This window comes from Budorcas taxicolor, chromosome 10, assembly GCF_023091745.1.
Source record: "Budorcas taxicolor isolate Tak-1 chromosome 10, Takin1.1, whole genome shotgun sequence".
Taxonomy (NCBI): domain Eukaryota; kingdom Metazoa; phylum Chordata; class Mammalia; order Artiodactyla; family Bovidae; genus Budorcas; species Budorcas taxicolor.
This window is the reverse complement of record NC_068919.1, coordinates 58007086-58130741: the sequence shown is the minus strand read 5'-3', so window position 1 is coordinate 58130741 and position 123656 is coordinate 58007086. Positions and strand designations below refer to the sequence as shown.

General features: G+C 36.1%; 1 protein-coding gene and 1 non-coding gene across 2 annotated transcripts; both read right to left on the bottom strand.

Moving 5' to 3' along the window:
* Window positions 1-15446: 15446 nt before the first annotated feature.
* TRPM7 (transient receptor potential cation channel subfamily M member 7) lies at window positions 15447-115460 on the bottom strand. Its single transcript, XM_052647368.1, has 39 exons — window positions 115455-115460; window positions 104042-104121; window positions 100425-100463; window positions 97259-97457; window positions 94809-95022; window positions 92372-92496; window positions 91415-91586; window positions 90030-90204; window positions 88623-88746; window positions 88126-88198; window positions 86774-86874; window positions 72371-72505; window positions 69931-69984; window positions 65283-65423; window positions 64851-64985; window positions 63995-64275; window positions 61778-62006; window positions 60526-60681; window positions 60306-60449; window positions 55363-55491; window positions 53491-53769; window positions 50689-50863; window positions 47100-47226; window positions 45852-46036; window positions 45060-45192; window positions 43652-44367; window positions 41613-41680; window positions 39288-39384; window positions 37287-37357; window positions 36089-36123; window positions 34213-34238; window positions 31511-31561; window positions 31352-31417; window positions 30462-30745; window positions 30257-30339; window positions 29899-30104; window positions 27399-27450; window positions 27191-27297; window positions 15447-15670 (listed from the first exon to the last, which is right to left on the bottom strand). Exons 1-39 carry the CDS (start codon window positions 115458-115460, stop codon window positions 15540-15542), a joined length of 5604 nt encoding a protein of 1867 aa, XP_052503328.1. The 3' UTR covers window positions 15447-15539.
* TRNAW-CCA (transfer RNA tryptophan (anticodon CCA)) lies at window positions 110930-111001 on the bottom strand. Its single transcript has one exon. It is a non-coding gene; the product is annotated as a tRNA-Trp (tRNA).
* Window positions 115461-123656: the final 8196 nt, after the last annotated feature.

Genomic DNA, 123656 nt, shown 5'->3' with positions numbered 1-123656 from the left:
AAGACTTAAAACACTACAGGGGTTGCCAAATGGTGATTTTCTAATGCCATAATTCCAACTACATTCATCAGTTGGTCCTCTACTATAAAGAGAAGCTTTCTCTTTTCCTTATTTATTTTTAAAAAGTTTTCATCTTTGTGGACACATAAATTTCTAGTTTAAAATTCACTGGACTAGAATCTGTTATTATCATCATTTATTTCTGATGTAAAGTCTCAAGATTAGCCAGCAGGAGACCCTTCAAAATGTCTTCTGTACCCACTTGACTCTTTGAGCACCTTCTTACTTTTAACACAGCAAGATCTTCCACTTACCTTGTACTACCTGTGTACCAGTCCTGAAGTCAGCCATTTCTCAGAGAGCCCTGGTTCCTGTTGGAAGAGAATAGTATTTAGAAACCAAGATCTGGGAGCTAGGTGTACTCATGCTACTGCAGTATCACAGGCTCCCATTATCCTCTCTGTTTCCTTATTTGATCAGCTTCCCTGCATGCAACTTATCTCCTGTTGCTGCTACTACCCCCGATCCCCATCCCATTACACTACACACAGACACCATCCTTACTTACTCTGCTTCTCTGATACCCAACGTCGAGTCACTGCTGCCCCACAATATAAAGCCTAACTAGATTGGTCTCAACTATGGCTTTTTTTTAGATCAAAGTGTGAATGAATAATAGAAGAGAAGAAAGTAAGCAGACTTTCCCTGTTATTTTCTGCTTCTCATTTTGATGGATTACTTTTTGTGTGTGTCTCTTTTCTCAGATTGCTTTAAGTTCACTAAACTGCTACAGAAACATAAGTAACATAGCTTTTTAACCGGAGAATGAGTGTTCAAGTGTGGGGGTGGGATAAGGCTGTCGGCAACTATAGGAATGCTTGGTGGATTTTCCAAGAACAGTCTATAGAATAGTGTGGGAGTAGAATTGTGACACACTTGGATAGACTGCAGGTGTTCTGACAGAGGCCAGTAATGCCCACTCACACTGTGTCATGCGAGGAGTCCAAAAACCCCAGGTCTCTCTTGCTAATTGTGCCCTCTATGTCCTTGCAAATGTCTGTGCCCACCTTGGACTGAGGACATTCAAAGCAGATGTCCACACACATTCTCACACTACAGCCAGTTTAGACCCCTGTGCGCAGCATCCATCCTCACTGTAGTCCAGGACAGGGAGGCCTCAGCCAGAACTTGGACACAGTGAGTGCACACAGCTGGCCCTTACAAGTGTGTGCATACACTCTGCCAAGTCCTTAGTGGTCTGGGGAGTCTCCCTTCCCAGACTTACAGCTACTGTTACATCAAGACATGAACCAAGCAAAGAAGAGTGAAAGGATAGATTACCCATTTTTAAACTTCCTCTTTTCTCCTCTCCCATTTTTCCTTTTTTTCTAACTTTCTGGAAGGTGTACATTATTTTTTTGTTCTATGTTTCCTTTAAATATTTCAACAAATATACAAGTAGCCCTTATTACCTTAATATATTTGGATCCAAAGTTTGAATACCAAGGGATACTGTATTATCCCAAACTATTTAGTTTTGAACCTGTGGATGGCTTGTAATGAGTCTGTGTGAAAACTTAGTTTATCTAGTGTCTGAGATAATATAGTGAAAGTCAGGATAGCAAGGGCTACTCATACTTAAAATTATTTTTCAATGTCAAAAATTAAAATATATAACTTTACCCCAAAAGGTGAGATAAATATGCTTTACTACACCTTCCCCTGAATACTCTTTACATATTAAAAAAATTTTATTCTAATTTACTTAAAAAGATTAGGTCACACATAAACACTTCTCAGCAAGTATTTAAACCTGTATACTTCATAACCTTTTGCTCACTTCTGTATCTTTTATTTCATGTCTTCCTATTTCAATCATATATTTCATTTTTTAAATGAAGTGTAGTTGACATATTAATTTCAGGCATAGAACACAGTGATTTGTTTTTGGCCACACTGAGCAGCTTGTGGGATCTTAAGTTTCCTGCCCAGGGACTGAACCAGGGACACGGCAGTGAAGTTGCCAACTCCTAACCACTGAACAGCCAGGGAATTCTGTGACATAGTATTTTATAGATTATACTCATATAAAGTTATTATAAAGTATTGGCTATGTTACCTGTGCTATTACATCCTTGTATCTTATTTTACATCTAATAATAGTTTGTACCTCTTAATTCCCTTAACCAGTCTTGTCCTTTCCTCCATCCCTCTCTCCTCTGGTAACCAATGGCTAGTTTGTTCTCTGTATCTGTGAGTCTGTTTTATTTTTTAGTCCACATGTAAGTGAAAACATGCCATATTTGTCTTTCTCTGACCAGTTTCACTAAGAACAATACTTTCCAGGTCTATCCATGTTGTTCCAAATGGCAAAATTTCATCCTTTTTATGGTTGAGTAATATTCCATTCTATCATGTCATTTCCAAATAGTTACCATTTTATTTCTTCCCTTCCAATTTGAATGCCTTTTCCTTGTTTGATTGCAATGGCAAGGACTTCCAATATCATGTTGAATAGAAATGCTGAGAGTAGGCATCCTTCTCTTGTTCTTGATCTTAGAGAATGTTAACTATAAGTTTATTATAAATGGCTTTTAATATGTTGAAGTATGTTTCCTCTATGTCAGCTTTCTTAAGAGTTTTAAATTATGAACAGATGTTGAATTTTGTCAAATTCTTTTCCTGCATCTATTGAGATGATCATGTGATTTTTAGTCTCGGTATTATTAATGTGGTATACCATAATGACTGACTTATGGATGTTGAACCATTCTTATATCCCTGGAATAAATCTCACTTAATCATGATTGATGTATGATCCTTTTTATGTATTGTTGAATTTCATTCACTATTATTTTGTTGAGGATTTTTGCATTTCTGTTTATTAGGGATATTGGCCTGTAATTTTCTTTAAAGTGTCTTTTGTTTTGGTACAGGGTAATGCTGGCCTCATAGGAGAAGTCTGAAGTGTTCTCTGCTCTGCAGTTTTTTTGATAGTTTTGAGGGAAGGTATTAACTATCCTGTAAATGTTTGGTAGAATTCCTCTGGGAAGCTCTCTAGTCCTGGACTTTTGTTAGTTTTTTGGTTACTGATTCAATTTTAATACTAGAAATTGGTCTGTTCAAATTTTTTATATCCTTCTTGGTTTAGTCTTGGAAAATTGTATATTTTGAAAAACTTATTCACTTTTTCCAGAGTGTCCAATTTGTTGGTATATAGCTATTAGTAGTATTCTCTTATGATTGTTTATATATCTGTGATATTGGTTGCATTAATAACTTTTTTCATTTCTAATTTTATTTGGGCCCTCTCTCATTTTTCTTAATGAGTCTGGCTAAAGGTTTATTGATTTTGCTTATCCTCTCAAAAATTTAGCTCTTGGTTTTGTTTTTTTTTGGCTGTTTTATGTATTTCCACTCTGATATTTATTATTTCCTTCTTTCTGTTGACTTTGGGCTTTGCTTGTTCTAAATCAGGTCACTTCTTTTTTTCTTTTTTGTATGTGAAGACATTTTATTATGATTTTACTATATATTAGTGATATACCAAATCGTGTGCTTCCTCGGTGTCTCAGGGGTAAAGAATCTGCCTGCAATGCAGGAAACCTGGGTTTGATCCCTGGGTTGGGAAGATTCCCCAGAGGAGGGTAGGGCAACCCACTTCCGCATTCTTGCCTGGAGAATCCCATGGACAGAGGAGCCTGGTTGGCTACAGTAGAGGGTTACAAAGAGTTGGACACAACTGAAGCAACTGAGCACACACACACATGTGCATACCCAATTCTATTTTCTCAAACGGCAAATGAGATTAAGGATAACATTTCCCTTTGGATCCTGAAAACCTCATTATCACCTGTCTTTTGGAGGATTAGGTTTCCTACGTCTATGATTCTGTCCATGAGGATACCTATGGTGCTAAGTTGTTCTATCATGGGTCCTTGCTCAGTGTTCCCTTTTTTCTTCTAATTTGGTTTTCAGCACTAGATCATGTGTTTCTTCATTATTATGTACAGGATCTGGCTGAGGCATAGGTTGTGTGTGTTCATATGGGATGTCCATGGAAGGGTGTATTATCCTCCCATCACATGTCACAAAATTGTCTACTTTGCAATTATAGTCATCTGGAAGAGAAGATCATGTAGATTTATGACAAACACAATATAAGGTTCCATTTTGAATGTGAAAATATGTTTCCAGCTAGTTCTGTTTGACATTGCCCATTTTACTGCTGCCATTGCCATGGAATCAAGATGCTCGTCAGCATGAAATGATTTGAAGAGAAACTGTTTTTAAAATCTGCTTCTTGACTACTGCTCACCGCAAGCCCATCTTGCCTCTGAGATTTTTCTTATGTCTTGAGTTAAGCCTGTATCAATATAACCTTCCTTCCTAGAACAGCTTTTGCTGCTTCCTATAGATTTTGGGAAGTGGTGTTTTTATTTTCATTTGTCTCAAGGTATTTGTTTTCCCTTCAATTTCTTCATCAACCCATTGGCTTCTTTCTTTTTTTGGGACAAGTTGTTTAGTCTCTGTATGCTTTTCCATTTTTCCTTCTCTTGATTTCTAGTATTATACTGTTGTAACTGGAAAAGAATCTTGATATAGTTTCAGTCTTCTTAAATTTACTGCTAATTGTTTTATGGCCTAACATGTAATCTACTCTGGAGAAGGTTCCACATGTACTTGAAAATAAGGTGTATTCTGCTATTTTGGGGTGGAATACCTTGTGCTGGAGTCAAGATTGCCGGGAGAAATATCAATAACCTCAGATATGCAGATGACACCACCCTTATGGCAGAAAGTGAAGAAGTACTAAAAAGCCTCTTGATGAAAGTGAAAGAGGAGAGTAAAAAAGTTGGCTTAAAGCTCAACATTCAGTAAACTAAGATCATGGCATCTGGTCCCATCACTTCATGGGAAATAGATGGGGAAACAGTGGAAACAGTGTCAGACTTTATTTTCTTGGGCTCCAAAATCACTGCAGATGGTGACTGCAGCCATGAAATTAAAAGATGCTTACTCCTTGGAAGGAAAGTTATGACCAACCTAGACAACATATTCAAAAGCAGAGACATTACTCTGCCAACTAAGGTCCGTCTAGTCAAGGCTATGGTTTTTCCAGTAGTCATGCATGGATGTGAGAGTTGGACTGTGAAGAAAGCTGAGTGCCGAAGAATTGATGGTTTTGAACTGTGGTGTTGGAGAAGACTCTTGAGAGTCCCTGGGACTGCAAGGAGATCCAACCAGTCCAATCTAAAGGAGATCAGTCCTGGGTGTTCACTGGAAGGACTGAAGCTGAAGCTCCAATACTTTGGCTACCTCATGCGAAGAGTTGACTCATTGGAAAAGACTTTATGCTGGGAGGGGTTGGGGGCAGGAGGAGAATGGGATGACAGAGGATGAGATGGCTGGATGGCATCACCAACTCGATGGACATGGGTTTGGGTAGGCTCTGGGAGTTGGTGATGGACAGGGAGGCCTGGCATGCTGTGATTAATGGGGTCACAAAGAGTCGGACACGACTGAGTGACTGAACTGAACCTTGTACATGTCTGTTAAGTTCTTCTAACATGTCATTTAAGGCCAATCTTTCCTTATTGATTTTTTGACTGAATGATCTATCCATTGATATAAATCAGGAGATAAAGTCCCCTACTGTTACTGTATTACTGTCAATTTCTTTCTTGCTATCTCTTAATATTTGCTTTACATACCTAGATGCTACTATATTAAGTGCTGACAGATGCACATTTACAAATTAATAGCCTCTTCTTGTATTGACCCCTTTATCTTTTATTATAGAAAACAGACTTTGTTTCAAAGTCTACTTTGTCTAATTTGAGTACTGCTACCGTAGCTTTTTTTCTTCCCATTTGCATGGAACATTCTTTCCATATCTTCATTTTCAGTCTGTTTTTAGCTCTGAAGTGAGTTTTTTGAAGGCAGCATACACATGGGTCTTGTTTAGCATTTTAAAAATCCTATCAGCCACTGTGTCTTTTGGAGTATTTAGTCCATTTAGAGTGATTATTGATAGATAAGTATTTATTGCCATTTTGTTACTTTTTTGGTTATTTTTGTAGTTTTTTTTTGTTAGTCTCTTCTTTGTGGTTTAATGATTTTTATTATTATGTTTGGCTTCCTCTTTTTAATTTTCACATATGTATTTCAGATTTTTGATCTGTGCCTATCGTGAATTTCACATATATTGATCTACACCTACTTTTTTTAAACTAAGTCATTTCAGTTCAAAACATTTTAAAATTCACTCCCCGTCACATTTTATATTTTTGATGTCATATTTTACATCCTTATGTCTATCCATTTACTGTTTTTTTGCTGTGCTGTGCTTTGTTGTTTCCAACTCCTTGTAACTCCATGGACTATAGCCTTGCCAGGCTCCTCTGTCCAGGGGATTCCCCAGGCAAGAATACTGGAGTGGGTTGCCATGCCCTCCTCCAGGGGATCTTCCCAACCCAAGAATCAAACTCTGGTCTCCCGCATTGCAGGTAGATTCTTTTACCGTCTGAACCACCAGAGAAGACCACTTTATTGTAGTTTATTGTAGTTACAGTTGATTTTAGTTTTGTTTTAATCTTCATATCAGCTTATTTCATTGGCAGATCCATTGCCTTTATTGTTATTTGCACTTGCCACTGAGATTTTTCCTTTCATGTATTGTATTTCTTATTATAGCCTTTTCTTAAGATAATAATACCCTGTTAACATTTTTGTAAGGCCAGTTTAGTGATGATGAACTCATTGTTTTTGACTGTCAGGGATATTCTCTCCAAATCTGAATGATAATCTTGCTGGGTAGAGTATCCTAGATTGTAGATTATTTCCTTTCACCACTTTAAACATATCATGCTACTCTCTTCTGGTCTGCAATGTTTCTGCTGAAGTATCAGTTGATAAACTTACTGGGGATACCTCAGATGTGGTTCTTTTTCTCTTGCTGCCTTTAACATTCTCTTTAATTCCTACCATCCTTACTTATGCTATTTCTTGATGTCTCTTTGGGTTCATCTTGTTTGGGACAGTCTGTGTTTACTGGACCTGGGTATTCTGGGTTTGGGAAGTGTTCAGTCATAATTTCATTAAATACATTTTCTAGCCCTTCCTCTCTCATTTCTCCTTCTGAGATCCCTATAATGTGAACGTTAGTACACTTGATGTTGTCCCAGAAGTCCCTTTAATTATCATTATATTTTTGTTTTTCTGTTCTGATTGGGTGATTCCCACCATACTATATAATTTCCAGGTCACTTGTGCATTTTTCTGTATCACCTAATCTGCTATTAATGACTTCCAGTGTATAATTTTCATTTCAGCTATTTATTCTTCAGTTCTGATTGGTTAATTCTTTTATGTTCTAAGTCTTTGTTGAAGCTCTGAGTTCCTCCATTCTTGAGTTCACTTCAGTTCAGTCACTCAGTCGTGTCTCTTTGCAACCCCATGGACTGCAGCATACCAGGCTTCCCTGTTTATCACCAACCCTGGAGCCTACTCAGACTCACATCCATCGCGTTGGTGATGCCATCCAACCATCTCATCCTCTGTTCAATAAGCATTTTAATGACCATGTCTTTATACTCTTTATCAGGTAAACTACTTACCTTCATTTCATTAGTTTTTTTTCCCCATGAGATTTTATTTTGCTCTTTTGTTTGGAACATATTGCTTTGAATTCTGTCTCTGAAATCAAATTTTACCTATCCCAGTCTTCCTGGTGTATTGTTGTGTGGGAGTAGCCCTATGCAGTGTGTGTGCCTAGTTGCTTTAGTTGGAGAGCTACACATGAAATGAATGGGTACCACAGCTCAGTTGCAAGCAATGGCTTCTCCCTAGTTCAGTGGTGGTTGCTGCCATTATGCGGGCAAGTCCATGACCCAAGAAGCCCTGAGGGAGCTGGGCTTCTCCTAGGAGCAATGGAAATCTGCCAGGGCAGCGGGGTGGGGGTCGGGGGGGGGGGGGGTGGGCGGGCGGAGCGGAGGTATGGCCAGGGCTTGAGGGGAAATGTGGAATACATCAAAATTTGTGTCATCCTTGGGCAGGAGCCATGCCCTATATCATTCCAACATTAGAATATGCACTACTGCAGCAAGAATTAGACCTTATTTTTCTGATTTTATCCTTAATATTTTCCAAGAAAACTGTACATTTTCTGAGAATACCATTACATAGCTTGGTTCAAACTCTTCCTTTTGTCTTCATATTGCTTTGTGTCTCCCAAATACTATAGGACAGGTGAAAAAATTCTTCTGTTAATCTGATGTTTTTTTCCTTTGTATACTTATTTTTGCTTCTTACTTGCAGAGTAACCAAAATGCAATTATTCAGTTTTCTCACTTATTTTCTCTCTTCTAATCTGGAATGCTTTATAAATAGTCACTATCAGATGGTGACTGCAGCCATGAAATTAAAAGATGATTACTCCTTGGAAGAAAGTTATGACCAACCTAGATAGCATTTTCAAAAGCAGAGACATTACTTTGCTAACAAAGGTCCATCTAGTCAAGGCTATGGTTTTTCCAGTGGTCATGTATGGATGTGAGAGTTGGACTGTGAAGAAAGCTAAGTGCCAAAGAATTGATGCTTTTGAACTGTGGTGTTCGAGAAGATTTTTGAGAGTCCCTTGGACTGCAAGGAGATCCAACCAGTCCATTCTGAAGGAGATCAGCCATGGGATTTCTTTGGAAGGAATGATGCTGAAGCTGAAACTCCAGTACTTTGGCCACCTCATGTGACGAGTTGACTCATTAGAAAAGACCCTGATGCTGGGAGGGACTGGGGGCAGGAGGAGAAGGGGATGACAGAGGATGAGATGGTTGGATGGCATCACCGACTCGATGGGCATGAGTTTGAGTGAACTCCGGGAGTTGCTGATGGACAGGGAGGCCTGGTGTGCTGCGATTCATGGGGTTGCAAAGAGTCAGACACGACTGAGCAACTGAACTGAACTGACTGAACTGACATCTCATTCACTAATCTAGAAGATATTTATTGTAAATCTACTTTGTGCCAGTCACTGTGCTGGGTATTTGATAGTGAATAAAATACACATTTCACTTTCATATATATAGTTCACCATCTATTAACTACTTATATTTATTCTATGTGGCTCCAACTCTTCCCACACAACAGTTATTCTGACTTTTGTATCCCTGTACTAGTATATGACCAAGCACTTTTATGGTTACTCTACTTGAATTTTCTTGATGTTTTAGTTTTACACTTGTATTCTGACAACTTTTTTTTTTCCTACTCTCACTCTTAAAAAGTAACATAAAATGCTTCAAATGTTAAGAGATGAATATGGAAAAAATTTATACACTTTGAGCACATTATACACATACACATATATTTTTTGAGCATGTGCTGTTATTTTGACTAGACTAACAAAAGAATCTGCAAGACAATAAGTTCCTTTATAAAGAAAAAAATCACTCTCAGACTGTTCTTGATTCTCCATCATACCCTCTTCTCTTTCTTGGAACTTCTAAGAAAAAAGGTAGCATGAACAAACCTATTATTTGAGTACTTTTGTTTGCTGAGTATATGGCTTTCCTGGGTGGCTCAGGTAAAGAATTTGCCTGCCAATGCAGGAGATGCAGGTTCAGTCCCTGCGTTGGGAAGATCCCCTGAAGAAAGAAATAGCAACCCACTCCAGTATTCTTGCCTGGAGAACCCCAGGGGGTGGTTTGCTACAGTCCTTGGGGTTGGAGAACCCCAGGGCCTGGTTTGCTACAGTCCCTGGGGTTGGAGAACCCCAGGGCCTGGTTTGCTACAGTCCCTGGGGTTGGAGAATCAGACATGACTTACTGACTGACCAGCAGCAGCAGTAAACTCACTGAATCTTTACAGTATGGGACAAACACTATCACAGAGGCTTGCTCAATCAGTTGGTTAATCATGAAGTAAGTGACAGAACAAGAATCCAAGTCTATCCAGCTTCATTTTGCATGCATACACAGTAGCTCCAGAATTGAAAGGGATGTTATGTTGTAGGATATATCATACTTCCTTTTTATAGGCAGAGAATATTCTACTTTTAGATATATCATATTTTATTAATCCATTCATCTAATGGACATGTGTGTTGTTCCACTTTTTGACTATTATCAGTAATTGCTATGAACATCCGTGTACAAGGCTTTGTGTAGATATTTCCACTTCTGTTGAGTATAAACATACACCAAAGATGAAAACTGCCTTTTCCTATGAGCTGTATTTTTATTGTTGTATTGCAAGTTCTTTATACAAATCCTTTACCAGATACATTACTTGCCAAAATTTTCTCCCACCATAACAGTTGTCTCTTGTTCACTGCAGACTGTGTATTTCAAAGCAAAAATTTTATACATTTTGATGAATCTCAATTTGTCCGTTTTTCTTTCATTGCCTTTGCTATTGGTTGTCATATCTAAGAAACTATCATCTAATACAAAGTCACAAAAATTTACCTCTACATTTTCGTCTAAGAGTTTCAAGATTTAGGCTCTGAAGTTTAGGTTTGCAATCCATTTTAAGTTTATTTTTGTATACGATGTGAGGTATGGGTTCAACTTCACTCTTTTGCATGTGGGTATCTAGTTGTTCCAAAACAATTTCATGAAAAGTCTATTCTTCCCTCATCAAACTGCTCTGGCACCTTTGTTGAAAATCAATTTACCACAAATTTCTGGACTCTCAATTCTATTTTATTAATCTATATACCACAATACATTGTCTTCATTTGTCTAGTTTTGTATGGGAAGGAACATTTTATTAGCCTTTTTAGACAGCCATAGATATTCACTGGAGTAGAAAATGGCAAACCACTCCAGTATTCTTGCCTGGAAAATTCCATGGACAGAGAGGCCTAGTGGGCTACAGTCCATGGGGTTGCAAAGAGTCAGCCATGACTGAACACCTGGATATTCGTATTTGAAACAGTACTGAAATGGACAAACAGTGGTTTCCTAAAGGTAAGCTGCAGTGTAGAATCTGGAATTCTGTAAACTTCTACCTTGCTAGAGTTTTACTGCCTTTTCCACTCATGGACCATTTTGTAATCCATGCAGAGAGCATCTGGAGAATATTGATTGTTTCGCAGATTATCCAAATGTTGACAATTTCTTTATACACTATAAAAAATAAATTGTTAACTCAGCACTGAGTTTATTGGAAAAGTATCAGGATGTTGTCATGCTACCATGTTAAAGGGCAAGTTTTCAAAAATTTCAACTTTCTCTTGAAAGCTCAAATTTTAGTAAGTACTGTTAGCTTTCTACTAAACACTCCCAGTGTGAAGAACCCTGGTTTGTCTGTTATTCGTCCAAGCAGACATGTTCAATGAAAAAAGTGACTAGTCCAGTTTGTAACTCACACAATTGCATAATTGCCTTTCCCTAAAAGAATCATCACATTTCCTTGTGAAGCACAGTACTTTATGCCTATTTTTCATTTTGCCCCACAGAATATTAAAGGCATGTTTTAAGGTCAAAATTAATTAAAAATTAACTTATTCCTTCATCAGTGACATTTGAAATGAAATGGATTAAAAAAAAAAACTGGCATGATGGTGAAGACTGTAACAAACAACCAGTTCAGTTTGGTGCTACTTCCTTGATTCATGCTAAGGTAGCAGCATTTTTACCCATCAATGATTTTGTAACAACAATAAAACTTTGAACACACTGAAAAAGACAAATAATAACTTACAGTTATGAGAAGTTTTGACCTTGTAGGCCAAAGAAAGTATCACGGGGAATGTGGTCCACATGGGGGCTGTGGTCCACACTGAGAATCACTGACCTATTGAAGATATCTAGGCAATGACCACCCAAAAGACAGTAAGACCTGTGTTTCCTAGTGGAAGTACACAATGCCACCAGTGAAGCATTTTTGTCAGAGAATCAATCTTGAATGTGATCAAGTCTCTATACATAACAACTAGTTTATGGACTAAACAAGAAACATAAAATGACAACTACGGAAATAATCAACAAAACCTTTTACGTGGCAAACTTTCTAGAACAAAAGAGCTGGTTCTTCAAAAAATAAACTGGAAAAAAAAGAACGTGGAAGCAGAAACCTATTTATTAAAAGAGGATTTAAAGACAAATCAAGCAACTGTAATATATGAAGCTTATCTGAGTCCTGATTCAAGAAAATTATTTTTAAAAATTTGTTTTGAGAATGATTACATTCTCCGATATTAAGTAATTTAAATTTTTAGATGTGAAGATACTATAGTTCTGGTATTTTAGAAACATATACTAAAACATTCAAAGTGAAAGTTAAGTTCCATAATTGAGGACTTCATAAAATTCCAGGACTTCAGAAATTCCAAGTAAAAAACAGGCAAGTGCTAACTGTAGGTTAGGACAGTGCACTAAAGAAAGTACCCTACTAATAAGGTGCTGTTTATTTGGTATATGTATTGTAACTTTTCTGAAGAATAACCATACCCTCTCCCAGCCCCTCTCATATCCACTAAAGTAGAATCAAGAACCCCAAGAAGAAATTCTGCTTTGAGCAATTCCAATAAACCTAGAAGGAAAACATATTCTAGAGAGAATCAGAACCTTACCTGGGATTTTTTTCTAAGAAAAAGCTCACAGATCATCTAATGTTGAAAATATTCTGTGGTACTTCTTCAACACGTACTTATTTAGTACCTATATTTTGTTTGCTACAAGCTCCAGCAAGGCTCTAAGGGAAATACAAAAATAAGACATCTCTTAGTCGGTAACACAGACAATCTAATTTTGAGAGAGACACACAGTGGTTGTATAGTTTTACTCTAATACGTAATTACTGAGTTATTTATTTTACTACGTGGTAATTGTGACAGATCTGAATATCTGGGTTCCTCAAAGACAGATGCTTTGTGTGAAAACTACCTAGGAAACAATGAGAACAGATATGATAAATGAGGATCACAAAAACCCCTGCTCATAGATACATCTCCTTCCTGCAAATAAATGTGATATATCCTATAAGTGATAACAGCTATTTATTGGGTGCTCTTGCCTTGACTGTCTGCTTAAATACATAAGATTTTATCATTTTGATCTATCTTCCTAGAGAAATTTTGATATTGTAGAAAAACATTTAAAAACTCATCATTTTATGGGATGTCTATCACAAAGCAAGCAGTATACAAGGTAGGGAGGGGGTGTTAAAGGAGTGAAAAATTTTAGGGGTCTCTTTTTTCCTTTACGAACTGTACAGTCTAATGGGGGTAAAAAGACAGATGGTGACTATGAAAACAACATAGTTCAACTTAAACGTGGAAAAGGAGGGTAATTTTATATTTTTGTTTACATTTAAAATTGTTTCTATATGTCCCAATACAATCAATATGCATTACTTTAAAAATAATAGTAGCTCGCATATACCACCACACTGACGAAGGCATATTATTAGAGAACACTTGCAGAAGATGTTTTATGAAGTAACTTGGTAAAGAGGTGGAGTTCTGTTTTGAGAAGGATGAGACTGAGAAGTATCAAAGAGATAAAAGCAAATGACACTTTTAGACCATGGAGTAACAATGATGAACTTGAGTAATCTAAAAACAACACTTCTTTGGAATGAGAAATGCAGTTTTCAGGTAAACTGTTACTTTCTAGAATTAGTCAAAAAAGTTAATGAATAGATTTGTTTCCAAAAAGTGACTAGGAATTGGTACAGAAATCATCAGTAGTCATTATACTTGAAAGTCAATATACCATGGGGCTGAAGAATGTAGATAAAAGCCTGTTTGGGTTCAAATCCTAGTGCTGCTCCTAAGTATAAGAATCTGAGATAACAAGTGCTTGTTATCCTGTTACCAGCATAACAGGATGACAATAACACCTATTTCATAAGATTGTTTTAAGGATTAAATGGGTTAATACATGTAAAGTATTTAGTGTAATATCAGATACATATAAAGTACTAAATATATGTTCTCTTACTGTTATTATTATGAGGATATAATCAACAAAAAAATAAACATAAATAGAGAACCCATATCCCTGTTTTCTGACATAACAAGAAACAGATCCAAAAATAAAGACACAGAAAGAAATCAAGATCATTTTAAACACTGTACAGGAGATCAGAAAGTACAGGTGTACAAGATGGTTCATTAAAAAAAAACTGATATTGTGAAAAAATTAACACTGAAAATAACTACTTTTCAGAATGATTAAACTCAGTAAAACATCTGTAAACAAGAATAAATTTATTTAATTTCTTTTAAAGATTTAATGATATACAAAATGTATATAGTATATTTTTAATACATTTTCTTTCTCCCCCCCTCATCAATATTAAACACTATTTGAACAGCTTATCTCTTTTTGCCTTGTCTGTATCTATGAGATACACTACTGAATACAAATAAGATTTACACTGCTCCCTCCCAAATAAAAATTAAAATTAGTACCTAGGGGTAAAAAAAAGAAAGAAAAAAAAAATCAAAGCACAGAACTTTAGACAGCTGAAAAGCTTTTCTTATTGTTGAGCATTCAACAATATCTGGGGCTGTTAAATTACATTTTATTGGCATAAAGTTGCATTGCAATCTCCCAACATCACACAATGATAATCCAATTCAATATCTTAAGTACCACAAACATTATTCATGTTCAAATGTTCCTACACAATTTTAAATATATGCAAGAATTCATGTTTACATTCTGATTTGATATACTGGTCAATAAAATCTTTTGAAAAGTATGTAACTTCCAAGTTGTCACTATATATATGATAGGAAAAAAGCACTTTAACTTTTCTCACATGGGAACTTCTCTTAAACAGTGAGTTAAGTTTTTCCTTTGAGATATTTAGGTTATAGCAATCTAACATGGCTTTCTTCTATTTAACAATGTCTTGAGAAAACAATGTTTTTTTAAAAAATTATACTTTTGCACAATTTGGGCTCTATTTAACAAAAAACTGGCTCTATCTTTTAAATAGGAGCCTAACCCTGATTCATAAAGTCCCTCTTAGAAAACGGTTTTCAGCCTGGGCTTCCTACATCCCTGTAGAGCTAGAATTATATAACAAGCCTCCTTTCCCATGGCCAACAAGCATCTAGTTGGGCACTAGTGACATCACTGAACACACTAAAACACATTGAGGAAGACATCTGACTGCCATTGAACCAAAAGACTGGGTGACTTCATTTCACTAGCTGAATGGCAGTAAACCAGCTGCCAATAAAATCTGCAGACACCTAACTTTGGTTAATGGTATTGCACCACACAAAGAGGGTTATTACCCTCATCAGAACAAAGTCAAATGAAATTCTCTGTTAAAAAGAGCCCTTTAAAAAGTCATAAATACTAATTTTTCTTTACCTTTAAAATTTAACAGCTGCCAGCTGTATCATATAGGGAGTTCTTGACTGACTAGTTTAATTGGGCCAAAAGAATATTGACCTTTTAACTGTGCTAGATTCAGCACACACTCTTCTGTATTATCAAACAATTTCCTCCTAACAGAAAAGTGACACAGTAACATTTTTGTGAGGTGTAATCAAAACCAATGATTCAGTAATATTATAACATCAGACGAATAGAATTAGTTGATTCTGATTCTTTGGTGGAATTTCCAGGCTGAAGAGTCAAATCAGAAGGCTCATCCTGAGGAAATATTATTTTATCAGGTGTATAGTCATTCCTCTTCAGATCTATATTCACAACCCCAACAAAAAAAGAAAAAAAGAGTCAGTATTGCTTAGAAAAAGAAAATTAAGAACATTTCCTAAATCAATTTCCCTCTAAACATGCCAGATCTATTTTTTACAATCTTGTTATAAATTCAAGTCCCAAAATTTATATGCATAAAAATGAAATCGTTCAACAAATAATTATGTTCTGACTATGAGTTAATAACTCATGTAAGTATAGAAATGTTAGCACTGAACAAGGCAGATAACATCCCTGTTCTAATGGAACTTATGTTCTTAAGGAAAACAAACAGAAAAATAACAGAATTATAAGCAGTAACAAGTGCCTTGAAGAAAACAGTGTGAAGAGGATCAAGTGGGAGATGGTATATGGTGATTCTTTTAGACAGGGCTGGGCAGAAGAGCTGCAGGAGATAACATGTGAGTAAAGACTTGAATATTGAGAAATACTGAGAATACTCGTTGGAAGGACTGAAGCTGAAGCTCCAATACTTCGGCCAACTGATATAAACAGCCAACTCACTGGAAAAAGACCCTGATTCTGGGAAAGATTGAAGGCAGAAGGAGAAGTGGGCAACAGAGGATGAGATGGTTGGATGGCATCACCAATGCAATGGACATGAACTTGGGCAAATCCTGGGAGACAGTGAGGGACAGGGAAGCCTAGAGTGCTGCAGTACATGCGGTTGCAGAGTCAGACAACTTGGCAATTGAACAATAACATCAATTGAGAAATGACCTATCAAAGTCCCAGGAAGAAGAGTACTCTATGCAGAGAGAAAGTTGATTACAGACTATAGAAAGGAAATAGACTTGGTGTGTTCCAAGAATGACAAGCAGCAGCATGGCTTGCAAGTAGGGAAACACTAGGAAAAAATGAGGTCACACAACAGTTAATTACCAAAAGTTGTCAAACTACAGCCTGTGGCCCAAATCTGGTCTGCCCTGTTTTTGTAAATAGTTTTATTGGAATGCAGCCATACAAATTTGTTTATAGATTGTCTATCAATAACCTCAGATATGCAGATGACACCACCCTTATGGCAGAAAGTGAAGAGGAACTAAAGAGCCTCTTGATGAAAGTGAAAGAGGAGAGTGAAAGAGTTGGCTTAAAGCTCAACATTCAGAAAACGAAGATCATGGCATCTGGTCCCATCACTTCATGGGAAATAGATGGGGAAACAGTGGAAACCGTGTCAGACTTTATTTTTGGGGGCTCCAAAATCACTGCAGATGGTGACTGCAGCCATGAAATTAAAAGACGCTTACTCCTTGGAAGAAAAGTTAGGACCAACCTAGATAGCATATTCAAAAGCAGAGACATTACTCTGCCAACTAAGGTCTGTCTAGTCAAGGCTATGGTTTTTCCTATGGTCATGTATGGATGTGAGAGTTGGACTGTGAAGAAGGCTGAGCACCAAAGAATTGATGCTTTTGAACTGTGGTGTTGGAGAAGACTCTTGAGAGTCCCTTGGACTGCAAGGAGATCCAACCAGTCCATTCTGAAGGAGATCAGCCCTGGGATTTCTTTGGAATGAATGATGCTAAGGCTGAAACTCCAATACTTTGGCCACCTCATGCGAAGAGTTGACTCATTGGAAAAGACTCTGATGCTGGGAGGGATTGGGGGCAGGAGGAGAAGGGGACGACAGAGAATGAGATGGCTGGATGGCATCACTGACTTGATGAACATGAATCTGAGTGAACTCCGGGAGTTGGTGATGGACAGGGAGGCCTGGTGTGCTGTGATTCATGGGGTCGCAAAGAGTCGGACACGACTGAGCGACTGAACTGAACTGATGGCCGTTTCTGTACTACAATGGGAGAGCTGGGTAGCTGTGACACAAGTCACATGGCCCACAAAGCCTAAAATACATACTTTGCCCTTTTTTTTTTCCTGGCTGCACCATGCAGCATACGGGATCCTAGTTCCTCAACCAGGGATTGAATCCATACCCCTTGCATTGGAAATGTGGAGTCTTCACCATTGGACCACCAGGGAAGTCCCTATTTCTTTTGCCTTTTACAGAAAAGTCTGCTGACCTCTTATTCAGGGGACACAAGCAAAGGTAAGTACACATTACAGTAAAATCCACTGGAAGGTATTAAGCAGTCTTAAGGGAGGAATGTAACATAATCAAATTTATTTAAAATGACCATTCCAATTGTCATGAAGTCTTCTTAGGGGACAATGGGTAAGAATCTAGGAAACAAAACAGTGGCAATGATGATGAAAAGAAATTGATAAATTCTAGAGAGATTTCAGAATTTGAGCAGACAGAATTTGACAGATTGGTTATGAAAAGTGAGAGAAAAAAGGAACTGGCTAGCTTTTAGGTTTTGAGCCTGAGCAACTTGAGACAGGGAAGTAGAGTTTTGTAGGAAGGGAAATGAAAGTCAAGAATTCTGAAGCGAACATGTTACTTGAATCTGGAGCCTGTTATACAGAGTGAAGTATATCAGAAAGAGAAAAACAAATAGTGGATTCATATGGAATCTAGAAAAATGGCACTGATGAACTTATTTGCAAGGCAGGAACAGAGACACAGACAACAGACTTGTGGACACAGCAGAGGAAGGAGAGGGTGGGATGAACTGAGAAAGTAGCACTGACATATATACACTACCGTGTATAAAACAGAGAGCTAGTGGGAAGCTGCTGTATAACAAGGAGCTCAGCTCAGTGCTCTGTGGCAACCAAGAAGGGTGAGATCGGGGAGAGGTGGGAGGGAGGCTCAAAAGGGAAGGGATATATGTGTACTTTTGGCTAATTCACATTGTTGTATGGTAGAAAACGACACAACATTGTTAAGCAATTATCCTCCAATTTAAAAAAAAAGGTAATTCAAGTAGCAATGAAAGAAAGGGAATACAGAAACAGGAGCTCAGCAAAAGTTAGTCTTTAGTTAAATCTGGTACTAATAACATGGGAACTGCATATATAGCTATGGGATAGGATGAACTTGACATTACAGACACATATGACAATGGTTGCAGAATTGAAAAACTTAAGAGAGTAGTATCAAATTTATATTTTAAACCAGAGTTGTCCATAAACCCTTCTACTTTTATTTCCATATAAAACCAAACTTACGTTCAGTTAGGCAAATATACTCCAATTAAAAAACAAGAGGTAACTAACGCTCAGAATATAAACTGTTAATTTTCATTTCAGCAACAGTCTATGTTCAATGATCCAAATACATACTTACTACAGTATGAACAATTTTTGTAAACTTTAAGACTTTGCATTAGGCCTTAAGGAATGCAAATTAATTTGCAGCTGAACTGTACACAAAGAACAATGGACAGAAACATAATTATAATTCAATTCACAACTGCAGTGTTAACTAATGGTGTAACCATGCGCAAATCATGTAAACTCTTATTTTATATTCTGCAAAACAATGGATTTGGACTAAATTGCTTTTAATGTCCCTATTAAGCTGTGAAATCCTGCTTATAATGATAATTTAATAAACAGATATGCTATTAAAAATTGCATTGTATCAAAAACCAAGTAAAAACTGTATATGGGCTGCCTGTTAAGTTCACCACTGTATGTTCCACTTCTTGCTAAAATAGACAAGAATATTCCATCTTCTCTCTCTTTCACTGATTACAACCTTTTACATGATATATAAAGCAACTACCTGAGATTTCTGAAAAGTGACAGCAGATATATAGGAAGGAAAATCTGAACTTGAAGAATGATCTATATGGTGGTGAATTTCCTGTTTTTGGTTCTTTTTTCATCTATTTTAGGCTTAGACTTGAAGATAGCTCAGTCACAGAAATGTACAGTGAATGTGGACGAAAAAGCTCCAAGAGTTCCCAGGTTGAGGATAAGGAAGGAGGACCTATGGGATGGAAAATGTTGAGGGGAATGCTCTTTTTAATTTTTCTTTTTGCTCTTGCCCTTTACCTAAGACAAACCCTAGTCAAGAAGAGGCATTCCTACAGTGGTGGAAGCAGGGAAAGTACCCACAACTCCAAGAGAAAAACCTCTCTGACCAGAAGAACTGAGAATAGGTACCTTTTGATCCAAAAAGTATTACTGTCAGCACCAGAAATGGACTACATTACAGAAAGTATATGATAGCACAGGGAGGCCAAAATCCTGGCTTTCTAGTCAGCGTACCAAAAAAAGAAAAAAAGAGGCCCTTGGGAATCACAAAGTATGGAAGAAATCATGGAGAAGAGGAAAATGGAGAGACACCCTCAATTTGTGCATGATACTCCCTGAGTGGCACACAGGTAGAAAGACAGCATGGCATAGGCTTTGAGAATTAAACTATGGTGCAGACCTTTGTTCATGTTCCAGACTTGACCCTGTTTGACACATATTAGAGAAACTTGAATGATAATGCAAAAAAGGTTTTAAAAACCAAACTGACATTGGACTCAAAGTCACACAAAAGACAGACTGTGATTTGAATTTAACTGAAATGGTTGCATAATAACATCACAAATCTCAAGAAGATTCAACAATTCAAAATTCTCTAGAGGATTTTTAATAAGATCTCAAATCTCGTAATATTCTAGATGTAAGGCCAGACCCAGGGGCCATGATGGGCAGCCCTTCCTCTTTCCCACAGGCGGGAAAGTCCCTAACGGAAGGATCCTCCCAGATCCCAGGGACCAATGACAGCACACTTGCCAGCTAAAGCCATCCCACCCCAGCCACATAGAAGGACCTATCAGCCCACGACACCTCGACCTAACAACCTATCCGAGTTAGTTCAGTCGCTCAGTCATGTCCGACTCTTTGCAACATGAATCCCAGCAAGCCAGGCCTCCCTGTCCATCATCATCTCCCGGAGTTCACTCAGACTCACATCCATCAAGTCAGTGATGGCATCCAGCCATCTCATCCTCGGTCGTCCCCTTCTCCTCCTGCCCCCAATCCCTCCCAGCATCAGAGTCTTTTCCAATGAGTCAGCTCTTCACATGAGGTGGCCAAAGTACTGGAGCTTCAGCTTTAGCATCATTCCTTCCAAAGAAATCCCAGGGTTGATCTCCTTCAGAATGGACTGGTTGGATCTCCTTGCAGTCCAAGGGACTCTCAAGAGTCTTCTCCAACACCACAGTTCAAAAGCGTCAATTCTTTGGTGTGCAGCCTTCTTCACAGTCCAACTCTCACATCCTTACATGACCACAAGAAAAACCATAGCCTTGACTAGACGGACCTTAGTCAGCTAAGTAATGTCTCTGCTTTTGAACATACTATCTAGGTTGGTCATAACTTTTCTTCCAAGGAGCAAGAGTCTTTTAATTTCATGGCTGCAGTCACCATCTGCAGTGATTTTGGAGCCCCCAAAAATAAAGTCTGACACTGTTTCTACTGTTTCCCCATCTATTTCCCATGAAGTGATGGGACCGGATGCCATGATCTTCGTTTTCTGAATGTTGAGCTTTAAGCCAACTTTTTCACTCTCCTCTTTCACTTTCATCAAGAGCTCTTTAGTTCCTCTTCACTTTCTGCCATAAGGGTGGTGTCATCTGCATATCTGAGGTTATTGATATTTCTGCCGGCAATCTTGATTCCAGCTTGTGTTTCTTCCAGCCCAGCGTTTCTCATGATGTACTCTGCATAGAAGTTAAATAAGCAGGGTGACAATATACAGCCTTGACGTACTCCTTTTCCTATTTGGAACCAGTCTGTTGTTCCATGTCCAGTTCTAACTGTTGCTTCCTGGCCTGCATACAGATTTCTCAAGAGGCAGGTTAGGTGGTCTGGTATTCCCATCTCTTTCAGAATTTTCCACAGTTGATTGTGATCCACACAGTCAAAGGCTTTGGCATAGTCAATAAAGCGGAAATAGATGTTTTTCTGGAACTGTCTTGCTTTTTTGATGATCCAGCGGATGTTGGCAATTTGATCTCTGGTTCCCCTGCCTTTTCTAAAACCAGCTTGAACATGAGGCAGTTCACGGTTCATGTATTGCTGAAGCCTGGCTTGGAGAATTTTGAGCATTACTTTACTAGCATGTGAGATGAGTGCAATTGTGCAGTAGTTTGAGCATCCTTTGGCATTGCCTTTCTTTGGGATTGGAATGAAAACTGACCTTTTCCAGTCCTGTGGCCACTGCTGAGTTTTCCAAATTTGCTGGCATATTGAGTGCAGCACTTTCACAGCAACATCTTTCAGGATTTGAAATAGCTCAACTGGAATTCCATCACTCCACTAGCTTTGTTCATAGTGATGCTTTCTAAGGCCCACTTGACTTCACATTCCAAGATGTCTGGCTCTAGATTAGTGATCACATCATCATGATTGTCTGGGTCGTGGAGATTTTTTTGTACAGTTCTTCCGTGTATTCTTGCCACCTCTTCTTAATATCTTCTGCTTCTGTTAGGTCCAGACCATTTCTGTCCTTTATCAAGCCCATCTTTGCATGAAATGTTCCCTTGGTATCTCTGATTTTCTTGAAGAGATCTCTAGTCTTTCCCATTCTGTTGTTTTCCTCTATTTCTTTGCATTGGTCACTGAAGAAGGCTTTCTTATCTCTTCTTGCTATTCTTTGGAACTCTGCATTCAGATGCTTCTATCTTTCCTTTTCTCCTTTGCTTTTCGCCTCTCTTTTCACAGCTATTTGTAAGGCCTCCGCAGACAGCCATTTTGCTTTTTTGCATTTCTTTTCCATGGGGATGGTCTTGATCCCTGTCTCCTGTACAATGTCACGAACCTCATTCCATAGTTCATCAGGCACTCTATCTATCAGATCTAGGCCCTTAAATCTATTTCTCACTTCCACTGTATAATCATAAGGGATTTGATTGAGGTCATACCTGAATGGTCTAGCGGTTTTCCCTACTTTCTTCAATTTGAGTCTGATTTTGGTAATAGGGAGTTCATGATCTGAGCCACAGTCAGCTCGTGGTCTTGTTTTTGTTGACTGTATAGAGCTTCTCCATCTTTGGCTGCAAAGAATATAATCAATCTGATTTCGGTGTTGACCATCTGGTGGTGTCCATGTGTAGAGTCTTCTCTTGTGTTGTTGGAAAAGGGTGTTTACTATGACCTATCCAAACCCCCATCCAATAACTGTACCTTTTTTGGTGATCTAGCCTGACCATCCCTTGCAACAAACGTATATAAACCACCCCCCAGCACGGTCCATGCGCGGACCTCCTTGACCTGCCTCATTTGGGTCCAGGAACCCCGCCCGGTAGCACTCTCCATTAAAGCCTGTTAGACACTCTTTTCACGTCCTGGTCATCTTTTACCTAACACTAGATATCCTGGACATATTCTAAAATTACTAGAGATACAAAAAACAGAAACATTTAATAGATTCTCAAAGAAAAAGACAACCAAGAGATGCCAATCCCAAGATAACCCAGATGGAAGAATTAAAGACTTTAGCTACTGTTATAACCATAGTCCATGATACAGGACAAAAGACTTGAAATGAAAGGAAAACAAGTCTTCAGAAGAGAAAGAGTCAGCACAAAAAGAACCAAAAGGAAATTATAGTTCTGAAAATGTAAGTGAAATAAAAACTTAAGTGCAAAGCTTAACAGCAGAATAAAGAAAGAATGAGGAGTCAGTGAGTGTGTATATTGATCAGTAGAAATTATCTGATCTGAACAAAAGAAAAAAATTAATTTTTAAGTTAGTCCCCAGAGTCACAAGTTCCTGGGTGAGAATTATCAAAAGGTCTTTTTATGAGAGTCCAGGAACAGATGAAAAGGTTGATGAAGAACACATATTTGATGAACTAGTAACTAAAAACTCCCCAAATTTGACACAAGTCATCAATTTGCAAACTTAAGAAGCTTAGTAAAGCTGAAACAAGATAAACTCAGAGAAAGTTACTAGACATAAAATCCAACTGTCAAACTGCTCAAAACCAAAAATAAATACTAAATCTTTAAAGGAGATACATTATAATGATACATCATGTAAAAGGAAGAATAACTCAAATGACTATGGAGTTTTCATCAGAAATTAGAGAGGCCAGAAGACAGCAGAACATTTTTTAAGTGCTGACAGAAAAAGCGTCAACCTCAAATTCCAGATCCAATGAAAATACCCTTCAGGAATGAAAGCAAAATACATTCTTAGGTAAGGGAAACTATGAGCAACCACTTAAAAGAAAAACAACATAAAGATAAAAGAGAATACTAAAATAAAAAGGAGGGGGAACAACAAAACAAACCAGAGACGTCAATCAGAAAACAATAAAACAGCAGATAAAAACCTAACCATATCAATAATTACATTAAACATAAAGGGCCTAAAACAGCAATTAAAAGATAGAAATTGTTAGATTTAAGAAACACAGATTAAACCTAGGAACTAATTACTTTACGCTGTGTATAAGAAAATGACTTTAAAAATAGTTAATATATACAAGTAAAAATAATAGGAAAAGATATCTGATGGAACCACCAATCAAAAGCTATGCTAATATCAGACAAAGTAGACTTTAGAACAAGGGAAATTACCATACCAGTACATAATGACAAAAATTAAACCATTAAATCAAGAAGCCTTAACTTCTTGGTATAAATCTTTGTATATATATAAAAATCTTTATATATACTGTAAATCAGTGTAGCAAAGCTTCAAAATATATGCAGGGAAAACTGAGAAAACTGAAAGCAAAGCAGACAAATTCACAATTAAAGATCTCCTTTCTAAGTAATAAACAGAGTAAGTAGACACAAAATCAGCCAGGATATAAAAAAGCAGTACAACACTATCAAAAAACTTTCTTTCATTAACATTAATCAAATACTTTATCCAACAAGAGAATATTCTCTTGAAATATAACATTCATTCACTACAGACAGTATCTTTATAAGGTTTACAATTTTTCTTTAAATTGAATTCATACAAAGCATGTTTTCTTATCATAATGGAATTAAGCAAGAAATCATTTACCAGGAAAAATTACAAACATTTGAGAACTAAAAAAGACATTTGTAAATAATCTATATGTCAAAGAGGAAATCTCAAGGGAAATAAGCTATATTTAAAAAATTAAAAACAAAAATAATACATATCCCTCTATATTTTTTAACACAAAATTTATGAAATGCAGCTAACACAATGCTTACAGGAAAATCTATAGCACTAGTCTCAATAATCTAAATTTCTACCCTAACTAGAGAAAAAACAAACTAAACCCAGAGGAAGCAAGCAGAAAAATGGAAATAATAGAGAAAAAAAAAAAAAAAAGAAACTGACAACAGATAATAGAATAAAGCAATGAAAACAAAAACTGGTTCTTTTAAAGTACCAATAACACAGATACACTTTAGCCAGACTGAAAAAGAAAAAGCATATGATACCATAAAAGAGAGGATTCACCAGAATCACCAGACATTTTAAAATATAGTATCACAAAAAGAACTATGCCTATAAATTTGCCAATTTAAATAAAATAAAGTCAAATACTATTCAATCTCATTTATACATAGAACCTAAGAAAACAAACTGACAGGAAGAGATGATTTCTGGTTACCAGAGGTGGAGGGTAAGGTGAGCAAGAACTGGAAGCAGGTGGTCATAAGGTACAAACTTTCAGTTACACAATAAATAAGCACTAGGGATATAATGTAGAATACCATGACTATAGCTAACACTGATATATGATACACAGGAAAGTTGTTAAAAGAGTAAATAAATACCAAGAGTCATCATGAGGAAAAATATTTTCTTTTATTTCTATTCTATGTATATGAAAAGATGAATGCTACCTGAATCTATTGTGGTAAAATCACTTCACAGTTTATGTAAATCAAACCATCATGCTGTCTGTATGCCTTAAACTTACACAGGTGTATTATTAACTGTTTCTCAAAACAAATAAAATGGACCAACCCCCTGAAAGACACAAACTATTAAAACTCACTCAAAAAACCCAGTATCTATCTAAAAAACATAAACTCTTAGTTAAAAAGTATCTGATGAAGAAAACTTCAGACAGATGGTTTTGCTAGATAATTCCATCAAACATTTGAACTGGAGATAGTATCAATTCTATACAATCTATTCCCCAAAACAGAAGAGGTGTAAATAATTCCAACTTATTTTTAAGGTATTATCCGAAAACAAAACAAGAATGACAGTACAAGGGGGAAAAAAAAATCTCACAGATCAACATTCTTCATGAACATAGATATAAAAATCATCAACAAAACATTAGGAAATTGAATCCATATACAATTTGAACACACAAATGAACACAAAAAAAGATAATATATCAAGATGAAGTGGAGTTTTTCCTGGGAATACAAGACTGGCTCAACATTTTAAAAAGACAATTAGTGTAATTCAATGTAACAGTAACCAATTAAAGAAGAAAAACCAAATGATCAAACCAAAAATATAGATGCAGAAAAAACATCTGACTATTCGATGTCCATTTAGGATAAGCATCTTCAACGAATAAGGTGTGAAAGAGGATGTCTACTCTCACTATTCATATTGAACATTGTACTAGAATTCCTGGCCAGTGAAAAAAGTTAAGAAAAATAAATGAAAGGCATACAAATTGCAAAGGAAGTAACAAAACTGTCTCTACTGTCTACACAGAATTTACAAACAAAAAACTAAACGAAACGAAACCAAAAAGCCTCGTAGAACTAAGTTAGTTTAGCAAGAATGTAGGATACAAGGTCAACATACAAAGTAAATAATTTCTGAATCTGCTAACATGAACAATTAAAAAAAAATTACAGACAGTAGTAGTAACATGCTTACTACGTCCCTGGCACTGTTCCGGAAGTACTTCACAAATACCAACTCATTTAAACCTCAAACAAACAAAAACTACAAACCTCTATGATGTAGATATTCTTTGAGGACCTGGAGTCTGGCTCCCAGGCCCAAGGTCTTCATTACTACATTACTGGTCATAATGAGAGGAACTTTCAGAAATACAGGTCCAGGGCAAGTGCCAAGCACCTGTAATTTTGGAAAAGTTCCATAGGGAATGACAATGCACACCAAAGAGCAAGAACCACTGGTCTGTGAAACAACTTACAATTCAATAATAACTTGTAATTCTCAAATATAAAGATGAAATTACTATCATGAGTAACTGTATCTGCAATTCCTTGTTTCTGTTTCATGAAACACTCTTTTCCAGGCCAACCTGAAAGTCTATGCATCCTTCAGTTTTAGGCAAATCTGTTAGTTCCATAGGTAGCATTCCTTGACCTTTAAGTTTGTGTTAAGTGATGTGTTTACCTGGTCTATTTTTTCTGCTTGATATTTATGATAGTCCTATAATTCTGTTAATCTTTTAGTATTTAAGATTTGACTAAACTCCACTGAGAGCAGGGACCATGTTTGCCTCATTCACTATCATATCGTCAAAATCTAACACGATTTCTAGCATCCACCAGACTCATAATAAATTTATATCAAGAGAATGAACTCTGTATTTCTGTAAGGAAGGAAAGAAAGCACAGATTCATTTATGTTTCTGGCCTTATGAAGTTCTGCAGTAGCTAACTCTGCTAACAATTTATATACTTTATACTGATTAAGAAAGTGCTTACCTGGAAGTTTAAGTTTTCTACAGCAAGAATTACAGTGATGTTTTGCTCTGAAGTTTTTTATTGCATCTTCTCCTAGATTTGCTGGGCCAAAAACCATATCACAGGATCTGTGGAATTGGTAGTTAGAAGAAAAAGTCAGTTGATGCAAACAGAAATGTAGAGTTTGAAACTATAAAAAGATTTTCATGAAATTATTAAAACTCATTACCTCTTTTCTTCTGCCTTTATCACAGATGGGTCAGTCAAACTTTCACCCACACCTTTATATGTATATACAAAGAAGATAATTCATATTATGTAATTGATATAAAATAGTGATATATACATAATAAAAAGGTCACAGGAAATTCTACAGTATAATCAACCATTACACAATGTTAAGCTATTCAATAGAGTATAGTTTTTCTCTTTTCACCTCAACATTGCACTAGCAACAAGTACAGTTCCTGCAACATAAACAGTTAAATGTCAGAGTTGGCAGGCAGACAATGAAAGTTCCTGATTGCACCAGTTTCTGATGCAACAAGGCCAAGGTTGCAAGTAAATACTTCCTTATTTACAATTTGCCCTTGTTTCACCTTAGTTAGCAAAAAACAATTAAGTACATGAAGGCATGATCTATAAGCCATTTTAAAAGTATCCTGGATTTTTAAAAATCAAAGACTAACATATGAATACACCTGGCTCAAAAGATTCAGATTACATAAAAATAAGACTGTGAATGTTTTTCTTCACCCCCAGTCCTCTCCAGAGGTGTTAAAAGTGAGATTAAATCTCTTCAGTCTTACCTATTCATTCACATAAAGAAAGAACAACTACTGATACTTCAACAATCATAAAATATTTTACCCATTAGAATGAAATCTAATAAAATGGTTAGAATTTCACAACAGAAAAATCTAGAGTTAAAATATGATACTAATTTCTTCTCAGACTGGTATTCCATACTGAACAGATGAAGAAATGGGCACAGTGATGAGTGCTTGCATAGTGCTGAGTATGAATTCCTACAACCTTTTGGAAAAGGTTAAAATGGCAGGCACTCTTAAAACTGCACTCTCTAAACCTAAAAAATAGGGTGACTGTGTGACAAGAGAGGATTTAAATCATGCTATGCTTTCATACTACAGCAGTTAAAAGGAATGACTCAAATTTATCAGTAATAACCCAGAAGATGTTTATCATATACTGTTAGGTAGGAAAAAAAAGCAAGTGAAATACAAACACATACTCATACACACACATACATATATAGCATGACTCCAGTTGGAGAAAAATCCCAACACCAAATGATTAAAGGAAAAAAAATTCGTGAATTTGTCTTCACAAAAGTACAGAAACAGTAAAGATGGGAGCAATTCTGTTCTTTATACATTTCTATGTTGTTTGTTTGTAGTAATTATCTAAAATATTTTTATTTAAAAATGGCTCCATAACATTAATTTTATAGAGAACATCAAAATTTCCCTGCTTATTAAAAGTAACTGCCATCTCTTAATCAATATTCATAGTTCAGCCTCATTTCCTAGGGCACACTTGAAAATGGATTGGCCCATCTAATAAAATATATCAGAGTTTTCACTACATACACACCACTTAATCATTTATATAAAATGAATTACTGAAAAACAATAGCTATTTTCATACAATTTTGTTGAGTTGGTATTGAAATAACAAATGTTGGTTTGTCAATAAATCTTTTATATCTATATAATGAAAGAAGTCATCAAGCGATAAACATTCTGAACAATTGTTCTTAGGTGACTTGAATTCTGATCTATGTTAACAGTTGAAATTAAAGCTACTCTTTAGGAAAAAAGCAAATCACTGCTCTTTCCCAGCCATAGTTTCTCCTTTTTTTTTTAAACATACGAAAGAATCTGTCTACAAAGAGGCTACAATCAGTTTTTCCCTCCTAGTATACATGCTGCTCCACTAACCAAGTGCTGGAATCTAGTCCTTACCTCTTAAATCTGATCTGTCCTTACAGCTTACCTTGACCAGTAAAATGTGGCAGAAGGGATCTGGGCCCATTTGGGGCCTAACGTAAGAATTCCTGCTTTCTCTCTGGAGAAGCCAGCTGTCACTTAAAAAGTCTAATTACCCCAAACTACCATGCTGTAAGAAAAGTCCAAGCTAGCGAGCCATGTAGAGAGATCACTGGGTGGAGAACTGAGGAATTCAGCTGTCTTAAACAGAGACTTAAAACATTTGGCTCCAGTCAAGCTGTCCAAACTAGTATCCAGCCATTCAAATTCACCAAGGGTACAGCAGAGATAACCTAGCCCCAAATTCTTGAACCAAAAAAGTGAAAGCAAATTTTTTTTAATCCACTAAATATTTAGGTAGTTCAGTTGACAGTAATAGATAGCATGTACTCCAGAAACAATAAAGATTACTTATTATTGTTTTAAAGAAATAATCTTTATACTTTTAAAAAACTAAGGCTATAGATCTATGAGTAAAATAGGGGATTTCACATGTTTTTGCTTATTAAAACATCTGCACTGCCTAGATAACAATAAGATAGCCAGACCCTATTCTTCAGGACCCTGATAGCTACATACTATGGCCACTATTGACTTGCTTTTTTAACAGCTTTTACTGACCTAAGATTTTACATATCTAAAGAGAAGCAGATTTCTGTATATTAAATAGATGAGAACCTGAGGCATAATTTCCTTTCAGCAATATTTTAATAAATTTACCTTGTAAATCAAGTACCAGTAACTCCCCTCTTGTATATTCATAAGTCCAGTGGCTAAAGGCCAGCATAATTTCTTCCAGTGTATTAGTTGGAATAATCTCATCACCATTATTGTTGTTGTATTTTCTAAATTCTCCAGTCATACATTCTTCCACAGCAAACCACTGTCCTGCTGAATGGCAATACAGCAGGAAAACTTCAAGGAACCTTATGAGAAAGTTATAGATATTACTAGCAGTTTTGTTAATAAAATTCTAATCAATCTGTAAAATGGGTAAATAATGAAATTCAGCATCCATAATGAAGGTCAAAAGAGAATGCTATCCACTAAAAGATCTCAGAAATTTGTAAAGATTTACCTTGGAGAATATGGTATGGATTTGGGTTTCATTTGGTTGAAGGCAAATGTGAGTTTTTGCGCTGCTCTCTGTTGCTGAATTTCCTACACAACAGAAAAAAGAAACCTTTGTTCAACATTGACATTAAGACTTTATTAATTGTACTTTAGCAGTGAAAACAAGAAGCTCAAACAATGCTTCACTGTATGCATTCACTAGCACTTACTCTAAGACAGAGATGCAGAACTGTATCTTCTTTATAAATACTTGACCATGTGTTAACCACTTCAGGAAGAAAAGATTTGATAATATAAAGATGTCCTGATTTGAGGATATCATGTTCTGACCAAGTACACTGTACTTTGACAGCTCTTCGTAAACCTCCTCCCATCTCTTCTTTACTTAAAAATTCTATTTTGGCACAGAGGCCCAGCTGTGACCAAGAAGACATGCTGTTATTCAGTATGTTGGGAGAACTCTCTTCCAAGCGATACACTGTGACAGGCTCACCTGCAAGATGAATGGACACATTTTAAGGTCAAAATATGACTCTAAAAAGCACGGAGCAAAAATTGGCAGGTATCTTTGGTTAAGATTAAGTAAGGAATAGAAAATGAGATGGACCAGGTTGTAGTTTTATAAAAGAAGTTTAAGGACAAGAAATATTCAGAAACCAAGATCTAGTATTTCTAAGTTCACATGTATTTGGTAATGATAAGCATTTCTGAAATCATGAACATTTTGGAGAAAAATTTTTAAAAAGTAACTAGACTTCTAACCATTTGTAAGCTAAACTTTCAGACAGGAGGTTAGATCTGTTCCATAAATCCTGTGATATCAATTTATCAGTGCTTTCATTACTAAACTATGATCAAGAGCTGTTTTGAATTAAAATACACCACTGCTTCTGGATGTGAGAAATAAAGAAAAATCAATACTTCTGATGCCTTCATCTATTTAAATATACCCGACTCTTGTAATCAGGCTGATTAAAACTTACATGAAGTTAACACTTCTTAATGCAATTTCTCCTCTTTCTGTCACCACCTATGTTCTATATTATAAACCCACATATTAATTAAGGGTTTATTTCTCCTTTTTACTTCTTGGTTTTACCTCTTGGAGGCACAGGTGTAAATGGAATGCTCTGGGATAATCTCATCAAGTTATTTCTTTCCACAGCTGCATAAAAAAATGAGAGAGAAATAATGAAATCCCCCAAAGCTCAAAGCATTACTAAATTTTGTTTTTAATATAATATTTATTGTTACTAACCTGAGTAATAGTAATTTGTATCCATAACTGGCTTAAATGGAGAAGCAAGACCTAAAACAGCAAATAAACAAATGAGACCCCTTTAAAAATAATCATACAGCATAAATTTTTGCTCAGGCATTCTCATTTAATCATTCCAAGCTGTCTGCAGGTAAGCTCTCTGCAATTAAAAAAGTGATAAATTATGTCTTTCATGTGCTTTATTACCATATTTTATTATGCCAGATAAGGCAGATTAGTGGTAACTATGCACTCAAAAAGCATATGACAGTTCACACTCTCCTGTCATAAACTACATTCTTCCCTTATTCCCTATTTAAAGTATGAGAGAAGTGTCATATCTTCGGAGTGTGGAGACATAGCCCTGTAACCATTTTAGCGGGTTGACCATGAGCAAATGTGAAATGTAACAAAAAAAACCCTTCCTCCATCTCTAAATATATTTGAAGACTTCACTTTTTAAAACATTTTATTTCTTTATTGAAGTATAGTTGATTTACAATGTTGTGTTAATTTCTGTGAGGACTTCACTTAACTGTAGTGAGAAAGATGGAGAATACACTGAACCTACTACGTGTTAAGGTTCTAGAACTTTCTAGAATATAAATGCAAGAATAGGTTCTTTTTTATTTACATTCTTACAGGAGAAGGAAGTCAGTTAACAGTTATAACACTGTGTGATAAACTGTATAAAATGTAGTGTGTGTATGCATATTCTCACACACAGAATATAGGACTGTAGAGGAGAGGTACCAAATGTCTCCTGGTTGAAGAAAGGTTGAAGAATGTCTCAGAGAAAAGAGGAAGGGAAAAGCGAGTAGTTTGGAAGGTGTGGCAGAGTCAGGGCAACATTTGCTATACTTGAGAAACAGAAACTTGTTTAATATGAACAGAACAGTTGTTTTCAACACCATCTATCTATTTATCTACATACCTACCTACCAATCTACCTACCTATCCATATATCAGAATCACACTTTTCAACCATAGACTTACCCAGATCTCACTCCAAAATATTCTAACTCTTCAGGTATGTGTCGTCATACAAGTGATTTGGATTTATAACCAAGTATCTGGATATGCAACCAAGATCTTACATTAATGAGCAAAAGTACAGGCATACCAGTAGGAAGTAAAGCTACAGAAGCAGGGAATACCAAATTGTTAAAAGCCAAATATGCAATGTTAAGAAAAGACACAGGGGGCTTCCCTAGTGGCTCATTGGTAAAGAATCTGCTTGCCAACGCAGGAGACATGGGTACCCTGATATGGGAAGATCCCACATGCCGCGGAGCAATTAAGTCAGTATGCTGCAACTACTGAGCTGAGCTCTAGAGCCCAGAAACTGCAACTACTGAGCCTACATGCTGCAACCAGAGGCCCACGCATCCTATAACCTGTGCTCCACAACAAGAGAAGCCACCACGATGAGAAGCTCATGCACCACAATTAGAGAGTAGCCCCTGCTCTCTACAACTAGAGAAAAGCCTGCACAGCAACAAAGACCCAGCACAGCCAAAAATAAAATAAATAAAACTTTTAAAATACTTTAAAAATGAAAAGATGCTGATTTTATCCAAAAACAGTAGAAAAATGGAAAACAGAGTAGTGACAAGATCAGATCTTTTTCAAAGAATCATTTTGGTGGTAGAATAGAAAAGAGACTGGAAAGGAGCCCAAACTGGCACAATCACTTTGAAACCCTATTTGGCAGTAACTACTGAATATAAACACATGCACCCTACCACCAGCAATTCCACTCCTGTGTACATACCAAAAAAAAAAAACAACACATCCCGTTTACCAAACAACATGAACAAGAATGCTCATGCAGTGCTATCAATATTAGCCATATACTGGAAGCTACTGAAATACCCATCAAATGGTAGAATCGATACATAAACTGAATATATTCATATAAGAAAATACTATATAGTAGTGAGAATGCCCAACTCACACTACATACAACGTTTATGAATCTCATAAGCATGTGTTAGGACAAAAGTCAGACACAAAAGAAGAGTACACGCTGTGATTCCATTTATATATTTTACATATATACACACAAATATACATACATAAAATAGAGAAAAATAGATAAACACGAACATACACAGATAAAATCAATCTGTGTTGTTTAAGGGGCAGAGGTTATAAGATGATACAGTAGCTAAGACACTGACATGTATTTTGTGATCTGGGTGCCAATTACATGGGATTGCTCACTTACTATATATTTTCTGTATATGCATCAATAAAAGGATTTTAAAATGATGACAGTCTGAACTGAAAGCAGCAGCAGGATGTAGAGTGGAAGATGGATTCCAGAAACGTAAATATAATAGGACTTTGCGACTGCAAGGTCAAGGGGGTCAAGAATACCTTCCTCTCAGGTTTCACCTAGCTGAATGAAAGAGTAATATTCAGTAGCACAAGGCATATAAGGAAGAAGCAGTCTGGGCAGCAAGGATGAAGGGAAGTGGGAAGACTGCAAAAAGATTATCATTCACATGGTGAGTTACCATATTTGTGAAACACATATAATAAAGAGAAATGAACTGAGGGAACAACTTTCTACTTCCTTGGCTTTTTTCAAATATGAAGCCTAATATTTCTTATCTAGTACAATGTTAGTATTTGCTAAAATAAAATACATTATATACAATTCTTAGCTTTTCACATTATATTTACTACACACTCACCATTTAAGGTTCCTTCTTCAGGTGGCCTTAAGGAAACACCAAAAAACATAATAAGTTAAGTTACAGCTTTAGTTTTGGCTACCATAAAACTTTATCTTATGAAGTTATTATAAATTCTTAATATAACATTATTAAAATAATTCTGTGATTGATTCATTTTTGTTTGAATATCTGCCATTTCCCTTAAGTTAGCATCAAATTCACACACAGATATGTACAAACCCACTATCAATAACTCATACGTCCAATTCAAGCCTACATAAATATCAGTAGTAGTTTGGAGCCAAACTGAAGGTTGAGTACTAATAGAGCAATATATTCCATGACTCCTCTATGATGGAGGTTCACTCCAGTACTTTTATACAATGCCTTGAAATGACTTTGCAAGACTATAAAAATTCAACAGAATTGATAGGCGAAGAACTGAAATGAACAGTAATTAGGTATCATTTTGCAAAATTCAACTGCTTAAGTTGAAAAAAATTTCTTTCCAATGTTAAACATAATTTATTTATAACAACATATACTGGTACCAAGGAGAGGTTCTATTAATCCCACAGATTACAGTACAGAGTAGAGAGACAGGTATAGTGGAAAAGAGAGTGGAATGCAATAAAGAAAATGGATTAGAAGCTTCGTTCTCCCATTATACAGTTATGTGGCTTTGCTCAGGACTAAAGGACTAGATTCTGAAAGGACCTATAGAGTAGAAGACCTTGGTAATCTCTTTCTAGCTTTTACATTCTGATTCTGATGTTTGGTTTTCACCTTCATAACACAAATATTTTCTTACAGGAAATACTCTGACCGAGCATTAGCCCTTTCTCTACTATTGATAAAGTACTCTTTTCTTAGCACCCAAAGAGTACTGCCAACTCTACCTTTGTGGGTACTTCTCTGGGTCAGTATTCTGTAATTCAATGTTCTCTTATTAGCTGAATTAACATCAACTTTAAGTACCAAATCTGTACTTACACCCTACAGTTCTAGTTACAAAAGACATTTATTCTCTGAAGAGGTTTCATTATAAACAGGTCTTTCAAGTACCAGTCAGGACGAGGATATCTCCAAAATTTGACCAGCTGCATACCTATGTAACATCTGGTTTATTTTCTTCTCCATATACTCGCATCTATGTCTGATACAGAGAAGGAAATAGGGTAAACACTGTATAATATATAATAATTTCCCTCAAACTGGCTTCCCTTCTTAAGCATGCTTCCTGTATCAAACAGGTATCAAAACAAGATTACTTTAATGTCCTTTTGAGTCCTAAAATACTAATTTCTAGGCTGGGAAATACATAGGTTATCTTTGATTCTTATGTTTAATCTGAACTGAAATTTTTTACTTTCTGGGGATGACTACTTGTTATGGTCTTCTGTTTCTACTTTTGGTTCTGGATTACCACATCAGCTTTCTAGGGCATTTCCCTGCATGCAGGCTTTCTAAGGTACACTGTGTATTACTGCTCTAATTACCTAAGTGCTTTCCAAAGGCACAAGAAAGACTTGTTGATTGGAACAATGGGCAGAGAAATTAACTAAGGTGTCAAACTAGGTCTTTGCAAGCAACTTGGAAATAGGAATAAATAATAAAATCATAATTCTATAATTATATGGAAAATTTTAGTAGAGTTGTGACTATAATATGCCCATAATTATAGTATAATCATATAAAATCATAAAATATATACATTGACTCATAATAAATGATTCCCCAATCTTTTCAGTGTAAAGACAGGAGATCCCAAAATAAATAATCATCAACACTTGCAAGAAGTATTAAAGAGGTTATTATGCAAAGAGCAGAAAAAAGACAACATTCTACTAAATGGAGTACTTTTCACACTAACGGTGAGACAAGGCTTACTTACATTTCTCTAGTCAATGGTCTATCTTGTAACCAGTCCTTTAGACAGAAACAAACACAAATGAAAAGTTAAAAGGAAAAGTCTCTAAACAAAGCGTAACTGTTTATCTCTGCTTTGTATCCTATAATACGTTTTATGAATAAAGGGCTAAGAAGTTAGTATGAATTTTGTTTGTACAATTGAGCCAATAGAATAAAAAATGGCTATAAAAGCTACCATAAGGCCATTACACAAGGTAGAATAAAGAATTTTACAAGTGTTATTTCTTATAATATAATTATAGTTGTTGATTAACAATTTTCTCTTCTTAAAATACACATTTGTTTCTATGACTCTGAAAAAAAATGTGTTTGCTGCCAAAAGAAAAATGCATCAAAGTATTAAGAAAAAAAATTAAAATCATGCAAACTGTGACAAAGAAATCACTAGTAACAGGAATATGTGGTGGGTTTTATTCTGCTGTTTTACATTTCTAAGTGTCAATTTATTTTTACTTCCCCAGTTTGGGACTCATGTTTCCTGAATTTGAATCATCACACATTTCATCATTTTGGAAAATTTTAAGTTGTTTATAATTTATTCAAATTCTATCTAGTCTCTCAAGGTCAATTCAGAGGTATTTTCCATATTTTTAATGTCTAACACATTTTCCATCTAATTATAAGCTATGTTACACTGTGGCTGAGTATTATTTCATTGTATACAGAGTGAAGTAAGCCAGAGAGAGAAAAAAAAGTATCATATATTAACACATATATATGGAATCTAGAAAAATAGTATTGAAGAAATGGAGGTGCAGATGTAGAGAACAGGCTTGTGGACACAGTGGGGGAATAAGAGGGTGGGATGAACTGAGAAAGGAGCATTGACATATATACACTATAATGTGTAAAACAGGTTAACTAGCAAGAAGGTGCTATATACAAGGAGCCCAACCTCGCACTCTGTTCAACTTATAGGGGTGGGATGTGGGTCAGGGAGGGAGGCTTAAGAGGCAGGGGAGATATACAGAAGTAAATATGACTTATTTATGTTGATGCATGGCAGAGACCACCATAATACTGTAGAGCAATTATCCTTCAATTGAAAAAAGTTTTTTTTAAAGCTATACATCATCTCAAATAAAATATCACCATGTTTTAGCTCTTCTCTAATAAATATGATTTTATACTATGCATATGTTTAATTGAAATATACAAACCGGTAGCAAAGCTGCTTTGGAATCTACTTCATGAGTTTCTTCTGTAGATGACCTTCTACTGCTACTTTCCACTAAGAGAAAATTTTAAAAAACAAAAAAGTTTTACAACTAAACAAACTTTTAATACCAACTAACGAAACACAAGCATTTCAAGGCAGAATATAAAATTTTCCAAGGATAAGTATCCTTTCCCTAACACTGCTAAACATAAGAATTACACAAGGCTCATGGGTCTCTTGACAGGATATCCAAATTATTCAGTTTTTCTGTGAATAGGCAACACGAAACAAGAGTATGAAAAGAAAAAGCCTGTTCTCTGTTTCCAACTTTCTTATGTATCCTTCCAGATATTTTGTGTTTGTATATATACCCCTGCCTTTCCTTTTTTTAAAAAAAAACAAACCATAAATGCTAATCATGTATCTTCAGACTTTTTTAAAAAATTTATTTACAGACTTTTTTTGGTTGGTGGTTTTTAAAAATGTTTATTTGGTTGTGCCAGGTCTTAGTTGCAGCATACAAACTCTTACTTGTGGCATGTGTGATCTAGCTCCCTGATTAGGGATCAAACCCAGGCCCCCTCAATCAGGAGCATGGAGTCTTAACCACCGGATCAGCAGGGAAGTCCCTGTTGTTGGTTTTTGAACTTTAAGCTTGGAGATCTTTCAATATCAGTACACAGAAGATTCTTCTATTCTACTTGGATGCTACATTGAACTTCATACAAAGGACATGCAATAATCTGTTTAACCAAACTACAATTAATGGACATTTGGCCTGATTTCAAATTCTTGCTATAATCCTAGCCCTTGTCTTCTTTAGTGGGAGGTCAATAGATACCGCCAAAAACTGAAACATGGGGATGTAAAACTACAGGCATTCTAATGTTGGTAATAATATCCAAGTTATCTGAAAATGAGAGTTTTATTTCTTCCCTCTCAATCCTTCTACCGTTTATTTTTCTTCCTTTTCTTCCTTTGGCTAAAATGTTAAATAGAAATGATAAAAGCCAGAATCCTTATTTCCCTTCTGGGGCTTTTAATATTTCATTATGAAGTACGGTATCTGTGGTAAATTTTTGTTAAGATACCTTTTATTTAGATTAAGGAACTCCATTCTATTTTTAATTTGCTAGGAGTTTTTAATCATGAACGGATGCTGAATTCATTAAAGTCAGCCTTTCTGCAGCTATTAAGATGATCAGATAATTTTTTTCCTTTAACTTGTTATCATCATGCCTTAATTATATTTGAATGTTAAACCAATTTGCACTCCAAGAGTAAACCTAACTTGAAGAGAAAGGAGACATGATGGTGAGGGGGATATACTAGTACTGCTTTTCTTAAGGAATCTTGAAAAGATTCTATGTACCTAACTGAAAAGTTAGATAACAATAAACTTATATGCATATAATATTGATAACTATGACTAAAATAAAAGCATGATATGGAAACATCTCCAGGCCATTTGATTTTTAGATAAAAAATTAAAGGTGCAAGGCATGTACAGTATGCTACATTTTGTGTTGAAAATGAGAGGCAGAAAAGACTTATTGTCATGTGTGATTATATAAGCATGAAACTCTAGAGGAAAAGCAAAATAACAGTAGTTACATATGGGGCTAAAGTGAGAAACTGACAACGATTTCCAAAGTGCTTGTGTGTATTTTAATTTTGAATCAATAAATGTATTAGCTATTTTTAAAGATTAAATCAGAAACACAAGTTGACTAAATGACTATACTGATTAAAACAGAGCAGCTCCATTTGTAAAAGTTAAAATCAGCAGATTTGTAAAAAGTCTGCATTTCTTTTAGGACTAAACAACTGGTTAAAAAAGAAAAACTATTAGAATGTTAAGATTATGTTCTATTCAAGGTTGAGAGCAACAATGATAGACCAGAATCTTCATTTTCTGACTCCTGAAACATTCACTGCTCAGGTGTGTGACATACATAAAATATCTTTTATTTAATGTAACTCACGTAGTCAAAACACTCACCTTGTTCTGAATGAAGAGGAACAGAAGTTTTGTGACACTCAGTAAATCCAGCGTGAGAACTCACATGTTTCAAAGTGTTTTCAGAAGGAATATCATTCTGCACAGGGTACACATACACAATTTTAAAACAATTTAACTAAATTTCAAATCACTGTTCTAAGTAGTATAAAGAGTCTCTGGATCTATTTAGCTCAATATGCTTTAATCTACCTGGGCTCCAAAGAGTATATTACAAGTTACAATTATTTTCTTCAATATCAATCTCAAAAACTGCCATCAAAATAACCTACTTTCTTATTGTTCATAAATCCACCTGAATGAATCCTTTTCCATAGTAATACAAGTTCATACAAAAGTTAGGGAAGAAATAGGAAACAATTTGGAAAATAATAAAATATTATCAGTTAACCTAAAAAAGAAAAAAACTACTATTTTACAGTAAAATTAAAAGTGATAACAACAATTTGGAGGGTAAAGGAGTGGAGGGGAAATTTATTTGGGGGATTTTCGGTAGCCTTCTTACTGATCTGTATAAGTGATTTGTATACCAAAGATTTACCTGATCATTATTTGTCAGATTTCTATTTTTTAAGATTTATCTGTGCTTCATATTTTTAAGTACTCATCTCTCTACATCTTTCCCTTAATATTTTGTTTTAAAAGCCTTCCTGACTTACTGACTTAATATTTCTATTTTTTTAGGTTTTTTTATGATTTGAATTTTTTAATTAAATTTGGAATCCTTTGAGCTTATAAAGTGATATGAAACAGATGTTTCCAAATTTCTACCCAGTTGTTCAATTTGTGTGTTTACTGACAAAGCATTCCTTTTCTCATTGATTTCTAATTTTACCCTTACTAAATTCTAATCTGTAGAAGAGTTATTTCAGAGCCATCAAAATGTTTTACTAAATATTCATGTTTCAACTGTACCACCTGTATAGATATTTTAGTATCTAACAACTAATTCCCCTTCATTTTTTTTACCTATTCATTTTTCCAGATGAACTTATGAATTTCATTAAACTAATGAGGGTAAGCTGATAAATTCATTTTGTTTCTTTTTAACTATAAACAGGTCACACTATTATGTACTTACAAAATTTCCAAACCTCTACCACCCCTCAGACACAATGCGTTTTAAAATATCACTACCAAAATAAACTATTACTTTCATTAACAAATTTAACATATCTCAAGAAAATTAAACTTTTCTACCTTTGATGCTTTACATTCTTCATATTACAGCTGATTTACTTAGCCAACAAAAAGTGTTAATCTTCCTTTTGTCACAAAGCAACACTAATTTCCTTTCTGATTTTAGTTGCTTCTTTTGGAACCAGTTCTAGTTATTTTTTGTTTCTGTTTTGCTTACGTACTTTCCTTGATATACTCTTTGATGCAGTGGCACATCAATTTTATAGAACCATGTTTGACAGAAATTCTAGTATGGGACTGAAGAGTGAACTTCAGGTATCTGTAAAACTCTATACCTTAAAAGCAGAAACATATATGTGCATTTTTTCCTGGAGTGGATCTAAAGTTTGTATTAGATTTTCAAAGGGATGTAACCCACAAATGTTTAAGAACTCAAAGTCTCTGACCAGCATGAGCTAGAACTCATTATTCTACTAGCATAGTTCTTTTTCTCTAAGTAGATTACTCAAAATTGTTAAACTGAAAACATAGCCACCACTTTTCTTGCCACTCACAGAAACTTATTTTTGTTTTTAGCAGGAAGCTATCTGCACACTTAAAAATTTTCAGCATACTTTGGCTTTAAGCTCATTTTACAAGGTCACTGTTAAAAGGTGCAATCTGTAGGGAAACCCTAACGTTTACCATTTCCCACTAGGAAATGTCCACTTATCCTAAATGATTTCCCATATATAACAAGTACTTCATAACAGCAAAATGATGCCATCAGAATGTGATGATAAATTCTTTCAAGATATATTAAGAGCTCAATGAAGTATAAGTTAGAGAATAACAGCCTAAGTCTGGGTACCTACTACTAACGATCAAGAGAAGCATAAGTACTAAAACAACATTTAGGAAGCAAAACCAGCTAGACTTGGCTGTTGACTGGAAGGGAGGAGTAAGAGTTCAAGTTTGCCCTCGTAAACTAGAATGCTGACATTTTTAACAGAGGTAGGAAATACAGGAGGAAAAGAAATATGTCTACTGAGCTTAATGTATTTCAGATCATGATGATGATGGATGGTCTCTGCTAAAACTGTTTTTACAGAAAAACATGTTTAATTCTATTTTGAACTAAACCCCAAAACAACCAAATAAACTGCACTGCTGTAAGGATTTACTTACAGATAACATTTCTTTTATCTTGTTTGATGTTTCTTTAAACCTCTGTAAATCCATGCTATCTCTGTGTCCTTAAAAGAAGGAGGGAGAAAGATTACAAAAAAAAGTACTTGTTTATTTTGATCTATCAAAATAATCTGATTGCCCTATTCAAACACACAATACGTTGTGTTCTAAGTAGTTTTGATGGCTCTGCAGTTTTCTGTAGCTTTCCTGATAGTGAAAATGCTTGTTAAAAAGTTGGAGAACATGAGCTCTTCAGTTTATAGTAACAGGATCCTAAGAGTCCTACAAGTGATATGAACTGAATTGCTTAAAATTTAAAAGAAGAAGGGAACAATCATTATATTATCAGAGTGTGTGTGTGTGTCAGTCACTCAGTTGTGTCTGACTCTTTGTGACCCCATGGTCTGTAGTCTGCCAGGCTCCTCTGTCCACAGAATTTCCAGGCAAGAACACTGAAGTGGGTTGCATTCCCTTGTCCGGGGGATCTTCCCGACCCAGGGATCAAACACCGGTCTCCTGCACTGCAGGCAGATTTACCGTCTAAGTTACAAGGGAAGCTTTTATTATCAATAAAAAAGCATTATATATTAAGATGTTTATTATACATATGACACATGCATATTACACATAAATACAGACATTAAACATAAGAATATCTGTATCCATCCCAGTGGCAGTATATTAATAAATAGACTAAAATGTGTTTTTTAAAAATGAAATGGGATATATTTAATGTAGGAAAAATCATCTCTATAAACCACAGTGAACTCAGTCTAGCAGTAATGATCAGCATGCTCAGTACCTAGATAAATCATGGGATTGGCCCTAATGTGGAGACTTCACATAGATGTAACATATTCTCTGAACGATCTCTATACATGCTCAATGACTACGTAAATTCCTAGGCTGGCAAGCCACATAGAGCGTTAAAGACAGGCCTAAGAAGCCATCTCATGGAAAAATTCAAACCCAAAGAGACAGAGGGCCTTCTTCAATCCTAGGAACTCTGGTTATGTCCACAAACAACTCAAGTTGTTTTCTAAGAATTCTCCCTTAAATACTTTTATCTTTAATAATCTAAGAGGAAGGCTGTTAAAACACTACATTCTACACATATCTGGGATCTGGTTAGCTCTATAAAGCATCCTCTCTTCACCTTTTCCTTTCACGTGGCATGTCAACATTTAAACCATAAACTATCATCAAAAACAAAACAAATAAAGCCTTAAACATATAAACCAAAATATTAGTTATTTCTTTCTTCTTGCCTTAACTATCAAGTTTTTGAGCAGCCCCCTTTCCAATGGTACTTTATTTTCTCTCCTCTCATTCACACTATATTTCACTATAATCTGGCTTCTCCCTCCATCACTTCCTTCACCAAAACAGTTTTCACCAAGGTCATTGATATGTTATCATTGCCAAAAGACATATATTTTCAGTCCTGATTTTATTTGAGGTGAGGTATAAGACTGAATCATTCCTTTCTGAAATGCTCTCCTCTGGGTACATAAGTGGGTTGGCCATACTCATTTTTCAAGCAGAATCTTAGCTTTCCCTATAGTCCTAATTTAAGAATTAGTAATATAACCTTTCATTCTCAAAGGTGTACTAGTTTGAATGAAAAACTATATGGTCATCCTATGTATAAAATACTGTTCTTTGCCAGTTACTTTTAGCCTCCTCTTTCCCTTTGTATTTTAAACTCACACATTAAGTTCTTTCAATGAAAGTTGATTATTAAGAGACTATCCTCAAGTTCAAAAGACAGAGTACAAATAAATTTTCTATACAGTCACTATCATAGTAAGTTGCACCAAAGAGCTATGTGCTAATATAACAATTACAGCCCAATTCAACCTATTTCCCCTACTTCTGATTCCTTTAAAAACTTCAGGACTATACTCTATGAAAAGATAGTGCACTTTTCACACAAATAATTTTATTAATTGGCAATTGATTTTTATTTCTATGGTGATAACCATAATTTTAAAAAAATACTGTTGATGTACGAATATCAGTTTTTCCAAACTTACCTACAAATGCTCCAAATTCTATGTTATCTCCCTCTGCAGCTTTGGAACAAACAATTTCTTGATCTTTGGTTACAGTTTCCAAGTGGCCTTTACAACTTGGCTGAGACGGTGTACTAACAAAAAATTTGGTTGGTGGGGATGATAGATGTGGTATACTGTTAGATGAATTGCCTGGTTTTTGATTTTTACTAAACATTTTTAAGGTTTCTACTCCATGTATTCTCTGTCGCAGTTCTGGAGGAGAGACAGCACTTGGGAATAAGGCACTGCAAGAGGAACCAGCCTCTGGAATATTGAATTCTTTCCTCTGGGGTATTACAGGTAAATCCTGACCAAATATGTTACACTGGGAATCTTTTTCATCTTTCATAAAAATATTACAAAGAAAAGGATTATTACTTTCAAGACCACCTTGAGGAAGAGAGGAACTAAGTGTATTTACAACACTGTGCTTTTTCCATACAGAAGGTCTTACAGGACCATCATCAATAAGGTTTTGAGCTAAGTGTTTGGAAATGCTCAATTCACGTGTGATTTCATTGTGAACTTTGCTAGCTTCTGAAGCTTTCTGGGCAGTGAGTGTTTTTAATGTATCTACAGTCAGGGCTGAAAGATCTTGCAAATGGCCAATTTGAGAATCTAATGATTGTAATGATCTTTTGATATAGTTGACACGATCTCCAACTTCTTTAACCTGAATGCACATCTGTTCCACTCTGTAATGGAAACACAGGCATTTTACAAATGTTAAAAATTATTGGTTTAGAAATTATTTCTGTAATCTTAATAAATGATATTGGTAAAAAGGAATTTTACATGTACTCAAGGTAAGATATAAAATCTTGTACAGTTATTCATTTATAACAAGGCATACCTTATGTTTAAGAAAAATCCTATTGCTAATCCTATTGTAATAAAAATACAAGATTTCGAAACATGCTTTTGTGCCACAGGCTATTTATTCCCATATCAGAGTAACACAAGAGTATTCAGCTACATATACATAGAACTATTACCATTACTGCAACTACACAAACACCATATACTTTTAGAATGTAGCAAAGCTAATGGAAAGAAACAAATGCTTTAGATAATTAAAGACATAATAATTAAGACATAATTATTTTAAAACATAATTATTTAAAATAATTAAATAGTAATTTTTCTCCACCAACTAGTAAAGAATATTAACTCTTTTCTGCCCCCTGTAACAAGGGTCCAAAAACATTAAGAGACTGACTGACTTACATGAAGTAAACAACTGATCTGTCTCCCAATATATAATGTAAAACCATTACTAAACTTACTTGTTTGACAAATACAAATTGCACAATGACCATGTAAGAGAGACATAACTAACAGAACCCACTCTGACATAAAATTAGTTATAATTAAAGAGCTTCTGAACCTTTCAAAAGTGACACGAATTCTCTCTTCACTCCCAGAATGAAATTTGTCATCTTTTTCATTAAAATACATCTCAACACACTGCTCTTCAAAATCATGAAGTTTCTTTTGATCTTCTTCTGTTAAAAAAAGTTCTATGGAGGGAAAAGGAAAAAAAATTAACGAAGACATCAAGATAAACTTTAGCTAAAGAGTTCATAAGATTATGTAAATCACCTGCAACTGTTTTCTTACTAAAAAACTTATTGTTTCTGAAGCCACAGACAAGTCATTTCTACTTCTTTCTTCACTCATAGTGTGATGTCAGCAGAAGAGTTTCTGGCATTTCCTCCTTTTCTAATTTCCTTTTCCTGTGAAACACCCTTTCTCATCTATCTCTCTCACCTCTCCCTCACATACTCAGGTAGAAGAATTTAAAAACTGAATTGGTAGAATAAAAAGTCACTGTAAAATTTTAGGCAGAGTTTGACTACATCTCCTGTAGTGTACAAAATATACTAAAAGTGTTATTCTTTATGTAGCTATCAAAATGGTTTGTAGGACAGCAAGTGTTATGGTTTATATTAGCATTTTAAGAAAACTAAATTGAGATGCCATATCAAAAAGCAAGTTTAATACTAAATTTACTTTTACAGATAACCATATTGCACTTAAAAATATTTTATGCTTAGGCAAATCCAAAAGCCTTTACAATAACATTAACCAATTAAGTCTTCTGAATAAAATTAATATTTATCTTTCAGTATAATACTGGCATGTGATAAAAACATTTGCCTTAATGTGCTTTACTTACTTGGTCCATCCGAAGTCTTATCTTTTTTCCTTCTTTTACATATGCAGCAAAAAAGAGAAACTATATGGCTGAGAATGATAAGCGGTGGAGGCAGAACTGGTTTCTCATGATAAGCCATAATGAAATGATAACGTTGGTACTTCCACACAATATTGGAAATTGCCTTCACTTGCAAATACACATTGCTTAAATAACAAAGAATAAACAAACTTAGGTAAGCACATTTTAAAGTTTGAAGTACTAAAATTTTACTGTAATTATGTTCTAAACAAGGATTAAAAGGAGTAGCCCAATATAAAAAAGACTACAAGGCAAATGAGAAACTGAAAAAAACATATGCAGCAAAAACATAAACATATTGATATTGTTGAGGGTCTTAATTACAAACCCACAAAAAAATAGGCAGAAAATACGATTTTAAGCTTTTAAAATGGTATATAAACGACAAAAACATAAGAAAATATTCAATCTGAAGTAACACACTAACTGCAAATAAAAATAAGACTCTTATGTGCTATAAAAAATAAGCAATCATCAAAAAGATAACACCTGCTATTAGCACAGATTTGGGGAAACAGACAGATTTTGACTTACGTCCAAGAAGCCCAAAATATAAATATACTGAATAGTTCTACTTTCAGGAAAACACTCTAAGGAAATACATAAGGACTGATCAAAAATTTAACCACAATGTGGTCTTGAGGAAGAAAAAATTATAAACAATCAAATGGAGCAATAAAACATACTAGCTTAAAAATCATGGTCTATATCATGGAATACTAGGCAGCCATTAAGAAACTGGAGAGGAGTATTTATCAATGTAGGAAAAATTCATGTTCTGCTTACTTAAAAACAGTACACAAAACTATAAGAACATTGTTTTTGAAAGAAAAAAAATGGTTCATATATGTTCATAAAATATAAAGATGTACATCAAAATATTAAGAATGTGATTACTGAAGAATTTTCTATTTGCCTTTCTGTTTTGTATATTGCATATGTGTTCCCTGACCGTTGAGTAATAAATCCCAAATAAATATTAAATTTATAAAAGAATGCAATGAATGGTAGAGTCTCAGACTTAGAACTGATTTGATTTTGAAAAAGCATACTTTATAACTGTCAGAAATAATTCTTAGTAGCTTAAGCCTCAATATAATCATATTTAAAATTCTGTATAGTTCCTTCAAAAAGAAAACTGTATATTAAATGATATCATTACAATAAGCAGCTGAGTAAAATTCTTACTTGAAAAATGCAATGAGAAGATTGACCATAATGATATACTGTACAAAGAGGTAGACTGCTTGAAGAAATGGAGTCAACCACGTCCCAGGACCACAAATATGAGGGATAGTGGAATCATTTGCACAAACTTTCGAGAGAGAGAAAAAAGAATTAAAACACAGTAATTTATCAGTTAACTGCTTCTAGTCAGTATTGGTGTACATTTGTTTGAAGGAAGTTTTGATTATGTATAAATCTGTTTCACAGATTCTAGCAAAAGTTTCTGGGCAGGCAGCCATATAAACACAGAAGAATTTTGTGAGGGGTGCAGGTAGTACTTTACCACTCTATTCCACACAAGGAAGTGTTTTTCCATATTATGTCTACCCTTCAAGGTAGAGTTTAGCCAGAGGAGCATTAAGGAGAATAAAATTCTGAGATTCAGCCACACATGGTATAAGAAAAATAACTGAACCATAAAGAGTACGATAAACTCATAGTACATTTACAAACATGAAGACTACGGAGTTTAGTTTATCATTCCACAAAACAGGGTTGAAAGAATGGTTAAAGTGTCTCTCAAATACACAATGATTAGATTTTAATTCCTTGCTTTTTATTGCCTCCACCTGGAATGTTTCTGAAGCTATAACATACCTGGATTAAGGAAGGGAAGAGCTTTAAAAATCACCACAGAGTTATGAGGAATAAGGTAAAATAAATTCAAGTATGGCAAGGATTAAAATTAAATAATCATCAATTAGTGACAAGTTTTATACAAATATTTACAATACACTTAGCACCTGGTACTTTCTAAGCATTTTACTTATTTAATTTGGCCTCATCTTGAAGCATGCAGGATCTTAGCTTCCTGACCAAGGATCAAACCTATCCCTCCTGCAGTGGAAGGGCTGTCTTAACCGGACTTCCAGGGAAGTGCTTGTATGCATTTTAAAAATATACACCACTGAAATTCTCATCATGGCTGTATCATTCCTTTCAAATAAAAGGTTTTATGGGCAAACTGATGCATATAGTCCTCTCACTCTTAAAAAAAATTTTGAATCTATTTCTGTTCTATTCGGATTAGTTTGATGAAGCAAATACTCAAGAAAGAGAATGCAGGAGACTAAAAAAGTTTATCTAATGCTTTATAACTAAACTAGAACCACATCAGAAAAAGAGCAGACAATAAAAACCTGGAAAAGAAACCGAAAAGGAAACCATTAAACATAAAATTTTACCAGGCTGGTAAAACCTGTTTTAATCAACATCTGGTAACAACTGGTGACCACTATGTTACCATTCCCTGTTCCAATCACCTATAAATAGGTGGGTAAAGAGCAACACAGGAATAGGGAGAGGGAGGAGTAAAGTAAGATGGAAGAGAAAGAGCAAGACAGAACACAAGCAAACTAACAAAAATAAGATTCTGTAACTCAATGTGGAGGTCAGAAGAACATCCCTTAAAGTTTGCATTATCATCTATGTTCTCAAGTTGTCTTCTCGTTCAGCTGCTCAGTTGTGTCCGACTCTTTGCCAAACCATGGACTGCAGCATGCCAGGCTCCCCTGACCTTCACTACCTCCCGGAGTTGCTCAAACTCAAGCCCACTGAGTCAGTGATGCCATCCAACCATCTCATCCTGTCACCCCCTATTCCTCCTGCCCTTAAACTTCCCCAGTATCAGGGTCTTTTACAATGAGTCAGCTCTTCGCATCAGGTGGCCAAAGTATTGAAGCGTCAGCTTCAGCACCACTCCTTTCAATGAATATTCAGGGTTGATTTCCTTTAGAACTGACTGGTTCGATCTCCTTGCTGGCCAAGGGACTCTCAAGAGTCTTCTCCAACATCACAATTCGAAAGCATCAATTCTTCAGCGCTCAGCCTTCCTTAGGGTCCAACTGTTGTACATCAGTACTGGAAAAACGATAGCTTTAACTACATAGACCTTTAACCTTTGTCTGCAAAGTGATGTCTCTGCTTTTCAATTTGCTGTCTAGGTTCATTATAGCTTTTCCTTCAAGAAGCAAGCATCTTTTAATTTCATGGCTGCAGTCACCGTCTGCAGAGATTTTGGAGCCCAAGAAAACAAAGTCTGTCACTGTTTCCAATGTTTCCCCATACATTTTGCCATGCAGTGATGGGACCAGATACCCTGATCTTAGTTTTTTGAATGTTGGGTATTAAGCCAGCTTTTTCATTCTTCTCTTTCACTCTCATCAAGAGGTTCTTTAGTTCCTCTTAGCTTTCTGTCATTAGGTTGGTATCATCTGCATATCTGAGGTTACTGATATTTCTCCTGGCAATCTTGATTCCAGCCTGTGCTTCATCCAGCCCAGCATTTCACATGATGTACTCTGCATATAAGTTAAATAAGCTGGGTGACAATATACAGCCTTGATGTATTCCTTTCCCAATCTTGAACCAATCCATTGTTCCATGTCCAGTTCTAACTGTTGCTTCTTGACCTGCATACAGATTTCTCAGGAGGCAGGTAAGGTAGTCTGGTATTCCCATCTCTTTAAGGATTTTCCATTTTGTTGTGATCCACAGAGTCAAAGGCTTTAGCATAGTCAATGAAACAAGATGTTTTTCTGGAATTCTGTTGCTTTTTCTATGACCCAACAGATGTTGGCAATTTGATCTCTAGTTTCTCTGCCTTTTCTAAATGCAGCTTGTACAACTGCAAGTTCTTGGTTCACATACTGCTGAAACCTAGCTTGAAGGATTTGAGCATTACCTTGCAAGCTTGACATAAGTGCAACTGTGTGGCATTTTGAACTTTCTTTAGCACTGCCCATCTTTGGGACTGGAATGAAAACTGATCTTTTCCAGTCTTGTGGCCACTGCCGAGTTTTCCAAATTGGCTGGCATACTGAGTGCAGTACTTTAACAGCATCATCTTTTAGGATTTGAAATAGCTCAGCTGGAATTTCATCACTTTCACTATCTTTATTCATAGTAATGCTTCCTAAAGCCCACTTGCCTCTTTAAAACAACAGAATAACCTTATGCAGAGAATGTACTGAAAGGTGAATTTTAAAATTCAACAGTATATATTGATACAATCAACTAATCAATTCCATTATGCTTGCCTTGTTTAGACATAGGTAACCTGAGGCCAATTTGAGCTAATGAGATAAAAATACAGGTTCAATAGGGAGCATCTTGGAAACGAAACATTTTCCCTTGGAGAGAACTATGGAAAACAGTGTCTCTTTCCTCCTGCTGCTAATGAGATAGTCTTAAAATTGTAAAGGAAACCCTTTTTGAATCAGACACTGATTACAGAGCACTGGGATGAAAAAGAACAGGTGTCCTTAGCTATCAGTTAACCCATCACAAAGACACTCTAGCACTTTTTGTTATGTGAGTTAATATATGTCCTTATTGTATAAGCCAGTTTAGGCTAAATTTCATTATTTGTAACTAAAAAGAAAAAATCTAAAATACTTTTTTCAATTAATGTTTATGTTTCTTCTGAGATTAACTAATATACTGTGGGAAGGCTAAGGTTGTAACATCTTAATTTGTGAAAATACACAGTATTACTAAAATGCAATTTTGACTTTAACATAAGATAAATTCGTATACGTTAAATCCTTACCATCAATTTCATAGGCATAAACTTCACCAAAAATCATCCAGTATGGATGAAAAACTATATCTTTAGCAAGAGTCCAAGATGGTGCTTCACGAGGATAAAGTATTGCCTTTCTGGGAACACCAAAACTAAGTAATACAAGAGCCATAATCACTACAATGTAGAACATATTGGCCACCTGTTAAAAAAATGAACACTGTTAAAATACATGGGGATTTATACACACAGATAATTCTTCATCTTAAAAAAGTTTCTAACATTCCAAAAGATAATTTGAATCTTTGAGTTTCTTTTTATTCCTAGCAGTAGCATTCGGGAAATCTCATCACCATATAAGCCTGAACAGAAAGGAAATTATATAAAAACTGATCTGTGACATCAGGCAAGTCATAGGCATCATCTATATATTAAACCATAACACAGGCTGAAACCGGAGTCTGCCTATCTCATGTCCATGAAGTCTTTTAAAGAAATATAGACATAATGGGCAGACACAAGGAATCAATTTCCGTGAATGTTCTTCCATACTGAACTCTACCATGGTGCCTTGTCTCCTGGGCTGTGAAACCTTCTAAGAGGTAAATATAGCAACAAACTGAATTATCAGTATGTGTGTCTAAAAAAGAACTGATCCCCATAACTGGTTAACAAACCCTTTTGCTAGTGAGATGGTTTGCAACTATTTAATTTCAACAAAATTAAAAAGAGCCTAACTGAGCTATCACATAATAAATCATTAAAAAACAATTTTTATTGCTAAATCACAATGGGAATTCTGACATCATTACTCAGGAATTCAAATAATTAAGTGAAATGCAATAAGAAAACTTTAATTTCTATCCACTTATGTGTACATGTATTCCGCACTTACATATAAAAAAGTGAATGTAGTCTCACTCTAGCAATATGTAGTAATATCCATCCACAGAAAATAATCTAAGGGGAAAATCCCACTCATAAGACTACATGTATAATAAATCTATATTTTAATCTACTATGAACTAACAATAATTGTAGTAATAATTTAACCTAAAGTAAGTTATTATAACATTTTCATATATGTTTTGAAGAAGTATACAGTGAAAGTAGAAATGGAAGGTGAGACTCTGAAAAGTAAAGAGGACAGTAAATCTAGAATAGATGGAGGAATTATAAAACATTTACTTAAATATAATCATTTAGTCTTTATCCTTTAGCTTTAAAATTGTTAGATCTGCTAATAAATCTCCTTTTAAAATTAAGTCAGAGTCCCTGTAATTTGCAATCAAAGAATCTTAAATACTCTCCCAAGATTCAGTTTTTTTTACTTATAAAATAGTTAAATAATATCTTAGTTGACCATTTAAGAGCACTACTAAGAGAATGTATGCTTTCAATAAACAAAATCTTGGGATAAAAGATTTTAAAAGGCAAATAATTCATCAAAACATTATTCATGGCAGTTGCTATAATTTGACATCTAAATATATATCTGTAATTAAAGAAAATGCCTAAATCAAAACCCAAACCTGAAATATTCTAAATTATATAAGGTGTATTGGCTGATGATTCAGAGGTCTTCGGACTTCATACCTTTTCATGTAAAGCCTATTTGACAATCTTAATTCCCCTACTTTTCCTGGAAATACCACTACTTCATGAAATAATGCAAAATGATGAATAGTGAGTACTCTTTTAATGTAACCAATAGTAAACTAGTAATTTTTAACTGGGGAGACCTGGATACACTCTCCTAGAGGGAAAAAGTGTAGTGTGAAAAAGCAAATATAATAATAAAGCTCTATATTCAAAAACCATAAAAATTTTATTTTCATAATGCAAAGCAATGCAGGTAATCTGGTATTGGATTACTTAGAAGGGTTACTTAGAAGATAAATTTAATCTAGAAGACCAATCTTCCAAGATTAAGGAAAAAGGTTTCAAAAATTCTAGGAACAGATTTTTATAAAGGGGGTAGATATTTTAAAAGAACTGAGAAAAAGCATAGTACATAAATCCATTTGTGAAATTTAACACAAATAAACACATGTATTCATATACATGTCTTTTCTTCCCTATATATGTCTTGAAGAATGGAAAGGTTTACATCAAATTGTTGACACTGAATATCTCTGGAGGGTAGTCTGTCTGCTTTTGCTAAAATTTTGAATAGTAATTTTAGAACAAGGAAAGAAGTTACTTTCACAAAAGCAACAGAACATAACAAAGTCTGTCTTTTACACCACTAAAACCTGAAAGCTATTTGTGGCAGGAGTAGGCCCAATACATTTTAGATTTTTTCAGTTCAATGCATAAAAATTGCACATTAAATCTGACATCTATATTTAAAAAACAGAATCTGCAAGTTGGTTAAGCCTATGACAAAGAGCAAAATAGTGGGCATATTATATCAGGAAAAGATTAGACGTTCTGGTTATAAATTTTAAAAATAGTCTGGATCAGTAAAGAGAGGAAGAAAGAGTTATCTAAAGATATTACACCATGACAGTATTTGTTTAGTGACCATTATCTTGCAAAGTACATTAATAAGGGACAAGATTAGTGTGGTGAGTTGGAGTTGCACATGACAAATCCTTGCAAGACTTTTTCAGACTGACCCTCTGGTTAAAAACCATCATAACAAACAACCTGACTTACCTGCTTTCAACATCCACACACTGAAAAGTAACTCCAAAATGATAAGGAAAGACAGAAAAGTATCACCGTACTTCTCTGATTAAGTAAAATTGTATTAGTAACATTTTTATGATTCTAAGAAAAAATACCAATAAACCCACAAGTATTATCAGACACCTCTCAACTTACCATTTTTCCAATCATCATTACATAAGGTCCTGCCTGTTGATTTACAGCTAGAAAATCTAGCAAACGCACATACCAAAATATTATGTTAAGACAGTAAATTAATCTTCCAGCCACAAAAACATGATTATCATATGCATTCTCAAAGTTCCATTTTGCTCCAAATCTTAGTCCAAATCCAATGAAGAAAGAAATTATGGCAATTGTATCACTGATATTGAAGTAATCACTAAACCACACTTTAATCTTCTGGCTTATTTTTCCAGCTTCAGACATAAAAATCTAAAGGTTAAAAAATAATAATAATCAATTTCTTCCTATTAAAACAGAATTCAATTATAATAGCACAATAAAATTTTATATATCTTTTAATATTTCAAAGTATTTTTGACTGTCTTGGTATTTGATCACCAAAACAATTCAGTAAGACATCAGAGTTATAGTTCTTATCCTCATTTTCTGTGTATGGGGGGAAAAAGACCCAAAAATAATCTGTTCAACCAAGATCATCCAATTAAGACACTGTAGATTCTGGATTAGAACAAAGATCCCTAGGCTTGGAATGTGAGATACTTTTGAAAAGTTGTTTTATTTTTCACTGAAACAACACCAGGATATTCAAGCAGAATCTTCCAAAAGTGCCTTATGTCCAGAAAGTAAACAACTCAATGGTTTAAATTGCTATACTTAGCTCTTCTCTTTGATGTAAAATTAAAAACAAAAATTTATGTGGGAAATGGTAATACATTTACAGCTTCAAAATCATAGTGAATCATAAATATTGAAAAGTCTCCCATTCTTCTCCCCTAGTCAACTGAGTCCCCTTCCCACTAGAAGCAACCACTTTTATTATTATCTAATGAATTCTTGCAGAGCTGTTTTATGAATATACATTTAAACTAATTATTTGCAACTTGCTTTTACCATTTAACAACTTAATTTCTTAAAACATTTAAGTAAAACAATAGATTTCATAAATAGAGTGGCCATGGCACTCAAAGGAATTTAAAATGCATAGTAAGTTATTTAATAAGATAAAGTCCTACAATACCTAAGTGAGAGAGAAGTACAATGCCTTCTATTTTTGCAATTTCACATATTCTCTAAATGTAAAGCACAGAGACATGAAATAATTCTGATGTATTTAAATAAGTGTGTTATAAAACAACATATATGTAGGTATCAGTTTAAAGAGAAAATTGTAGAAAGATTTTTAAAACTTTTTTCCCCCAAAGTCAGGGTATTAGAAAATTTACAACTTTACATTGAAAACTCTGATAGACACAGGGATCTAAATCTAAATGACAATTCAATGGGCAATATAGTACACTTTGCTCAGCCGCTCAGACTGACTCTGTGACTCCATGGGCTGTGTAGCCCACCAGTCTCCTCTGTCCAGGGAATTTTCCAGGCAAGCATACTTGAGTAGGCTACCATTTCCTACTCCAGGGAATCTTCCCAACTCCACACTGGCAGAAGAATTCTTTACCACTGAGCCACCTGGGAAGTCCACAAGATACTTTAGAGGACTGTAAAATAAGAAACTACTTATAATTTACCTACCTGATTGGCTAGTATTTAAAATTCTTTGAGAGTGGCAAAGATCATAAATATGAATGTTGAGAAAATAAAAATCAAATCTACTTTTTGAGACAATCACTATCTTTGTAATCAGGACAAAGTTAACAACACACTAATCTCTATTCTTTAGTCATCACTTTTAGAATAGCAAAGACAAACATTCTACACTTTAATAATATCATCACCTACTGAAATTATGAATAACACCTACACATACCCATACATATAACCAAAACAAACAAAACACCCTCCAATTACAAACTAAGTTGCTGGTAGGAAAAACTAAAGACATACCTCACGGACTTTCTCAATAGCATAGGTAAAAATATAAGCAATAACAATCCATTCTTGAACTGAAGGTAATCGTTCCATTTGTACAAGAACCACAAATGTATAAAGCATCAGAAATCCTAAGTATGCCAACTAGTAAAAAAAAAAAAGACATGAATAAAATTTATTATAAAATGTAATTTACTATGAAAATTTCTAAACATACACACAAAAAAAGACTAAACTAGTCCCTGTGAAGTATCTCCCAGCTTTAATCATTAGAAAAGTTTCAGAGGTAACTCTTTTTCCATGCAGACATTGCATTTATCAACCAATCATTTATAAATGGCCCCCAAGGTATAAATGTATTATTCTAGACTTCAGTTAACTTTTTAGTACTTCCCACAGGAAGAATTTTATAATACCAGGTTTATGTTCTCAGTATAGTCCACATAATTTCACTTATACCTAAAGTACCAGAACATTTTAAACTTACTATAGAGTTTCATCACCATCATTCAGAAACACATATTACCTAGCTCCTCCTTCTCCCAACCAAGTACTCCTAAGAAAGACAACTGGTATTTTCTTAGCTCCTGGTCACTGAGGCTGAATCCCAAGAAATGGAAACAAAAATGAAAAACATTCTTCCTAGGTAAAAGAATATCCCACCTTTCAGACTCTTAACAAGAAAAATGATAAGGAGATAATAAGGAACAATGTAAAATAACTTCTGAAGAAGCATTTCATTTCAGAGGAAAACCCAAATTCTTTGACTCCTGAACAATTGTGGCTGAGAATTTTCTCATCACTTTCCTTGCCTCTACAAGTCTTAAAATAAGTCATATGTTTGATTTCAGCTATGGCAGGGAAGGGAAGTAAAATGCAATAAGTAAAGAAAGAAAAAAAGAAATTCCTATAGTTACATGAATTGTTCACTTTTAGTCATTCATACAAATGCAAACATATGAAACCTTTGTTATTTCCATTAGTGGAGAAAGAATTTGGGGATTATATTAGATAATTCAGATTGGTAATTTTAATACCAGAACAAGATCAAGCAAGAAAATTTTCATATTGAGAAGGAAACGTATAGAATTAGTCTTAGATTAATGGGCCTGTGTGTGGGTGAGAAAGCAATGATCAAAGCAGCAAATTCTCAAATGTTCATCTCAGCATAAAACCATTTGCCTTCTTTGGCAACTCAAAAAAAGCCTGACAATGATGAAAATGAAGCACAACAAACATGACAACAAAATTGAAAACAACTTTTTTTTTCTTGGTAAGAGAAGTAAACACTTAGTCACTCAGCCCCTGGATAAAAGTAACCAATCTCATATTTCTCAGATAGAATCCATTACTCTATTGACATGTATGCCCTTTAAGCTGGCAGTAAAATCTGTCTTTCCACTGGCAAGGAAAAAACCAATTATGTGACAGATAACCAAACGTGTACTACAGTTAAAGAAATAAACTATTATACCACTGAAACATAAAACTGTATGAATGATCTAGATTACTTGTATCACCATCAACTAACACTGTAAAAAGGTTTACTTCTAAAATTGTAATATTATCTATAAAGTCCCAAAGCACAAGGAAATTATATTTGTGTATCATAAGTTCTCAACTGGAAAATGGCTTTCCAGTGATCTAAGTTGTATCAAGATTAGTATGGACTCTAAACCAAAGGTACCCTTGAAGCCTATCCTTTAAAACATTTTGTTGGTTCCAAGGAGACCTGGGCTCCATTCTGGGTGGTCAGTCACTCGGGGCAGGGGAGGGGTGCACCTTGGAAGGAACAGCTGGGAGTAGAATGCATTGCCCCACCCCAAAGCAGGTAGGAGTCCTGGAGAGGGTGCCCCCAACTGGGTAGAGTGGTACCCACTACAGCCACATTCCCAGCCAAACAATACCTAAACAGGAGAATCTGCAGCAGAGAAAGGTTCATTGCAGGGCCATGCTTGGTTCATAGCCCCCAAAACCTAAATTCCTGAATCTCTCCTGAGACAAAAGACAGAAGAGGCTGGCCTTTTCAGCATTTCAAAGTCAGCTTTGACAGCCTGACTTGTGGGTGTGACAGGAGCCAGAGACGGAGAAGTGCACACCCCTGGGAAGGTGTGCTCTCAAGATGCTGGTGTGATTCCTCGATATGATACTGACGAGAACACAGCACACAGCAGGAGGAAGAAGAGGAGGAAATGGCAGCTTCTCAGGGACTGCTGATGTTCAGGATGTGGCCATTGATTTCTCTCAAGAGGAGTGGGAATGCTTGGACTTTGATCACTGAGAATTACACAGCAATGTGATGTTAGAGAACTACTGGGACCTGGTGTCCTTGGGTCTTACTGTCAGCCAGACATGTGGTTACCTTTTGTGCACAAAAGAAGGATCTCTAGGATGTGAAGAGAATAGAGACAACAGCTCATATATCCAGCTTTGTCTTATTATGACACCCAAGTTCTGATGACCAAAAAAGTAGGCGTGGAAGATTTGTTTCAAAAAAATGTAGCTGGGAAAACATGAAAGCTGTCCACTTGGAAATTTAAACTGCAATAAGTTGTATAAGATCTTAAGCAAGAGCTCTGTTATTCAATAACTACAACAGCATTTATAACGTAATGACAAGCAATCCTTGCAGTAAATCAGACAATAACTTTGACTAAGAGGGCTCTGAATTTTCAGACAACCATTCCAAAAGTAATAAATATAAAAATGTCTTTTATCAAAGCTCAATATTACTACATAAAGAGGATTCATACGGAGAGAAGACTTACAAATGTAGTGAATGTGCTAAAGGTTTTAATCAATCATTCATACTACAGAGGAACATTACAAGTGTAATAAATCTGGGAAAGTCTTTATAGAAAATCTAAGTAGACACAGGAAAATTCACACTAGAGGAAAACTTTATAAATGTAAAGAATGTGGTAAAGCCTTTATATGGTGCTCAAAACTTACCAGACATCAGATAATTCACAATGGGGAGAAACCATACATATGTAAAGAATGTGGCAAAGACTTTACCCAGTGCTCACATCTTCAGCAGCATCAGATATTCATACTGCAGAGCAGCTTTATGAAAGTACAGAATGTTGCAGAGTCTTTGATCAGCATCCATATCTTATTCAGCATCAAAGAACTCATACTGGAAGAAACCTCACCAATGTATAGAATGTGGCAAAGCCTTTAACTGGCTCACAAAAAATAACAAAATTCATAGAAAAGTAGGAAAAAAAACATAGTAGGAAAAAACTGTACAAATGCAGAGAATGTGACAAAGCCTTTAATCAAAGCTGTTACCTCACTCAAAATCATAGAAACCCTACAAACATAGTAAGTGGTGAAAGACATTAGTCCTTAGTGTATACTTCAGAAAATAGCCAAAGAGTTCATAGTGGAAAGAAACTTGAAAGATGAAAAAAATGTAAAAGTACTCAAAAATCAAATCTAAATAAATATCAGCAAACACAGTAGAAAGCATTAGAATCAGTAACTTTTCTAGCACTACTCTAAATGAGAATATTATAGAAAATAATCTAAAGTTGAAGCACCTGTAAAACTTTTTTGTTGTACTGATCACAGATATTGATCCAACTTATTGTTGGTATTGATGTTGAGCCAGGTATAACTATTATCAGTATCTTTTTTATACTAGTATTATTTGAGGTTATTTGAAAGTAATATAACTCCCAAATTACATGATATACCTTTCTTTCTAGTGTGAATGTAAATTCATGTATTTGACTGTTGATGCCTCAGAGATAAAAGAGGTTCTATATTAGGGGACAATCATTTATTTTCACTACTCCATGTATTTAAAGACTATAAGGTAAAATGTATAATTGAAAATCTAAATGGAGATGACATTTGTTGTTGATTTAAATCCTTCTTATAGATGACTATTAGTTAAGTGTTCATGGACTTACTGTTTGTACTAAAGAAAGAGAATCACTCTAAATTTAAGTACCTGTGTCCATTTGCTTTTAAGGATAAAAAGATGGTAGTTCATTAAAATCCTGATAAACATTCACTAAATCAACAGAAGTCATGAATATTAGTTGGCATGTTTGAAACAAATATATCTTCATCGAAAACTAAGAAAAATATAGGTAACCCTTCCATAAGAGGTTATAAAATTACTGTATATCCACATTTATTAACTAGCCTTTTTTCTATAAACCATAAAAATCACAATTCTCATATCAGTCTATTAGAAGAATTCTTCTGAATTTCTATAATCTACATTTTGATAAGAGGATCATAGGTGAATTGCTAAAGGTTTACTTAGACCACGTGTGAATTTAATATATATTAATAAAACTGAATGATTTTTAATGTGGTTAAAAAGTCTATTTTTCTCATACTATTTTAAACCATATAACATTACTAATTCAAAAAGATACATATACCCCATGTTCACAGCAGCATATTTACAACCGCAAAGATATGGTATCAACCTAAGTGTCCATCAACAGATGAATGGTCAAAGATGTAGTAAATATTTACAATGGAATACTACTCAGCCATAAAAAAGAACGAAAATTTTGCCATTTGCAGCAACATGGATGGACTTAGTGTTATTTGTAATGAAATAAGTCAGACACAAAAAAACAAAAATTGCATGATATTACTTATACGCAGGATCCAAAAAATACAACAAACCAGTGAATGTAACAATAAAGCAGCAGACTCACAGCTGTAGAGAACAAACTAGTGGTTACCAGTGGGCAGAGAGAAAAGGGAGGAGGGGCAACATAAAAGTAGGGGACCAAGAGGTAAAAACTATTAGGGATAAGATAAGCTACAAAAAAATGAAATATGCTACAAGCATATACTGTACAACATGGGACATACAGCCAGAATTTTATAACTATAAATGGATCATGTTGTGAATTGCTACATTATACATTTATAACTTCCATATTACTGTACATCAATTATACTTCAATAAAAAGAAACCATACCGTGTTAAACCAGAATTTTACAATTGGTGCATGATAAAAGGCATAAAACTTTCGTGTGATTGGAAGCTTTTTTGATTTTATTTGTATCTCCATTTCATTTTTCCCTTCATTCTTGTCCAATAGTCTTATTTCTTTAAATACTTCCTAAAATAAAAATAACATTATGGTACATTTTCTCACAATAAATTTACATTTACTTTAAATTTTTTTCCCTCCTTACCATGGGAATCTCTTCTGCTATGTTTTGAAAGTTGTTTTCACTATCATCCATTGTCATTTGATGAGCATCTTGAGATTGTGGAATATGAGACATTTCAGCCTTAGTTTTATATTCTAACATTAATATGGCAGGTGGAACTAAAATGCTTAGTATGACCTAAAAATTTTAGAAACAGATAAGTTCACATTTTAAAACTAATGACTTTCAAGAACATAATAAAAGCAATAAAAAGCTATAAAAATCCTGGTTATTAATTAGCCATTTTGCCCCTGGTAGTATAGGGGAAAAAAAACTTCACTTTTCACTTATATATAGAGGCCCAAGTTGAATTGCTTTAAGGAATAACAAATCATTTTAGTATTACAAGAGTAATATAGACTTGTTCCGTTAAAGAATCAGATTACAATTTGTTCAGAGAATACATTTTTGTTATAAATAAAATTCAAGTCTTATGAAATTGCTATGTGCTTAATTTTACCCTAAATCTCTCTGCAAGTGTTCCATGTCATAACATGATGACTCAAGTTGTTATCCTATGAACAAAAAGGTTTATTTCTAAACTGGTATGCATTATTCACAAAATCTTAAAAGCACAAAGAAATTATAATTGTGTATCAAGGTTTCTATGATAACTGTCTATCAAGGTTAATTTTTCACCATTATTTTTAATGTATGATTAGTATTTATTATCCACTTATAATGGTCCATGATTAAACTTCTTGCATGATCTCTGCCTTCCATATTTCTGTGCCTTATTTAAGACACAACAAAAAGGAAAGCTTAAAGCAAAATCTCTCACTATAATGAAACTGAGAGAACCAGTTAATATTTTATCCAAATTTTTAACCATGAAAACCAAGCAGATCTAATATGTGTGAAGTAAAAATTAAAGGTAACAGATAATTAAGTTAGTAGATATGGGCCAGGATCTAGAATTTTAGAATCTAGGAATCATCTTTTCATAAAACAGCAACTTTTTTTATGGCTGCACAGGGCTCTATAAATGCCAACACTCCCATTCCCATTCGTTGCAATCATGCACCTGGCTCAAACTGGGAAAATAATCATTATACACCACATCTGAAAAGAATTCAGAGTGAAGGGGGAAAAAGGAGGCCATTTAATGCCACTTACAATAAAATGCCAACACAACAATTCTTACTGCCCTGACATTTTACTATACTGGTGGGCTAATTCCTCTGTTCTTTTTATCTAATCACATACTTAATATTAAATTATTTCCAGAGTATACCTTGTACCAGGAATTTTTCCTCATATTCAGCCTTCCCATCCACATATCAGATAACAACATCTGCGTACACGTGTGAGCTACAAAAGGTCTAAGTCTTGAAGAAACTGCTAACTTAAGACAGGTAGAATTACTCCAATTTTTCAGTTCATAAGTGAGCAATTTCATAGCCATGGTTTCATCTTGTCTGAAGGACTGTTCCAGTAATTCAACTGCCAGTTGACCAAAATCACTATCAAAAGATAAAAGCCAAAACATATTCAAATTACCAAATTGCAGTTTTAAACCATTATCTTCAGGGTCATTCATAACATGTTGCAATTTTTTAACATTTTCAGACACACTTGGGGAATTGTGAGGCATCAGAATAGCCCTGTTTTCAGATATCCACTACTCTATGGAAATTGCAAAGTATTAAAATATGTCACATCAGGAACAAGACTGAAAATGTGACTCCAGAGCACTTTCCCCTGGTCATAAAAATAAACCTACAGACTCATACGAAACTAAAACTGACAATGTTCAGACGCTCTGTTCAAAAAGTCTCTATATAATATTTCAAATAGTAGAAAAGGTTGGTACCCAATAGAGAAAAAGATGTATGCAGGTCAGGAAGCATCAGTTAGAACTGGACATGGAACAACAGACTGGTTCCAAATAGGAAAAGGAGTACGTCAAGGCTGTATATTGTCACCCTGCTTATTTAACTTCTATGCAGAGTACATCATGAGAAATGCTGGGATGGAAGAAGCACAAGCTGGAATCAAGATTGCCGGCAGAAATATCAATAACCTCAGATATGCAGATGACACCACCCTTATGGCAGAAAGTGAAGAGGAACTAAAAAGCCTCTTGATGAAAGAGGAGAGTGAAAAAGTTAGCTTAAAGCTCAACATTCAGAAAACGAAGATCATGGCATCTGGTCCCATCACTTCATGGGAAATAAATGGGGAAACAGTGGAAACAGTGTCAGACTTTATCTTTTTGGGCTCCAAAATCACTGCAGATGGTGACTGCAGCCATGAAATTAAAAGACGCTTACTCCTTGGAAGCAAAGTTATGACCAACCTACATAGCATATTCAAAAGCAGAGACATTACTTTGCCAACAAACGTCCGTCTAGTCAAGGCTACGGTTTTTCCAGTAGTCATGTATGGATGTGAGAGTCGGACTGTGAAGAAAGCTGAGCACCGAAGAATTGATGCTTTTGAACTGTGGTGTTGGAGAAGACTCTTGAGAGTCCCTTGGACTGCAAGGAGATCCAACCAGTCCATTCTGAAGGAGATCAGCCCTGGGTATTCTTTGGAAGGAATGATGCTAAAGCTGAAACTCCAGTACTTTGGCCACCTCATGCGAAAAGTTGACTCACTGGAAAAGACTTTGATGCTGGGAGGGATTGGGGGCAGGAGGAAAAGGGGACGACAGAGAATGAGATGGCTGGATGGCATCTCCGACTCGATGGATGTGAGTCTGAGTGAACTCTGGGGGATTGTGGACAGGGAGGCCTGGCATGCTGCGATTCATGGGGTCGCAAAGAGTCGGACACAACTGAGCGACTCAACTGAACTGAACTGATGGACTAACCAACCTAGTATGAAAAATATCCTAATCTTCAATCCCTGGTGAGTTGATCATAGGATCTGTTTTAGCTATTTTCATAACTCCTATTCTCTTCCAAAGAGAGTCCTTTTGCAGGGAGGGAGGTCCTATTCTCTATTATAAAGCTTTCTATCAATACAAACTATTGTTCTAGCTTAATATTCCATTACTCCCCTAAGTAAACTGTAAAACTTCTGGGAATTGTTTCAGTCTTCTGCACATGTAGCTCCACCATATGAAATGCCTTTCCAGTTGAACTAAATTTATTTCCTTAGAAAACAGCTTAAACTTCCCTTCCTTCCTTACTCTACCACTTCAAATGGAAATTTACCTAATCTAATTGCTATTTTGTGCAACTAATTAGTAAACTGACATCTGGCATTTCTTCTTTCTTGCTGAAATATTTAACTCTTGAATTTTAAATGATATAATAACCTCTTTTTTACATGCCTAGGTCTCTGAATCTTTTTAAAACAGACTTAAACATTTAGAAAGTGGATTTCTCCTAATTTTACCAATAAAATTATATATACACATACCCAATTAGTGCATGGCACTATAATCTCCACTTAAACCCCATCTATATTTTTAAAATGTTTCAAATGATAAAATATTACTTACTTGGAATATTGTTTCAATTCCTCTGAAGTATCATCTACAAGGTCACTCTGCTTTGCTTCATATGCCATTGAACGATAGATCTTACAGGCAACTAATGCTTTAGCCATTGATTCTTCACCATGCTGCCATAAAAAACGGGCCATAACCTGCCTCTTCATGAGGCAAGCCCAAATTAATAGTTCATTAAGTGGATAAGGAAAGCGCTTGGTTTCTGGATCATCAATATCTACAATTTCATCTTTGGTTCTTTTCTTCTTTCCTTCTTCCACAGCTGTATCAATCTTCAGGAGGAAATAAATATTACAAGGCTCATTAAAATAAGGCCATATGACACTCATGTGAGAATGTGAATAAAATGTCGTTTATTTGATTTTTCATATAAATGTACAACTGAAAATAAATTTTATATATTTGATTTTTATTACAATTCAAATTCATTTTATAGAAATGTTATTCCCCAAAAAGGTCTTTGTAAAAGTTTCCAAGATGAGAGAAAGGGCCTCAATATTTCCACCAACATCTGATAAAACACAGTTCTAATGAAAGAAAAGTTTGGTAGCACCTTTGTCTTGCATGCCATTAATCAAGTAAATATGGAATAAAAGAAGGCAGTTAAGCAGTGACCAAAATACCTAAAAATTTTGATTATCATAGCTAAATATGAAAAACTTAATAGAAGTACTACCTCATATTATTTTTTGGTATATAGGAAAATGAAAAATTGAGGATATAATACTATATCTAAAAACAAAAGATAATTCTTACTAAAACAAGTAACTTTTTTATTTCATAATACCAAGTAACTTAAAAAGAATAAATCCACAAGCCAGAACAGGTAATATTTAAACAAAAATACCTTTGGTCGGTAGGGCTGTGCTGTTTTAATGAAATGATTATGCCTCGTTTTTTCCTTTTTATCTGCTCTATTGCCAAAAGATTCCTGACTCTTTCGCAACTGAGGAGTGCTGCTGGAGGTATTTCGGCCAGACCTCTGAAAGCAAAAGTTTATTAGTTTTTACAGATTTAAATCCACTGTTATGCTATGAAAATTAAAAATCTATTTTTACATATACATGTATATATAAATGTGTGTATACACACACCAAAAAAAAACAAAACCCAACATGATTTCTTTAGGATTTCAATTACAAAATATTTCTAAGTACTCTTAGTTGAAAATCTTGTTTTTAAGACAATTCTGTCAATACTTTTACCATTCTAATATGAGTTAATTTTTATAAGCTCATTTTAAAGCACATCTATATCACTTCCCCCAAATATTACATACCCGATTATTTCCACCAAGACTGTTATATATTAATCGAAAACGTTTCCGAGTGTAGGTGCATCTATAGGTCCCTCCCATAAGATATTCAATAACAAGTCCTATATCAATTAGAGTGATCTTATATCCTGGAGGAAGATTCCCCTGGAAACAAAACATTAATTTTAAAAAGGCAAAAAAATAAATAAATAAATAAAAAATAAAAATAAAAAGGCAAAATTGTATTTCTCAATGTTTCCAAGCCATGCCTAGCAATGTGTCTATTACTCTCCAAAATAACAAATGTTTACTTGCTACAGAAAGCTGGCGTTGCCAGCAGCTACCTTTACAGACTGGTTCCAAATAGGAAAAGGAGTACATCAAGGCTATATATTGTCACCCTGCTTATTTAACTTATATGCAGAGTACATCATGAGAAACGCTGGACTGGAAGAAACACAAGCTGGAATCAAGATTGCCGGCAGAAATATCAATAACCTCAGATACGCAGATGACACCACCCTTATGGCAGAAAGTGAAGAGGAACTAAAAAGCCTCTTGATGAAAGTGAAAGTGGAGAGTGAAAAAGTTGGCTTAAAGCTCAACATTCAGAAAATGAAGATCATGGCATCCGGTCCCATCACTTCAAGGGAAATAGATGGGGAAACAGTGGAAACAGTGTCAGACTTTATTTTGGGGGGCTCCAAAATCACTGCAGATGGTGATTGCAGCCATGAAATTAAAAGACACTTACTCCTTGGAAGCAAAGTTATGACCAACCTAGATAGCATATTCAAAAGCAGAGATTACTTTGCCGACTAAGGTCCGTCTAGTCAAGACTACAGTTTTTCCAGTAGTCACGTATGGATATGAGAGTTGGACTGTGAAGAAGGCTGAGCGCTGAAGAATTGATGCTTTTGAACTGTGCTGTTGGAGAAGACTCTTGAGAGCCCCTTGGACTGCAAGGAGATCCAACCAGTCCATTCTGAAGGAGATCAGCCCTGGGATTTCTTTGGAAGGAATGATGCTAAAGCTGAAACTCCAGTACTTTGGCCACCTCATGAGAAGAGCTGACTCATTGGAAAAGACTCTGATGCTGGGAGGGATTGAGGGCAGGAGGAGAAGGGGACGACAGAGGATGAGATGGCTGGATGGCATCACTGACTCGATGGACATGAGTCTGGGTGATCTCCGGGAGTTGGTGATGGACAGGGAGGCCTGGCGTGCTGCGGTTCATGGGGTCGCAAAGAGTCGGACACGACTGAGCGACTGAACCTTTACAGAAAAGAGTGACTTGCTTCTGTTTCCTTTTGTAAGAACAAGGATTCTGAAGTTTGAGGTCCCAACAGTGTGGCTCAGGACAGGAGTATGACTTACAGTAGGAAGATAATTTGATCTCTCCACTGTACTAATACTTCATACAGAGGCAAAGAAAGTTCTAAGTGTCAAGTATTCCATCTCACCATGGCACATAAGTTGTACTTTCCTGCAAAAACAATGCTATAAATGTTTTCAGTTGGGACCATTAATATTTCTTACTATTTTTAAACCAAAATTATATTGGCTGTATTATAGATCACACGAATTTGTATAGCCTTGACTAAAATTCAACTACCACTTACAACACTGTTCACAGCTAAGACATCTTTTTAGGGCATCAATTTACGAACTGGAACATAAGCCATTTTTTGAGTTTGGAAAGACTGTCTCAGAAAGCACTACTGGTGAATTTCATTAAATAATCTTAGAAGGGTTTAATCATCAGTTAATTTATATATTAACCAATTCTTCCCTACTATAGTCAACATTCTTTCATTCCCCTAATTGTAATTTTATTAACTTAGTACTTTTAAAAATGCTTATACTTTTTATATTTTAGCTACACCTGTGAAGTTTCTAAGTAGACATCTATGTTCTTTAGGTCACCGATTTAAAAACTAATAAAAACATATTTTCACCTTAAATACAAGATTTTTATTTTTATCTTAAGCAATCCCAAAATATGTTTTATGACTGAAGATGTCGTGTATGATAGATACTTCAGTTTGTTTTTTTAAAATCTGACAAATACCCTTATGTTGTGAATTCACTTGAACAGGAAATATTTAAATTAAGAAAAACAGGAATTTCCCCGGTAGTCCAGGGTTAAGAATCTGCCTTGCAATGCAGGGGATGCAGTTCAGTCCCTCATCAGGGTATTAAGATCCTTCACGCCACAGAGCAACTAAGTCCACATGCCACAATTAGAGTCTACTTGCCACAATGAAATATCCCTCACAATGCAATGAACATGCCACATGAGACCCAACAGAGCCAAACAAATAAATATTTTCAGTAAATTAATTAAGGGAAATAATGTGAATTACCTAAAAAAAAAGATAATCAATTTTTCAAACTATACAAACAACTCTTATAAAACTATTTTTGAATCAGAATATACTCAAGTTACTGCTTGTACTTTAGGATTTTTCACTTATGGAAGTATAAAAATTGGGCTAATTACTACAGTCATCAATGTAAAAGTAGTTAACAGAACAAATTTCATATGTGAGATTTTCAGAATTAACTATAGCTCTGCTAAACCACCTAAGTAAATCACAGTGCAAATGTGTTTAAGAAATTCTTGGACTGAAAGTCTCCCCCATTACTCAGGCTTTCTGCAGAGAATGAAAAAGAAGCTTCAATGACTTAAACAAACAAAATTACTGTAAAATGTCCAGAACAGGAAAATCCATAAAGAGGGCAAGGAGATTAACCCTTATGGCAGAAAGTGAAGAGGAACTAAAAAGCCTCTTGATGAAAGTGAAAGAGGAGAGTGAAAAAGTTGGCTTAAAGCTCAACATTCAGAAAACGAAGATCATGGCATCTGGTCCCATCACTTCATGGCAAATAGATGAGGAAACACTGGAAACGGTGTCACAGTTTATTTTGGGGGGCTCCAAAATCACTGCAGATGGTGACTGCAGCCATGAAATTAAAAGACGCTTACTCCTTGGAAGAAAAGTTATGACCAACCTACATAGCATATTCAAAAGCAGAGACATTACTTTGCCAACAAAGGTCTGTCTAGTCAAGGCTATGGTTTTTCCAGTGGTCATGTACGGATGTGAGAGTTGGACTGTGAAGAAAGCTGAGTGTCAAAGAATTGATGCTTTTGAACTGTGGTGTTGGAGAAGACTCTTGAGAGTCCTTTGGACTGCAAGGAGATCCAACCAGTCCATTCTGAAGGAGATCAGTCCTAGGTGCTCTTTGGAAGGACTGATGCTAAAGCTGAAACTCCAGTACTTGGGCCACCTAAAAGACTCTGGTGCTGGGTGGGATTGGGGGCAGGCGGAGAAGGGGATGATAGAGGATGAGATGGCTGGATGGCATCACCGACTCGATGGGCATGAGTTTGGGTAAACTCCGGGAGTTGGTGATGGACAGGGAGGCCTGGCGTTCTGCAATTCATGGGGCTGCAAAGAGTTGGACATGACTGAGCAACTGAACTGAACTGAACTGAGGGTGAAGTCAAGTAGGAGTAAGGAGTAAAGAAGGAACAGGAATGAGGAGAGACTGCTAATAGATATGAAGTTACTTTAGGGGACTACTGCAAATACTCTAAAACCGTGGTAAAGGTGACACTACCCTGAATACAGAAACGTCACTGAACTATACACTTTAAGTGGATGAATTTTATGGTATGTGAAACACACTTCAATGAAACTATAAAGATAAACATGTGGGGAAAAATGAATTAAAGTAAAACATTTTAAGTGAAGTTAAACGTTCTTTCTATAAAATGTCAGTTTCATTAGATATGTTATACAACACAGAAAATGACACTTCTATCCAATTTTCAACCATTTAATAGCACACTCACACTTATTAGCAAGTAAAGAATTTTGGAAAGTAAGCGTTTTCATGCAAAAGCTTTAAAAATAATTCAATTAACTAAATACAAGTACTTTTTCATCAAGTAAAATAAAACTGTTGGACATCAATAGTTTACATTGTTATAAATTTTAAAAATAAACCTTTAAAACTATTAACTCACAGAGAATCCAGTAGAAGAAAAGAGAAATATCAGTGTATCAAATTTAGTCACCACAGAATGGCTTTAGATCATATGACAGTGTTACATATGTAATTACTACCAATACTGAATATAAATGGGGGGGAGAGGGAGAAACGAGGAGAGCTGGCGGCAATAGGCGGGGGTGGGATGGAGTGAGAGGACGGAGGATGAAAGACATAGGGAGAAAGATAGAGAGCATTTTCAGCCTTTTTATTGGCAAATCTGCCATTCAAGATCACCAATCAGTGTTTCTCTCAATGTCTTTATTCAACATCCTTTAAATGTCCAGGGAACAAATTTCTTCTGAACACAGAGAAAGAAGATATATCCTATCAATGATCATCTTTTATGGACAAATGAGCATCATGAAGTTCATCATACTCTATCCTGGATGACCAGAAGCTCAGGTCTTAATTTCATAAACTTTATTTTTCTTGATTTCTAGTATATTATGTTCTCTACACCTGTATTATCACAAATTTATCTCATTTTATTTTGATCTTAAAAAAAGTGATCTTATTGCTGATTTTAAGATGTACAGAAATGTTTTTAGAAACAAATGAAGTATAAATGATTTTAAAACAACACTTTTCAGAAACAAAAATAATCTCTTACCTGCTTGACATCTCGAACAAGATGAAATAGCATTGGATTAGTTGGGCCTTGTTTCTTTAAAGAGAAAATAATCAGAGCAAACTATTATTTTTCTTCTAAAATAAGTTTTTTTTTTGTTACTCACAGGACTTTTGTTCTTACACAAATTACACTGTTTCTGAGTTATAGAAATTCTGTTCATAAAATGGAACAAAGAAAAAGATATACCCATTTCACACTGTCATTTACCTTAAACAGGATATATAATTTATGTTCTTACATTTATTTTTGCAAAAACACAAAAGCTTTTGTTTTCTAACAGTCAGGCAAACACTGCAAGCTTCAAAATTATATATTAAATTTAATTTATATTTCACTGATAGTGGAAGCACACATTCTCTTTCCTCTTGTTAAAATGTCCATCTCTGTTTCTGTTATTAATCACCAAGTTTCAGCAATATATTAAATATTTTGGGTAAGAAACCTTTAACATTTATATATGCTGTTTTTTCCCTATTATCTTAATTCTATTAAATGAAATATTACAGTAGACTAAACAAGTTTCATTTTTACCTAATCTTATTTTGAGGGTATCCTGTATTTTGAAAAAATACCCACTATTATCTCTCTCATCAAGACTGACATAAAAGAGCCAAAAATATATTCTTCTAAACTTTTTAGAAGTGCCCTCATCTATATAAAATTTACTGCAATTAATTCCATGCAGCATAAATCAAGAGACTTACTGTCAATATTTTAAATCTGGTGTTTCAAAGAAATATCAAATGAAAAGTTTCTCCTACCAAATTTTTCAAATGAAAATTTTCTGTGTTATAGTTAATTTCTTATGAGGTTATTAGTAATCAATTCAAACTACTTTTCCATTTTTATATAATAGGACCCTGATACCAAAAAGTTTGAGAACCACTGCTTTATCATGGTATATATAATCCCTCAAACTTTAAATAATTTTATCAATAATTGATGTGGAAAGGTAACTATTATCTTAATAATTTTGAGTTATATTATTAAAACATTACTTGCCTTGCTAATTGGATCAATTTTTATTTTTACTGTTTTATACTTGTTTTACATTTCAGGAATAAACCTTACTTCAGCACAATGAATAATCCATTTAATATTACATCTGTTCTCTAAAGACAGTAGAATGCCAACAAAGTTCAATTTGACTGTGTTAGACACTATTAAAGGAAAAAAAATGGGGGGGAGAAAAGATATAATCCCTACTCGAAGGAAATTTAAGGTCCACAGTAGAAGATAAAATTGTACTTAACAAACTATGACATTGGGATTTACTGTACCAATGCCTTGGCATTTGAAATAAGTTTAAACAAAGAATAAAATACAGTAACTGGGTAAGTAGTTTGGAAGAAAAATGCAGACCAGCACTGTGTAAATAGCAAACACTTTCTAAAAAAGCTTATATTTAAGGGAAATAGTAGATAGATGATGTAGCTGAAACAGCCACTCTATAGGAAGATGGGAGTTAGGAATTGAAAGGCTGAGTGACAGAAATAGCTGAGGCAAAATTTCAAAAGCCGGAGAGCTTTGAAAATTAGTCTAAAGGCCTGAGTACTATTCTATACATGTCAAGAAGCCATCAAAAATTTTTAAACTGGGAAAGCTATGATAAAATATGTGACTATAAGAATATCTGGGTTAAAGATTTGAAGATAGGCAAGGAGATTAGATTATTGAAGTAGTAAGGCTAGAAATGATTGAACAGTACAAAGACATTAAGAATGCAAAGGTAGAGATAAAGACGTAGAAACTGATGAATAAAGGGAAACAGCTTAGCAGAGAAGTCAAAGTTAGATAGCTAGGATTTGGTCATAGTACTCCTCAAGTACTATTGGTAATGAAAAATTATAAGAGTAGTAGTTATTTACCTCTGAATGTTAGTGACATTAAATTTGAAACATAATGAGAAAAGCTTTGTAAAGGGAATAATTAGTTTTCAGGAGTTCTTTAAAAGAAAAAAATGAAAAACAGTATGTAAGCTAACAGTAGATACCACAAGGTCAAAATCATAAATAGAAACAACAAAAAGGAGACATGAAAAAAGTAATGTGTAATTTCTCCATTAATCAAAGGAAAACAAATTTGGTTAACAAATGACCACCAAGAAATAGAAGAAATACAATGGCTCTATGATTAAGAAGCTGATCTTATAAGTTTTAAAAGGGAGGTGAGGTGAAAGAAAGGGTTGTTAACACTACATCTCTTTCCTATGTAGCTATGGTAACAGAGGAGGTCTCCAGAAACAGGGAAAGGGTCTCAGACTGTCATAAACAACCTATACAAAGACTGGGTATAATTTTTTCATGTAATCTAGCAAAATATTAAAGGTTTTATCAATAGGAATGAATATATTCAAGTAAAATGACACTTTTCAAAGACGATAAAACTTAGTCCACAAAGAAATTTAACATAAACTTACAGTGTTGTAAAGTTCTTCCAGTCTAGGAATGGTAAGGAATTTATGCATGCTTACTCCATTTTCAATAAGAAGTTTTACAAATGCAACTCTATCCATTACAAGAGCATCAAGCATAGCTTGTTCCAAGGATCCAACCTAAAACAGCATCAAAATTAATAAATATGTTTCACGCATTCTGATTATACAAAGTTCTAAATGCACGTCCTTAGGATTTACACGTATTTATTCCTGAACAGATTTAAAACAAAATTAAAAAGATGCAAAATCTAGAAGGCTAGGACTTAACTATATAGGAAATAGATAGACCTATCTAGAGTAGTATTCCCAAAAGAACATTCTGCAGAAGATCAAGGGTTACAAGGGGGTGGAGGTATAAGAAAGAATCCATCATCAAGTAAATTTGGGGGAAAACAGCTTAGAGCAATGATTTTTAGTGTTTAGGAAAGGTTTTTTTAGAGGAATCATTTTAATAATTAGGGGCCACAACTACATTTAGTGGACAGGGTCAAAAGACACCAGAAATCACGCAGTATGCTGGATAATCTCACTTATATCTCACACAACTTTTTATTATCCTGTTAGACTCTAACAAATGAAAATCCAACAATTTTGTTTTACATAGAAACACAAAGTATTGTCACAGACTTTCTAAAAATACAACTACTGAATAAGTCAGACAAGATTATATTCAGTTTTCTTTAGAATTATAAGAGAAACCATTCACCATTAGAGAAAAATCACATCTCTGACAGCAGCACAACATGCAGCACTGTAGTTTAATACAACACGTGTACCAGTATTTGTGGCACTCCCCTGATGGCTCAGATGGTAAAGAATCTGCCTGCAATGCAGGAGATCCAGGTTTGATCCCTGAGTCTGGGGACGAGAATGGCTACCCACTCCAGTATTCTTGCCTGGAGAATTCCATGGACAGAGGAGACTGGTGGGCTAAGGTCCATGGGGTTGCAAACAATCAGATATGTCTAAGTGACTAACAACTTTTCAACACTTGTAATTGTTTACAGACTCTTTTAGAGACTTCAACAGACTCTAAATCAAATACCCTAAAATTAATGGAGACACAAATAGAGAAATTTCACCGAGAATCTAAAATCCATTAAAAACAATATTAGTATATTTAATACTGTTATATTAATATCTTAATAATATCCTATTGCTTTTGCATATTTTTAAATATTTTGGTATCATATAATAAAAAAACTGTGATGAAAATCAATACCAAATCATTAGCTTTTTTCACCTGTTGTTTTTTAATCTTATTCCAATTCTATCTTCAGAAATTTACTATTTGAGGGAGAAGGTTGGAGGGAGGCTTTAAAGGGAGGGAGTATATGTATATTTGTAGCTGACTCACACTACTGTAGAACAGAAATCAACAACGTTGTAAAGCAATTATCCTCCAATTAAGAATAAATGTTAAGAAAAGTTTACAACTATATAACCTCTTTACAGCAGCTTCTAGTACTTCTTCATTCAATCTATCATTGATTTCTATTATTTCACAAAGGGTATGGTCTCCAAAATCTTTTTTAAGTATAAAGACTAAATATTAATTAATGCCTTACACATGATGGATGGATGGAAGATATTTTCTGTGATTTTTTTCACCATTCAGTTCTACCTCATAACAAGGAATGTATTTTGACACTGCACTTAAAAACAAGGCACAACTTATAAGAATGTAACTTATTTTCTTATATATTAACAGTCTGTAACTTTTCATGGCATGTTACTCCTATTTTAGTTTACGATTACTTCCTACTTTCTCTTATCACATACAAATCTGATTTGCTATTAACTTATTCTAACATTAACAACATTTGCTCTATTGAAATATGTTTCTACTATAAATCATTTTCATTTCCCTATCTTCAACATAATTAGGCCATTATAGTATTTTTCAAAACAATTTGTATAGTAAGTATTTACCGAATTTCTTTTCCACATAATAAAAAAAGGTATAACAAAGTTTTTGTTTTAAAAAAGAAGTATTCTAGCCAACTGGGTTTATAATCATTGACCTAGAACAGTAACAAAGCCTGCCAAAATTTTCACACCTGAGAAAAAAAGGCTTAGTTAAAAAAAAAGTCTGTTTGTAAAACAGAATTTCTTCACATACTCAATGCATACTGAACTCCTAACAAAAATAAAAGTAAAAAATGTAAAACAACTGTCCTGCAGACTACGTTCAGGGTGAAGAAGCATAAAATCGAGCTTCCCAGGTGGTTCAGTAGTAAAGATTCTGCCTGCCATTGCAGGAGATAAGGGAGACATAGGTTTGATCCCTAAGTGAGGAAGATCCATTGGAGAAGGGAATGGCAACCCACACTGGTATTCTTGCCTGGGAAATCCCATGGATAATGGAACCTGGAGGGTTGTAAGTCCATGGGGTCACAAAGAATCAGACATGACTTAGTGATTAAGCACACAGCACAAGCATAAAATCAAATAGATAATACGATGCAGAACAAATCTTTGAGATAAAACAAATATAAAAAGAAGGTAAAGGCTGTTGTTTAAGCCTTTATATCTAAGATAAAAAAATCCAATGAAATTATGCAAGGGAATGAAAGGTTGGTTTACTGCTGGAGTTTAACCACAGCTGATTAACATCAGTTTCTTCCTCTATAGTTTTCTAAGAGGGGAAGCAACTAAATAATTTTTAATTATTATTATAGAGAAAATATATTCCCATGATGAAAAAAAATCAAATACCATAAAACAATATGAATGAAACTGTCCTTCCTTTGCCCCTCATCTCTGCAGACACATCCCACATTAACAGTTTCCAGTAAAATTCCTGACCACACAGGACATATAGATATGTATGAATTTGCCACTTATAAACAGAATTTGCCACAATTAAGATCACACTATGCATACCATCCTGCAATTTGCTGTTTACATTATGTAGCTAGAAAGGTACTAGCTCATCCTCTGTAAAGGCTAGATAGTGTTCCAAGATATGGATGAACATTTAATTTATCAAGCTTTCTACTGATTCAGACATTTAACAAAAAATTGTGAAGCACTTACTATACCATAGGCTGTGAAGACAGCAGCGAACAAAACTGAAAAAATATTCTTGCTTTCATAATTTACTTCCTAGGAATACAGCAATAAACAAACAAATAGCTTTAATGCATTATGGATCAGGTGATAAATACAACAGGAAAAAATGGCAGATAAACACATACAAAATGATGTCAAAGGGGACTGCTATTAAAAAAGGGTGAACAGTAAAAGCTAATTAAGAAGGAGACATTTCGTCTGAAGCCAGAAAAATAAGAACTTGCCAGCCCAGGTAGGAATCTAGGGGAATAAAGCTCCAAACAAAGGAAATAGTAAGTAAAAACAGAGAGCAGAAGCATTCTTGGTATGTTCTAAGAACAACAAGGCCAACATGGCTATAAAATAGAGAGCAAAGGGAACAGTGGTAACAGGTAAGGTAAGAGAGTAGATGATGAAAAGTAAAGGTGTGGACAATGTTAAGCCTTACAAGACATCATAAGGACTCTGGTTTGTGGTCTGGGTAAATACAGTATGATACACTGTCTATCTGCAAAACAAGAGAAAAGAATGAGAACGAGGAAACCAAACAGGATGCTACTAAAACAATACAATACAAAAGAAGGGTGAGAGTAGATTGGACCAGGATGATAAAATTAGAAAATAGATGAAAGATTTACCGAAGGAATTGTTTTAACAGAAAAGTTAAAAATTAAACTTTCTTGTTTCAGAAAGTGGGAAGCTGTTGTGCCATTTACTAAGATGAGAAGACTGCAGAAGAAAGTGTTCTAAACCTTCAAGAAAACACTATAGTGAGTTTTCTTATACAAAGAACACTTTTTCTTTTTATTTTAACCTTTTAATCAATTTCACCCATTTTGCCCACCACCCACATCTGCCTCTGGCAACTACCAATCAGGTCTCTGTACCCATGAGCTTTTTTTTTTTTTAATTCCACATATAATCCATATCATAAGAGACATCACACAGTATTTGTCTCTCTCTGACTTATTTCACTTAGCACAATGCCCTCAGGGTTCATCCATGCTGCAAATGGTTAAGATTTCATCTCTTTTACAACAGGGTAAAACTGCTCTATACACATATACACATGATTTCTTAATCCGTTCATTTTCTGAAGGACACTTAAGAGTGTCTCCGTTATTTTGACTGTTTAAAAAATGCTGCAATGAACATGAGAGTGCAGGTATCTTTTTTTTCTTTTTCTTCAGCTAAATACCCACAGGTAAAATTACTGGATATGATAGCTCAATTATTTAATTTTTTGAGGAATCTCTATGATATTTTTTATAGTAGCTGCAACAACTGTGCACAAGCGTTTCCCTTTCTCCACATCCTCAACAACACGTTATTTATCTTCTTTTTAAAATCTTTTTAATAACAGCTACTCTAGCTATTTCAAATCCTGAAAGATGATGCTGTGAAAGTGCTACACTCAATATGCCAGCAAATTTGGAAAACTCAGCAGTGGCCACAGGACTGGAAAAGGTCAGTTTTCATTCCAATCCCAAAGAATGCTCAAACTACCACACAACTGCACTCATCTCACACGCTAGTAAAGTAATGCTTAAAATTCTCCAAGCCAGGCTTCAGCAATACATGAACTGTGAACTTCCAGATGTTGAAGCTGGTTTTAGAAAAGGCAGACGAACCAGAGATCAAATTGCCAACATCTGCTGGATCATCGAATAAGCAAGAGAATTCCAGAAAAACATCTATTTCTGCTTTACTGACTATACCAAAGCCTTTGACTGTGTGGATCACAATAAACTGGAAAATTCTGAAAGAGATGGGAATACCAGACCACCTGACCTGCCTCTTGAGAAACCTATATGCAGGTCAGGAAGCAACAGTTAGAACTGGACATGGAACAACAGACTGGTTTCAAACTGGAGAAAGAGTACATCAAGGCTGTATCCTGTCACCCTGCTTATTTAACTTATATGCAGAGTACATCATGAGAAATGCTGGACTGGAAGAAACACAAGCTGGAATCAAGATAGCCAGGAGAAATATCAATAACCTCAGATATGCAGAAGACAACACCCTTATGGCAGAAAGTAAAGAGGAACTAAAAAGCCTCTTGATGAAAGTGAAAGAGGAGAGCAAAAAAGTTGGCTTAAAGCTCAACATTCAGAAAACGAAGATCATGGCATCCGGTCCCATCACTTCATGGGAAACAGATGGGCAAACAGTGGAAACAGTGTTAGATTAGACTTTATTTTTGGGGGCTCCAAAATCACTGCAGATGGTGACTGCAGCCATGAAATTAAAAGATGCTTGCTCCTTGGGAAGAAAGTTATGACCAACCTAGACAGCATATTTAAAAGCAGAGACATTACTTTGTCAACAAAGATCTGTCGAGTCAAGGCTATGGATTTTCCAGTAGTCATGTATGGATGTGAGAGTTGGACTGTGAAGAAAGCTGAGCACCGAAGAATTGATGCTTTTGAACTGTGGTGTTGGAGAAGACTCTTCAGAGTCCCTTGGACTAAAAGGAGATCCAACCAGTCCATTCTGAAGGAGATCAGCCCTGGGATTTCTTTGGAAGGAATGATGCTAAAGCTGAAACTCCAGTACTTTGGCCACCTCATGAAAAGAGCTGACTCATTGGAAAAGACTCTGATGCTGGGAGGGATTGGGGGCAGGAGGAGAAGGGGCAACAGAGGATGAGGTGGCTGGATGGCATCACCGACTCCGGTGATGAGTTTGAGTAAACTCCGGGAGTTGGTGATGGACAGGGAGGCCTAGCGTGCTGCGATTCATGTGGTTGCAAAGAGTCGGACATGACTGAGCAACTGAACTGAACTGAACAGGTGTGAAGTGATAGTTCATTGTGGTTTTGATATGCATGCCCCTAATGATTAATAATGCTGAGCATCTTTTCATGAACATATTGGCTATTTGCATGCCTTCTTTGGAAAAGTATCTATTCAGATTTTCTGTCCATTTTTCAGTTGGGTTTCTTGGTTTTGTTTGATTTTTGTCTTTTGTTTTTGCTTTCCTTTATGTATTATGGATATTAGTCACTTATCAGATTTATGATTTGTAAATACGTTCTTCCAGTGAGTAGGCTGCCTTTTCATTTTGTTGATGTTTTGTTTTGTTGTGCAGATTTTTAGTTTGAGGTAGTCTTACCTGTTTGCACTTTTAGGTTTTGCTGTTGGTGTGATTAAAAAAATCATCACTAAAATCTGTCAAGGAGCTTACCACCTATGTAATCTTCTACAAGTTTTATGGTTTCAAGTCTTATGTTTAAGTCTTTGACCCATTTTGAATTGATTTTTGTGTGGGGTATAAGACAGTGGTCAAGTTTCAGTCTTTCATGCAACTGTCTAGTTTTCCTAACACAAATAATTGAAAAACACTGCCCTTTCCCCTTTGTATAGTCTTGACTACTCTGTCATAAATTAATTGACATAATATGTGCATGAGTTTATATCTGGGCTCTCTATTCTGCTTCATTGATCTATGTATCTATTTTTATGCCACCATCATGTTTAAATTACTATAGCTTTGTGAAAAGTTTGAAGTCAGGCAGCATAATGCCTTCAGCTTTATTCTTTCTCAAGACTCTTTCAGCTACTTAGGATCTTCAGTGGTTCTATACAAATTTTAGAATTGCTTCTTTTATTTCTATGAAGCCACTGGAACTTCGACAGGGACTGCACAGAATCTACAGATTCCTTTTAGTGCAGACATTTTAGCAATATTGATTTCTATCAATTAGCATGAAATATCTTTCCATTTCTGTATATGTTCTGCAATTTCTTTCATCAACATATTATAGTTTTCGGTACATACATCTTTCACTTCCTTGGCTGAATTTATTCCTAGGTAATTTATTCTTTTTGATGCAATTGTGAATGAGATTTTCACACAATCAGTTCAGTTGCTCAGTCATGTCCGACTCTTTGTGACCCCATGGACTGCAGCATGCCAGGCTTACCTGTCCATCACCAACTCCCAGAGCTTACTCAAACTCTTGTCCATTGAGTCAGTGATGCCATCCAACCATCTCATCCTTCAATCCTTCCCAGCATCAGGGTCTTTTCCAATGAGTCGGTTCTTTGCATCAGGAGGCCAAAGTATCGGAGTTTCAGCTTCAACATCAGTCCTTCCAATGAACACCCAGGACTGATCTCCTTTAGGATGGACTGGCTGGACCTTCTTGAAGTCCAAGGGACTCTCAAGAGTCTTCTCCAACACCACAGTTCAAAAGCATCAATTCTTCAGCACTCAGCTTTCTTTATAGTCCAACTCTCACATCCATACATGACTACTGGAAAAACCATAGCTTTGAGTAGACAGACCTTTGTTGGCAAAGTAATGTCTCTGCTTTTTAATATACTGTTTAGGTTGGTCATAACTTTTTTTCCAAGGAGCAAGCATCTTTTAATTTCATGGCTATAGTCACCATCTGCAGTGATTTTGGAGCCCCCCAAAATAAAGTCTTTCACTGTTTTCATTGTTTCACTACCTATTTGTTATGAAGTGATGGGACTGGATGCCATGATCTTAGTTTTTTGAATGTTGAGTTTTAAACCAACTTTTTCAGTCTCCTATTTCACTTTCATCAAGAGGATTGTTAGTTTCTCTTTGCTTTCTGCCATAAGTGTGGTCTCATCTGAATATCTGAGTTTACTGGTATTTCTCCTGGCAATCTTCATTCCCGCTTGTGCTTCATCCAGTCCAGCATTTCACACAACAGATTTATGCATACTGATTTTGTATCCTGCAACTTTGCTGAACTCACTAGCTGTAACAGTTTTTTGGTGAAGTCTTTAGGGTTTTTTACATATGGTATCATGTCATCAGCAAAGAGTGACAATTTTACTTCTTTTCCAACTTATATGCCTTTTATTACTTTTTCTTGCCTAACTGCTATAGTAAGGGCTTCCAACACTATGTGCAATAAAAGCAGGAAGAGTGCTTTATTCCTTAACTTAGAGGAAAAGCTTTCAACTTTTCATCATTGGGTATGATGTTAGCTGTAGGTTTGTCATACATGTCTTTATTATATTGAAGGATATTCTCTCCATACCTGCTCTGTTGAGTCTTTATCATAAACAGATATAGAATTATGTGAAATACTTTTTCTGCATCTATTGAATTGATTACACAATTTTTATCATTCACTTTCTTTTTAAAATAATTTTATGTATTTTTGGCTGTGCTGGGTCATCACTGTTGCATGGGCTCTTCTTTAGTTGTGGCGAGTGGGGGCTACTGTCTAGCTGTAGTTTGTGGGCTTCTCATTGTGGTGACTTCTCTTGTTGAAGAGCACAGGCTCTAGGGAACATGGGGCTTCAGTAGTTGTTGCACATGAGCTCAACAGTTATGGTTCCGAGCTTGAGGATATAAACTCAACAGTCGTGATGCATGTGTTTAGTTGGTCTAGAGCATGTGGGATCTTCCCAGATCACAGATCGAACCTGTGTCTCTTGCATTGGCAGGTGGATTCTTTACCACTGAGCCACCAGGGAAGTCCTTATCACTCATTTTTTTGTGATGTATCATGCTGACTGATTTGTAGATCTCCAGAATAAATCCCACCTGATTATGGTACACTGTTGAATTCACTTTCCTAAGATCTTCTCTCAAAAGTTGTTGTCTGAGGAGCTGGGTTCCATCAGTCTGAATCTGGATGCTAAAACACTCCTCTTAGGGATACTAAAAGGTACTGGGACATTCTCAACTACTGGGAGCTAGTAAAAATATAATACACTGCATGAAGAAGCAGAAAGGTTTGAGAGAGAACAAAAAGCTGGGGCAAAGTTGACTGACAAGGTTCATCCCCTACACAAGGCCACCTCTTCAACACTAAAAGAGCTGGGGGATTTCCCTGGCAGTCCAGTGATTAAGATGCCATGCTTCCAGTGGTGTGGGTTTGCTTCCTGGGTAGGGAACTAAGATTCTGCACACACCACATGACCAAAAAAAAAAACACAACTGGAAGAGATGGTTATTTCATCTACTGTATAGAAACTAGTACAGAGTCAAGTAAAATAGAGAAATATGTTCCAAATGAAAGAGTAAGAAAAAACAATGAAATGGAGGTAAGTAATTTACCCAAGAAAGACTTCAAAGTAATTATTATAAAGATGCTTACCAAACTGTGGAGAAGAATGAACACAGCAAGAACTTCAATGAAGAGATGGAAAATCTAGGACTGTATCAACCAGAAGTCAAAGAACTGAAGAATAAAAGACTGAACTGAAAAATACACTAACAGGGTTCAACAGCAGACTAGATGAAGCAGAAGAAAGGATCAGTCAACTTGAAGATAAAGCAGTAGAATTCACCCAATCAGAGTAGCAAAAAGAATTTTTCAAAAAGTTAAGTTACCTTAAGAAACTTACGGGACAATATCAAATTGACTTAACACATTTTAGGTTTCCCAGAAAAAGAGCAAGACAAAAGGGTAGAAATCATATTTGAAGAAATAACGACTGAAATGTCCCTAATCTCAGGAAGAAAACAGACATCCAGATACAGGAGGTTCAGAGAGTTCCAAATACGGTGAACTGCAAGGAGATCCAACCAGCCCATCCTAAAGGAGATCAGTCCTGGGTGTTCATTGGAGGGACTGATGCTGAAGCTGAAACTCTAATACTTTGGCCACCTGATGTGAAGAGCTGACTTATTTGAAAAGACTCTGACGCTGGGAAAGATTGAGGCAGGAGGAGAAGGGGACGACAGAGGATGAGATGGTTGGATGACATCACCGACACAATGGACATGGGTTTGAGTGGACTCTAGGAGTTGGTGATGGACAGGGAGGCCTGGTGTGCTTGGGTTCATGGGGTTGCAAAGAGTCAGACACGATTGAGCAACTGAACTGAAACTAACAGAGACCTTCACAGAGATACATAACTGAAATGCCAAAAGTTAAAGACAAGGAGAGGATATTATAAGCAATAAGAGAGACTTCTCCAAACTAGCAAAAAATAAAGGGGTCTATCATCACTACACCAGCCTTTCAAGAAATGTTAAAGGAGCTTCTTCTAAGCTGAAAAGAAAAGGTGGTACTTAGTAATAAGAAAACATATGAAAGAATAAATCTCAGTGGAAAGGTAAATATACAGTAAAAATAGTAAATTAATTACTTATGAAGTCAGACTAAAGGTTAAAAGACAAAAGTAGTAAAAACAACCACGATTACAGTTATTAGTTAAGAGAAACTCACAGTAAAAAGATGTAAAATGTGACATGAAAAACAAAACAGGATGGGTAATATGAAAATGTTGGGATTTAGAATGGGATCAAAGAAGTGGTTATTAACATAAAACAGACTGTTAAGTGATATAAATTATCTGTAACTTTCATGGTAACCACAAAGCAAAAAGCTACAGTAAATATGCAAAACACAAAGAGAAAGGAATATAAATGTATCATTAAAGAAAGTCATCAAACTATAAAAGGAGAGCAAGAGGAAAAAAAGAAAAGAACAGAGAGGAATTACAAAAACAGCCAGAAAACAGTTAACAAAATGTCAGTAAGTACGTACTTATAATAATTATTTTAAATGTAAATGGACTAAATTCAACAATTCAAAGAGTAGCTAAATGAATAAAAATGTAAGCCCCTATCTACATGCTGTCTATAACAGACTCACTTTAAGTGTAAAGACACACAAACAGATTGAAAGTAAAGAAATGGAGAAGGATATTCCATGCAAATGGAAACCAAACAAAAGCTTACCTATATCATATAGAGGAGAGTTTTTAAAAAAAAACTGCAATAAGAAACAAAGATGGATGGTACATAATGTTAAAGTGGTCAATTCAACAAGAAGACACATTTGTAAATATTTTTGTACCTAACATGGGAACACCTAAATGCATAAAGCAAATAGTAACAGACTTAAAGGAAGAAACAGACAGCAATACAAAACAATAGCCTCTTACATAAATGGATAGATCATTCAGATAGAAAATCAGTACGAAATCATAAGCCTTAAATGACAAAATAGACCCAAGGATTTAATACAGATATACCAAAAGTTCCTTCCTAATAGCAAAAAATACACGTTCTTCTACAGTGTACACAGAAAATTTTATAAGACAGACAATGTTAAGCCACAAAACATGTCTTAATAAGTTTAACAAAACTGAAATCATATCAAGCTTCTTTTCTGGCCACAATGATATAAAACTAGAAATTAATCACACAAAGAAAACTGGAAAATTTTAAAATGTGTAAAGATCAAACAACATACTACTCAACAACAAATGGGTCAAAGAAGAAATCAAAATAGAAATAAAAAAATATCTTGAGACAAAAATGAAAATATGACATACCAAAAATTTATGGTATACAGCAAAAGCAGTTCTAAAACGTAAGTTTACAGCGATAGAACAAAAAATGTCCCAAATAACATAACTTTATACTTCAAGAGACCAGAACAGAAAAGAATTAATGATACTCAAAGTCGGCAGATAGAAGAAAGTAACAAAGATTAGACAGATACAAATGAAACAGATTGAAAAGACAACTATAATGAAACTAGAGCTAGTTCTTCGAAAAGATAAAACTGAAGGCCCAAACATTTGGAACTTGAAAGCTTTTGTAAAGCAAAGGAAACCATAAACAAAACAAAAAGACAACCCTCAGAATGGAGGAAAATATCTGCAAAGCAACTGTGCATGCATGCTCCATTGTCTCTGATTCTGTGACCCTACAGACTGCCAAGCTCCTCTGTCTGGGGTTGCCATTTTCTCCTTCGGAGATCCTCTCAATCCAGGGACTGAACCTGCATCTCCTGCATTGGCAGGCAGATTTTTTACCACTGTGTCACCTGAAAAGCCAATTATTAGGGAAATGTGAATCAAAACTATAATGAAGTATCCCCTCAACCGGTCAGAATGGCCATCATCAAGAAATCTACCAACAATAAATGCTGGAGACATTGTAAAGAAAAGGGAACCCTCTTGCACTATTGGTGGTAATGTAAACTGATACAGCCATGATGGAGAATAGTATGGAGGTTCCTTAAAAAACTGAAAATAGAACTACCATATGACTCAGCAATACCACTATTGGGCATACACTTAGAGAAAAATCATAGTTCAAACAGACATTTGTACCCCACTGTTCATTGCAGCATTATACGAAACAGCCAAGACATGGATAAAGAATATGTGCTACATATATATATATGGTGAAATATTACTCAGCCATAAAAAGGGATGAAATTGAGTCATCTGTAGTAATGTGAATCAACCTAGAGTCTGTCATACAGAGTGAAGTCAGTCAAGAAAACAAATGCTGTTTATTAACGTATATATAAGGAATCTAGGAAACTGGTACAGATGAACCTATTTGCAGGGCAGGAGCAGAGGCACAAATGTAGAAAACAGACATGTATGAACACGGGGGAAGAGAAGGTGGGACGAATTAGGAGCGTGGCACTGAAAAATATACATTACCATATGTAAAACAGATAGCTAGTGGGAAGCTGCTGTATAACAAAGGCAGCTCAGCACGGTGCTCTGTGATGACCTGGAGGGATGGGATGGGGGGAGTGGGAGAGAGGCTCAAGAAGGAGGGGATATATGTATGCATATGGCTAATTCTCTTTGTTGTACAGCTTCCACTGACACAACAGTGTGAAGTAATTGTAATTCCAATTAAAAAAGAAACTGACAAGCCTTTAGCTAGACTCAAGAAGAAAAACAGAGAGGACTCAAATAAATATAAAACGAAAGAGATATTACAAATGATACCAGAGATATAAAGGAACATAAGAGGTTAACTGGAATGCCATCACCTCCACTAGCTTTGTTCGTAGTGATGCTTTCTAAGGCCTATTTGACTTCACATTCCAGGATGTCTGGCTCTAGGTGAGTGATCATACCATCGTGATTATCTTGGTTGTGAAGATCTTTTTTTGACAGTTCTTCCGTGTATTCTTACCACCTCTTCTTAATATCTTCTGCTTCTGTTAAGTCCAGACCATTTCTGTCCTTTATCGAGCCCATCTTTGCATGAAATGTTCCCTTGGTATCTCTAATTTTCTTGAAGAGATCTCATCTTTCCCATTCTGTTGTTTTCCTCTATTTCTCTGCATTGATCACTAAGGAAGGCTTTCTTATCTCTTCTTGCTATTCTTTGGAACTCTGCATTCAGATGCTGATAGCTTTCCTCTTCTTTGCTTTTTACTTCTCTTCTTTTCACAGCTATTTGTAAGGCCTCCCCAGTTAGCCATTTTGCTTTTTGGTATTTCTTTTCAATTGGGATGGTCTTGATCCCTGTCTCCTGTACAATGTCACGAACCTCAGTCCATAGTTCATCAGGCACTCTATCTATCAGATCTAGTCCCTTAAAACTATTTCTCACTTCCACTGTATAGTCATATGAGATTTGATTTAGGTCATACCTGAATGGTCATGTATGGATGCAAGAGTTGGACTGTGAAGAAAGCTGAGCGCTGAAGAATTGATGCTTTTGAACTGTGGTGTTGGAGAAGACTCTTCAGAGTCCCTTGGACTAAAAGGAGACCCACCCAGTCCATTCTAAAGGAGATCAGCCCTGGGTGTTCTTTGGAAGGAATGATGCTAAAGCTGAAACTCCAGTACTTTGGCCACTTCATGCGAAGAGCTGACTCACTGGAAAAGACCCTGATGCTGGGAGGGATTGGGGGCAGGAGGACAAGGGGACGACAGAGGATGAGATGGCTGGATGGCATCACCGACTCCATGGACGTGAGTCTGAGTGAACTCCAGGAGATGGTGATGGACAGGGAGGCCTGGCGTGCTGTGATTCATGGGGTCGCAGAGAGTCGGACACGACTGAGCGACTGAACTGAAGAGGTTAACGTAAAAATTATATGCCAAAAAACTGGACAACCTAGAAGAAACAGTTAAATTCCTAGGAACATAAACTTACCAAAACTGAATCATGATGAAATAGAAATTGTGAACAGACTAATTAGGAATAAGGACCAGATAGCTTCACTGGTAAATTTTACCAAATATTCGAAGAAGAATTAATACCAATCCTTCTCAAACTCTTCCAAATTTATCTTATGAACCCAACATTACTCTGAGCCCAAAATCAGACAAGGATGCCACAAGAAAAGGCAATTACAGGAAAATATTCCTTACAAACATAGAAGCAAGTTATAGAATTTTTAGAGATCTATACCTCATAAAAAAAAACACACAGTTTTTATCAAGAGTAAACAGAACTTACTAAATTCTAAATGGATCTGGATGCTGCAGAAATGTTTAGTTACAGTAATTTTGCACTTTTGACTGACAGGTAAAATGTCAAGTTAGGACACAGTTTCAGCAAATACTGTGTTATAATTTAGCTTAATTACATTGCTTGTATACATTATTTACATACCAGCCACTGCTGCCCATAAACAAATACATGATTTTTGGCGATGTCAACTCTATCCCATGCCAATGTAAGGATGAGCTGGTCAAATGCAGATGCATTAGTGCCTAATTGAATAAAGAAGTTGACAAGTTCAATTAACTTATTTGAATTTTTTGGCAAGTACATTTTCGTGCACATGTTTAATAGGATGAATTTATAGAAGTCAAACTGCTGTGTAGGATATATAAAGTTTTTGATACACTGCCAAAATAAATTCCAGAAATGTTATACCATCCATCAAGAGTATACAAATACCCAGTAGGAGGATAAAAAGCTTCCCCCCCACCCCCAATTTATAGGGTTTCTTTAACATCTATCATTTTCAAATTTCCACATTTCTGCTAATATCTATTACATAAATTCTGACTCATTTTTCCATGGATTATTCATCTGCTTATCACTAATTTTTAACACCTTCTAGTGATCTTTCCACATTCCTGTTCTTAGTAATCTCATCTATAAAATGAGGAAAATAAGAAATCTGACTCTTAGGGCTGCTGCAAGAGTAAACAACATAAACTACTAAAGCACAGTAGCTAGTTCCAGAAAGAATACAGCAAATATTAGTGCTCTCTTTTTATCTGAAGTATGAAATCACACTTATTGACCTTTCCTTTTATGGTTTCTGGGCTTCCTATTATTTATGATCTTTATTCTTAGATGATGTAAACATGCTATATTTATTATAGTATTTTTAAATGTTTGATCTATTGGCAATTTATTATGGCCTAACATTTGCAAAATTCTTATGAATGATAAGACAACACCCTCTTGCTCTGCTTCTGCTACCTCATTCCATACTGTCAGGTATTTAGATGGAACATTTTAGTTTCTAATTTTTGAAAAGATTTCTCACTATAACACTGTTTATCAGCTGGATGCCTTTGGAAAGATAATGAGAGAAAAACAATTCAAGTGAATGTATCATAACCCTTCAGTCCTAGAAGATACAAGTTTTCTTTCCAAACTTTCCTTCCTGATAAAAATCGCATATTTAAGAATGCTATGTTTATATGTTTAATTTCTATCAATTAATACCTTATTACTTTTAAACACTTATTTTTCAGCCAATTAAAAACATGACACATTTTATACATCCTTAACAAGATAATAGGCCTAATGGCATAAATCCTAGTTTGAACTTTTAAAACAATTATATAATATAAAGACAAAAGCGAATTTGCTGTCACAGAAAGTGAATGCTATGTCTTTTACAAAGAAAAATTATCGGAAAATTTAATTCTCAAATTAACAAACACTAACTTATATAAAAACACTGTAAATGAAAGACCTAACAAATAAATTTGAAACCTTACCTTTAAGCAGTGCAGTAAGTATTGCTACATCTATATCTTGATGTTCATCTGATCCAATGTGGAAAACAGTGATCTATTTAAAGATTAACCCATAATATTATGCATTTACATTTTAAAAGCTAAGGTATAAAGCAAATAAATCACACATAAATCACAAAGTAATTTAAAAGTACACGGCATATACAATTCTGGGGGGTTGGAAATAATTTCATTATAATAAAAAACCCGGAAAATTAAGAATCTGTATCATTTACCAAATAAAACTCAAGTATATTCAAACCTTTACTATTTTTCTAACTGAGAATTCTCCCTGCAGTCTAGCGGTTACGACTCCATGCTTTCACGGCCAAGGGCCTGGGTTCAATTTCTGGTTGGGAAACTAAGATCCCACAAGCCAGAGGGGTGGCCAAAAATTAATTTTTTTTTTAAAGTATTTCTCTAGTTTAGAATGTGCTTTGAATGAAATAAAAAGGCTTATTCTGATGAAATCCACTTACGAGCTCCTTTCTTTTCATACATTCCATTAGTGTTTGAAATAAATGAACTGCTTCACTCTGGCCAAAGTTAAATGTTTTTTTGATAGTTGAAATAATATCGGGCTCTGCTGCATCAGGAAGATTCCTGAAGTAAGAGGAAACACAACTTAATCCACTGATTTCAAATTCTGTAATTTAAAGAATCTAGTATCATCAAGTTACTGGTAGACAGGCAAGGCATTTAAAGATACTGTATTAAGTACTTGGGAAAAAAAATTAAATACTCGACCGTCAATGAAATCTGCTTCATTAGACTCCCACTACAAATCACAAGGGTGAAAAACGGAAAATGGAGTGATTTTTCTCTTTGAATTATTTCCAGCTTTTTTTTTTATAAGGCATGTGAATACATTATCAGTACTCACATTCTATAAGATTTTGTATAATTTTAAGATATTATGACGTATAAAACAGTATTTCACCAAAATGTGTTAAATATCAGCACATTTGCATTTTTCTTTTTCTCAAAGTGGAATATATTTACATGGCTCAAAAGTTTGATACAAAATATAAAGATGTGGAAATTCATAGTGAATGTGTCCTTTTCACTGTCTTCCATCAGTCCGTTCCATCTCAACTGCTCTCAAGAAACACTAGTAACTTTCCAGGATCTCTTTCCACACACACAATTATTCTGCTGCTTTTCTCCCACATAAAAGGCACCATAATATATATGTTACTGTACATTTTCCTTTTTCTACATATATAGTTAATCTTCTCAAGTCTACTAAACAGATTAAAACCATACATAACTGCAAACTATTCCACTGTGCAGATATACCATGTTATTTATCTAGTCCCCTTGATATATGCTCTATATTGTTCCAATCTTTTATTATCACAAACCACACTGTAATGTATAACTTTATGTAAGTTACTTCATATGTGTACATTTGTAGGAAAATTACCAGAAATAAAACTATCAAGTCAAAAGATATGTGCCTCTGTATATTTAACAGATATTGCAAAACTGTCCACAATAAAGACTGTTATATTTTAATTCATTCTAATAATGTGTCAGACAGGCCTTTTCCTCAACACTTAGGAAGGCATTTTCACGTTCATAAAACACCAAAATGAATTTAATATTCTAGAAGCCACAAGCCTCTTTATGCAAGGGTGCACAGTTGTGTCCTACTCTTTGCGACCCCATGGACTGTAGCCCGTCCGGCTCCTCTGTCCATGGAATTTTCCAGGCAAGAATACTGGAGTGGGTTGCCATTTCCTGCTCCAGACCCAGGGATCAAATCTGCATGTCGTTCATCTCCTGAACTGGCAGGCAGATTCTTTACCACTCCACTACCTAGGAAGCCCCCACAGCCCTCTTTACGTGAAATTATTAAAAATATGTTGCAATCATACACTTACCCTCCTTCTTCTGTTTGCTTATGAATATATGCTAGTAAATCTGCAGCTCTGCCTGTTCCTTCACATACAACGACTGGAACAGGAGGACTTTCCTGAAGGTATTCTAAAACTGTGAGGATAACATTTGGCCCACCCTCAAATATAAGTGCCACCACAGGAACACCTTGACCAATTCCTTAAAAAAGTAAAAAGATTAATTATGATATCGGGCAAAATTCAATAATTTAATCTTATTTTTTTCTCAATCAAAAACAATAAAAAGCCAAAATAAAATGTCTTAAAAGACTGTGTTGAATTAAAGTACTCGACATGATACCAGTCTGATATAAATACTAAAAAAATTAGTTTTACACTGACTTTTAAAAGTCTGTTCTAAGTAACAAAATTAGAAAATTCAATATATAACAAGGCACACACTGGAACATATATTCACTGAAAAGCAATAACTATTTTACATATTTCACTACTTTAACTCAACTTTGGTTAACTAAACTTTAACTAAACTTTGGTTTTCAGTTTGCTTTTTAATATGGCTTGAGTTGAACTTCCAATGTTTCTATTTTTAATCACTTATTCCAAATGCATTGAGACATTAGTATAGAAATTAATGCCAGAATCAGGATTACATAAACAGAACAGATCAATAAAATCCATTTCCTCTGTAAGAGTAACAGAAAAGAAATTTAGTGAATACCTTGCCTAGTGAATACCTAGTGAAAAAATCCAAAATATAAGTATTTGCAATGTTCTAAAACATTCCTAAGTTTTAGGAGATGCTATGACTCCATCATAATCTGAAAATACTATCCTGTAATTTTTGTACTTATATTTCACTTCATCATAGAGCTCACCTTCTTGGTGTCCTAAAATTATAAAGTTTCTTCTTTTTGAAATAAAAATCTAGATGTTGAACCAGAAAGTTTGACCATGGTTGGAAAAGAAGACATGTGTCAAGAATACCAATTTTTAAGACATATCTATCAAAGAGTGATACCTACTTGTGTTATCAACTTTAAGTAAAGTGATTCTTACTTCACAATAAAGTATGTTTTTCCTCTTCAATCCTGAACTTCAAAATCATGTACTGGAATATAGCATACATTAAGAATATTTCTGAATTCCTTGAGATGCAATGGGATTACAGTAGCAACAAAGCTTCCAATGAACTTTTGTGGCTTTGGCCTTGATATCTGAGTATCCTGTTTAATCTCAAACTTCTTTCCTAGGTCTTATTTTGTGTAAGGTCAGTTACTCTTTGTTGTTTTGTATGTCATCCTGCTACTAAAGAAATGAAGACTTAAAGAGCATTCTACCTTTCATAGAATGCTGCTGGCAATTAATACAGCCCAGAATAATTTTAACAACAAATTTATAAATGCCCTTACTAGCATGAATTCTTTGCTGATTAACAGTTTTTTCAAGTTCTCTTCTAAGTCTGACTTCTGCTCCATACTTTCCAACAGTGCCATCATCCACCAATATGAAATGGGAATGCAGATTATTCAGAACATTCAATTTGCTCAGAGGGTTCAACAAAGTTTGGTAAGGAGCAACCACCTAAACAATAGCAAATATGAGAGTTAGTGGGTAGGATTAAATATAACATAAAGTAAAAACAAATTTTGAAATAATCTGTAAAGGCAAAAATACAAAATATGAAAGAATGTATCAAAAAGCATGAGCTTTTAAGCAGCTGAAGATTATTCAATAATGGGTTAAACCAAACAATTACATTTTGGCTCCACTGCAGAATAAATCATATTTCATCATCCCATGCAAAGGAAGCAGCAGCAAATAAGCAAATAAACAAACAATGTTAAGAAACTCTCAGGTTATTAGGGAATAAAGTGCAATATATAAAGGATACTGAATAAAAGCAGTTAAATGTCATACTGCTACTTTTCCAGTCATTAGTAGAATCTTTAAAATTGATGTTAGAAATTTAATTGCATTTGAAAATGATCATTATAATTAATTCCTTTTTAATAACCTCTTGAAAAAGTATCTACAACCAATTCGCATGTCTTTAACCTACTTGAATAAAACACTAGCATTTGATTACTACTTTCACAGACAATACAATTAATTCTTAACATCACACAATCATTAAAAACTTAATTACACAGACTGGCAGGATATGCAAAAGGTGTGAAACAGTTACACAAAAAAGGGCAGAAACTAAATGTACTAACACTATAATCACAACTGTTTAAATCTATAATAGTGTTTTCAAAAGGACTGTAGTATGATCATGAATATTTTAGGTTGACTTTGCACTATTCTTGCTCTAATTCTGTTTCAACATAAGCTTAAATAAAAGAAATTTTAAAAAACACTCTTACATCTCTCCCAACAAGATCATTTCTGTTTTCAATCACTCCCCATGGAGCTATTCCAATAGTGCAAATCTTTCGAGATGATCTGGAAGCATGTTCTTTAAGGGCATCACCAACATGTTTTGCCACACCTGTTCATACAAAATTAAATTCACTTTATTTGAAAGTCTTTATTGTGTTCAGAACAATCCTATTCTCAGTAACGTTACAACTGGTGCTAGTTTTTTTTACATATACAAGATAAAAAGCAACAAAGTCCAAAAGACAAACTCAAAAGAAAACACAAGGACGCAAAAAAAAACAAAACCCACAATGTCAAACCACTACAACTGCCTGAAACACACGTAAAACTAACTTTTACCATGTTGTTAGGCCTAGTCTCCTCTCTTAGATTCCTCATGTTAACTGTAGTTTTTGTTACTGCTCTATACATCATCTAAAAAAAAAGAAGAGTATGGCTCAGGACTATAAGCAAAACACACACACTCAGAAAAAACTACAACAGTTTTCCAACTGAGTTAAAAATTGGGAGGAAAGTATACAGAAAAAATGATTCAAAAGAGCACATAACTTCTCATTACCACTTGCTATGGACTGAACAGTATCCTCCCCAAAATTCCTATGTTGATATTCTAACCCCAGTACCTTAGAATGTGACGGTATTTGGAAATAGATCCTTTAGGTTATCGTGTGAAAATGAGGATGTTAGGGTAGGCCCTAATCCAATCTGGCTGGTGTCCTTGTAAAAAGGGAAAATTTGGACACAAAAAGAGACACCAGAGATGCACATGCAATGGGAAAGGCCACAAGAGGACACAGTGAAAAGATGGCCATCTGTAAGTCAAGGAGAGCTGCATCAGGAGGAACCAAACTTGCTAACATCTTGATCTTGGGTCTCCAGAACTATTAGAAAATAAATTTCTTTTAAGCCTCCCAGTCTGTGGTATTTTAACAGCCCTAGCAAATCAATGCATCACTCAATTAGATTTTTCATTTCTCACATGGACTACTGAAATAGTATCTTCACTGTTCTTCCAATGGCTGCCTTGCCTGTTTATAGTCTATTTTTAAACCATCATTCAAGATATCTTTGCTCCTGTCAACTCTCTGTTTAAAACCTCCCCTTCTAATTCAGATTAAAAGTCAAAGTGCTTATAATGGCCTGCAAGGCCTTATATGATGATCTGTCTGTTGCTCCTGATATTCACCACAAACCCCATGTCAACCCCACCATCACCACTCACCTGTAACTTTCTGATCTCATCACCCAGCAGTCCTTGCTCATTCTACTCAAGCTACACTGGACCTTTCTTACTATTTTTCCAATACTTTCCATTTCTTCTCCTTTAAATGCTGTGTCCCACATTATTCTTAATCTCATTTGCTTCATTCCTTCCACTTCTACTCAAAGTTACCTTATGAACGAAGCTTCCTTGACCATCCCTCACTATCCCTCCTCTACATTTTATGTGTCTCCCAAAGCACTTATTATTTAATTTATTATACATTTAGTTATCTGCTTGTTTTCTATATCTTTCCCACTAGAATATAAGCTCCATGAGGGCAAATATTTTGTGTAATGATATATTTTCAGTGGCTAGAAGAGTGCCACAATAAGGTTCAAAAAACAGTTGCTGTTAATGAAATAGATTTTTGCAAACTAACTTAAATAATAAGTATGTTTTACTTTGGATATTAAAATTAATTTGCCTTCCTTCCATCCAAACTGTGTATGTGATAGGAAAGACTTAGAATATAAGATTATATTAAAAATTAATTTCAAAAGCTATTTTTTACCACCGTCTAGGCAATGAATTGCCATTCTTTTCTCAATTTACCAGCGGTCACAAGGTGACAAGAATAACACTTTGCTATACAGTAGGAGGTCAGCAAACTTTTTATAAAGGACAAAATTTTAAGCATTTTAGGCTTTGCAAGACATACAGTCTAAGAACTATCCACCTCTGCTTTTATAGCACAGAAGTGTGATACAAAACCATACAAAAACAAATGTGGCTGAGTTCCAGTAAACCTCTATCTACAAAAACAAGGAGTAGGCTGGATTTGGTGCAGGGAACCATAGTTTGCAAACCCTTGCTCCAAAGCACATTATTCTTGGGAACTCCCTTACGGTCCAGTGATTAGGATTTGGCACTGTCATCACCATGGCCCAGGCTGGGGAACTAAGATCCTGCTAGCCACAAGGTACAGCCAAAAATAAAGTCTTAATAAAAAAAAAAGTAAATGATAAACCGTATTATTCTTTTAAAAGAACAAACAAAAACCAAATTCATTTTTCAGTTAGCATTTATACTTAAGAACTATAGATTACTTAACAGGAGACTAGTATACACTTCTACTGTGTTGACTTTTCAAATATCTGATATTATGAAAATGTACAAACACATCAAATAAAAATTATACCAATTTTATTACTGTTTACCTGTGTTTACTCCTCCAGTTAAAATCCAGGCTCCGGTTGTAACTGCAGCTTTAATAAGGCCCTTTCCAAGCAACTGCTTGATTTGTGGGTGAAGCTCAAACTTCTGCATGCCACCATGCACAGAGATAACAAGTTTGGGTAATTCCATTTGCCATTCTTTAAGCAGAAGTTGCAGAATGATTTCAGGTTTGGTGTCATATGATAGCCTCACATACTAACAAGAAAGATTTTTAAAAAATAATAATTTGTAAGTTTCATAATGTAGCATCATATGACTTAAGAAAAACTTTATTTGCATCAGATTATTATAAAATAGATTTCATAGGCTACTCATAATATATTTACACTCCTAAGAATAAGCAATAACAAATAAACAATTTTAAGGTTGGAAAATCATTCTGTAAAAGCTAGAGAAATAGTGGCACTCTAATTTTCAAATAAGATGTAAATTTGTTACTCTTTCTGATTATATAAACCCAATTACCATTCATCTGGTTTACAGATTTATCCACAGTATTTCTTGCTTTGTAAGAAGAAATCAAAAATACTCATATCAAATCTATAATACTCAGATGTTGGGGGGGAAAAACAATGCTTTTAATCTTCTCCAATAAAGGTTCTTTCCAAAACAATATATTAACCATTCCTTTACAAACAGAGATCAAACACCAAGGAAAAATATGCCAAAATATCATAAATTATATAAAACTGAGAAGACTCCAGATTCCTTTAAGAATGATTTGTAATGAAATTTCTTCTATAAGTCTTTAAGCATTAGTTTTGTTTAACTCATCATTATACTTGGGTACATTAAGTAGTGCCTGGAAAATAATCTAAAGTTAATGAATTTAAAAAACAGATTATGGCACTTCCCTGGTGGTCCAGAGGCTGGGAGTCCACCTGCCAATGCAGGGACACGGGTTTGATTCTTGGTCCAAGAGGATTTCACATGCTGTGAGGCAACTGAGCCTGCGTGCCATAACTACTGAGGCCACGCTCTACAAAAAAGAGTAGCCCCTGCTGGCAGCAACTAGAGAAAGCCCTCATGCAGCAATGAAGACCCATCACAGTCATAACTGAATAAATAAAATTTAAAAAAAAAAAACAGATTATGTCAGTAATAAACGAGGAATTCCATTTTCAACAATGATGGACTATGTTGTTTTGGACCAGCTCTGCCCCTGGGAACTAGAGAAACTAGATTAACTACCCCTGTTATTAAGACATCAGTAAGCTACCCAGGTGTGACAACTTGTGTCAGGATCCAAGAGAACAGAAAACCCGGAGAGACAGGCCCACCATATGACACTGCTTAGCAAATCAAGGCAGGGAGAGAGCCAGGCACAACAACTTAAAAGGTAAAATGTAGACAAGTCTAAATGAATCATAAATTATTATTTGGGGATTTAAGATTTTTATTTATTTATATTTAGCTGTGCCAGGTCTTTGTTCTGCATAGGCTTTCTCTAGTTGAAGCGAGTGGGGGCTACTCTTCACTGCAGTGCTCTGGGCTTCTCACTGTGGTACCTTCTTTTGTTGCTGAGCACTGGCTCTAGGACACGTAGGCTTCAGTAGCTGCAGCATGTGGGTGCAGTACTTGTGGTTCCCGGGCTCTGAAGCACAGGCTCAATAGTTGTGGCACACGGGCTTAGCTGCTCTGTGGCATGTGGGATCTTCCAGGATCAGGAATCAAATCTGTGTCTCCTGCATTGGCAGGCAGATTCTTTACCACTGATCCACCAAGGAGGATTAATTTGGGAGTTTTTAAAATACACACACACACACACACAAATAGAATTTATGCCAACAAAAGCATGGAAGTCATGAGGGAAATAAATGTTGTCACAAGTATTCTAAAGGTTCTTGCATTGACCAGGAAGTAGTAAAAGTACTAATCCGTTAACAGTAACCAGTTAAAGATGTATTTTATAGTATTTATAAAATTAATCTACAGAACAGAAAAATATATAAATAAGATGCTATAAACAAGATAAGCAATAATTAAAAATACGTTAACCAAAAAGATAAAAAAAAGGGAACAAAGAGAAAGCGAAATAGTAAATGAAACTAAAAGAGGTTCAATGCACCAAAACATAATAATTCTATATTTGTTGTGTACCAATACAAAGAACTTTAAAATAAAGAAATGATTAAAACTAATTTTATGACACACTATTATATAAGCTGTCAGATAATAAACATACATTGTTTAATTAACTGTCTTCCTGGGTAGCTCAAATGGTAAAGAATCTTCCTGCAATGCGGGATATCTGGGTTTAATCCCTGGGTTGGGAAGATCCCTTGGAGAAGGGCATGGCAGCCCACTCTAGTATTCTTACCTGGAGAATTCCATAGACAGAGGAGCCTGGTGGGCTCCAGTCCATGGAGTTGCAAAGAGTTGGAATTAATTAAAAGGTAAACGAAGTAAGACACTCTAATATACAACATACCTTAGCTCTGTAGGAATGAGAACCCCCTTGAAAATTTATGACTCCATAAGCATCCGTTGGGCTCTGTTCTGTATGTTTTTCCACAGACCACTCTTCTAATGTCTGATTAAAATGGTCACCCAATTTCACATCTGAGTATTTCATGGCAAGACTTGCAGTAAAACAAGCATGTTGCTTGACCAAGCGACCACAAAAACACCTAAGGGAAAAAAATAATAAAACTTTTAAAAGACCTTTTAAAAAAATCAGTCAATGAAAAACTGTATGAAAATAAAGGAACTTTTGAAGAATATCCAAATAATCTGACTTTCTGATTTTAGGATATCAGTAAGTTAATATGCTTACCTTAGCATTAAAATACTATAAATACATTAGTATTTAATGATACATGCTTCTATTAATAAACTTAGTTTGAGGCATCTACTTACTGGATGCCAAAACAGCACTGGAGATTGTATAAATGTTAGTGAACCTGAAGAGAGATGAATACAAATGATCTGATTTAATAAATGGGAAAAAATATTTTAATTAAAAATAAAACAGGGCCTCGGAGACCTGCAAAAAATATCAAGCAACCTAATATACCCGGAGTCCCAGAGGGAGGAGAGACACAGAAGGGGCAGAAAAGGATTTTAAGAAACAGTGGCTAAAATTTGGTGAAAAACATGAACTTGCAGATATTTATTCAAGACTTCTGCTTTATTGACTATGCCAAAGCCTTTGACTGTGTGGATCACAATAAACTGTGGAAAATCCTCAAAGAGATGGGAATACCAGACCACCTGACCTGCCTCTTGAGAAACCTATATGCAGGTGAGGAAGCAACAGTTAGAACTGGACATGGAACAACAGACTGGTTCCAAACAGGAAAAGGAGTATGTCAAGGCCGTATACTGTCACCCTGCTTATTTAACTTATATGCAGAGTACATCATAAGAAATGCTGGGATGGAGAAGCACAAGCTGGAATCAAGATAGCCAGGAGAAATATCAATAACCTCAGATATGCAGGTGACACCACCCTTATGGCAGAAAGTGAAGAGGAACTAAAAAGCCTCTTGAGGAAAGTGAAAGAGGAGAGTGAAAAAGTTGGCTTAAAGCTCAACATTCAGAAAACGAAGATCATGGCATCTGGTCCCATCACTTCATGGCAAATTGTTGGAGAAACAGTGGAAACAGTGTCAGACTTCATTTTTTTGGGCTCCAAAATCACTGCAGATGGTGGCTGCAGCCATGAAATTAAAAGACACTTACTCCTTGGAAGCAAAGTCATGACCAACCTAGATAGCATATTCAAAAGCAGAGACATTACTTTGCCAACAAAGGTCCGTCTAGTCAAGGCTATGGTTTTTCCAATGGTCATGTATGGATGTGAGAGTTGGACTGTGAAGAAAGCTGAGCGCTGAAGAATTGATGCTTTTGAACTGTGGTGTTGGAGAAGACTCTTCAGAGTCCCTTGGACTGCAAGGAGATCAAACCAGTCCATTCTAAAGGATCAGTCCTGGGTGTTCGTTGGAAGGACTGATGCTAAAGCTGAAACTCCAATACTTTGGCCACCTCATGCAAAGAGTTGACTCATTGGAAAAGACTCTGATGCTGGGAGGGACTATGGGCAGGAGGAGAAGGGGATGACCGAGGATGAGATGGCTGGATGGCATCACCGACTTGATGGACATGAATTTGAGTGAACTCCGGGAGTTGGTGATGGACATGGAGGCCTGGTGTGCTGCAGTTCATGAGGTTGCAAAGAGTCAGACACAACTCTGAACTGACTAAACTGAACTGAACTGATTCAAGATTTATTCAAAAAGAAGGAAAAAAGAGAACCATTCTCAGGCACATCACAGGCCTGCTGTTAAAACCAAAATTATAGGGGAAAAAAATCCTTAAAACAGCCAGAGAGAAAAAAGACCCATTACACACAGACGAACCACTGCACTAATGACAGCTGATTTCCCACTAGAAACGAGCCAGAAGACAACAGAATGGTATCTTCAAATCATTGGAATGAGAAAACTCAAAATTTCATATTCGGGGAAAACATCCTTCAAAAATGAGTAAAATAAATATATTTTCAGATAAACCAAGCTGAGAAAACTCATCTCCAGTATACCAGTTCAGTCGCTCAGTCATGTCTGACTCTTTGCAACTCCATGAACCGCAGCACGCCAGGCATCCCCATCCATCACCAACTCCCAGAGTCCACTCAAACCCATGTCCATCGAGTATACCAGCATTATACCAAAAGCTAAAGGAAGCTCTTCAGCCTGAGTACAGACACCAGATGGAACTACCCATCTAGAGGAAGGAATGAATAGGCCTGGAAATGGTGCAACAACTCAATATATGTAAATGAACTCATTCTATGTACTTCTGCTCTTAGCCTGCCAACCAGAGACCTTCTCTTCTTTCTCTTACATTCCTTCATCACTTCTTAAAGAACAACATTAGTCTTTAATTAGTTGCCCGAGTAAGAAACTTAGGTACCATCCTCCAATGTTCCCTTTCCCTACACACCACCAATCCTACTGAGTTTATCTGATTGATCCCACTTTTCAAATATGCTTATTTTTCTTTATCACCATAGGTAGTATCTTAATTCAGGCTCTTATTTTTTTTGCCAGAATTACTCTAAAAACTTCCAAACTATTTTTTCCTCTCAAGCCAATCTCCTCAAAATGCCAACTGCTTTTATTGAGGGGGGAAAAAAAAAATCTAAGCATGTTACTTCCTTATATAACATCATTTTAACATGAAATCAAAACTGTGTGGCATAGTATACAAAAAGTTAAAATGATCTGGCCCTACTTATTTCTCAAGACTCAGATCTTTCCAAAATCCACCTTATTAATACCTTCTACAGCTTGCAGTTTCCTGACATAACCATACTATCTTTCACTACCAGGCCTTCCCACAAACTCCTCTCTGCTTTAAATCCCTTTCCTCAATCTTTACCCAGCTAATTCATATTCAACTTTAGCACTCTGCTCAGGTACTTGCGCTTGAGTTTCAAGGAACTCTGCCTAATCCTTTACCTCTCAAGTTTAAGTTAAATAACACTTAAACATAATGGCCTGTGAATTTTTTCCCAGTGTATTCTGACTTTTTTAATATACTAGTTTTATTTTCCAAAATTTGTGCAATACCGTTATTATTATGATACTTACCTGACAAGCTGCTGACAAATCTGACATCCTGGAAGGCATCTATAAAACAAGGAAAATCTATTACTTAAAGGGAAAATCATTTTTCTTCTCATTAAACTAAACTATAATAATCCATTTAAAAAAAAGGACAAAACAAAGGAATATTATGTATTTTTCAAGCGATATCTTAGGTCATTTGTACCTTTTTTAAAAACTCAGTTTTCATCTTTTAAATACAATTAGTTGTGTCATAAAACCCAGAAACCACAAAAGACAGATTTAACTACATAAAAAAAAAAATTTATATGGCAAAAACATGTCACTAATAAAAGTCCAAAGATAAACTGAGAAAAAATATTTATAGAGAAAAGGTTAGCTTCCCTAATATTATATTAAATACAAGTATAATATATAAAGCTTCCCTAAGATATAATATAAAAAATGTATTAACTTCCCTACTATAATATATATTTATCAAATCAACATAACATGGGAAAATATATGAACAGATGTGTGCATGTGTGCTCAGGCACTCAGTCGTGGACTGGACTGGGGCCCCCCAGGCTTCTCTGTCCATGGGATTTTCCAGGCAAGAACACTGGAGTGGCTTGTCATTTCCTGTTTCAGGGGATCTTCCTGACCCAGGAATCGAACCAATGTCCCCTGCATCTCCTGCACTGGCAGGCGGACTCTTTACCACAGAGCCACCTAGGAAGTCCATATGAACAGATAATTCACAGTAAAAACATACATATGAAAAGATATTTGATTGGAAGAAAATTATTAAATCCTCTAAGACAATATCTTGGTAAGAATATAGAAGAAAGTAGTCTTATATCTGCTGGTAGGAGTACAAATGGAGGGCAATTTGGCAATACTCATCAAAATGAAAAATGTAGATTCTCAAACTCTTAATTCCAGTACTTAAGAGTAAAGGTTAAAAATATCTATAGAATATGTGTAAAATAAAGTTATTCACTACAGAATACTTTTGTCTAATAGCAAAAAAGAAAACAGGTTAGCTAAAATGTCCATCAATCAGGGAATATTAAAATTATGATCCAGATATATAATTAGTAAGGATGCAACAATTAAGAACAAAGAAGAACGTGATCTGGGCAATGTCATTGGTGCTTTCTGGTTAAAAGACATGATCTTATAACAAAACCCATCTTTAATAACTAGTATGAAATTCAGATAAATCACAGAATATTGATTGAAAGAGACACTAAGGTTATGTATTTTAATGATCTAAAATGACATTTATAGAAATTACCAAAAATTGGGGGAATATTAAAGAATACAAAAAATGTTTTCTTAATGGTGATCAAATAAATGCAAATTTAATATATAATTTTCTATTAATCACTTTCTTGAAGATGATGGCTAACATTAATCAATATTCAGGCATTCTCATCACTACTGGTGACAATATACATATTCTTTAATCTTCTGGAAAGCTTTTTGGCATTACATATATTAAGGGGGAATAAAACTTGAAACACAAAAATAGTTTTATCCACTAAGACCTCCATTATGACCTAATTTTAGTTTAAAATAGGCTAAAAATTGAAAACAACTCAAGTGCCCAACAATAGGATACATATATGAATTGTATATACACCAACAGAGTATTAACTACTACTCTTAAAGGTATATTATGGAAAAATAAAGTTACTATAACATTTTGTTAAAAAAAAGATACAATGTTTTACATATAGACTGAATTTAGCAATATTTTAAAACAAAAGCTATACACTCAGTAAAGATTAAAAATAGGTGCAATAAATGTTATTAATGACTGTCTTCAAGTTTTGATACTCTGAATATTAAGCCAACTTTCTACATCTCAAATTTGCAAAATTTATCACGCACATTTCTCTTATAATGAAAATTTGTATAAATGAGAGAGATACTCAATTATTTTTGCCATTAATATAAAAAGAAATGTTGAATTTCAAACAGGTTTATGTAATATACAAACAAAATATTTAGAAATTCTATTCAACAAATATTTACCGAGAATTCACTATGATGTCACAATAATAGGGACAGGTGCTATAACTTAATATACATCAGTTAATAAAAGACTGGGCTTCCCAGGTGGCTCAGTGGTAAAAGAACCTGCCTGCCAACACAGGAAACACCAGTTCAATCCCTGGGTTGAGAAGATCCCCTGAAGAAGGAAATGGCAACCCACTCTAGTACTCCTGGCCTGGAGAATCCCATGGAGAAAGGACCCTGGCGGGCTACAGTCCATAGGGCAGCAAAGGGTCAGACACGACTGACTGACTGAACACACACATACTGTAACTCAAAATAGTTAATAGAAGATTGCTTACTTGGCTTTATATTCATAAGAGCCATATATCAAATGGAAGTGAAAGTTGTAGAGACGATAACTGCATAGAAAACAAGGTTTAATAGGAGACCGGAACAGTAAGACGACTAAAAACCCTGGTAAACACCTTTTTCAATTAACCTGTCCTAAGTGCCTGTGAAGAAAAGTGCTTTGTGGGACTTCCCTGGTGGTCCAGTGGCTAAGACTCAGCTCCCAGTGCAGGGGGCCCAGGTTCGATCCCTGGTCAGGGAGCTAGATCCCACATGCTACAACTAAGACCCAGAGCAGCCAAATAAATAAATAAAATTAAAAAAAAAAAAGAAAAGAAAAGTGCTTTGTAATCCAGGAAGTAAATATATCTTTGATGTACCCTTTTAAGCTTTTTGCTATTTTTAGGTCTCAGAAAAAAAAGAAAAAAATTAGGAAAAATGTTTCTTCAATAAATACCTCAAGAGATCTTTTTCTTGAATTCTAACTCATGACCTTTACTTAAATTTTTTTTCTATTATCAATGCCATTTTTAAGACCAAAGGACAATCAGAGATGCCAACAAATTTCTGGCGATGGGTTTTCCAATAGGTGCTCACCTGTAGCTACATATTGGCAAACAAAAACAGCAACCATTAGGTTCATACTGGTTTCTTAAGCATAAACTATACTGTTGGGTACTCAGTATATGCCCCTTAAACAGATACATAAACTTTTTAAGTTCTCAGTATCAATAAATCAAATTTTTAAAAAAGAGACTTAACTGTCTGATCTTTGTAATACACTAGTATGATATGGGGAAGATCAGGGAAGGAAAAACACTCTGAATGAGAGGTTTCATGTTGTGAAATGTCATTAAGAACTGCAGAATGCTGATATCTTGCTAATACTATCTCCTCCTAATCTTAAAAGATTAACAGTAAACACAAAAATTAACAGTAACTGCTGCTGCTAAGTCGCTTCAGTCATATCCGACTCTGTGCAACCCCATAGACAGCAGCCCACCAGGCCTCTCTGTCCCTGGGACTCTCCAGGCAAGAACACTGGAGTGGGTTGCCATTTCCTTCTCCAATGCATGCATGCATGCTAAGTCACTTCAGTCGTGTCCGACTCTTTGCAACCCTGTGGCCTGCAGCCCACCAGGCTCCCCTGTCCACGGGATTCTCTAGGCAAGAATACTGAAGTGGGTTGCCATTTCCTTCACCCAACAGTAACTACAAATAATTAATAATTTTAGTTTTTAATAGATAGCAATGTAATTTACATCTAAATTTCTATAAGAATTCAGAATCAAGAGAAGTATACTTACCTGTGAGGGTCTTTGGAACTTGGTATGATATATACACATTCCCTCTTGGTCAAAGTGCTTTCTATCCAGGATTTCTGGGACTAAAACAGAAAGTTTAAAAAGACTGTTTATAAATTAACCAATTAATATTACAAAGACAAATTTAATAAGAAATACATAAAAATAATTCCATTTTTAGTTCACTATTTATTAAATATGTTTATTGATGACAGCACACCTAAAATATGAGAATCATTCCATTTAAATCCACTGAGATTGAGATCACTAATCAACAGTACTATGCAGATACTAAATCAACAGTGCTATGCAGAGCCAAAAACCTCAAGAGGGGCTGGTACGATCCTGGGAAGTGGATCATTTTACAGCCAACTGTCAGAGACTTGCCAAGCATTCCCATGGCTAAGACTTTGTGCTTCCACTGAAGGGGGCGCAAGTTGGGTCCCCTGAGCCCTGGTCTGGGAACTAAGATCCCACAGGCCACATGACACAGCCAAAAAAAACCCCTAGATATATTCTGTTCTATTTCTAAGATAAATACCTAAAGTACAGAGGCATGGAATGGCTAATGGCACAGGCACCCAAAAATGCATCAAGCAAATTCTAATCGAAAGAAAAATAATACTAAAAAAAGAGAGATGCTAAACATCAATAGATTACTACATGATTTCAAATGTCTGATTCACCAGATTGTTAGAACAATCTTAAATATGACAGTCCTAAAATGAATATAGCACAAAAATTAATAGGGAGAATAAGACAAATCTAGGATCACAGTGGAAGATTAACACATTTCCTTCAATTACTATAAATCTGAAACAATTTCAAGTTTAAAAGGTTTTAAAAAATTACTGTTTATACCACTACTTAAGTTTTTGCTTGGATCCCTAGCCTCTGTACCCTACTACCAGTGACTGATTAGAAAGAGATGGGGCATTATTGAAAAAGGTGAAACTCCATAAATTAGGACTGAGTAGATTAAAGATCTTGAGCTTCATCCTCCATATAACATATATATTAGATATATAGAAAATATTAAATATTATATCTCTAATGTCTATAGATATTACTATATATTAAATACAGATATTAGCACGCTCTCTATCAGAATCTCTTTTCCCTTCTCTACCTGCCTCTTTCTTACCAGGGCAATACAAAAAGGAAGAGCCTATATTCCTTAATGAAACCTCTACAGTTCAGTGGTTAGGTAGAGGAGTTTCCACTGCAAAGGGTACAAGCCTAGCTGGAGAAATTAGATCCCATAAGCCAACCAGGGGGCCAAATCAAAAACAAACAAAAAAAAGGAAGCCCCTAGGAGAAGAGATATTCTAGACAGAATTATGATGGTGGAGTTTGCAGGTTCCTCTCAAATCCCTTAGATATTCTAATCATAAACCTTAGTATATCTTTTAATCTAATTCTGGTTGCAAAATTCTGTCTCTCCATTCAAAATGTCCATTTTCTAGGTCAATGGTTCTCCTTTAAATAGATTCACTTAAGTAGGAGCAAATTATACCATGATCCCCGAGTTACAAAAATCACAGGATGGGGACTTCCCTGGTGGTCCAATGGTTAAGAATCCATCTGCCAATGCAGGGGACACGGGTCTGATTCCTGATCTGGAAAGCTCCCACATGCTATACAGCAATTAAGCCAGTGTGCCACAACTACTGAGCCTATGCTTTAGAGCTTGGCAGCTCCAACTACTGAAGCCCATGTGCCTAGAGCCCATTGTGCAATGAGAAGTCATGCAATTCAAAGAAGAGTAGCCCCCACTTGCCACAACTAGAGAAAGCCTGCACCCAGTGAATGAAGACCCAGTACAGTCAAAGTAAATAAACAAATTTTTTAAAACTCACAGAATGCCCTCTAGAACCCATGACCCTTCATCAGTAAAATGTCCTATACTCTAGAGCTCATTTAACACAGTCCCTCCACCACCTTCTTATTCTAACTAAAGTCTGGTATTCCTTTGAAGAATCTGCTTTACCTACATACCTCTCACGGGGAAAAAAAATAGGACTCTCTTCAGATTTACTGTACTAGGAATACACCTGGAAAACCCAATCCTGATTCAATCCAATTCCCCATCTATTCCATAACTGCCTATGTTAATATGACTACAGGAAAAAACAAACAAAACAACACCCTTCGATTTCACTTTAAAACCTCAAATATCCCTTAATGATGCCCAATAGTCACACTGCATTTCCCTGGTCCATTTTCTCATTCTCCTATACGATTTCACACTATCTCCTCCTCTCCTCAAACCTCCAACCGTCATTCACCATTCTTATTCTCAACTGATGACCTACTTCCCATTTCACTCAGAAAACTGAAGCAAATCTGCCCACCAAAGAGGCTTACACTAAGATATGCAATCACCATTCCCTCTACTGCCTTATGCATCTACAGAACAATGGAACCATCCCCAGGATCACAGTGAGAGCACTGTCCTGACAACCAAGAGATCTGGCCATGTCAGTCAGATTGCTGATATTACTGCTATCCTAACCCTTCTCTCACTCCAGAACCATAGTACACTGAAGGCAGGCAGCACATCTGGACCAGAAGACATTTATTCATGTGACTTCTGTTTGTAACTTTAAAAATAATCATTTGGTAGGCTGTTCTAACACATGATGATGTGAGGTTGAATTTTTACTAAAATTAACTTACACTTTAAACTCATGAAATTTCTATTATGCTCTTCTATTATTAAAAATCGCAGGGGGCGTCCCTGGTGGCTCAGTGATAAAGAATCTGCCTGCCAGTGCCAAAGACACAGGTTCTCTCCATGGTCTGGGAAAATCCCATAAGCCACGGAGCAACTAAGCTGGTGCGCCACAGCTACTGAGCCTGTGCTCTGGCGCCCGGGTGCCACAGATGATGAGCCCACGTGCTGCAACTACCAAAGCCCATGTGCCCTAGAGCCTGTGCTCTGCAACAAGAGAAACCACCACAATGAGAAGCCCGCAACTAGAGAGGAGCCCCTGCTCGCCACAACTGAAGAAAAGCCCTCTCAGCAACAAAGATGCAGCACAGCCAAAAGTAAAGAAATTTTTTTTTTTTTTTAATGCAGGGACTTCCCTGGTGGTCCAGTGGCTAAAGACTCCGTGTCCCAATGTAGGCGGCCTGGGTTCAATCGCTGGCCAGGAAAACTATAGATTTCTTCACATGTTGCAACTAAAGATTCTCAGTGCTGCAACTAAGACCTGGCATGGCCAAATTAATAAATAAAACTTTAAATTATAAAAATGGGTTTATAATAACAAAAATTATACTGTGATTTATCTTTTAAAGGGTTGCTTCTCTCTTTTAGAAAAACTGGAACTGTGCTGGGGTGGGGGAGAACAGCTCAGTGATTGTACTTACTGCTATATTTTTACTGGTTGTTAAAGCAAGATAAAAGATTTGTTTGGAATTTCTCCCTGTGAGCTTATTTGCAAACAAAAAGGCAGCTCAGTCCCATGATACAGTAATGAAGTCCATCAAAATCAGATTCTAGAACTAAACATTAAAGATATGCAAATAACACACTAAAACAGTGGCAATATACAAGCATGAGAAGCACTCAGATTGCTTCAGTATGAACTGTATGTTTTTTAAAAAACTAAATTATTTGCAATTCATGAGCATAGGCCTAAAGCCTACAGCATGAATGAAAGATGGGTGAAAAGTGAACACAACATGAGCAAATTTATTAATTAACAATACAGTGGACCTTTTTAAGGAGTTCTGTCAAGAGGAAAACACCTTAGGGAGAACTTGAAAATATACGGCTTAGATTAAGGTTAAGAAATGCAATCTTGTACAATTCACATCCCCCTTTTTCCCACCTCTTTTTCTTGACTGGATAACTAGGCAGAAAGCTAGAAAGAACAGAGTAGACTTAAACACTATCAGTCAGTTTTACCTAATGGAACTTATGGAATGCTCCATTCACAACAGTGGGCTTTCCAAGTGGCACTAGTGGCAAAAAACCTGCCTGCCAAGGCAGTAGACGTAAGAGACGCTGGTTCAGAAGATCCCCTGGAGGAGGACATAGCCAGCCACCCCAGTATTCTGGCATAGGGTCGCAAAGAGTCGGACACGACTGAGCGACTTGCACTTAGAGAAGTATGGCTATACTCTATATGGGCAATCAGCAAATTTTTTCTATTAAGAGCCAAATGGTAAATATTTTAGGCTTTTTGGACCACTTACTGCCTCTATCACATACTGTTTTGTTTTTCAACCACTAAAAAATATAAGAACCATTCTGAGCTCAGGCCTTGGCCAGAACAGGCCTTGGCCAGAGTTGGTACACATGGCATAGTTTGCCAACCTATGCTCTAAATCTCACAAAAGCTTCCCACAAAAAAATCTCACAATTCCACTGAGCCAATTCAACCTAACAAGTCTATGCTACGTCCTTCAGATTCTTCCCCTGCACTGTTTCTTGGATATTATTAGTGTCCCTTCTACCAGGCCTACAATCCCAGTAGATCCTTGTATTAAGAGTTGCTTTCTAAAGACAGGAAAAACGAGATGGGGCTAGAGAGTTTTACATGTACATGAACAAAGTTATTTTTTTCTGCAGGAATTTCAATAGAAAAGGCATTAAATAAATAGACGTAAACATGAAAATCTAAACATTACTGAGGAAAAAAATATCTAGTGTTTGAGTACATATACCTAGCTTTCTTCCCCAGAAATGGTCACTTTCAATCACCAACAAACTAAAACACTTGAGTCCCTTCTAGTACTCATTTGGGGCTTCCCTGGTGGCTCAGACGGTAAAGAATCTGTCTGCAATGCAGGAGACATGGGTTCAATGCCTGTGTTAGGAAGATGCCCTGGAGAAGAGAATGGCTAATCACTCCAGTATTCTTGCCTGGAGAATTCCATGGACAGAGGAACCTGGCAGGCTACAGTCCATGAGGTGGCAAAGAGTGGGACACAACTGAGCGACTAACACTTTCACTTTCTTTCAGTACTCCTTTGTCTATTATGATAAAATATAAAACTACCCAAACAGGAACACTGTTAAATTGCAGGACCTGGTAGAAATGTACTCAGAGTTAGTTTCATTTTATCATTCTTATCAAAAATAATAAACAAACAGCCAGTACTATCTCTTCACAACTTCAAATCTTTCATAGTAGTCTCTGACAAATTCATCCACAACTTTAGCAAACCCTCTGGCTAAGTCACTTACATGGCGTCACTCTGATGCTCACAAATTTTTATCAAATTTTGTGCCTACAGAGACATACAAAAACATTACCACACTTCAAGACTATCACAGTTTCCCTTACCTTCATTACTCACCAAGTTTATTTCAAGGGTTTGCCACCTCTCCTGTTTGTGTGAACACCAAATGTAAATATATTCTCCCCATACACACCAGTTTTATCATTTATGGCATTCATTGATTACATTAGGGTTTGGCTTCCTATGCCTGATAGTGACATATCCCAGCTGATAATGGCAAATCATTCCCAATAATAGGTTTCTATAATTTTTGAAACTCTTGAGTTTCTGCTCTACCATCAAGTATCCAATAAAATGTGCCCTGGATTATAAATACATATAAAAATTCCTAATTTTATACTTCTTTTGCTAGACTGCATTACTGTATTTTACCAAAAGATGGCACACTACAAACACAAATCTGAAAATTCCTAAACTTAAATGTTCTAGGTAAAGTAAAAACCAACTATAATAACCACAGAATGTTAGCAAAAGAGGGAAACGTGATCTTCAGTGGTAAAAGAGATCAGATTCTGGAGTTCAGAATAACCTGTTCATTGTTGGTTATTCTATTAATGCAACCTTAAGTGTCTGAACTTCTGTTTCCTCACCCATAAAATAGAATGACATACCTATTTCACACAGTTGCTCTGAAGATTATGATCCATGTTTTTAGCAAAATGCCCCACACACAGTCATATCTTAACAATACTTCAAAATTCAATTATAAATTCTTCCTATCTGTCTCCTAGCAATAAGGGGCATATATGCTACAAATAAGTCTACTAACCACATCCTACTCTTCAAACAAATCAGTACCAGCACATCCTTCTTGACTATATAGTGAAAATTGAGGCGGGGGGTGGGGGGAGGACTGCTTTAAAAGTTCTACTTCAACGTAACACTGAAATTCAATCAATCTATTTTTACAACTAAATACACCCAACAATTCTATATATTAATATTAGAAAGGAGCCTCCAGCTATGGAGCTTCTATTGGATTAAAGCTCTGAAGATAATAACCATAAACTCAGGATAAAAAAAAAAACTACTTAGCAGCACTGAACAGGCAACCAAAACCAGGAAGGAATCAGATGAAGTTTGTACTCAGGATAAAGGAACAGTACTGAGTGAGTTTCCTATTTTATGGCTAAGAGAGGCCCCACTGCATACCTACTAAGTAGCTAAAACTCCAATGGAAATTCCATAGTTTTACTGGCTTGAAGAACCAGAATACAAACTTCAAGGTGACAACAGCAGCTGGAAAGTGATGGGAAAAGTCCTGCATAGGACAGAGTCACAAAAAAAGGGAACCCTAAATGCTGCATATTAACACTGCTGAAATCTAGCTGACCCATGAAGCATGCATACATGGGGCAGATTCCAAGCAGGTCAGTTAAGAATAGAGTAACTAACTGAATAGATATTTTTATTGCCCATTGAAGGAGTCAGAGTTTGGAATGTGAGTACAGTCAGGTTAATCAACTACTATCCTAATGTGTTCTGACTGCCATGAAGTGAAAAGTGAAGTGAAGTTGCTCAGTCGTGTCCGACTCTTTGCGACCCCATGGACTGTAGCCCACCAGGCTCCTCCATCCATGGGATTCTCCAGGCAAGAATACTGGAGTAGGTTACCATTTCCTTCTCCAGGGGATATTCCCGACCCAGGGATCGAACCTGGGTCTCCTGCATTGGAGGCAGACACTTTAACCTCTGAGCCACCAGGGAAGCCTGACTGCCATACAAATACCATAAGACTTAACTTCGGTTTCAACAACCAAAATTCATTTTCTCCAAGTTCTAGAAACTGGAATCCAAGATCAAGAGGCCAGTAAGGTCTGCGTCTGAGAGCCCCTCCCTGGATTGCAAACAGCTGTCTTTTCACTGTGTCCTCACAAGGTGGGGATAGGGAGCAAGCTCTCTGGTCTCTATAATGACCCCACCTTCATGACTCCTCTAATTCTAACTACTTTCCCAAAGCCCCGTCTTTAAATAACATCAACACTGAGTTTTGGGAAGACACAAACATTCCATCAGTAGCAACTACTTTAAAAGAGAAAATCAATAATCTTCAGAGGACTAAAACAGAACTCACAGTCTCTCCAAGATAACATTCACAACATCTATGATATAATCAAAAATTACTAGATATAAGAAGAAACAGGAAAATGTGACCCATATTCCAAAGAAAAGCCAATCAAATGAAAAGGAAGCTTGCCTACTAATAAACTGCAATAGCTTACAAAAGTTAAATGACACTGCAGATCTAGAAATTCTGAGTTCTGCGGTAATTTTGTACACTGGACAACACGTCCGTCAGCAAAGGCATAATGACAAAGAAAACTTAAGGCTAGCTTGAAGCAAAATGTTGAAAATGGCTGGCATTCTTTGATTTCCTCAGTAGGAGACCTGGCACTCAGGCCCCTACTCTACAGAGTTCTGCTCTTTTGCTTAAAAGGCTGCCAATCACTTAACTAATTAGATATTATTGATAATTCAGATGTGAACTCTCCAGACAGGTTTTAAAGACACTGCTGAAAAGCTTCTGTGGAGTAATAAATAGTTGGTAAAGTTTTACACATTAAAAAATAAAATTTGGTTAATTGTTTTCAATATAAAATTAAAAGTTTTTTTAAAAACTATTTTTGTCATTTTAGTGACTACTTTTCTAGTCTGCTCCAATAAACTGTTAGACTTTTGCCAAAAATAAATAAAAAGAATCAGATTCATACCATGACTGTGTCTGCAAAGAGAGTCCAACTTCTATATTTAATCTTATTTTCTGTTGGTTTTGCTGCCCTGCTGACCTCATGGAGATTGCTACCCTGCCTGCTTACCACTACAGTACTGCTCCAATTTAAAAGATAGAAAATGTCTGGTAAAGGTAAGTATGAGCAGTTGCCACTGTGCCATTCCATGGAGTCCAACATATTAAGTAACTGAAGATAAGACATTGAGTCTAAAAAGTGACCAACTTTAATTTAGCTCAAACAGCAGTAATTTATTTCTCGGGTATTCTAAAAAAAGTCTAACTTAGAACAATTTATCATTTTACCATAAAGAATTTTTATTAAAATGAAAAAGGATCAAAACTTATTGTTTTATGAGAAAAAGGATGATACATATGTTGGCAAAAAATTTAGTCTCTTATACAAAGTCAGGAAATGTTACGGAGACACCTAAGATTACTAAAAAATCCAAATAAATACACTGACAAAAAAGACAAACAGAACAATGGAATAAATCACTTGGAAACAGAAACTTGCACTTAAGAAAACTTGGTGAGTGCTAGAGAGAGCAATGGGCTTCCCTGATGGCTCAGAGAGTAAAGCGTCTGTCTGCAATTCAGGAGACTTAGGTTTGATCCCTGGGTTGGGAAGATCCCCTGGAGGAGGAAATGGCAATCCACTCCAGTATTCTTACCTGGTGAATCCCATGGACAGAGGAGCCTGGTAGGCTACAGTCCATGGGTTGCAAAGAGTTGGACACGACCCAGCGATTTCAGAGAGAGCAATACAAATCAGGAGACAGTATGATTATTATATGTATACATTACACTAGAATCCAAAATGAATACTAGATGGGTTAAGTCATAATGTGAAAAAGCAAAACTTTACAACTTCTACCAAAAATAAAAATAAATAGCTTTATGACTTCAAGGTAAGAGAAAGTTCGGGCTATAATGAAAATACTGATAACTTATTACACTAAAAACCAATATACATCAACAATCTAAAAATAAGTAAATAGTCCACCACTAACAAAATAAAAACTTAAAAAGTTAGAGACTAGAGAAGATATTTGTAGCTCATAAAACAAAAAACAACAAAAAATACTGTCCAGACTACATACAGAACTTCTACGAGTAAATAAAGAAGAAAAATAAAATTCATTAGAAAACTGAGCAAAGGGAATTCACCAGAAGGAAAGAAACCATAGCCAGAAACTTTTAACCTGAAATGACACACAACATTATTCATGGCCAGGGACATGCAAATTAGAACAATGAGGAACTACTTTACATTCATGGGTCGGGCAAAATAGAAGAACCTAAGCAATTAGATGTTGGCAAAGATGTTGGAAAAAGAAAGGGAATTTTTACACAGTTCTAGAGGGAGTGGAAACTGCACAACTACTTTAGTCAACACTCCAGTAATACCTACAAAGGTGAAGATGCACCTACCCCGTGACCCAGCAATTCCATTTATATACTTCCTAGAAAAATTCTCATGATATACACAAGAATGTTTCATCATTAATAAAAAACTGGAAACAACCTAAATGCCCAGTAACAGTAAAATGGATAACATACAGTATATTCCTACAGTGGAATAATATATAGCAGCTCAAAGGGATAAACTAAACCTTACATGTATCAACATGACAATCTCCAAAACCTTTCATTAAAATAAAATAAAAAAAAAAAAGCTATAAGGATATATTGTGCAGCACAGGGACTATATCCTGTATTTTATAATAACTTTAAATGCAGTATAATGTATAAAAATATTGAATCACTGTTGTACACCTGAAACTAGCACAATATTTTAAATCAACTATAGCACCCACTCCAGTACTCGTGCCTGGAAAATCCCATGGACGGAGAAGCCTGGTAGGCTGCAGTCCATGGGGTCGCTAAGAGTCGGACATGACTGAGCGACTTCCCTTTGACTTTTCACTTTCATGCATTGGAGAAGGAAATGGCAACCCACTCCAGTGTTCTTGCCTGGAGAATCTCAGGGATGGCGGAGCCTGGTGGGCTGCCGTCTATAGGGTCGCACAGAGTTGGACACGACTGAAGCGACTTAGCAGCATACTTCAATAAAAAACCAAGATCCATAAAAAGATGTACATAATTCTATATATACCAAACTTAGGAACACCAAAGGACCAGAACATAGTATATATACTCTATGTAGCAACACTACAAAAGCATCCAAAGGCATACTCCAGTATGCTTGCCTGAAGAATTCCATGGACAGAAGAGCCTGGTGGGCGACAGCCCATGAGGTCACAGAGTCAGGCACAACACTTTCACTTTTTCAAAGCACTTAGAACAATGACAGCTAAACGCTAATATTAGTCCCTTAGTAGTGTCCGACTCTTTGTGACACCATGGACTGTAGCCCACCAGGCATCTCTGTCCATGGGATTCTCTAGCCAAGGATACTGGAGTGGGTTGCCATTTCCTTCTCCAAAATGCTAATATGCTAATACATGTTAGCTAATATTGTGAAAATTTGTCTAAAGCCTATCACACAGGTTTTTTAGTCAGGAGTACCTTCTGGGTAGAGTATCTTCCAGGTACTGAAAATGTGAAAGAAAGTGAAAGTGGCTCAGTCGTGTCCAACTCCTTGTGATCCCATGGACTATACACTCCATGGAAAATTCCAGGCCAGAATACTGGAGTGGGTAGCCTTTCCCTTCTCCAAGGGATCTTCCCAACCCAGGGATCAATCCTAGGTCTCCCACATTGCAGGCAGATTCTTTACCAGCTAAGCCACAAGGGAAGCCCAAGAATACTGGAGTGGGTAGCCTATCTCTTTTTCAGAGGATCTTTCCAACCCAGGAATCAAACCGGGGTCTCCTGCATTACAGGCAGATTCTTTACTAAAGGAAGCCCTTCCAGGTATTGGGTATGGTGAAATACTCAAAAGCAAGGAAGACCTGGTTCACATACTAAAGGGTAATTCACAGTCCTGTTTTTCTATTCTAGTGAATGTTTCTCCAGTCTCCTCCTTGCAGTAGCAGTCCGCTTCCCAGATAACTTCTATCATTTCTAGTGTGCTACCGAACTGTCAGAGGAAAGTAGGTAAGTAAGCCTATTAAATTTCACTTTGCACATATTTTTCAACCAGTGAACTCTGGGCTCAAGGTTGCCATATTTCTGATAATGGCTTGGCTCAAAATCTTTTTTTCCCTTCTATGAGGAGTTGGGCTTCCAAAGGTTGAAGTTTCCAGAAGTGTGGTAGCTGGGATAGTTGAGGTGTTACGAACATGTTTTCATGACGCAAGGAAGGACAAACAGTTTAATCCGAATACTGCTCCTGGAGTCAAGTAGAAAAAAGATTATCATCTGCCTTTCACAGACACAGTAACAGTGATGCTCGTAAAAGAGTGTGACTTGGCAAAAAATGCTTCAGTGAATAGGCATGTCTATCAGTTTCAAAGAACTGCTTACCTCCATATCTAAAATTTCTTTAACAGGGTTCTAAAACATTTAAATGGTCAGGAAACTAAATACATATTCCCCCAAAAGATTCAGAATAATTTTCTAAATCCAAGGTGAACCAAACCAAAGGGTGAACAAAATATACAAATGTATGAACATAAACCAAATTAAACCAATTGTTTTTATAAAGACAAACTAGAAGAGGTCCAATTCTCCAAGTCACAGTTTTTTACCAATATTCAAACTAATCTAATAATTTGCAAGGTACACTATAAAAGTGACATACATCTAAGTTTTTTTTTAATACTAACTCACATAAATGACTCAGTTCAAATTCCCACAGATAGCCAAAAGTTGCTCATATTCTAAACAAATCTCAACCACTCTGAAGTTTGTCTCCAGGCATCGAAGTTAAAACAGGCATTTAAAAAGCTGTTACCCACCCCCCCAAAAAACTGTACAATTTAATCACATGCTGAAAGGTTTCCCCCATCACCCCTGCCAAAAAGGAGAAAGAGAAATCCAGAATGAAATAACTAAGCAATAGCAATGATCATCAACTGCTACTATTATGTGAACATATGATGGGAAACTTCACGATTAAAAGATCAGGCAGCTGACAACAGCAACCCACTAGATAATCTTTAACACCCCAAAGAGAAAAACCGCCACAGTATGTGCCTACTAATGTAATTCAATACAAAGTACTTCACTACCTGTTAAGTAGTCTTACCAAAAATCAAACAAGAATCTAAGAGTCTTAAGATCAACCACGAGTTCACAGGAAATACAGAAGAGAAAGGAACATGCTACATGATGCCACACGGATACATGCAACAAAATCCCAACTGTGAGAAATTCTGCAGGGCAAAGGAAATGCATTCCCCCTCTGCCCCCATTAAATGGTAAATCACAAGACTGGAAAAAAAGCAGTTGGCAGGGAGACACAGAGACTGACAATCATTTATCAAACCAAATGCTATGTAGACTTCTTTGGACCCTGATTCAAACAAATCAATTGGGGAAAAAAAAATAAGAATTAAGGCAATATGCTGAATATTTAATGATATTAAAGAATTGTTAATTTTGAGTGTGCTAATAGTACTGTAAGAGAGTCCCAGGAAGTGCAGTGGTAAAGAACCCGCCTGCCAACGCAGGAGATGCAAAAGACTCAGGTTTGATCCCTGGACTGGGAAGATCCCTGCAGATAGGAAATGGCAACCCACGCCAATATTCTTGCCTGCAAAAACCCATGGACCAGGAGCCTAGTGGGATACAGTCCATGGGGAAGCTAAGAATCGAACACGACTGAGCACGACAGTACTGTGGATTTACAGATGAACATAATGAAGTATTTAAAGACCGAACATGTCTGTGATTTGTTTTTAAATTATCCAGTTGATGGAGAATGAGAGAGTTAATAGAAGAAACAATATTCACATGTTTCAAACTGTTGAAACGGGTCATGGGTATATGGTGATTCATTTTACTATTACACCTTTGTATGTTTCAAATTTCCCACATTAGAATGTTAAAGAAAGAGAATGTCAGAGCACTGTATCAAAAATATCTATGACTGGCAAAACTCTCAAAATTAAATCTTAAGAGGTTTTTGCATCAACAGATCTTCATTTAAAAATCAAAATCAAAAATACACATTTTAAGTACTGCCTTTAAACATTACATTGTGCACGTATTAAAATAATGACTTCAGCTATTTCATGTTTTCATTTTATGTCTGGTTCTTACTACTGACATGTGCCGACACATACACAAACACCCTTCCCCGAAGGAACCAAGTTCTGAATATTCTAACTCCTACTAAACACCTCAGTTGGTTCCTTCTTTCCATCTTCTTTATTTCAAGTCCTAAATATTTTGCTCAGAATCTTGCTAAAGACTTCTTATGATCTGTTTTTAGTTTAAACACACAGCAATTCACCTTCCATACTGTTCCTTCAGTGGATCCTTAATCTCCAGAATAAAATCAAGACTTCTCTTCCTGACGTACACTGCCCTCAGAAAACTGGTCCCTGCCTATCTTCATAACACTCGCACTAGTACGCTGTATCATCTCATACTCTACTCATTCTAAACTATGTACAGCACTTGTATAATAGATCTCAGATGAACTATGGATGCTTCTTCTCTTCTACAGCTCAGTTCCCTTAAACTAAAACCACCAATTCTACATCTCTTCTACTTCCAGGTTAATTAATTACTATTGCCTCTTCTCAGGTGGCCCTACTGGTAAAGAACCTGTCAGCCAATGCAGATGTATGAGACACTGGTTTGATCGCTGGGTAAGGAAGATCCCCTGGATGAGGGCATGGCAACCCACTCCAGTATTCTTGCCTGGAGAATCCCATGGAAAGAGGAGTCTGGCAGGTTACAGTCTAGGGGGTTACAAAAAGTTGGGCACAACTGAAGCAACTTAGCACACACGGTACAAGACTCTCCTTTAATATCAGCTCCTTTGCAAGCCTACCCAGACTTCCTTTTCTGTCTGATTACCCTATACTTTCACAGTAATCTACGCAATAATCAAACCAGTCAATTCTAAAGGAAATCAGTCCTGAATATTCATTGGAAGGACTGATGCTGAAGCTGAACCTCGAATACTTTGGCCTCCTGATGTGAAGAACTGACTCACTGGAAAAGACCCTGATGCTGGGAAAGATTGAAGGCAGGAGGAGAAAGGGAGGACAGGTGAGATGGTTGGATGGCATCACCAACTCAATGGACATGCGTTTGAGCACGCGCTGGGAGTTGGTGATGGACAGGGAAGCCTGGTGTGTCACAGTCCACGGGATAGCAAAGGGTCAGACATGGTTGAACGACTGGACTGAACTCTTGCTTCTTTGCATATCTATACTGCCCTTCAAGACAGAGTATCATAGAATCCGCAACACAGTAGACACTTAAGTATTTGTTTTGTGAAGTAATGTAGGCATCTTCCTTTGACAACAGACAGGTAGTTAGTTCTTACATAAATAACCAGAATGTAAGTGGTTTGAAAGTAGGAAACTTGTCTATCACATATCTGCCACTCCAGTGCTGGTGAGTGCTGCGTGCTAAGTCATTTTAAGTCATGTCCAACTTTGTACTTAACCAAATGAATAAAACAAATACTTCTAAGAGCCATAGCTTTTAATTCTATAAGAAATTTTATTCCATGCCAGTTTAACTTGTATTTCTTGGTGTTTTTTTGTTTTGTGGTCATTTGGCTGATTAGTTTCAAAGCAGTGCAGAACATTCTTGTACACTTTCTCTTAGTGTCAAAGAAGAAAATGACTACCAGAAACGGAAGTCTTAAACAGATTTTACAGTAGGAATTATAACTACAACATACTTAGGGAAACTTTCAGGTCACAATGATGACTTTAAAGTTCAGAAGGATCAACAAATTATCATTATTGGAGAACCTCAGTCTTAGGTTATCCTAAGGTTTCACTATAATTGGAAATTGTAGGCAAAATCACAGGACTCAACAGCAGTCAGGACCCAAGAAACATAAAAAATAGAACCAGATTCTTCTTGTCAAATTTTAAAGTGAGAATTTCTCCCTGTAGAAACAATAATGTTGTATACAAACATGTTGTCTGGGAGAGTGCATTTGCTATATACACATATATAAAAGGACAAAGTGGAAACACAGCAAACACAAGAAAAACTCAGACCACATCTTAAATTTTGAAAGCTGCATTTCAATGTATGTAAACAGCAAGACATTAAGAGGCTGGACTTAAGAACAGCACCTGAGGTAAGACTAAGAAATTGACTTTTACTAGAAAGTCACTAGAAATAAAGTCATCTGGTTGCTTTAACAAAACAGTAGGAAGCGATGGTTTTGAAGATGATGAATCACCTTCATTTCCATTTTCTAATGTATCTAAATTTTTTCTGAATACTTAAATGGTATGTTCAATGTATGCCATTTACCATCTAAGAAAATGAGAAACATCACTGAAGAGTCAGTATTAATGCTTTGCTGTTTTTTTTAAAATAAAAACCACTTTGATTCAACACCCCCCACCAAAAAAAAAAAAGCTTCCCTTAAAATCCACTTAACTAATAAATGTTAAAGTTTAGTGTTGGTAGATGAACTTAAATCCTTCTTTTTAAAAATTATGAAAAAAGGTAAAATGACCTTTTTATTGACTTTACATTTACCCAAAAAGGTGGAAAATAATGGAAAGATGCACTATTTAGTCAAAGTATAACTATATTCGTGGTTTCAGTTTTGTGTGGCATTTGAATTAGTTTCTAGAGAAAAGTATGCCTGCAAGACTCCGGCAGAGGGAGAGTTGTTCGCCTGACGCCTATCTAGTTCAAGTACTGACCAGGAACACCTACCCGCTCTTTCAAGTCCCTGATCCAAATGACTTTTTTTGTAAGAAATTTTCTAATTTATTCCTGGCCTTAACAAAAACTTCTATCAAAAAGCTGCAATGCGCCGCATCCCTCTCTGCACCTTTGGTTTAAAACACGACCAACCCTTCTCTACGGCAACGAAGGAGATGGTTAGACACAAACCCAGACAACGCATCGCCTCGCGTACCTACAGCAGCGCCCCAATAAAACCCTTATTGTTTTAGTCGGTCAGTCGTGTCGCACTCTTTGCGGTCCTATAAACTGTAGCCCCCCAAGCTCCTGTGTCCACGGGATTTCCCAGGCAAGACTACTAGAGTGGGTTGCCATTTCCTCCTCCAGGGGATCTTCCCGACCCCAAGGATCGAACCCGCGTCTCCTGCGTTGGCAAGCGGATTCTTTACCAGTGAGCCACCTGGGAAGCCCAATAAAAACAATTATTGCTAAAGAAAATTCCAAATCAGAGCTAGCGTCAATATCATCAAATCCCTCCTCTTTGGCTCTAAAAGAAAATGTACCTGTGGAGTACTCGTTGCGCAGCCAACAAGGCACAGTTCCAAACCCGTATCCTCTATCCCTTTTTTGTTCCCTTCTCAGCCCTCCCTCCCCTTCCTTGCGGAACTTGAGCAGAGCATTTGGCTCCCTTATCAGCCAGCAACAAGCGCCAGGAGGAACGCGCTCCCGGGAGACGCGGAGCTTGGAGGCTGAGCGCTGCGTCTGGGGCGCTGCGGCCACTCAGCTCTGCCAGGTCCTCCCCGGCTCGCGCCTCTGCCGCCTCGAGGGGCCTTACCCGGGGCCCGGGCTCTGCTCAGGGGATTCCCGCGACAAGCTGTGGCGCCAGATTTGCTACCTGCTTCCTGCCCCTCACCCGCTAAAAGAACCGCACTCCCGTCCCGTCAGGGCAAGTCCGGAAGCCTCAACGCAAAATCCGAGATCTTTCGCCCCAGGAAGAGCAGCTCCGCTCACACACTTGCCAGCCGAGTCCTCCTGCTTCCCTGATCGCAACCCCCGGGCCATTCCCCCACCGGGGCCTGAGTGGGTCCAGTACCATTCTCCTCACGGGGCGGACTCCGGAAGGGCAGCAACTCCACCTCCTCCTCCTCCGCGGCCTGTAGCCATCTATCGGGAAGCGTCTCCGGAGGCGGCAGCAGAGGCCGCCGGACAAGGACAGCCCAGGGAAACCTTCTCAGAACTAACTCAGCTCCGGCGCTAGCAGCAGAAACCGAGTCTTTCATAATTGTGCGACCAACTCCTCCGGGTGACTGGCCACAGGGACGCGCCCGCGCCCGCCTCCGCCGGCGACGGGGCTGGAGACAGACCACGTGAGGGGCGCGTCGTGTGCGTCGCCGCCCGCCGGGCGGGTCACGTGGAGGGCGCGCGCTCCCTCGTTTCCAGGCCGCGTCTCAGCGCGCCGCGCGCGCACGCGCCGGGCACGAGCGCCCTGCCCCCACCGCCCGCGTTAGCCGAGTTGGGTAGGTTGTTCTCCCCAGGTCTGCGTGGGCTACGTAGGCCGGACTTCCACAAACGTCTCTTTCAGCTTGGGGAGTGGAAGTTAAGGAAGCGATAGCTGAGGGTTAAGGTTCCAGACCTCTGGGACCGTGGCGGGAGTTGCGACGTGGTCTCATCTCTGCTTACTCGGCCTGGCCTCTTTCTGCATTCTGAGCAGCTTTCCCTAGCCCCTTGGCTGTGCCTCAGCGAGGGTGGAGGCCTTAGAAGTTACTCTCTCCTCGGCCAAAATGCAAAATTGTCTTACCCCAAATCATGTTCTTCCTCTAGCTTCCTCCGTTTCTGCCAGCAGAAATTCTTCTGTCTTTAACTGTGGGTACTAGCCTTTCCTTCCTCAGAAAGCACCTACAGGCACGCATACACCACACACCTAAACCAGAGAGTGCAGGTTTTCTGTCTTTCTTTTGCTCTTGGTAAAGCGTCTGTCTACAATGTGGGAGACCTGGGTTCTATCCCTGGGTCGGGAAGATTCCCTGGAGAAGGAAATGGCAACCTGCTCCAGTACTCTTGCCTAGAAAATCCCATGGACGGAGGAGCCTGGTGTCCATGGGGTCGCAAAGAGTCGCACACGACTGAGCGACTTCACCTTCACCTTTGCTCTTGCACCACCCCAGGTTTGAAAATTAGGGATAATTTATGAAATGTTGCTTTTCATACTCCAGAAAAGCGTCAGGAGTTCCTCTGTCTGATCCTGTGTGATGTGATTCTTTGTTAAATCTTTTAAAAACTGCTTTCTTGAGGAATAATTGACCTACAGCAACCTATGCGTAGTAAAATATACAATTTGACGAGTGTTGACATATTGATATATCCAGGATGGCATCATACTGAAGACTGTGAACTATTCATTACCCCCAAATTTTCTTCCACTCTTTTTAATTCCTCCATCTTGTCCCTCCCCATCACCGCCTCTTAAGTGAAAGGCAGTCAGTCAGTCGTGTGTTTGCGACCCCGTGAACTATACAGTCCGTGGAATTCTCCAGGCCGTAATACTGGAATGGGTAGCCTTTCCCTTTCTGCAGGGGATCTTCCCGAACCAGGAATGAAACTGGGGTCTCCTACATTGCAGGCCAATTCTTTACCACCTTAGCCGCTGGGGAAGCCCTCTTAACAACTACTAAGGTGCTTTCAGTCACTGTAGATCAATTTGCACATTCTAGTGCTCAGTCACTAAATCGTGTCCGACTATTTGTGAGCCCATGAAGGACAGTAGCGCATCAGGCTCTTTTGCCCATGGGATTCTCCAGGCAATAATACTGAAGTGGGTTGCTGTGCCCTTGTCCAGGGGATCTTCCTCACCACCCAGGGATCCAACCTTGCATCTTTTGTATCTCTGGTGTTAGCATGCAGGTTCTTTACCACTTGGGCTTCCCTTGGGGCTCAGCTGGTAAAAAATCCGCCTGCAATATGGGAGACCCGGGTTTGATCCCTGGGTTTGGAAGATTCCCTGGAGAAGGGAGAGCCTACACACTCCAGTATTCTGGCCTGGAGTATTCCATGGACTGTATAGTCCATTGGGTCTCAAAGAGCCGGGCACAACTGAGCGACTTTCAATTCTTTACCGGTAGCGCCTCCTGGGAAGCCGTTCTCCAGCATAGGAGTTTTATGTAATGAAATTATGCCCTATGTACTTTTGAGGGACAAGGGGAATCTGGCTTCTTTTAGCCAGCATGGCTCTAACTTTCTATTCACTGAAGTAGAATATTCTTTTCTTAAATATTTTTTAAAATGTATTTATTTCTTTGACTGTACCAGGTCTTAGTTGCGGCATGTGGGAACTTAAGTTGCAGTATGCAGGATCTTTAGTTGTGGCATGTGAACTGTTAGTTGCAGCGTGTGATCTGTTAGTTGCAGAACATGAGATCTAGTTCCCCAAAGAAGACTGGAATCGGGCACCCCTGCATTGGGACCTTGGAGTCTTAGCCACTGGACCACCAGGGAAGTCCCTGAAGTAGGCACTTCTCTTCAAAAATTGATCCACCCATTGTTTTTCCTAACAGGCTTTCGCTATACTTGTGAACAAGCTTTAAGTACAAATGTAGCCTGGAGATATTTCAAGTTCCATTCCAGATCGCTGCAATAAAGTGAATATTGCAATAATCTGTGTCACACAGTTTTTTTGGTATCCAGAGCATATAAAAGATGTATTTACCCTATACTATGATCTATTAAGTATACAGTAGCATTGTCTTTAAAAAGCACATACTTTAAAAATACTTTATTCCTTAAAAAATATTAAGCATCTGACAATCTGACAACACAGTGTTGCCACAAACCTTCAATTTGTTTAAAAAAAAAGTATTTTTAAAGTGCAATAAAACAAGGTATGCCTTA

Excerpts from the sequence above, each read along its gene's own strand:
- TRPM7 (XM_052647368.1), bottom strand. Across the intron at positions 31,562-34,212 it reads TGAAGAAGGAACCTTAAATG|GTCTTGCTTCTCCATTTAAG; the intron begins GTGAGTGTGTAG and ends TTGCTGTTTTAG. Across the intron at positions 30,105-30,256 it reads TCCATACCATATTCTCCAAG|GTTCCTTGAAGTTTTCCTGC; the intron begins GTAAATCTTTAC and ends CTTTCTCATAAG.